The 130,839-nt window shown below is 44.2% G+C and overlaps 2 protein-coding genes across 2 annotated transcripts; both read left to right on the top strand.

Annotated features, from left to right (window-relative positions):
• Positions 1-479: 479 nt before the first annotated feature.
• On the top strand, positions 480-40,282 carry LOC135877751 (cytosolic phospholipase A2 epsilon-like). Its single transcript, XM_065403304.1, has 21 exons — positions 480-590; positions 1,290-1,376; positions 3,781-3,853; positions 4,602-4,738; positions 5,154-5,285; positions 7,931-7,971; positions 8,735-8,777; positions 10,911-10,983; positions 12,976-13,145; positions 13,268-13,354; positions 14,605-14,641; positions 15,308-15,456; positions 27,462-27,598; positions 28,048-28,270; positions 29,095-29,209; positions 29,609-29,746; positions 36,005-36,112; positions 36,747-36,938; positions 38,397-38,563; positions 38,980-39,166; positions 40,074-40,282. The coding sequence occupies exons 1-21, from the start codon at positions 480-482 to the stop codon at positions 40,280-40,282; spliced, it is 2,616 nt and encodes an 871-aa protein (XP_065259376.1).
• Positions 40,283-61,966: 21,684 nt separating this feature from the next.
• On the top strand, positions 61,967-129,175 carry LOC135877750 (cytosolic phospholipase A2 epsilon-like). The gene is made up of 22 exons (XM_065403303.1): positions 61,967-62,179; positions 73,941-74,042; positions 74,446-74,532; positions 80,625-80,694; positions 91,173-91,309; positions 93,060-93,188; positions 94,438-94,478; positions 95,106-95,148; positions 95,986-96,061; positions 98,959-99,128; positions 99,255-99,350; positions 100,177-100,214; positions 105,257-105,392; positions 112,480-112,616; positions 113,550-113,775; positions 116,547-116,661; positions 117,156-117,293; positions 119,749-119,856; positions 121,299-121,487; positions 125,037-125,203; positions 127,361-127,547; positions 128,943-129,175. Exons 1-22 carry the CDS (start codon positions 61,967-61,969, stop codon positions 129,173-129,175), a joined length of 2,838 nt encoding a protein of 945 aa, XP_065259375.1.
• The last annotated feature ends 1,664 nt before the right edge of the window (positions 129,176-130,839 follow it).

Genomic DNA, 130,839 nt, shown 5'->3' with positions numbered 1-130,839 from the left:
TTTGACCTCTCATGAAGATACAGAAGACCAGTGTCTTTGATAGCTCCTTGACTTCAAGTTCATGTAGGGTTTGGGCACTACCATGCTGTCTGCTAATTGGTTATCACTGTCTATACTCAGAGGTACTTGGGTTTCGGTGGTGCTCTAAGTGCATAGTTTACACAGGACTTTTTTGGATTCCTTTGAGAGGAAAGGTGCAGTATAAATGGAAAAAAAGTGTTCTTATCATTTATTACTATTTCCTAAAAACCCCATCACTGGGAAGAATAGGGCACTGTGGTTTCAGCATCTCCTGTTCTCCAACCACTGCATCTGCAAAGGAAATCTTCTCCCTTTGCAGTCACCCAAAAGATTCACCTTCCTAGGGTGAGGAAATGGGGGAAGATTCTTTTTGTTTGAGAAGTCAGAGAGGGGTGGGGCTCTGAGTCAGTTTATAAAACAGCTGCTCAGCTGCTTCTGCTGGTTTAAAAACTATAAATATGTTTCAAGAGTCACTGCCAGGTGTTGGATGTGGTATTGAAGTGCCATTGGTCGCATCGGACTTGCATGTAACGGATACCACAATGGAATCATGTGCCAGTTTACCTCAGGTAAGAAAGCCCCCACGACAAAATAAGATTGCTTGAAATTCCAGTCCACTGAGGTGTGTACAGCGCAAAGCAAGTGCTGTTCGTCCTGCTTGGTCATTAATTATTATTATATTAATTGTTGTGTGTGGCTCTTTCCAGACAGGGGAGAAGGTCCTTGCCTCAGGGAACTTACAGTCTCAATGAGAAATGACAACAGGCTGGAAGGAGAGGGGAAACCTCTTTGGAGAGAGAGAGATTCACTTACAAAGATATCAGATCACCTGGGGCTTTTTGTGTGTTTCATGTTTTTCTTGTTTTAAAATGTTATTTTAAAATGTGATATAATTAGCCCCTAAGGAGGGAGCAGGCAGCTGAAATTCAGGTGGAAAGCAAGGCGGGTGAGCCTACAGGGGGCAGGTTTACTATTCCTTTTATAGCCACAGCTGAGAGGATCCTTCATCCTCTGCTGTTTCGTACAAAGGGTGGCACCTATGTGGTTTTGTGCCTACATTCATACCAATTAAAGTAACTAGGGTGTACAAAATGATGTAGTACTTGGTGCACCAGACAAGCATTGCCACATTCTGGGGCTCTGTGATCCACAGCTCTGAATTTGGGCTTTTCAGCCTTTGTTATAGCAGTTACACATTTATAATGGTGAATGATACTGGATGCTGAGAAGTTTCTTTTCAGTGTTACCATTTCCCTCTCTTGCTTCAGGACCTGAACACTAAGACTAATCCATTGGGAATGGGAGAGGCCAAGGAGAGGAATCTGTGGACAGTGCAGGGGACAGTTGACAATAAGGTACTATACAAGAGAATTTCAAAATCAAACCATGTTAGGGTTGTTTCTGCCGGCGGAGGGAAGGGGAGGACAAATTTATTCACTGATTTGAATAGCTCCTTAATGGCTAAGCAATGCCAGCTTCATGGGTGAAACATGCTGATGTTTAACATTTGAATCATTCTTTGTTCATATTAAAGTTCTGTAGCTTTGGTGCATGGAAAACTTTAGTATCTCTGTTACTTGAAAAGGGATTGGTTTAAACGGAGTTTCTAGTGTAAAATATGTATTACTACAGACGAGGACAAATTTACTGCTGGTGTGAGGGGTAACTGACATCAATGAAGTGGGGCTATTTGCACCTTCAATGAATCTGGCACAGTGTCTCATTGGTTTCTCAAATGGTGCAAACCCCAGTTTTATGGGTCAACATTTCTTCTGGCCTGTGCTGGTGGGAAAGTCATCACAACACAGAACTTCAGGGGGAATTAAAACACATTATATTAAATCCTCCAACGGGAAGTCAGGGTACCAGCTTTACTCAAGAAGACATCTTTTCACGTTGGCAAACTCCAGTTTTCATCTTGTCTCTAACCTTCCCTTTTGTTTGCTCCCTGTCCATCCACTGTAGAATACATTTCTATTATGAAGCCTCTGAATGTGGCATGGCAGAATAGATTAAAAACTATATATGTAAACGACAGACTTTGTGTTTGTTAGCAATAAAGGGAATATGCTAACATTGAATAATATTTCTCAGATCATGAAGGATTTGAATGGTTTTCTCTTGAATCTCCATGGGCAAATTAGCAGAATTAAGAGAATCTATCTCTAATATAGTGGCATTTATTAAACTATTTAGGAAACACCACTTATTTTTGTCAGGTGGGATCACAAAATATTGAGTTACAAACATCATACTGATAGTTTAAGAAATTTCCCCCTCCTGTGCATTAATTGGATGTAATACATTAATATAAAAATAACGCTGCACTTCCCTAGAGTCTTTCATCCACGGATCAAAAATTGCTTTACAAACTTTGAATCAAATCCTTCAAGCGTTCTTTAGTCAAAACTGCCATTGATTTAAATGGTAGATTTGCATTAGTAAAGACTGTTTGATTTTGTCCATTAATTATTTAAGCCCTCACAATATCTTCTGAGATCTCTTGAGTATATTACTTGCACTGTGTACAGTATGTTAAGTAGGAACGTTTTGAGTAATGATTTACTGCCAAATAATTTTGTGTCCTATTTTGATTTTTTCCTTTCTGGAACCTTTGAAATGGAGGGTTAGTAGTAAGGAAAGTGTGAACTGAATGAAAAAAATAAATAAAATGGGGGAAATGAAGAAGGCCCCAAGAAAGGATCAGGGGAGCAATGTGAGAGTTTGGGGGAGAAATGTTAAATCTCACCCTAGGAGATGCAGTCTGCTTAATAGTAATTAAACAGCTGGGTAAAGTTGATGAGGGATTTTTATGTGAAACAGGGGGTTAAACATGGTAGTTTCACCTGAGTTTCACTTCAGATTTCTGGTAGAAACTCCAAGGGTCCAAACCCAGGTGATTCAAAATTAAAGGAAAGATTCTCACAAATCTCTGTACACTGAAATCACAGAGCTTAGCTCAGTGCTCTCATGCAGTTACAAGAAATCACTTCAAAGGAATCAATATTCCATGGGGAGTAGCATGAGGGAGGTATCAAAGTAGAGAGAACCAAAATTGAGATTAGAAGCAACTTGGGGACCCTGTAGTAAATATTGGCCGTAACAGGCTTGAACGCACTAAGAAGAGCTCTGCTGAGAATAGCGGCCACTTCCCTGACTCCCAAACCACATGTGCTGCACCAGTGGCAGCTGGATCTCAAAGAACTAAAATTGTACCATTTGTAAAAACCTCTGCAATTTTTCCTTTTCTCACCTAAAAACTACATGAAAAATCCAGCTACCAGCTAGGCCCTGAATTATACAATCTAACAAAACTGGACTTTAGTTAGAAACCAAACCAAGCTCCCCTAATTGTATGAATCTGTGTCTCATATTATTTTAATCACAGAACCTGGCTTAGATGATTAGTAGTAAAATAGATTTGTTGATCATTTTATTATCATACAGAAGTTACCTGAGCAGGTTGCTTATATGTTAGGTACACCTCTACCCCGATATAACGCTGTCCTCGGGAGCCAAAAAATCTTACCACATTATAGGTGAAACCGCGTTATATCGAACTTGCTTTGATCCGCCGGACTGCGCAGCCCTGCCCCCCCGGAGCGCTGCTTTACCGCGTTATATCCGAATTCGTGTTATATTGGGTCACGTTATATCAGAGTAGAGGTGTATTTCTCCCTCCCTCCTGACCATTTCGATCTGCTAGATATACCCCACATTTTAACGTTCACCCTTGCCTTTTGTATGTTTATTCTGCAGACTGAATCATCTCCTTGTTACTTGCTCACTGTAAGAGTCATAAGGGCGAGGAATCTCCATCGGACAGATGCCTGTGAGTAACTTTACTGATCTAGAGGTTCCACGTAGTTCTGCACTGGGAATGGTGCTGAGCTGTTCTGCTCCAGGGGGACCTGAACTCCTCCAGGGAAGAAGAAGGCTTCCTAGACTTCCCCAGTGCCCAGAGGGAGTCCACCCACTGCTACACCCTTTTAAGAGATGCAGCATATTTACTTTGTGTGCTGATCCAGGGTGAAGTGCCAGAGTGGAGAGGAGCGGACAGGGCAATTGCTTGCACCTATTCCACACTTCTCCTCATGCTCAGAGGGAAATTGAGAAAACAGTTATTGCCCTCCACTGAAAGCAAGGACTGCAACGGTGTCTGACCTTATATAGGTTGTGCAAGGGGGGGGGAGGTTTCTTGTACTCTCCCCCATACTGTGCCCATATGTTAGGGCCAGGCATAAATTGGTGCAATATAGCTGTGTTCTTTCTCACAGGCTATATAAAATATTCATGCTTTTAAAAAAAATAATAAAAAGCTTAATAAGAAAATAACTGCTTCGTTGTATAGAATGGAAGATCTTTAAAAAATGTGTTTATTGTGGCTCTTGTTGCAGTTCTACAAAGAAGAATCAATTTCCTCCTCTTCTCTGTCCCTATTATCTGGACTGGACTGGATATGTTGGACAGACATGAAAACTTTCATTTTGTTCAGTGTGTTCATTCCCCTAGTGCCAATTAGCACTGCATAAATTGCTGTGTTGTCATTTAGCAAGGTTGTTTTTGTTTTTAATATGCAGTAAGCCAATCTGATTGCTATGTGACCCTCTGGCTGCCTACAGCTTCAGCCGAAAAGTTCTGGACTAAAACCATCAACAACTGCAAAGACCCAGTCTGGAATGAAACCTTCTACTACAGGATCCAGAGTCAGATCAAAGTAAGGCCCTGAGAACTTCCTCCAATCTGTGCTCTAGAGAGTTCCTGCCAGGTATCTCTCCTGCAGAAAGGATGCAGGTAATGTTCCTGGCTGGCAGGAAGAGATGCAGAAAGATGTGAAATGACACATCTCAACTCAAAAGTTTGCCATCTTGCACCAGGCTGTGGAAGCCAAATGTATCAGTCAGCCACATGCCTAGCTTTGGGCTGGGGAAAACCCACATTACTTAGAGGTAAAAGATATTTTTTCAAAGGTACATCTTTGCATCATTTCCTCATTCCTCCTCTCTCACACCATACACTCTCTTTCTCTCTCACCCTCTCTTTGTGCAAGATTTTCCCCAGGATTCCCTGCTTCCTGGGCTCTGTGAAAGCCAGAATGCAGAATTTCTAAAATCACTCACCTCCCTTCCCAGAATGTGCTGGAGCTGGGTGTCTATGATGAGGATGATGTTACCCAGGATGATCACCTCTTCACTGTGCGCTTTGATGTGGCTAAACTTCCACTTGGAGAAAGAGTTCTCATGTACTTCAAGTCTGACCCACAGGTGATGTATGAAATAACAGGGAGGGCTGGGTGAAAGGGACACACACTCCTGGGTTTTCTGCCTCCGCTACTATTTGTAATGTATTACTGTTTTCCTTCCTGCGTATTGGATTGCCCACCATAGTAGTCTGTCATTCTAACCCTCTGGAAAGGCCTCTTTGCTGTGGCTTCCTCCATTATACTCAAGGGTTTTGCCTCTGCGCTCTTGGGCAATGGAGGCTGGTGAAAGTGGGATGCTCTTTGCAAAGCAGTCTCTTTGATGAGTTTGCCACCAAAGATGACTCTAGTGGAGATTATTCTCCCCTCCAATGGGTATCACTCGAAGTTCTCTGTCACAACTTGTTGGCACCAACCCAGCAATTATGAGGTAGTAGCTCTGAGATCTGGAACTGATACTAGATTGTATCTAGTACTAGTTCACGCATAGATTATAATTATACACCGTGACGCTAATTTTGGCACATGGCTACCTAAATAAGATGTCTAAATTGCACAGCTGATCACTTAAATTGACAACTAGCTGGATAAATTCCTATTTAGAATGCAAATTTGAAAGTCACGTCTGGAAAGTTGTATCTTTTTATTAACAGGTTTCCTAAGTGATCAATTGCAGTGTAATATACAGCTGGTGTGAAGGGGCAATTAACAGGAAAGCTTAGTATCAGGTGTTTTATGTCCAAGCCACCTCACTGGCATTGGTACTATCAGTGCTAAGGTAAAGAGTATTGGCTAGGTAGGAGAGATGAGAATATCCTTTGTGTGTTCATGTGGAGAATCTCTGTGTACTTTTCACAATGTCCAGAGAGGTCAAAGCAACAGGAGCACAGGACTATAGTATTTATATAAAGTATCCCCACACAGACATGAACAGTGAAAGCAGCTCCTGTGTTGCAAAATAATGTCAGGTATAGTGGGGTGTTTTAAGACTTGAAAAGATGAAGTAAGCTGCATCTGCTGCAAAAAATTGAAGGTGACTTGGCAACAGCACTTTTTTTACTGGGGTCAGGTTTATACATGCAACAGGGCTTTTCTGAACCGGAAGCATTATCATGTTGTTCAGGGGTTCTTAACGTTTTTCATATCATGGACCAAATCTGTTGGAGAGATTGTCACATTTGCCTCTCAACATCTCAGTCGTGATCCCATTTGTGATCCCAAAACATGCCTGAGAGAGTTACAACAATTGCTTATATGTAAAAGTAATAGTTGGAAAGAATGTAGGTATGTTTTTAGCTGTCTTTAATGTGATAAGTGTATTGTCCTTTTTAAAAGACTATACTAATCACACAGAATCCTTTCACTCTTCAATTATTCATCTCCTCTCTTCCCATCTGACCCTCCCACTCCTTTGGACATGGTTTCCTGCCAGCTGATCCCCTTCTTCTCCAGACCCCATCCATGCTGCCCCAATTCCAGATTTCCTTCTACTCTGCTGCTCTGGGCAGATTGCCAAGTGACCTTGTCCTCCTCTTCCACTGTTCCCCTGCATGTTTCTCAGGGTATGTCTATACTTCAAGCTGGGGGTGTCATTCCCAGCTCTGTTCGAGCTAGTGCACTAAAAAGAGAGTGTACCTACGGAAGCGCGAGCAGTGGGAAATATCTCATTTGCAATGAGTGTAGCTGAATGCAGGTTAAGTTGAACAAGCAGAACTCTATTAAACACTCTGGACTGCTCTGTCCATGTGGCTGAGTTGCTTTCAGCCTAACTCCTAGCACTACCTCCTTTCCTGTTGTCCCCTCAAGAACAGTCCCTTAAGGGAACATGGCCGTCTGACTCCACTCCATTGATCATCATACATGAGAGGCTAACTGATCTGAATATGTACGTACTGTCTTGGCCAGGCCGCAGCTACACTCTATTTTTAGCATGCTAGCTCAATCAGAGCTAGTGAGAGTACGTCTCCTCAAGCTGGGACTCACATCCCCCTTCCCCCTGTTCGAAGTGTAGACACACCCTCAATCTCCTCTCCCACTAGCAGTCTGTCTACACTGCAGCTGGGAGGTGTGATTCCCAATGCGGGAAGACAGGCTCATGCTAGCTCAGCTGAAGCTAGTGTGCTAAATATAGCCATGTGGAAGTTGCAGCACTGGCAGCAGCTTAAGCTAGCCACCCAAGCTCAGACCTAGGGGGTCAGGGACGCTTGGACTCAGGCGGGTAGCCCAGGCTGCGACATCCACACTGCTATGTTTAGCGTGCTAGCTCAGCTCAAGCTAGTGTGAGTCTGTCTACCCACACTGGAAATCACACCTCCCAGCTGCAGTGCAGACATATGCTAGAAGGCTTCCTTCTATTGACAGCCTCTAGCTCCTCTCCCACTGATGGGTTGCAACCCCAGTCCCACTGGTGGCAGTGATCCCAGACAGCATCTCATTCCCGCCGCCCCTGTTATGTGACAGCAGCTCCCAGTAGAGGAAGGCACCTCTTCTTTGTTAACAGCTGCTTTTACAGACATCCAGGCTCTTCTTAGCAATAAAGAGCAGTAGTGCTTGTGTAAAAGCAGCTAGAAGCGAAGAGGAGAAGCCAGCACCAAGTGAACTGACAGGTATCCATGGACCACCACTAAGTGCTCCACAGATGACTAGTAGTGCATGGGACACAGTTTGAGAACCTTTGGTATAATAATCATGTTAACTTTTTTTCTTCAGAGAAAGGAGGAGTTGGAGGTGGAATTCAGACTGGAGAATATGTAAGTAAAAGCCAAATGATATAGAATCTGTAAGGGACAGAAACAACAATTCAGAGACTAATGAATGAATCCATTTCATTGGCCCAGAATGCATCATTCTTTGACACTACTAGTAATAAGCATAGTTTACAATGAGATTTATGGTATCTGTAATATCAAAGAATTGTGCGTTCTGGGAGAATCATCAGTGAATCATGGACAGGCAGGAGAATTTCACAGAGGGGGGAAATTATTAAAAAGCTAGTTAAGTTTTTCCTGTGCTGAATACCCATTAAGGTGTGATTAGTGGGACAGTCTTCACCTGCATCTGGTATTAACTCAAATTTCATTTTAGCTTCATAGTTTGTCTTTGAGATAAATGGGGCAATACTGTCCTCTTAAAGGGATAATGGGGTCTTCGATAAATGCATCAGTGTTTTGTCTGGAATTCTTCTTTTACATTTGGAATCTTGATCGAATGAAGCCAACTGTAGTCTCATCTTAGTGAATGTCAGAAAACAATCACATGGTGTGGCCCAGTAGGAAATCTTTGTTAGCAGAACTTGACGACTAGAATGGCATGAGCTATAGTGGTTGTGCCATGGCAAAGCGGTATAGGGAGACTTGCACCATGAGGCTTCTAGAATTATTCCTTCGTTCAGACACAACACTTCCAAAAATTAGCACAAAACTAAGATAAGCCAGATAGCAGTCGGGAGAAAAGTGTCTCATTAAATTATACTGCACCCGTTACTAAATATGCACTTTTCATTTTGCTTCCTAGTTCGGATCCCTCTGAAACCATCGTGACTAATGGAGTTCTAGTGGTAACCTTTATGTTCTGTTATCTTTCCTTTCCTGTAGCAGTACTCATAATGCAGGTGAGAGGAGGTTTGCCAATTCTGATTGGATGTATTCCTGGAGGTTTCATCACATGACATAATCTTTAATTAAAGATTAAACTTTAATTGCTGGAGGCTCCAACCCTCGGTGGGACTAGAGAAACTGTGAGCTGCTTTGCAGTCAGCAGGCCAAGGCACACGCCTGCAGAGAGAGGCTGAGACTGAAAATAGATGTTATTTCCCGCTTAGTCGTCTGCCTCACACCATAAAAACATAAGAACATAACATAAGAACATAAGAACAGCCGTACCGGGTGAGACCAAAGGTCCATCTAGCCCAGTATCCTGTCTACCGACAGTGGTCAATGCCAGGTGCCCCAGTGGGAGTGGACCTAACAGGCAATGATCAAGTGATCTTTCTCCTGCCATCCATCTCCATCCTCTGACAAACAGAGGCTAGGGACACCATTCCTTACCCATCCTGGCTAATAGCCATTAATGGACTTAACCACCATGAATTTATCCAGTTCTCTTTTAAATGCTGTTATAGTCCTAGCCTTCGCAACCTCTTCAGGTAAGGAGTTCCACAAGTTGACTGTGCGCTGTGTGAAGAAGAACTTCCTTGTATTTGTTTTAAACCTGCTGCCTATTAATTTCATTTGGTGACCCCTAGTTCTTGTATTATGGGAATAAGTAAATAACTTTTCCTTATCCACTTTCTCCACATCACTCATGATTTTATATACCTCTATCATATCCCCCCTTAGTCTCCTCTTTTCCAAGCTGAAGAGTCCTAGCCTCTTTAATCTCTCCTCATATGGGACCCGTTCCAAACCCCTAATCATTTTAGTTGCCCTTTTCTGAACCTTTTCTAGTGCCAGTATAACTTTTTTGAGGTGAGGAGACCACATCTGTACGCAGTATTCGAGATGTGGGCGTACCATTGATTTATATAAGGGCAATAATATATTCTCAGTCCTATTCTCTATCCCCTTTTTAATGATCCCTAACATCCTGTTTGCTTTTTTGACCGCCTCTGCACACTGCATGGACATCTTCAGAGAACTATCCACGATGACTCCAAGATCTTTTTCCTGACTCGTTGTAGCTAAATTAGCCCCCATCATATTGTATGTATAGTTGGGGTTATTTTTTCCAATGTGCATTACTTTACATTTATCCACATTAAATTTCATTTGCCATTTTGTTGCCCAATCACTTAGTTTTGTGAGATCTTTTTGAAGTTCTTCACACTCTGCTTTGGTCTTAACGATCTTGAGCAGTTTAGTATCATCTCCAAACTTTGCCACCTCACTGTTTACCCCTTTCTCCAGATCATTTATAAATAAGTTGAATAGGATTGGTCTGAGGACTGACCCTTGGGGAACACCACTAGTTACCCCTCTCCATTCTGAGAATTTACCATTAATTCCTACCCTTTGTTCCCGGTCTTTTAACCAGTTCTCAATCCATGAAAGGACCTTCCCTTTTATCCCATGACAGCTTAATTTACATAAGAGCCTTTGGTGAGGGACCTTGTCAAAGGCTTTCTGGAAATCTAAGTACACTGTGTCCACTGGATCCCCCTTGTCCACATGTTTGTTGACCCCTTCAAAGAACTCTAATAGATTAGTAAGACTCGATTTCCCTTTACAGAAACGATGTTGACTATTGCTCAACAGTTTATGTTTTTCTATGTGTCTGACAATTTTATTCTTAACTATTGTTTCGACTGATTTGCCCGGTACTGACATTAGACTTACCGGTCTGTAATTGCCGGGATCACCTCTAGAGCCCTTTTTAAATATTAGCGTTACATTAGCTAACTTCCAGTCATTGGGTACAGAAGCCGATTTAAAGGACAAGTTACAAACCTTAGTTAATAGTTCCGCAACTTCACATTTGAGTTCTTTCAGAACTCTTGGGTGAATGCCATCTGGTCCCAGTGACTTGTTAATGTTAAGTTTATCAATTAATTCCAAAACCTCCTCTAGTGACACTTCAATCAGTGACAGTTCCTCAGATTTGTCACCTACAAAAGCCGGCTCAGGTTTGGGAATCTCCCTAACATCCTCAGCCGTGAAGACTGAAGCTATTTTATTGTTCTTCTCTGTTACAGTCTCGCAAAGTCTGCTGTTTGGAAGTTCAGGTGGATGAGAAGAAGAGGGAAAAGAAGAGGAAGCCTTCATCACGTAAGATTGTTGCTTCATTAACTGGCTATAAGTAACCAGATATTGATTCTACTATGGCGATTGGCCATTCTATGAATCATTAAAATAAATAAATGGAATAAAATATTTCCACATGATTCAACTTTCGTAACATCAACTTTAAAATGAGTAATCTATGTTATCGGTTACATGGACTGCATCACATACATCTGTATAGTGAACTCCTTTAAAGTAACACTAAAGCTGTGATTTCTGACAGCAACCTTAATTTTGTTCCCTTATGTGAGCTGATGTCCATTACAAAAGGCTTTTCACTAAATGATTACATAGCTTAAGGGAAATAATTCAGAATACAACATAGAGAAAAAAGTACAATTTCTTTACATTACATTGTGTTGTACTATTTTCCAAGTATTGAATCATATTGTCCAGTATTGTGGATATATTGTGGTATTAATGTAATGAGAGAGAAATCTATCGAGGGCAAATATTCAAGTGTGTAGAATTAATATTGATTTTATAACTAGAATTGTCTGACCTATCTGTGATTAAAATCTCAAGCATGGTGTTGCGGTCATGTTGTTTTTACATATTCTTTCCTTTGTTTATTTATTTTAAAACATTACAAAATCAGTGAAAACGTCCTGTATGTTACCTCAGAATGTCTCCTTTAGAGGCCTTTTTACAGATTTAGTCTAAAATTTATTGTTCATTTTTATATTGTATTAGCACCAGGGTGCCCTATTGTGCTAGGCATTGTACAAACATACCTGTCTAAACTAGGGAAAAGGCTTGTTTAAAAACACTTGTTAGTTAAGATATTTTAATTAACATATTTTTAAAGCCCATTAAGCACTTAGGCCCAGATGCTCAAAGGTATTTAGGCCCCTAACTCCCTTTGAAATCAAGCACCTAAATACCTTTGGCCCTGGGCTGATCATGACCATTTTAAAGGTGTGAAATCCTGTCTATACTCAGTGTTAAGTAGTGTTTTAAAATGTGTTATTTTAGCTGGGCCCGCTGGTCTCGCGCCCCACGGCCAGCCACACTAGCCGCTCCTAGAGTGACCTGGCGCCAGCTGCTCCAGCGGTCCCTGGGGACAGCCGCAATGGCCACTTCTAGGGAGGCCCCGGGCAGCTGGCTCCAGGGACCGCCCGAGCAGCGGCTGGTGCAGCTGGTCCCACGGACTGCCTGAGCAGCGGTCCTGGGGAGCATCTGAATAGCGGTCCCAGGGGCTGCCCCAGGGCCAGCCACACCGGCTGCTGCTGGAGCAAACCAGGGCAGCTGGCTCTGGGGACCACCAGAACAGCGGCCAGTGTGGCTGACTTTGGGAAGCACCTGAGCAGCAGTCTTGGGGGTGCCCTGGGAACCCCTGAGCAGCAGCATTCCCGGGGTGGCTGAAGCAACCCCAGGGGCACCCAGAGGCCGTCTGAAGAGCGGTCCCTGGGAGCACTGGCTGGGGGACAGTCAACCCCCAGCACTGGAGCAGGTCCTCCCAGCAGGGGACCTCGGAGCAGTGGGGCCCCAGAAGTAGAGATTTAGTCAGGGGTATTTTTGGTAAAAGTCATGGACAGATCACGGGCCATTAATTTTTATTTATTGCCCTGACCTGTCCATGACTTTTACCAAAAATACCCATGACTAAATCTTAGCCTTACATATGGTACATTAGTATAGATTTGCTGCATTGGAATAAAATAGAAGCAAATAAATGGTTCCCATATCTCATAAAACCCCATGTATTTGAGCCCCTTCTTGTGAAACTTCATTTTATCCTAATTTCTGTCAATACCTCTAGGGTCAATTACCTACCCCAAAATTTCCTTGATTACCCAACCCCCTATTTCTCTAAATATTATAATAGAATAATATTGATCAATAAATGGTCTCTTTGAGCTCAGTGTAGAGAACTTCTAATCAGTTTAATGAAGGGTTTTTTTTAATACCCCTATAATGCTATGTTTCCAGTCCAATAATAGTAACTTCTGTGTGTGCTTTGTCTCATTCCTTTAGGGAAAGACATCTCCCTCACTGTGAAAGGATCCCATGAAGAGACCCAAGACCTTACATTGGCCTCTGATCCCATCATTAGATCCTCATGTCCCACTAAGTTTCATTATGTCAAGTATAAGCAGCCAGCATTGGATGTTATTCTACCAAAGCAGAAACCACGTTACTCCTTTGTAAGTTATCATTGGCCTTAATAAATTTAGTAGTAACTTTAAAGAAACACATGCATTAGATAGCAACATTAATCTATCTTCATTTTACTCCTTGTGATATAAACTTGTATGTATTTCTTCAGCGTAGCTGTTCCTATAACACAAAGGCAGACTCACCAAATGTGGCTCTCAATTCACTTCCCACAGGAGAGAAAGTAACAATAGCAGAGGTGAGTGCCTATTGTTAGTCCTTAGGAATAAACTTTACTGATCCATATCTGGATTATTACCCGTGTAACAATAATGGCCTAGATTGCCTCCTTCCTTGGAAAAAATAATGGAAAAAATAATGGAAAGGGGATAAGAGGAGGAGGAGAATGAAGATAATCCCCTCAATGAATTTTTCTGGCATTATCCCTATGGTGAAAGAGGTTAGGGAAATTTGATTTCAAAGGCTGTGCCCCTTCCCACCTCCATGAATCTTGGGAGCCAGATCTCTGTCCCACAAGGGTCAACTGACTCTCCATGTGTTCTGTTGTCTCTGACAGTGGAGCTCCAGCTGTAGCCATGCAACTATAGTGTTCTGGAATGCAATCATTGGAACCATTGTTCCGGAATGCAATCTTGTATTTATGTACCTGGGATTGGGAGTTCCAAGATTCCAAACTCATTGCAGTGGGCCTAAGTGAATGGAAGATGGAGGACAATGGCTGATATAGCAGAGATCTCAGCCCAGTACACTGGTGCAGTTGCCTGAGAAGGCTGGGAAGTTGGGAACTCCTGATTTATTCTATGATTCTGAAATGTTATGGGGATTAACAATATGCTTTATGATTATGTAAACCCAATTTAAAGGGCCACAGTTAAGTGATGTTGCTAAGAGCCAAAATTTAGCTTTGGAAAAGAAAACATACTACTACTCACAAACACCCTGGATTCTACAAAAGCTAATCGCTATAATGAGATTTTCATGATTAGCCAAACAAGTCAACTTGAACTGTCATTTATTCCACCAGTTCTCAACCAGTGCTTGCCTCTTCAGGCTTTTGTGAGTGACACTCTAGACATTCCATCCTGATCTTAATGATAAATCACTGTGCTAGGTCTTGGGGCACTGCCGCTCATTTCCTCCTGTCCAGGGGGTGGGGGTAGGGGCATTCTAACTAGCCATGGAACTTTGGCAGCACCAGACTTCTGGTGGGTTCTAGATCACACACAGGCACATGGGAGGAGACAAACACTGGCTAGTACAGCCCAAGGTGTTCATCTGTTTAGAATGGCACAGTCACTGGAAAATGCAGAGAATTACTGAGAAGCTTTACAGAGAATAAATTAGTGGTGTTGAATCCATATACATAGCATCTCAGGTTGGTGTCTGCATTGCTGAAAAGGGACAAGATAAAACTCACTCAAAAGCTGAAGGGAGGGGAAACCTTAAAAATGTGATGGCACTTAAGGTATTTGTATTCTTGGTTTTCAGGATAAAAAATTTGATTTGTATGTGAAGGCTACAGACTGGTAAGAGATCCATGCTCTTTAGATGTTAATGATTTTGTCAGCTAAATTCCGCTCTCTCCCTGTCTGTTTATGAGAAAAAGTCTGCTTACTGTATGTCAACAATTCGTGCAAAGAAATTAAAAGCACACAACTTTTAATTCCTTTAGACTGAAAGCTGGAACTTTATATATAAAAAGAACACAGCATATACTTTACCCAATATTTTCATCAGTTTAATGAGACTCATGTATGAGATAGAAGTAGTGGCAGAGTTAGCTATTTGAAATCTGTATTTGTCCTGTTATGTTGGTTTCCTGTTCAGCACAATCCATAATCTGTCATGATGCTGTTTAGATATAAAGTTGATCAGTTACAGTCAGCAAAGCTTATTCTACTACAGCTCTCAAAAAGGCATTGGGCTTTAATAACAGCCACCAGCTTATGTCTAAAATATAGCAGGATCCTCCTGGTAGTGCCTTCAGAAATTACTTATAGGAATTAATTTCCCCCTTTTTTTCTTGCTTTTCTCTCTCTTGCTCATGTTACATCCGTTTGTCTATATAGAAGTGTGGGAAAGACTCTTCTGTCAGATTGACTGTTTTTGGAAGTGGTTGATTGTCTGCACTGTAAGTTCTAAAATTGACTATCAGTAACAACATGCAATATGTGTGCCTGTGTTTTTCCTGGTCTGTGTTCCAGCTCAGAAGACCTAGACGTGCGCTTGGGGTTTGACTTGTGCACAGAGGAACAGGATTTCCTCTGTAAAAGGAGGAACTATGTTGCTGCTGCTCTGAAAAAGGTTCTCCAGCTAGAGGAGGACCTGCAGGACGATGAGGTACGTAGGACAGAATCCCAGATGTTCTTCCTCAGCTCAAATGACCACTCAGCAACTGGACACCTAATGTGACATGTTTACTATTATCAAAACTTCTGAATGGTCAGGAGGCCCTCGATTCAAGGGTGGCCCTCTGTTACCAGCATTCTCATCCATCACATCAGTGGACTCAGTTGTCTTATCCCTCCCCTCCTCTATCTCCAACACACTTGACTCCTTTGCCACACAAAGTCCATCCCAATAAGCCTCAGCCATGGCTCATTCCAAAAATCTGCTTCCTCCTTTCCTGTTCCCATGTCACCAAAAGCCTGTGGATGAAGTATCATGACCCCACGGACTTACTCCAATGCACATTTGTTCTCTCCTTTTTAGTTCTGTCACATTCCTGGTCAAATAGTACTATTTTTGTCTCATTGACACCCATGCCCACAATTCCTGTCATTCATTTGTTACCTTTTGCTTCCTCTTAAAATCTTCTCCCATTCCACACCCTCCTTTCTTTCCATGAAAGATCCTGTCAATTTCACCAAACAGAACATTGATACAGTCCTCCATGATCTCTGTCCTCCTTCCCCTTACTTGCCCCGTCACCTTCTAATACCCTCTTCTTCCTTTCCTGACTACTCTCTCTACCTATCTCAGCAACTCCATCTCTTCCCCACTCCGACCTTTCCTTACTATCACCCCTCCCATACTTCTTCCTTAACCTGTCACTGTGCTCTAGCTACTTTCCCTCACAATATAAGTATGTTTTGGCCTTTATCCATCATAAGCATCTATACTTCTCACCACCTGCCTCTCTAATGACTGCCTGATCTCCTTTTCTCTTTCACCTCACAACTGACAGAATACACCATTTATATTTGTTGCCCTGAATTAAATTTCCTTCTGCTTCATCTTGCATCCCATCCCAGCTAGTTATCAATTTCTTTCTCCAGCAAAATTGCTCTCACTCAAGGATTTTAATAACGTCAGAATCTCAGGCTCTACTCCATCCTCATCCTCCTTGTTCCTTCCAGTGCTTTTGACACTATTCATAATCATCTCCTTCTTGACATTTTCCCTCTCTGAGATTTTTGTGGTACTGTCCTCACTTGGTTCTCTTCCTGTCTTACTATTTGATTCACTGTACCTCTTTCCTCTTTCTGTATGTTTGTTTTGCCCTCAGGGAAAGAACTGTTCCTCTTTTTGTGTTTGTACCAAACATAGTACATTTTAGATACACTGGAAACAAATAACAATAATACTTGAACAAAAGCAACTTCTCCTTCTTCTTTGCCTTCACCTTGTCCCACTTAGTCGGGGTTGGAGGCTCTTGTTCTTTATCTCCAAGCATTCCTATCGAGTGCGTCTTCCAACATGTCCTCTTTAGGAATATAGAACTACCTTTTTCTTGGTCTTTCTCGGGGTCTTTGATCCATGACAACCAGATCTTATACTCTCTCACCAGCATACCCCATGTCATTTCATGTGACCCAGCCATCTCAGTCAATACTCTCTCAACTTTTCTATGATAGGGCTACTCCCTTCATGGCTCATACAATTTCATTGTGTAGCCTATCAGCTCTTGTCTTACCCAGCATCCACCTGAGCATTCTTATTTCAGCAGTGTAACATTTTGTTGTTCTTCTGTCTTCCTACTTAGAGTATAGCAGTAGGAATATACTACTGACCACATGACCAGGATGGTGATGGTGATTGTGAAATGCTCAGGGAGATTACAAACACAGAATACCCAATAATCAGGGCCGGCTCTGGCTTTCTGGCCGCCCCAAGCAAAAAAAAACAACAACAAAAAACTGCGGCGGCCAGAACAGCAAAGCAAAACAAAAAACCTGCGGCGTGGCCGGAGCCAGGGTGCAGGGGGACTCCCTGCCTGCAGATGTGCCCCGGCTAGCGGGGAGAGGGGGAGGGAGCAGGGTGAGAGAGAGAGAAGGGGGGCGGCCAGGGCTTCAGCGGGGCGCTGCCACGCAGCCCCTCCCGCCGTGCCCCCTGCTGGGAGGGCTCCACACCGCTCCGGTCGGCTGTGAGGGAAGGACGCGGGCTGCCCTGCCGGGCTTGCTGCAGGGCGCTCCCGTCCTCTGCACGCTGCCCCCTACAGGGCGGCCGGAGCGGAACAACAACAACAAAAAACAAACAAACTAAAAAAGCGGCCGTGCCGCCCTAGGATTGGGCGGAATGCTGCCTCCTACAAGCTGTCGCCCCAAGCACCAGCTTGCTCGGCTGGTGCCTGGAGCCGGCCCTGCCAATAATAATGGGGAATTTCAATATCCCTCAATTTGACTGGCTACATGTCACCTCAGGACAAGATGAAGAGATAAAATGTTTAGACACCATTAATGAGAACTTCTTGGAGCAGCCAGTCCTGGAACCCTCAAGGGGAGAGGCAATTCTTGATTTAGTGCTAAGTGGAGCACAGAATCTGGTCCAAGAGGTGACTATAGCTGAACCACTCGGTAATAGCAACCATATTGTAAGTAAATTTAACATTCTTTTGGGGGGGAAATACCAAAGAAACCCACCACAATAGCACTTAACTTCAAAAAGGGGAAACTACACAAAAATGAGGAAGCTAGTTAAACGAACATTCAAAGGAACAGTCACAAGAGGGAAATGCCTGCAAGCTGCATGGAAACTATTTAAAAACACCATGTATACCCCAACACTAAATGTATACCCCAAATAAAAAAAAACAGTAAGAGGATAAAAATGCCACAGTGTCTAAACAACAGAGTAAAAGAGTTAGCTAGAGGCAAAAATACTTCATTTATAAACTGGAAGTCAAATCTTACAGAGGAAAATAGAAAGGAGCATAAACTCTGGCAAGTCAAGTGTAAAGTTATGATTAGGCAGGCCAAAAAAAGAATTTGAAGAGCAACTAACAAAAGACACAAAAACTAACTGCAAACATTTTTTAAGGACATCAGAAGCAGAAAGCCTGCCAAATAATCAGTGGGACCACTTGATGATCAAGGTGCTAAAAAGCACTCAGGGAAGACAAAGCCATTGTGGAGAAGCTAAACAAATTTTTTGCATCAGTCCTCACTGCAGAGGATGTGAGGGTGGCTCCCACACCTAAGCCAGCCTTTTTAGGTGACAAATCTGAGGAACTCTCCAAAATTGAGGTGTCAATTGATAAACAGTAATAAGTCACCGGGACCAGATGTTTTCACCCAAGAGTTCTGAAGGAACTCCAATATGAAAGTACAGAACTACTAGCTGTGGTATGTAAGCTATCACTTAAATCAGACTCTGTACCAGATGATTAGATGATAGCTAATGTAATGCTGATTTTTTTTTAAATGTCCCCATAGGCAATCACAGTCTGGTAAACCTAACTTCAGTACAAGGCAAATTGGTTGAAACTATTGTGAAGAAGAGAATTATTAGGCACATAGATGAACACGATATGCTTTTGTAAAGGGAAGTCATGCCTCACCAATCTATTAGAATTTTTTGAGCGTATCAACAAGCATGTAGAGAAGGGTGAGCCAGGGGATATAGTGTACTTAGACTTTCAGAAAGCCTTTGATAAGGTCCCACAACAAAGGCTCTTAAGCAAACTGTGCAGTCCTGGGATAAGAAGGAAGGTCCTGTCATGGATCAGTAACTGGTTAAGAGACAGGAAACAGAGCATAGGAAAGAAATGGTCAGTTTTCACCATGGAGAGAGGTAAAGAGCAGGGTCACTCAAAAATTTGTACTGGGACTAGTGCTGTTCAACATAGTCATGAATGATCTGGCAAAGGAGGTAAACAGTGAGGTGACAATGTTTGCAGATGATACAAAATAGTGAAGTCCAAAGCAGACTGTGAAGAATTACAAAGGGATCTCACAAAACTTGGTGATTGGGCAACACAATGGCAGATGAAATTGAATGTTGAAAAATGCAATATAATACACATCGGAAAACACGATCCCAACTATACATACAAAATGATGGGATCTAAATTAACTGTTATCACTGAAGAAAGATTCTGGAGTCATTGTGGATACTTCTCTGAAAACATCTGCTCAATATGCAGTGGCAGTCAAAAAAGCTAACAGAATGTTAGGAACTATTAGGAAAGGTATAGATAATGAGTCAGAAAATATCATAATGCCATTATATAAATCCATGGTACACCCAAGCGTTGAATACTTCGTACACTTCTGGTCATCCCATCTCGAAAAGATATATTAGAATTGGAAAAAATAATTTGGAAAAAAATAAATAAATGAGAATTGCCAGAGAAGGGCAACAACAATATGGAACAACTTCCATATGAGGAGAGATTAAAAAGATGGGGACCGTTCATCTTACAAAAGAGACAACTAATAGGAAAGGCTACAATTGTGTCATAGAGGTCGCAGAAGTCACAGAATCTGTGACTTCCAGAAACCTCTGTGACTTCAGCCCACGGCGGCTGGGAGCTGCAGGGTCTCCCTGCCATTGGTGGCGGTCGGGAGCTGTGGGGTACCACAGGGGCCAGCTCTGAGCTGTTGTGGGTAGGGTGACCAGGTATCCAGTTTTTGACCGGAATATCTGGTTGAAAAGGGATCCTGGCAACTCCGGTCAGCACCACTGACCGGGCCGTTGACTGTCCAGCTGGCGGCACCACACAGTGGGGCTGGCAGGCTCCCTGCTAACCTCCGCACCACGCAGCTCCCGGGAAGCAGCCAGCATGTCTCCCTTCCGGCTCCTACATGTAGGGGCAGCCAGGGGGGCCTGCACACTGCCCCTCCCCCAAACTGCTGGACAGGGCAGAGCGCAGAGCCACCTGGCCATGCCTCCACGTAGGAGCCAGAGGGGGGACGTGCCACTGCTTCTGGGAGCTGCTTGAGGTAAGCGCCGCCTGGAGCCTGCACCCTGACCCCCTCCCATGCCCCAATCCCCTGTCCCAGCCCTGATCCCTCTCCTGCCCTCCTAACACCTTGATTCAAACTCAGAGCACCCTCCTACATCCCAAACCTGTCATCCCCAGCCCCATCCCAGAGCCTGCACCCCCAGCTGGAGCCCTCACCTCAGCCACCCTCCAACCCCCTGCCCCAGCCCTAATCCCCCTCCAGGTCTCTGAACCCCTCGGTCTTAGCCCAGAGCACCCTCCTACACCCCAAACCCATCATCCCCAGTCCCACCCCAGAGCCAGCACCCACAGCTGAAGCCCTCACCCTGCCCCATACCCTAACCCTTTGCCCCAGCCCTGATCCCCCCTGCCCTCCAAACCCCTCGGTCCCAGCCCCACCCCAGAGTCTGCACCCCCAACCAGAACCCTTAGACCCCCCCCACCCCAACTCCCTTCCCCAGCCCAGAGCTCCCTCCTGCACTCCGAACCCCTCAGCTCCTGCCTGGAGCCCCCTCCTGCATCCCAAATCCCTCATCCCTGGCCCCACATCACAGCCTTCACCCCCAGCCTGAGCTCTGACTCCCCCCTCCCCACAGCCCAACCCCCTGCCTCAGGCTGGAGCACACCGCCATACTCCAAAACCCTCGGTCCCAGCCTCCTACACCCCTAATCCCTCATCCCCGGCCCCACATCAGAGCCTGCACCCCCTGCCAGAGCCCTCACCCTCCCCTCCCTGCACCCCAACACTCTGCCCCAGCCTGGAGCCCCCTCCCACATCCTGAACCCCTCATTTCTCGCCCCACCCAGGAACCCGCACCCCCAGCCAGAGCCCTCACCCCCTCCTGCACCCCAGTCCCCTGAGCCAGCCCGGGGAAAATGAGTGAGTGAGGGTGGGAAGAGCGAGTGACAGAGGGAGGGGGGATGGAGTGAGTGGGGGGTGGGGCCTCGGAGAAGGGGCAGGGAATGGGCAGGGCCTCAGAGGATGGGAGGGGCAGGGGGTGGGGCAAGGATGTTCTGTTTTGTGCGAGTAGAAAGTGGTCAACCCTAGCTGCAGGCGGTGGGGGAATCCACAGCTCCTGGCCGCCAAGGGAGGCAGGGGGCTCTGAGCTTAGCACCTCGCAGCCGCTGTGGGTGGCGGAGGCCTCCTTGAGCGCCGAGTCACCGTGGGTGGTGGGGCTACCCCGCAGCTCTGAGCTGTGGGCGGTGGGGGACTCAGAGCTCCGAGCCGGGGCCCCCACAGCTACCCAGCCTCTGCAGGCAGTGTGGGGACTCCACAGCTCCCCATTTTGTCATGGCTATTTTTAATAAAAATCACAGTCAGGTCATGGGCCTCTGTGAATTTTTCTTTATTGCCTGTGACCTGTCCGTGACTTTTACTAAAAATAGCCATGACAAAATCTTAGCTTACTAATAGGGGATATGATAGAGGTCTATAAAATCATGACTGGTGTGGAGAAGGTGAATAGGAAAGTGTTATTTACCCCTTCACATAACACAAGAAGCGGGAGTCTCCCAATGAAATTAATGGACAGCAGGTTTAAAATAAACATAAGGAAGTATTTCTGCATATAATACACAGTCAACCTGTGGAACTCGTTACCAGGGGATGTTGTGAAGGTCAAAAGTATAACTGGCTTCAAAAAAAGAATGAGATACGTTCATGCAGGAAAGGTCCATCAATAGCTATTAGCAAGATAGTCAGGGACACAACCCCATGCTCTCGGTGTCCCTAAAACTCTGACTGCTGGAAGCTGGGACTGGATGACAGGTGATGGGTCACTTGATAATAGCCCTGTTGTGTTCATTCTCTCTGAAGCATCTGGCACCTGTCACTGTCAGAAGACAGAATACTGGGCTAGATGGACTATTGGTCTGACCTAGTATGGACATTCTTATGTTCTTCATTGGCCAGCATTCTTTATTGGCCAGCCATACATCATGGTGGACCTAATCATGTCTTATACACCTTGTGCTTTAGTTTACTTAGCATCTTACTTCCATCTTTTGTTAGTTAAACTATTTTCTTCTACTGCAGCCCTCCATTCTTCTAGATCTCTTTCCAGTTTGTATTTATCTTCATGGCACAATATAATGGCATTGGTGAAAAGCATGCTCCATACAGCCTCTCCCCAAACCCCTTGCGTGAAGAAGTCAATTACAATCATGAATAGAAATAGATGTAGGACTGATCCTTGATGTAGACCTACCTTCACAGTGAATGGCTCACTGTAGTCACAACTGCTTCTTGCTACTGTTATGTTCAGACTATCATGGACATTTGCAAGGGTAGCACATGTCTCCAGCAGATTGTGCATATGCAGACACCACCATATCAGGTCTCTGTGAACTCCGTAAGAAGCCTTCTCTAAGTCCACAAACTAAATGAAATTCCTTGTATTTCTCCCTCTACTTCTCCTGCAATGTGTGGGCTGCAAACATTGCACCCAGCATTGACCCTTCTGGCATAAACCTGACTTGGTTGTCACTTATTGATGCTCCAGTTCCTGAAAGTGGCTTTTCTCACTAATTTTTTCCAGCCATATCATCACGTGACTCATTAACTTGAGGGGTCAGTGTGATGGGGTACACCAGGACCCCAGATGGAGGCCCCACGGTCCTACTGCACCTTGCCCCAGGAAAGCAGGGGCAAAGGTCGGTCCTCCAGGCCTGCCTAAAGAGGCTTCATAGACGCAGCCAATCACAGCCCAGCAGGCTCAGATAAAAGGAGCTGCAGGGCCTTAGCAGCTTAGTTCCTGGCTGGGACCAGAGGGGCAAGGAAGGGTCCTCTCTGGCCACAGGAGCCTGAGGGATAGCGAGTTTGTTCTGGCTGCATTTTGCTTAGCTGGGTTTGCAGGGAGAGAGAGGTCCCAAGAACCTTAACCCTGAAGTAAGGGTGAAGCAAAAAGGGGCTAGGTAGGAAGAGGCCTAGGGAAGAATCAGCAATGAATTGAGATTGAGCAGTGCAGAGCTGCTGTTTTTAGGGACCCTAGGTTGGAACCTGGATGTCAGGAGACCGGGTTGTAGGCAGTCAGGCCTAGTGGTTGGAGTCTGAAGGCAGTACCCAGGGGTTGAGACAGGTCCAGAACCAGGAAGCAGGGCCAAAGGTCAGAACTGGAGTTGGAGTCTGAATGCCAGAGCCAAGGGTCAAGACAAAGTCAGTGTTGGGAATCAGAACTGAGGGTTGGAACCAGTTTACCAGGAGTCAGAGAAGGCAGGAGCAAGGCTGGGACAGGATAGGAACAAGGCTGGGTGCAGGGCAGGATCTGGGCTGGAGCAGTGGAGGACCAGAGCAGGAGCAGGGCTTGGCAAGAGATGGGCACAGGGAGGGAGAGGGTCTGTTGGCATGTACTTGAGCAGCCAGCAAGCTATTAATGCTGAGCTTCCTCAGCCAATCAGGCATGGCAGTCTATCAGGCAGCTTAGCTGGCTCATTAGGGGTGCCAGGAGTACTGAGCAGTGTTAACTGCAGGGCCTTACTCCTGCCACTGGAGTAGTGGGCAGGTCTGGGTTCCCCTATCGGCCACAAACAAGGCAGCATAAATCCCACTGTTCTTATTTCTGCCATCACTTAAGCCTTCCCTCCTTTTTTCTTTTCTGTTTCCTGCACATCATTAGACCACTACCGTACCTTCTTTCATTTGTCCACACACAGCTTGTGAGCTTTCTGTATTACCTGCGGATATTTTTCTCCAAACCTCATTGGTATCATCGTGGCTGGTTTGGTCATTGTCTGACCTCTATAGAACCTCATCCTTAAATCTCAGACTAACTTCCCTATCTGCAGGCCTCCACCACTTTATCCTTTGTTCCACAGCTCATCTTTTAGCGCCCTCTCCCCCTGCATTGCCTTTTTCACCCAGAAGTCTGTTACATGCAGCCTATGTTGCTCTGCAATCTGCTCTCCTGGGATCACTTTACGGTCTCACATTTTTTTAGATCTCTTCTCCTTGTCAGGAAGTAATCAGTCTGGGACCTGTTGGTACTGCTCCTGTATATAATTAAGTGCTTCTTCCTCTTTGTGCTATGTAGAACTCTACCTTCTCCTCTCTCGTACAGCCAACGTGTGGCACATATCAGCATATAACATAAAGGTTTTGGTTTCCGGTCAGTGCTGTTCTAACTTTCATCAGCTGGTCACTATTTCTTTGGATGTCCACTATCATATCCTGTAATATTTCTGCTACTATTATTCCTACTCTATTCCTCTTTGCTGCTGAGCATCATCTTGTAGCCTCCTTGATGTACATGGATTTCAATCCCTTCCATTTTGTCTCTTGTATTCAGGCAATGTGCACTCTCCTTCCCTTCATCATCTCGACTACTACTTTTTGTTTCCATTTCATTGTTCCCACATTCAGGGAAACCAGACGTTACTCTTAGGCTTGCCATTTTTAACCATATGTGCCACAATGTGCTAACTTGACCGTTTTCCACAGTCGTCAGACAAAGAGGTTGTGTGTCACTTCTGGGTATGGTGACCATGTTTCCCTATGGTGAATACAGGACACCTGGTAAAATTACTCATATTCAAGTGAGTTCAATGGCAATCAATCAGAACTATGCAGTACAAACATTCAAATTAACATCAAGTTGACTGAGCTCCTGTTGAAAAGAATTACTGTGTAGTTGGATTCTTTTTATTTACCTTCTTATCATTAAGGCTTTATGGTTCATATGGGGAGGGGTGACACTCCCTCCCACACACTCCCGTACACCTCTCTCACATAGGGGGAGTGAGGGAGTGACCGACCTACCTGACCCTCCCTGACCGGCGCTCTCTGCCCTCCAAGCCTGGCTGGGCCCCTGGGATGGACCTGCCTCTCCTGGCATGGGAACCGCAGGGTGACATGCCGCCCCACCCCAGATTTCTGCCAGGGTTCACACCAGAATGTGGCCAGCCACAGCCTTTCGGCACTGTGTGGGAGGGAATGGACGAGAGCTGCTTCCAGACACAGGGAAGGAGGAGCGGGGGGAACGGATGACCTGGCAAATGTCTTTGCAGAGTTCAACTCTTCTCTCCCCTTGTCCTTTCCTGCTCGCACAGTGTCAAAAGACAGGTAACACCTCCAGGCTGCTGCTGGCCACCGACATAATCCAGACGCCTCCGGCTACAGCATGGGCTGGAAGGGGTTAAGCCCTAAGGATGCATTGTGCACCAGGGCCCAGGGAACCTGACTGCAGGGGCTTCATGTAACCAAGTCAGAGAGGTGACTCAGCAGGGGAGGGTGCCTAGGGGCTGGAGCAGCCCTGCGCTCCCTGAGGGCAGGACCTAGGGTGGGGGAGGGGCGGGTGAAGAGAGTGCTAAGCCCCTGCTCCCGGGGCTGCTGTGGAGCCTGTAGGTTCAGGGTGGGAACAGGCTGGAAATTGCTTCACCCCCACACACACTCCAGAGCTTGGTTAAGGGGCGGAGAGGATTCCCTGTGCCAGCGCTGCATGGGGCATTGGCACATGCAGGGCTTGGCTCCTCCTGGGCAGTGCCCTGGGCCTTAGGGGCTTGGGCTTTCCTGGGGCACCGGCCTAGCAAGAGACAGTGGGGGAAGAAAGGAGCCTGCCAGCCAGGCTGTTGGTGAGCTGAGCGTTCTGACCAGGGGCTGGTTCTACGCACAGCACTGGGAGCAGGACGTGCCCCACCGGGGGGGATATGGAGGAGCAGAGGGGCTGGGGGGGGGGGAGAAAGGGGCAAAGCAGGGAGAGGACAGCAAGAGGGGGAGCACGTAAAGGGCCGATTGGTGGGCAGCAGAGGCAACACGTAACTGGCTGCTGCCTGGTGCCTGCCCGCTCTCACCAGCCACCGCAGCTCGCAGCGTACAGCCAGCACCGACCGGAAATGGGATGGGGTGGGGCGGAGCCCTGCTGGCCAAGAGCCCACGCGCAGTGGTGGCTGCACTGACAGACTAGCGGGGGGAGCGGCTGGCCCCGCGCACTGCATCTTTGCCCCGTCACCAGCCTTGCACACCCACCCCCATCATCAGCCACTGGACCCCCACCCCCAACTCACTGCTGGTGGGCAGGTGGCTGGCAAGCAGGGATCCATCCAGCAGCAGGACCCACCAGCACTGATGTGGGGGAGACAGAAAATATGGGACAATTTGCCCATTTTTAAGAAAAAGTTGGGACACCTGCAGGAATATGGGACTGTCCCTTTAAAAATGGGACCTGTGTCCCCCAGAAGTAGGGTGACCAGCTTACCCTTTGTACTGATATGCTCGTTGAAGATGAAGACCTGTGGAACATGTGCAAATGACACAACTTTTACAAACTGGCTAGCCACGCTTGACATTCTTGGTTTGAAATTGGAGTTTTTCCTTCTCCTAGGTGGACTGCCTGCATGGCTAGTGAGCCCCATCTGCCTGGGGCAAGCCGCTTATAAGGCACCAGACCCCCATCCTTCACACCCCCACTTCCAGTTAAAAACAGCTCTGCCATGAGAAGGCAAGTGGTAGGAGTTTGACTGTTAGAAGCTATGTATTGAGCCAGCCATATGAGGCATTTTCTAGGGCAGTGGTGGGCAACCTGCAGCCCGTAGGCCGCATGCGGCCCGTCAGGGTAATCCTCTGGCAGGCTGCAAGACAGCTTGTTTACACTGACCGTCCGCAGGCATGGCCGCCCGCAGCTCCCAGTGACCGCGGTTCGCCGTTCCTGGCCAATGGGAGCTGCGGGAAACGGCGGCCAGCACGTCCTTGTGGCCTGCGCCGCTTCCCGCAGCTCCCAGTGGCCGAGAACAGCAAACTGCAGCCACTGGGAGCTGCAGGCGGCCATGCCTGCGGACTGTCAATGTAAACAAACTGTCTTGCGGCCCGCCAGTGGATTACCTTGACGGACCGCATGCAGCCAGCAGGCCGCAGGTTGCCCATCACTGTTCTAGGGAGAGCTCATCCTTCAACCTATCTTGGCCACAAAAACTCTTTAGGAGGAACAAAAGCAACTGAACTTATTATAAGTCCTTCCCTTCTCTATTCCAAATAGAGAGGGCCTGAACTACTGAGGTTGGGTCCAAATCAGATTCTAAACTTCTCGAGTGTTCAGGAGTGTGTGTGTAAGTATTTCAGTTTTGACCTTGTCAGAAGAGAGACTACAGTTGTGCTTTGGAACTGGATTGGGTCTAGTGTTCCATTTCAGGTCCATCTAAATGTTCATATGTCATTTGCTTTGCAGTAACTTGCTGTCTTTGTATTGAACAGGTTCCTGTGGTGGCAATCATGACAACAGGTGGTGGAATGAGATCACTGACAACGACATATGGCAGTCTACTGGGTCTCAAGAAGTTAAATGTCATAGACTGTGCTATGTACCTGACTGGCTTGTCCGGCACGACATGGTAAGGAAGACATGAGCAGAGTTTCTCTATGCTACTGATACAATGATCTATGCTAAAGAAATATTATGGAGCTGCCAGTAGCAGCTCCCCCATAGCCAGCATTGTGACCCAAGCCCTATTTTTGATCCATTTATAACTTTGCCAGAAAAATCTCTTTTTGGAGTGGGAAATTCTTATAGTTAGTGTCAGCACAGAAGTATATGTTTAAAAAAATATTTTAGGGAAATTGGCCAGTGATTTTAAATTTACCAGGCAGGGGAAATGTAATGTTTGTGATTTTAAAAAAATGTAATGTTTTTTGGGGAACCTAGAACTCAAAGGCAGCATAGATTTAGGACATGAAACCTTTTGTGAAGTTTACATTAACCCTTCAAATTGAAAATGTTAAGTTTAGCACCTTCTCTAATAAAAGCCTCAGTTTGTTTTTTTCCCTTCAATATATTTCCCAGGACTATGGCAAATTTGTACAGAGATGCTGATTGGTCACAGCAGGATCTGTCTGGGAAAATCAATGAAGCTCGAAAACATGTGACCAAATGCAAGATGGGTTCTTTTTCCATGGAGCGTATGAAGTATTATAACAAGCAGCTGTGTCAGCGGAAACAAGAAGGACACAGGACATCTTCTATAGATCTGTGGGGGCTCATTGTTGAATATTTGTTACATGATGGGGTACAGTATGTCAAAGCATGGTTTTATTAAATCATTATGGTGATTAATATTGCACTAATAATCTTATCTTTATGGCTGAGGAAACACTTCCCTTAAAAGCCACTCATTTTTCAGAGGCTTATAACTTTCTGAAACTGACCCATTTGGGACAATATTTTTTCATGCTTGTTCTGAATGCAGCGGGAGGGGTGGGGGTGGGGGGGAGGAGAGAAATGACCATTTTCACTATTAGGTTTTTGGATGCTTTTTGTTGGAAAAATCACATTTTGAAAACGTAATAGTTAAGTGCTGTAGGTATATTTTGAAGATGTTTTCTTTAGAAATAATGAAATTATAAGTGTTTTAGAACAGCAAGCAGTAGGCTATTATCCACTCATTTTTCACAGCACATGCAATTGCAGTACTCCTGATACATGCATGCCCAATCCTGTGTATAGCTGCAGTATTGTACATTAAACTGGGATGTCAGCTGGTTATGAGACTCATTTTTAACTTAGACCACTCCAGAGCCTCTACCCTGTAGGCATCTCTTTCTCCTTTTTAGCCACTCCTATCATGTTGGTCTGAAAGTGCCACCAAATCATGTACCATATAGTTATCAAGAACTTGCAGCCACCATGATTGTCAGCTGTTCATGGGAATTTTGGAGAGTATGGAAGTTCCCAGACATATTAACCCCTGCACACAAATCAGTCATATAATGGAGAACATGGCTGAAATGCAGGCATTTTTCTGTATTCCAAGTACAGATATAGAGAGTAGATTCCTATGTCAGTTCCTTTCCCCCACCCCTCTTAATTTAGCTACTTTTCTTGTAAAAACAGAAAGACAACCATAAACTCTCGGATCAGCGACAGGCAGTGGATCAGGGTCAGAACCCACTGCCCATCTACGTGGCAATCAATGTCAAGGACAACTATAGTACTCTGGATTTCAAAGGTAAAGATATTCCAGAGATGTACTTGATCTTAAATCTAGGAGGCGGCTCAGTTTTGTGTGTAAGACCTCATATAGATTACATAAACCCCCCTCTAAATTAAAGACCAGACCATGGCCTGGTAAAAAATTGGCATAGTTCCACTGAAGTCAATGGAGCTACATCAGCTTACACCAACTGGCTTTTTGTAATCACTAGTTTTAATTTTTGTGGTGTTTCTACATTTCTGGTGTTTGTGCTGGATTGGGAATGTTTGGAATAAACTTTCAGCGGTTCAACCTTTTTCTAATGCCTTGTATCCATTTGATAACAGCATAACTCTTTATCCTCAGCCAGGGGTCTGCTCTAAAAGATTTTTTGGGGTTTTGTTTTTGTCTTTTTGTTTGTGGCTCTGTTTGCAGAATGGCTGGAATTCACCCCCTATGAAGTTGGATTCATGAAATATGGAGCCTTCATTCGCTCTGAGGACTTTGGAAGCGAGTTTTTCATGGGTCGGCTGATGAAGAGGCTCCCAGAATCCCGGATCTGCTACTTGGAAGGTGATTTATTGTCCTGGAAAAATGTCAAACTAATAAAAAACATAACTGATTACATAAACTGGGCACTGGTGAATCACTGCTGTGTGATTGGCAGCAATGGTACAGTATCACCTGCCAGAATATATGCCAGTACCATATATGAATTAATATTTAATAAAGTGGTTTCTTTTGCATTGTTAAAGCAGGAAACTTAAAATAATAGGTGAATGGCAACTACTAGACTTTAAACATTTTCTATCTGAAATTTTCTAATTGATTTTGCATAACAATACAGTTTACCACCAGTCCAAGAATGAAATCCTGGCCCCTGTGAAGTCAATGGGATTTTGCCATTTATTTCAACTGGACCAGGATTTCGTCCAGAGGCCAAATCTACACTGTGTCTAGGGGTGTGATTCCCAGCTCGCACACACATATGCTAGCTCTCATCTGAGTTAGCATGCTAAAAATAGTGTCGCCACGGTGGCACGGGCAGTGGTGGCATGGTCTAGCCACCCTGAATATGTGATGAATATGAATATGAACCAATGGGGTTCAGGCAGGTTTGTACTTGAGATAACTAACCTGTGCTGCCGCTACCCATGCTACTGTGGCTACACTCCTGTTTTTAGTGCATTAGCTCAGATAAGAGCTACTGCAAGTATGTGTACATAAGCTGGGACTCATGCCCTGAGCTCGCAATGCAGATGTAGCCCAAGCGACTTGAGTTTAATCTCTTAAACATGGTCTTAATCCAGAATTTTAACTCTGATGGATATGTCTCTCTGTGTGTGTGTGTGGTCCGTCGGTGCAACGATGACGTTTTCATGTTATCTCTTTTTGTGGATTCTGCAGTGACTCTGAAGTCCCAAGCATGACGCCCATGCTCATGAGCATATAGGGCAGACAAGGTCATTGGGGAGCATCTTGGTAGCTATAGCAGTAGTATGATGCTTTTCCTTGGCAGCTAACAATCAATTATTTCTGTCCTCTTCAAAGGCTTGGAAAGCTCTGAGTGTTGTGTGCTGCCTTGCTGATCTATTTAACGTAGCCTTCTCAAGATCATTTGGTTTTATTGCACCAAAGTGTATACTGTTCTTGATACTGTCCTTGTAGTGCTTTCTGGAGTGGCCTTGATTCTGGTGTCCTTGTGCCAATTCTCCATAGAATTTTTTTCTGGGGAGTCGATATTCAGGCATCCTAATGATGTTTCTAACCCAGCGTAGTTGGGCTTTTATCAGCATGGCCTCAATGCTTGTGGCATTTGACTTTTGGAGAACCTCCAGGTTGGTTATTTTGTCCTGCCAGTGGATCCCCATAATGGTGAGCAGATATGGAAGGTCTCTAGCTGTTTGATATGCCATTTGTATGGTGTCCAGGTCTCACAGCCATAGAGGAGAGATGTGAGCACAAAAGTATTATGAAGTTTTATTTTTGTTGAGAGGGTTATGTTGTGGGATTTCAGGACTTTGTTACATAGCTTTCCTAGTGACTGAGAAGTTGTCTGTATCCTGTTTGTGATTTGTTTATCAAGAGATCCATCATTGGAGATATTGCTGCTGAGATGGGTAAAACTGTCAACTTGCTTTAGTTGGATTCCACTAATGGATATGCTAGGGGATATGGCACAGAGCGATGAAGATGATTGATGCAACACCACATTTTTCTCTAGGCTGATTGTAAGGCCAAACAATTTTGATGCTTTAGCGAAGCAATCTACAATGAACTGGAGATCTCCCTCTGTGTGTGCTAGGAGGGCACAATCATCTGCAAAGAGTGCTTCTCTTAGTAGTAGTTCTGTTACTTTTGTTTTTGCTTTAAGCCTTATAAAATTGAAGACTGAGCCGTCGTGTCTGTATCTGATGTCTATGCCTCTGTTGAACCCATTTATAGTATGGTTGAGAACTTGGTTGAAGAAAAGGTTGAACAGTACAGGGGCAAGGACACAGCCTTGTTTGACTCCATTTGAAATGGGAAAGGAGTCAGTGAGATCTCCAGGATCAGGGGGTAGCCGTGTTAGTCTGTATCTACAAAAACAACAAGGAGTCTGGTGGCACCTTAAAGACTAACAGATTTATTTGGGCATAAGCTTTCGTGGGTAAAAACCTCACTTCTTCAGATGCATAGAGTGAAAGTTACAGATGCAGGCATTATATATTGACACATGGAGAGCAAGGAGTTACTTCGCAAGTGGAGAACCAGTGTTGACAGGGCCAATTCGATCAGGGTGGATGTAGTCCACTCCCAATAATAGATGAGGAGGTGTCAATTCCAGGAGAGGAAAAGCTGCTTCTGTAATGAGCCAGCCACTCCCAGTCCATTGTCTACAGCCAAGCCCTAAGATACAACCGAATTTGCTCCAACCTCAGACAGAGACAAACACCTACAAGATCTTTATCAAGCATTCCTAAAACTACAATACCCACCCGGGGAAGTGAGGAAACAGATTGACAGAGCAAGACGGGTACCCAGAAATCACCTACTACAGGACAGGCCCAACAAGGACAATAACAGAACACCACTGGCCATCACATACAGCCCCCAGCTAAAACCGCTCCAGCGCATTATCCACGATCTAAACCTATCCTGGAAAATGATCCCTCACTCTCACAGACCTTGGGAGGCAGGCCAGTCCTCGCTTACAGACAACCCCCCAACCTGAAGCAAATACTCACCAGCAACTACACACCACACCACAGAAACACCAACCCAGGAACCAATCCCTGTAGCAAACCTCGTTGCCTACTCTGTCCACATATCTACTCTGGCAACACCATCAGAGGACCCAACCACATCAGCCACACCATCAAGGGCTCATTCACCTGCACATCCACTAATGTTATATATAGATGGCAATTGGGACAAATTACAACATGGGTTTACGAAAGGCAGATCGTGCCAAACCAACCTGATCTCCTTCTTTGAGAAAGTAACAGACCTTCTAGATAAAGGAAATGCGGTGGATCTAATTTACCTCGATTTTAGTAAAGCGTTTGATACTGTGCCGCACGAGGAATTATTGGTTAAATTGGAAAAGATGGGGATCGATATGAAAATCCAGAGGTGGATAAAGAACTGGTTAAAGGGGAGACTGCAGCGGGTAGTACTGAAAGGTGAACTGTCGGGTTGGAGGGAGGTCACCAGTGGGGTTCCTCAAGGTTCGGTTTTGGGTCCTATTTTATTTAATCTATTCATTACTGACCTCGGAACCGAATGTAGGAGTGGGCTGATAAAGTTTGCGGATGACACAAAGTTGGGAGGTATTGCCAATTCGGAGAAGGATCGGGATATTCTCCAGGGAGACTTGGATGACCTTGTAAATTGGAGTAACAATAATAGGATGAGATTTAATAGTGAGAAGTGTAAGGTGATGCATTTAGGGATGACTAACAAGAATTTTAGTTATAAGTTGGGGACGCATAGGTTGGAAGTGACGGAGGAGGAGAAGGACCTCGGAGTCCTGGTTGATCGCAGGATGACTATGAGTCGGCAATGTGACGTGGCTGTGAAAAAAGCTAATGCGATCTTGGGATGCGTTAGGCGAGGTATTTCTAGTAGGGACAGGGAGGTGCTGCTTCCGTTATACAAGGCGCTGGTGAGACCTCATTTGGAGTACTGTGTGCAGTTCTGGTCTCCTATGTTTAAAAAGGATGAACTCAAACTGGAACGGGTACAGAGAAGGGCCACTAGGATGATCCGAGGAATGGAAAAGCTTTCCTATGAAAGGAGACTCGAGGAGCTCGGTTTGTTTAGCCTAACCAAAAGAAGGCTGAGGGGGGATATGATTGCTCTCTTTAAATATATCAAAGGGATTAATACCAAGGAGGGAGAGGAATTATTTCAGCTCAGTAGTAATGTGGACACGAGAACAAATGGATATAAACTGGCCGTGGGGAAGTTTAGGCTTGAAATTAGACGAAGGTTTCTAACCGTCAGAGGGGTGAAATTTTGGAACAGCCTTCCGAGGGAAACGGTGGGGGCGAAAGACCTCTCTGGCTTCAAGATTAGGCTTGATAAGTTTATGGAGTGAATGGTTTGATGGGATAACGTGATTTTAGTCAATTAGGCATTAACATGCCATCGCTGGTAAAATGAGGGTCCGGCTGTAGAATCTTGCCTGTATGCTCGGGGTTCTACTGATCGCCATATTTGGGGTCGGGAAGGAATTTTCCTCCAGGGTAGATTGGCAGAGGCCCTGGAGGTTTTTCGCCTTCCTCCGCAGCATAGGGCAGGGGTCGCAGGCTGGAGGATTCTGTTGTGGGTGGGTCAGCTTTTGTGGCCTGCATCATGCGGGAGGTCAGACTAGATGACCATATTGGTCCCTTCTGACCTTAAAGTCTATGAGTCTATGCCATCATGTGCCAGCAATGCCCCTCTGCCATGTACATTGGCCAAACCGGACAGTCCCTCTGCAAAAGAATAAATGGACACAAATCGGACATCAGGAATGGTAACATACATAAGCCAGTAAGTGAACACTTCAATCTCCCTGGTCATTCTATTACAGATTTAAAAGTCACTATCATTGAACAAAAAAACTTCAGAAACAGACTTCAAAGAGAAACAGCAGAACTAAAATTCATTTGCAAATTTAACACCATTAATCTGGGCTTGAATAGGGACTGGGAGTGGCTGGCTCATTACAGAAGCAGCTTTTCCTCTCCTGGAATTGACATCTCCTCATCTATTATTGGGAGTGGACTACATCCACCCTGATTGAATTGGCCCTGTCAACACTGGTTCTCCACTTGCGAAGTAACTCCCTGCTCTCCATGTGTCAGTATATAATGCCTGCATCTGTAACTTTCACTCTATGCATCTGAAGAAGTGAGGTTTTTACCCACGAAAGCTTATGCCCAAATAAATCTGTTAGTCTTTAAGGTGCCACCAGACTCCTTGTTGTTTTAGTGAGATCTCCATCGCTGTAACAGTGTGACAAAAGGTGACAAAACCTCACACGGTCAGTGAAAATGTAATGCTCTGCAACACAAGCACACCAGTGATATGTAGAAAATAATAGAATAAAACTGACCCTTTTGAGAATCCAACATACCAGTGCTGTCTGTATTTCAAAATTCTGCAGAGTTAAACACTCCTGATAAGGAGAAGAGAAATTAAGAGCTGTAAGCAACAGAGAAAAGGAAGATGACGTGGGAAGGAAGAGAATGGGTGATCTGGAGAGATCAGGGCCGCCCGGGGGGGGCGCAAGTGGGGCAATTTGCCCCAGGCCTCACAGGGGCCCCCACGAAAATATAGTATTCTATGGTATTGCAACTTTTTTTTATGGAAGGGGCCCCTGAAATTGCTTTGCCCCAGGCCCCCTGAATCCTCTGGGCGGCCCTGTGAGAGATACAAGAAGGCTTCCATCTTATGATGGATTTGACCTATAACCCTCACTGTGACAGACTATCTGAATTAGAGTTGGGTAAAATTGTACCATTCAGGCAGAGACCTGTAAAGAACTGCACTGCTCGAGGAATTACTTGGGAGGGCGGGGGCTGGGGGGGCATTGTGCCCTAGGAGTCATAAATTCCTTTTCAAGCTCTCAGTTGTGCATGACTATGCAAGCTGCACCATGCTTTAAAATGGTTAAAATTGTTCCCTTGGTGCACCAGACCTGGTCTACAGAGAGAGCAGCATACATGAGAAAAGAGCATCCCTGCATTTCCCAGAGCACAGGCACTGTCATGGCCCCTTTCAAGGCATATGCAAGAGAGGAAGATTCTTTGCATCCTACCTGCACACCCACACAAAGCCAGACACAATCTGGTCTTTAGAATCTAAAAACCCCAAGTCAGATATTAAAAGCAGAAGTTTGGAATTGTGTAGAGACAGATGCCTGCAAAAAATAGAAGGTAAGGGAACAACTTCAGATGGAAGGATAAAAAGGCAATTTTCAATTAAATGCTCCCAAGACTCGATCATATAGGTCTCCATAAAATCTCTAGCATGGCCCACTCTCATGATTTTATCACAAGTCTTGAGTTCTGTGGTGTGTTTTTTCTTGACGCCCAGAATCATGGGAGTACATGAGAAGTGCAACTTTCATTTAAAAAAATATTTCTTAGCCCTCATGGTTTTAGAGCAAAGCTTGAAAATGTGCACCAAGAATGCCCTAAAGATTTTAAAAAGCAGAAAACAAATATAAATAACTCAACATTTCTTATTTAAAAACAAATCTCATTATTTTTAATCCAATCTTTTATGATTTTGGAGGGCCTGACTTATGATTTTTTAATGTTTAGGGTTGGCAATACTGATCTCGCTCTCCTTTCACAGGCATGTGGAGTAGTTTATTTTCCCTGAATCTGTTATATATCTGGAATTTGTCCCACACTTCAGAGGACTTTTGGCACAGGTGGACCCGAGACAGAGTAAATGATATTGGTAAGTTTGTACCTCTGCCTTACCATTTATTTATCATTATGCTTCACGCCTATTTGTTGTGTAAACCATGCACTTGCTTTTTGGAGTTCTATTTTTAAAAAACTGCAGAGGCATTTTATCTTGCCTGGAAGGAACCAGTTTCAAAAGACTAATATTGACTACCATCATGGGATCACTTCTGAATAACCCATTGATATTGTTCCTGCCCTTTGATCACTAGCAATAATCACTGAATATGTAAGAGAGTAAATATATTCAAGAATAATGATCCTGGTTTGCAGCTAATTAGAGACTCAAAAAACACCACGTCAAGATTTGCTGAATTTTTAAGTTAACAAATACAGTTCAACTTGATTTATTTTTCAGGATTATGATTTGTAGGCGGTGTGACGTTGTATGGCTTATTGGATGTTAGGGCTTTGTTTTTAATCCAGCCCTGGGGTATCTTAAGAAATTTTGTCTTAATAGATCAAAAAAATGTTTATCTACCTTTTGTTAAGGTGCTCGTGAGACCTTTCATCATGGACACCATAAACTAATAGCGTAGAGATTGTTATTGTTTATTATTGCTATTTTGGGGGCTCCTCAAAACATTTATCTAGGCAAACAAACCCTTTAGTTACCTCTTTTGCAGAAGAAGAGCCCGTCCTACCTATGAGGCCACACGAACAGAAGACTCAAGTATTCACCACGGCAAGCCCCCTTTCCCGTGTTCTTCGTGGTGCCATTACAGAGCGCACGTCAGTTGCCCAGTACCACAGTTTCCTGAAAGGCCTCCAGCTGCATAATGACTACCTAGAGAATGACAAGTTTTGTAGATGGAAAGGTAATAGCACTTGCCTTTCAGCAGCATCCTTTGCAGGAATTTGAGGTCTGCGATATAGTGAGGAAATCTGCGTGACTTGGGAGAGAATGAACGGATTTTATTTAACAACAAACCAAACCAAACAATTCCCATTTTCCCCTCAACCCTCTCCCCTCTCCCCCCAGCTTCCCTACATGCCAAAGTTTGAATCTACTTTTAAACAGAATTGTTTGATCAATCAATTGAACTATACAGGGCTGAAAATCTTTAGTGACATGGATTTGATGGGGTTCAAGCTCATTTCTCTTTGGGCTGTCGCTGGTTGATTAAATCTCCATAGTTTGGCTCAGTGTGTTGGCAGCATTCACAGTCTTTATGAACAGAGAGGAGACATTAAGGCCAGACTCTCAAAGGTATTTAGGGAGTTTGAGCCTCTGGGCCTTAGTGGGTAGACAGAAGAAATCTTTGATCATTAGAAGAGGGTGCCACTGCAGGTCAAAAGGACCAAATGCCGGCTTCCTAGAGACCCCTGACCTGCTTATTTAATGCTCCAGTAAAGGATCTGCATTTTAAACAGAACAACAAATTAATTTATTTTTACTGTTAGCAGCTAAATTCTGTGGTTATGTCTACACTGCAATTAGACACCCGTGGCTGGCCTGTACTGGCTCATGGGGCTTGGGCTGTTTAATTGCAGTGAAGCCTTCCAGGCTCTGGGACTCTCACAGGGTCCCAGAGCCCGGCCTCCAGCCCAAGCCTGGAAGTCTTCACTGCAATTAAACAGCCCCACAGCCTGAGCCCTGTGAGCCTGTCAGCTGGCACACACCAGCCACGGGTTTTTAATTGCAGTGTAGACATACACTGTATTGCACATTATTGGAAAAATATGACCCCTCCTATGGTACTGTGGTAAAGTAAAATATAGACTGATCTTGTAATGGAAAAGCTTTCAAAGCAAGTACGTACATGAGAGAAACACCAAAAAGAGGATAAGTATTTAGGAATTTGGTCACCCTTTCTAGTGTACTCATAGGAGAAGGGCTCCCAAGCTAGCAAGCCACAATCTTTAGCCAAGTTCTTTGAATATTAATCTGATCCTGAACATGTAATGTGCAATGTAGTGTGTTAATGTTTTCTTGTAACTTTGCCTTAATACACACACACACACACACACACACATATATCAAATAAATGCATCCAAAAGAAAAAGGGGGGGAAAGTGGGAGGGAGGATGGGTGAACTAGCACAGTTTGAATGAGCCAGGAATAGAATGACCATGGAGAGTCTGACATCAGAGAAAATAGTTGTTCTAATTTAAGGCTGAGCAACAGTGATGTAAATAGTTTATCAAATGTCTAATGAAATTAGAAATGTTGAATGGGGCTGAATACCCTTTTTTCTTGAACAGTGTGTTCATCAGAGCATCAGCAAACTGCTCTTCTGCGATTTCCCTTATGGCAAGAAATATTTTCCTTTTAGATACTGTGCTGGACACATCACCCAACCAGCTGACTGAAACAGCAGAATACCTGTCCCTGATAGATACTGGATTCTTCATCAATACCAGCTGCCCTCCACTTTTGAGGCCAGAGAGGAAAGTGGATGTTATCCTGCATTTAAATTACAGTGCAGGATCACAGATACTGGTGAGAGAAATCAGATTATTCTGTTTTCTTCAGTAATAGTCATTTGTCTTAAGTTTTTAGTGATATTGTTCCTTTAAAAGCCCTGTGTTAAGTATTCTGAACCACAGTATTTTAGCTTAATGCTGTATCTTAAAGTTGTATTCACAACCCATAACCTAACCATTTTCTTTTGTAGTACTCAGTGTTTTTTGTTGAGTACTCCAGGGAAAATTAAAAAACCTATCCATGTATTTTCATATAATGTATGTTTCTCAAACCACATTCTTTCCAAGAGGAAAGCCAGTGCTATCCCAGAGGTAGCCCAGCACAATTTAGTATTAGTTCATAGAATCATAGAATCATAGTTGCTGTACTTCAGGAAATCCTGATCTCAGCCTATTCTTTGGGTTCTCATATTGTTCTCTTCCTTGATACAGCCTTTGGACCAGTCCTGTAAGTACTACTCAGAACAAGGAATCCCATTCCCCAAAGTTGCGCTGAGTGAAGAAGAGAGGAAAAACCTAAAGGAGTGCTACCTCTTCGACGATGCCGAGACTCCAGGAGCTCCTATATTGCTATTTTTCCCATTAGTGAATGACACCTACCAAAGTTACAAAGCACCTGGTAAGTTATCAGCAGTAGCCAAGCATTCAATGAAGGCCACGCTGGCTAGCCTATCAACAGATTGAATTTCATTCTTTAATTCATTCCTCTCCACTTGTTCATTTCCCTACAACAAACCTCTCCATTGCCTAACTTAACATTTTTACTTAGTTCTATTACATATTTCTTATTAAGAAGAATAGGACCCTGTTTTACTTCCATATTCACCTTCATCTGTTACACACCCCTAGTTATCTTGCTGTATATTAGTGTAAATTGTAATAAAAATGCAAAATCTTTAAACTAAGGTCAAAGGAAATGTACATTTAAGGAAAAAACCCAAAATAATTACAAGCTTCCTTCTCTTTTAGCAGACTTTTCTTTCCTTCTTTTGGTGTCTCTAATGTTGGGTCTCTGTCCCAAGTATAAAAAGGCCAGTGTCACAACTCTGAGCCTCCATGTAAATAACCTATTCACTGACTGGATCACTATTCCTCTTTTCAGTAGGAATAGCCTTTCCATTGGATGGGACACTGTTTCACCTATTAAATACCTTTTGAGGCTTCTACTCTTCTTTTGGTTCCATTCCCCTTCCCCAAATCCTGCCATTTGCCATGTCAGTATTTCCCTTTCCTGCTTGAGTCACATCTGAAGACTTCTCTAAGGCTGTTATGAGCAGATAACAGGAGACAATCATAGAGATAGTCACCTATACCTCTCCCTTCAGCACATCAGGCAACTGACATTCCCCTGATCCAGGGATCAAATTACTGGATTGCAACAGAAACGATTGTAAAACATGCCCAGAGCATTTAAATGAGTGAGCGCTCTTATTGCAGAGAAATCTCCTTCTCTGGGCTGTTACTGGTGGTACATGACAGAAATAAGCCCAATACTACAGCAATGTCCTGTTGAATTTTTTCCCCAGGTGTGAAGCGCTCCAGCTTAGAGATGGAGGAGGGCAAAGTTGATCTCACCAGTCGCTTTTCCCCCTATTCTACATATTCAGTCACATACAAGGAGCAAGATTATGATCAGCTGGTTAAACTGACTGAGTACAACATCCTGAATAACAAACACCTGATTCTTCAAGCCTTGCGTACAGCAGTGGAACGGAAAAGGCGACATAAAAAATAGTCACCATGCCAAGTGCCTTTATCTCTGGGAGGATGTTTTTGTATCCTCTGGCACATGGAGAACCACAACTTTTCTGAAGATTGGCCAACAGTCCTCAATGGATTCCAGTTTGACCCTGTTAACTGGCTGTCCCTGTTGAGCAAAGGTCACCAAATAAAGAAACCTTCCTTGTTCCCCAAAGAATTTAATTGCTACAAAATTAATTTAGGAGAAAAAAGTGCAATTTGCAGCATGTTGGAAATCCAGTACATGGGTAGCCATATACAAGGAGCTGCTGTGGTGGTGGCGGCATGGTCTAAATGCCTAGAGAGTGAGTTTAAAAATATATAAGTCCAAACTACAGTGTACACACTGGATTCAATTAATCTTTAAATAGTACTAGTTCTGCCTTGTTTTAGTGGCTGTTCTGTGAAATATTGTCCATGGGCCAGACTGATGTTGTGCTAAAGTGCATTGTAGGGAAGAGGACTAGGAATCTTGCCAGTCAACCCCTTCAAGGCTCAAGGACAGCTACCATCCCTGTGATGGAGGGGGAACACAAGGACTGCGCTCTCTAGATACTTACAGGTGGTCTTTAAGGTATAGTCTTGTTTTTGTTCCGAGATTGCTGCAGATCTCCCCCTTAGTGCCTACAGGGTTAGGCAGCAGCCAAATGGGGATTTTGTGGATTGCAGTGGAGCCTAAAACTGGGATTTAGGTTTGTCTGAGGTTTAAGTTCCTAAGTATCTTTGTGGATCTGGTCCCTAGTTCTTGCAACACACTCTGCTTAAGTTTATCTTGAACTGCCACTTCACATTGGTTTTTCAATATATAAACTGAATGTTCCTCCTGGTCTTTAAAGTTACATAGGTGCCCTTGTCATTATCTGTTAAGTATGTTTTTAATCAACAGTTCTCATTTAAAATAAACATATATCCTGACTTGACCATTGTCTGGGACTTGATGGTATTTAAGGGTAATTTTAAAGGCAAACTGACCTAGAGTGCACTTTTCTTTTCTTCTTCACTCCATACCTGTGTAAAGCAACCTAGCAGGTGGTCATATATAACCACATAATCGGACAATTCTTTTTTATCACTACTCTTCTGTGTGGAGTCCAAGCATTAAAACCATGTGAATGCTACTTGGCATAGCCTGTTCAATTTGGCATCAAGTGTGTAGCTCTTATTTTTCTGCAGCTCTGGTGATGGAGACCCAGAAATATTGACTCTTTCAAATTTGTCTCCCCTAAGCATGCATTTCCTCTTTGGAGGGTCCTGATTGACTTTCATTTCTGAGTTTTAGTATAGCACTTTCAAGCTTTTGTAAATCCTCAGACAAGAGATTGACTCCTTGAAAAATAAGAGACTTCAGTCACAATGGTGATTAAAACCAGCATGAAATAGATAAATAGGTAGGCACATCCTATCTTGATCTCCTTAAGAGCTTTTCTTTTATATGCATTTCTGAGAGACTTCCCTATGAGATTTTGCAATTGCTTTGATAAAGTCTTTCATTGTCTGGTTATTAATAGAAGTTAATGCTTTCAGTCAGCCCTATTTTGAGGACCAAAGTGGTGCATTGATCTCGTACTGGACTTCAGCACTGGGGTAAATTTCACCCTGTGTGAGTTTATGGTATGGTGACTAGATCCGACTGCCTGCCTATTCCCAACTCCTATGCTCAGGTTAATAGCAGACTGCAGTGTTTTGGCACACTCAGAGGAATTGCTTTTTATTGATAGTATCTGTGAAGTCAGGCATTTTGCTTCAGTAAGTATACAAGGTATGCATGATAGACTGTATTTGTGATATGGACATAATATGGCATGGTAATGCAGGGTAATCTTAGCAAAACCTGTGCTTGCTAGCCACTGCCTACATGATATGTTGTGTACAGCTCTGCATATTGCACAATGGGTCACAATGTAGTAAGTTGTCGTAGCATTGGAAGGGCTTCAATATATGGTGAGATTCCAGATGTGAGAGCTGCGTCTGTGCAAGTATCATTCCCATACAAGAACCAGGCAGCATCAGTGATTGGGAATGTTAGCACCTTGAAATAGACATGGGTGAACACGTCACTCAGCCCTATGTTTCAACATCTTAACCAGCCCATACGTGACACCATATAGAAACAATGTCCAAAATGTGTAGAACACCTTTGTCTCTTCCTCTCCCAAGTCATACTGTCACTACTGCTGCTTCTTGTATTCTATTCCATCCATGGTCTGTGCTTCCTAGCTCTCTCCCCAGGACTATAATAGAGGAAGCTACCAGCCTTGCCGCAGAACTCTGGAGCACTGCCAGTAGGAGGAAAAGCAGGCAGTACATGTTAGTGCAGTAAAACTGGCTGGCTCTGTCTAGCTTTCTCTGATTAGCAGCAATCACTTGATCCTCCTGCTGAATTGCATGTGACAGGGAGGTTCTAATCTGGAAACCACTCCCAAAACCATACAAAAAACTCAAACTCTCGCATTTTCACTGAAAATCAATAGGCCTCCCTTCAGCATTGCCATGTGTTTGATGTTGTCAAGCTTCTGATGGCTGCAGCTATGTTACGGGAATGAATATTGGATCACCCGGTGCCTACATGAATAAAGACATGACTGAAGAACCAGCACAGGCTCCTTCCAGGGGAAGCATAGGGAATGCTGGTTGGTCAAGGGAAATGCTTTGAAGAACTGGCAGAGCCTGCAGCTATAAGGCGTACACAAAAGGGAGTGCACAGTGGTTGAACATTTTGGACAACGCCCAACTGTGTTCCCCAGAGGTGGTCATTTTTAGTCACTCCCTTACCTGGGGTGCTGTGGCATGGGTGCAGTTGCTTTGATTTGGAGCACTGTTTTTGCACAGACCCCCTACGTCTCTGCTCTGTGTTACAGGGGTGTGCTGTATGGTTGTGATGATAGAGTGTTTTCGAAGGACAGAATCTGCATTTTGAAGCATTACATTTGGTGAGCCAGTCATGAGGGATTGTTAGCTGCTGGTCCCTGGAGTTAAAAAACAACTCTTCCATAGAGCAGAATTTCGAAGACAATACAACTAGCAGCTGCAGTTGGGAGTGGTGTATGGGAGATACTGAGCACAGGAAACAAAGATAAGAACATGACATAAGACTGGCCAGACAGGCTTCATCAAGCCCAGTATTCAGTCTTCTGACAGTGACCAGTGCCAGATGCTTCAGAGGGAATGAACAGAACAGGGCAATTATTGAATGATCCACCCCTGGCATCCAGCCCCAGCTTCTGGCAATCAGAGGTTTAGGGATGGGGTTGCGTCCCTGACCATTTTGGCTAACAGCCATTGACAGACCTGTCTTTCATTAATTTATCTAATTCTTTTTTGAACCTAGTTATAGTTTTGGCCTTCACAGCATCTCCTGACAAAGAGTTCCATAGGCTGACTGTGCATTATGTGAAGAAACACTTTCTTATGTTTGTTTTAATTCTGCTGCCCATTGATTTTATTGGGTGACCCCTGATTCTTGTGTTATGTGAATAATGCATCCTTATTCACTTTCTCCACCAAGTTCATGATTTTATAGGCCTCCATCATATTCCCCATTAGTTGTCTCTTTTCTAAGCTGAACAGTCCCAGTCTTTTTAATCTCTCCTCTTGCAGAAGCTGTTCCATATCTCTGGTAATTTTTGTTGACCTTCTCTGTACCTTTTCCAATTTTAATATTTTTTTTGAGATACAGTGACCAGAACTGCACTTAGTATTCAAGATGTGGGCATACCATAGATTTATATAATGGCTAGGGCTATCAAGCGATTAAAAAAATTAATCATGATTAATCACCCGATTAAAAAAATTAATTGCAATTAATCGTGCGATTAATCACACTGTTAAACAATAATAGAATATCATTTATTTAAATATTTTGGATGTTTTCTACATTTTCAAATATATTGATTCCAATTACAACACAGAACACAATGTACAGTGTTCACCTTATTTTTTATTACAAATATTTGCACTGTAAAAAACAAAAGAAATAGTATTTTTCAATTCACCTCATACAAGTACTGTAGTGCAAACTCTTTATCATGAAAGTTGAACTTACAAATTAGAATTATGTTCAAAAAATAACTGCATTCAAAAATAAAGCAATGTAAAACTTTAGAGCCTACAAGTCCACTCAGTCCTACTTCTTCTTTAGCCAGTCACTCAGACAAACAGGTTTGTTTACATTTGCAGGAGATAATGCTCCCCGCTTCTTGTTTACAATGTCACCTGAAAGTGAGAACATGTGTTCACATGGCACTGTTGTAGCCGGCATTGAAAGGTATTTACGTGCCAGATGCGCTAAAGATTCATATGTCCCTTTATGCTTCAACCACCATTCCAGAGGACATGCATCCATGCTGATGACAGGTTCTACTGGATAATGATCCAAAGGAGTGCGGACCAACATGTTTATTTTCATCATCTGAGTCAGATGCCACCAGCAGAAGGTTGATTTTCTTTTTTGGTGGTTCGGATTCTGTAGTTTCCACATCGGAGTGTTGCTCTTTTAAGACGTCTGAAAGCATGCTCCACACCTCATCCCTCTCAGATTTTGGAAGGCATTCCAGATTCTTATCTTCAGATTCTTAAAGCTTGAGTCGAGTGCTGTAGCTATCTTTAGAAATCTCACATTGGTACCTGTGCGTTTTGTCAAATCTGCAGTGAACGTGTTCTTAAAATGAACATGTGCTGGGTCATCATCCGAGACTGCTATAACATAAAATATATGGCAGAATGTGGGGAAAACAGCAAGAGACATACTATTCTCCCCCAAGGAGTTCAGTCGAAAATGTAATTAACATATTTTTTTTTTACGAGTGTCATCAGCATGGAAGCATGTCCTCTGGAATGGTGGCCGAAGCATGAAGGGGCATACAAATGTTTAGCATATCTGGTACGTAAATACCTTGCAATGCCAGCTACAAAAGTGCCACGTGAACACCTGTTCTCACTTTCAGGTGACGTAAATAAGAAGCCAGCAGCATTATCTCCCATAAATGTAAACAAATTTGTTTGTCTTAGTGATTGGTTGAACAAGAAGTAGGACTGAGTGGCCTTGTAGGCTCTAAAGTTTTACATTGTTCTGTTTTTGAATGCAGTTCTGTAACCAAAAATAAATCTACATTTGTAAGTTGCACACATGGTAAAGAGATTGCACTACAGTACTTGTATGAGATGAATTGAAAAATACTTTTTTTTATCATTTTTACAGTACAAATATTTGTAATAAAAATAATATAAAGTGAACACAGTACACTTTGTATTCTGTGGTGTAATTGAAATCAATACCTTACAATTCTTGGAACTGAAAAAGGTACCAGAATTGATTAGAGACCAGGAAATTTTGAACTGGTATTGTCCACAATGTATTCAAAAGCGTGGAGGAGAGAAAGTTGAATGTCAAATGGAATGTAAAAAAATATCATTTGGGGCAATTAGAATCCTAGGATCTGTGATGCCACATCCAAATCATGACACATATTATTTAAAAAAAACCTGTGACATGAAACAATCCTTATATGCTTTGTTCACTCTATCGCTACCTGTGTTTGATCCAGATAAAGATATATTTGATCAATTGGCTACTGTCCAGTCCATAGGCCACCTAGAAAATTACATTTACAAGGAATGGTTGCAAGTACCTCTGCTGGTACTACCTCTTGCAGATGGCTTGTTGCTCTCAAAAGGGGCATCAATGGATCTGTAGGTGTGATGTCTTTGAGAAGGTGTGGGCAAACTACGGCCCGGGGGCCACATCCGGCCCTCCAGACGTTTTAATCTGGCTCTCAAGCTCCCACCGGGGAGTGGGGTAGGGGGCTTGCCCTGCTCCACACGGCTCCCAGAAGCAGTGGCATGTCCCTCCTCCAGCTCCTACATGTAGGGGCAGCCACCTGGCCGTGCCATCATGTAGGAGCTGGAGGGGGAATATGCCACTGCTTCTGGGAGCTGCTTGAGGTAAACGCTGCCCAGAGCCTGCACCCCTGACCCCCTCCTGTGCCCCAACCCCCTGCCCCAGCCCTGATCCCCCTCCCACCCTCTGAACCCCTCGGTTCCAGCCCGAAGCACCCTCCTGTACTCCTAACCCCTCATCCCCAGCCCCACCCCAGAGCCCACACCCCCAGCCAGAGCCCTCACCCTCTCCACCACCCCAACCCCCAAATTCATGGCCCCGAGTCAATTTCCATACCCAGATGTGGCCCTCGGTCCAAAAAGTTTGCCCACCCCTGTCTTTGAGGTAATAACTCCACTATGTGGTCAGCAGGAAAAGCGGCAGTGAATGCAACACAGATATCGTGTCCAGTACAACTAAGCAAATGGAGATCTTCTATGGAACGAATAACCTATGCAAGACAAAGACAGTATTGCGTAGTAACCAACCATAATGAATTCTATCATGGTCAACACAGATGTATGGTCACAAATCCAAATTTTCGTTTTAAACCACAAATGCCTACAATGATTGGTCACACAACAATATCTCCAATACCCACTTTTGAAAATGAAATCACTATTCTGAGTAACCCTGATTATCAGGATTTGATCAGACAAAGTACTCCAGTGATTCATGCATATATACCACCACTAACCTTACAGCTAAAACAATTATTAGAAAGAAAAGATTCACATTTCATTGAAATTAGTAATGACATGGATAAAGCAAATCAAGCAATAGTTAAAATTTTAGATAGTGTCAATTCACAAGACAGTACACCTGAAGGAATGGGAATTGGATGGAAGGGATGGATTACTGGCCATAGTATCCTTACGATGGGCATCATCTTTGCCCTATGTTACATGGGAGGAAAACTTAGAACCCATATGTACAAGAAGGTTACCCCCCCCCCCCCGCCACGTATGATTCAGTCTGTTTCCTTTCCCTTGTTGTCAACTGTCACATCACCAGAAGCAGCCTATGGCGTTGATTACCTATTCTCCATATGCTGAAAAAATAATTTCTTTCCCAAGAAAAGGGTTTCTGTCCTGATCATTATTATAGTTTACCAATTGATTGATTTTCTCTTGGGTTTCATTAAACAATCTAGCTAAAAATGGAGATCACTGATATCCAAGTAGTTCTGAGAGCACCCCATTATGACAGAAGGAAGGAGACCATGCCAATTTACCCCAAAGAGAGCACATCAGAGGTGGGGCTCTCCCCCCTGCCAGAAGGAGGATGAGGGCAATACTTGCAATCCCTGCTTTCAATGTGGAAGTGAAGAGCACAATTAGTCTGGATGTTGACTCATCAGGAAGCCAAAAGGAGTGGACTGGAAGGGAAACTATCCCCTGTCACTCCAAAGGGACCTTGAGTGATCAACCAGCCCCAAAGGTCCCACAGAGAGACAGTTGCCAGAAATAAATAAGAAATTGAGAAACCCCCGGGACTAGTAAAGTGAGACATGTTAAAATCTGGTACAGATGTACTTGGACAGGGAACCAGTAACCATGAGTATAATTGTAATATTGAAAGGATAGAAGGAAATTGTTCATTGACACCAAAGCAGCATGCTAAGCTACCTAACACAGTGGGAAAGAAATGTCTGGTTTGGTGTACCTTGAATGGGTTTAAGTAGCATCTTTGTGGGACACGGATGCACAGGTATGCATAGTGCCATGCCAGTGAGTGAAGGAGAGCCTTCCTAATGTACTAGCCAGGGAGCTCAGAGAGTTGCTTGAGAGAGATCAAAGCCTGAGGCTCACAGATGCTAATTGTACCCCTCTTCCCTGTGATGGGTGCGTTGCAACACAGTTTCAGTACTAACATGCTGGTCACAACTCAGGAGATGGAGAGTCTGTAACTGGATATAATGTTACTGAAGAGGACGTTAAACAGTATTGTCACGAATGGCCAGATGATACAGTACCCCCAGCCCTTTATAGTCATTTGTCAACTGCCTTTTCCCATTTCAGCAGGAAAAAATGAATGTGTTAGTACACCTTTGACAGGCCAGAAAGTTTGCGGACATTGGTATGGCATGCATAGGTAAATGTGGGATCAAAATTTAAAAAGGGGACATGATACACTTGAGATGTTGGACTTCTATAAATTGCCTTTCTGCTGGGGTACCAACCATTTTGGAGCCAGGGATTTGGGGTTATTGGCCAGAAGGGTTAGAGATTAGGGAGACCCTACTCAGAATTCCACAGGGGTCATTGCAGAAAGTCAGTATTCCCATCAGTAATTCAATCCAACATGGATATTACATTCCACCAGCACATAGTGCTGGGATGGTAACAGATGATCCAGACAGTAATTCCACTGCCAGTACCAGGCCTAGTTCTGAACCAGGCCAAGTTCAAAGTGAAGAGATCTGGATGTGACACTATTCCTAGTGGTAATAACGCCAGGTCAAATCAGCCAGCTGGGAATTCACACCCTTGTAACGCCTTAGGATACCACTAGTTAACCTTGATCACTTTAGTAAGGAACAGCAGGAGGCCACCCAATGCATGTTATGAGAGGTGTCAGGTGCTTTTGCAATAAGCCAGGTTGAGAGTTTAAAAATGCACATAAAGCTCCATGACTCCCAACCCATAAAGAGGGATTGCCTAGCAGTCCCCTGCCCCCCTATTAGGAATTAAACTATTTGCAAGACTTATTGAACTGAGGATGGGTCATTAGGTCCAGCTCTTCTTATTCTTCACTGGTTGTCTGTGTGCAGAAAAAGGAGGGTAGTTTATGGCTCTGTATTGACAACTGAGAACTGAATCAAAAGACAGTGCCAGATTGTCAACCCTTTCCCCATAGATGAGTTAGATGGCATGGTGGGAAGTCATGTGTTTTTGTTCTAGTCCAGGGCAAGGCCTAACAAAGTGCTGAGAGCTGACCCCCTCACAGCCTTTATTACACCCTGTGGGTTGTATGAATGGATTCACATTCCATTTGGGATTATGGATGCTCCTGCCACCTTCCAGAGGTGTATGGAAGACTGTCCTGATGGTCTGAGAGATCAGAGTTGTGTTCCGTATTTAGATGATGCCCTGGTCCCCAGTAGAACTTTTGAGGAACACCTTAAGCATGTTTGGGAAGTTTTTCAGCAATATCAAAAATATGGTACAAAACTAAAGACTGAAAAGTGTGATTTTTATTTAGAAGGGAGGTCCAATATCTGGGTGTGACTGTAACAGCTGAGGGATATAAAATGGACCCAGCTGACACCTTTTCAGTAGCGACATTGGAAGAGAAGAAAACATTGCAATGTGAGCAAGTTGTGGAAGGTACTGGGCTCCCTAAATTATTATTGCCAGTACATCATGGACTTTTTAAAATTGGCAAGGCTTTTGTATGACCTGTTGTCTTTTCTACCTCAGAATAAGATCACCAGTAAAAGCATCTGTGGTGAAAAGTGCCTTGCAGAAAGCAGAAAAAGAATAGGGAGGTCAAGTGCCTCCTAGCCAACCAATCACCTAGACTGAGGAACATCAGAAAATATTAGAAAAGTTGTTTGACATTCTGATACAACCCCTAGTAATAGCCTATCCAGATTTCCCCCTGCCATTCATTTTACATACAGATGCATCTTCTGATGGGTGGGGAGCTGTGGTGTACCAGTGACAGGAGGGCAAGTTCCAAGTGATAGGCTGTGGCTCTAGGACCCTTTCTCCTGTAGAAAAAAGATATAATTTGCATTCTGGGAAACTGGAGATTCTGGCTTGAATTGGGCAATTACACCATGATTTGGGGATTATTTATATTATGTGTCATCCTTTCCTGTTTATACAGATAACCCATTGATATATTTACTTATGTCAGCTAACCTGAATGCTGCTGGACAGCAGTGACTGGATAGTTGGTTGACTTTAATTTCTATATCAGATACTGGCCTTACATTGATGCTGATATTTTGTCCTGCATGTCATTTGATATGGGTCAGTTCATGGAAGAGTGTACTGAGGAAACATCTATTGCTGTTGTAAATGCTGAACTAAAATTAGTACAGGCCCAGGAGGAAGGGCTCATATCCTGGATAACTGCTATCACTATGGATGGGAGGAGATAAACTAACAAGTGCATCTTCAACACCTAGACTCATCTCTTGGGAAGAATTATGTACACTCTGGAAGCCAACCTGATAATAAAAGCAAAATCCAAAGGATCCAGGCCACAAGTATGGAAAAGCTGAAGACTTTTCCTCCTTTCGTATGGGAAAGCCCCTCATTTGCCAATTTACTTTATATTTGGTTTAATGGGGAATCAGGAATTAGTGGAGAGCTGTGGTGATTACCTGCAAAAGTAAAAAGCACAGATGAGAGAAACTTTTGTCTTAGGCAACGAAAACTCCAGAAAATTGGCTGCAAGGAACAATAATTACTATGATTGCACAGCTCAAAGTGTGACCCTTTCCCCATATGAGATTGGGTACTTGTCTGGAAGTTGTCAGCGCATAGGGGACCTGCAAAATTAGAAGCCTACTGGGAAAAGCAGATTCACATTGTTACCAAAAAGATGGGCGATCAGCAAGTATATGTAGTGGTTCCAGAGAATCAGCAGGGAAGAGCAAGGGTGTTATATCACAATCTCTTAATAAATGCCCTGTGATTACATGACTAGTGATAGTCCAACAACAAGGAAAAAACCAAGAAAAGTGCAACTAGTGATGCCTTCTCAGGAACAGGACTCCTCTGACAGTTCAGATGATTAGAGAGACAAGGTGAGTGAGGTAATATTTTTTTTATTGGACCAACTTCTGTTGGTGAAAGAGACAAGCTTTCAAGCCATACACAGCTCTTCTTCAGGTCTGGGAAAAAGAACGAGGAGTACTTGTGGCACCTTAGAGCCTAACAAATTTATTTGGGCGTAAGCTTTTGTGGGCTAAAACCCACTTCATCAGATGCATGGAGTGGAAAATACAGTAGGACGTTATATATATATATATATATATATATATATATATATATATATATATATATATATATATATATATATATATATATATATATATATATACACAGAGAACATGAAAAGATGGGGGTAGCCTTACCAATTCTAATGAGACAAATCAATTAAAGTGGGCTATTATCAGCAGGAGGGAAGATCACTTTTGTAGTGGTAATCAGGATAGCCCATTTCAAACAGTTGACAAGATGGTGTGAGTAACAGTAGGGGGGAAAATTAGCATGGGGAAATAGTTTTTAGTTTGTGTAATGACCCATCCACTCCCAGTCTTTATTCAGGCCTAATTTGATGGTGTCCAGTTTGCAAATTAATTCCAGTTTTGCAGTTTCTCGTTGGAGTCTGTTTTTGAAGTTTTTTTGTTGAAGAATTGCCACTTTTAGGTCTGTAATTGAGTATCCAGGGAGGTCGAAGTGTTCTCCGACTGGTTTTTGAATGTTATAATTCTTGATGTCTGATTTGTGTCCATTTATTCTTTTGTTTCCTATCTTTTAACCAGTTACCAATACATGAGAGAACCTTCCCTCTTATCCCATGACTGCTTATTTTGCTTAAGAGCCTTTGGTGAGCGACCTTGTTAAAGGCTTTCTGAAAATCTAAGTACACTATATCCACTGGATCCCCCTTGTCCACATGCTTGTTGACCGCCTCAAATAATTTTAATTTTAAATTCTAAAATTCTAAGTTTTAATTATATTAAAATGAACAATTAATTATCTTTTTACAATATTTTAACAATATTAATAATACACAGTAATAATAATAATTAGTAAAGTGGCACTCTGATTTTTTTTAAGTTCATGTTGTGGCACACCTTGCCAAAAGGATGGCCAACACTGCTATAGAAGGTGTGGATCATGTGTTTGAACTTGAAGGAGTCACAGAAGTTTGAAGTTCAAACTTCTCTCTCTCGGCAGCAATAATGCCAAAGAAACCAATTGCAGTTACTGTGTGGATGCAAAATACCTGTAGTTGCAGAATTTGGGAAAAAGCATTTGGCTTTTTAAAAAAGTTGTCCCATAGTTGACCCCCCCCCCCGTTGTGGATGTTACGTTTTTTGTTTTCTTACTGTCCTCAGGAGAAATAGTATAGGGGAAGGCATGAAGAGTCCCAAATATAATTGAAAAATGGAGGTCAATACATAATATTAAGGTAGGATAAATGCAAGATGATTATGTCCTCAGACTAGTCTCACAAATTAAACAGACCAATAGTCATACAGTTTAAGGCTAGAAGGGATCACCAGATCATCTCATCTGACCTCCCGTATATCACAAGCCACCAACACCATCCAGCATCTACACATTAAACCCAACAACTGAAGTTAGACCGGCGTATTACAGCCCACAGGAGACTTGACTGTTATGTGCCAACATTGTCCTTTAGATTAAATATCTCAACCACCTCCCTGGTGTTTATCCTCCTGACGTATTTATAGAGAGCAATCATACCCCATCTCAGGCTTCTTTTTACTAGGTTAAGCAAACCAAGCTCTTCCAGTCTCCTTTCATAAGGTAAAAACAACGAGGAGTACTTGTGGCACCTTATAGACTAACAAATTTATTTGGGCATAAGCTTTCGTGAGCTAAAACCCACGTCATAGATGCATGGAGTGGAAAATACAGTAGGAAGATATATTTAGCAGTACATGAAAAGATGGGAGTTTCCTTACCCAGTGGTGCCACAAGTACTCCTTGTTGTTTTTGCTCATACAGACTAGCACGGCTACCACTCTAAAATCTCTCAGAAGGTAGGGTTTCCATTCCCCTGATCATCCTAGTAGCTCTTCTCTGCACCTGTTCCAGTTTGAATTCATCTTTCTTGAACATGAGTGACCACAATTGTACAGAGTATCCCAAATGAGGTCTTACCAGTGCCTTGTACAATGGCATTAAAACCTCTTTATCTCTACTGGAAATGCCTCACCTGATAAATCCTTTTTTACAGCCGCTTGACATTGGTGGCTAAAAACAATAAAAGCATTTAAAGGGAAATACCCAAAACAAATGTCCTTGCATGAGATGCATCTCTTGCAGTTGTCATTAGGAAAATAATGCCATCTAAACATATGCAATCAAAATCTGATCCTAAAGTCTGATTATTTCCAAGGAAATACAGTTGTACAATATTTAATTTACTCCCAAGAAATTGTCAGCATGCCTCCATTGAGAAAATATTGGCATACACTGGTCCCCTAACCCAATACTAGGTAAGAAACAAGTAACTTGGTGAGAACAAAATAAAGATGGGACAGATTATACTTTTCATTCAGGTCACCAATCCTTGTACTCTTCTGGATAGGAAAAATCACAATGTGATAGAGGTAGGCTTGGCAGAATTTGATTTTTTTTAAATAATTTTGATGAATAATATTGATTTATTTTTAAGCATTTTGCTTTTTATCAATTTAAATGTTCACATTTGTGCAAAATTATGGGTTTTAAGGTTTTTTTTTTATTGATTTAAATTTTCACAGTGGCAGGAACTTATGGGGAGGGAGGCAGTCAATAATTTAATGACAAGATGATAAGATTCAAAAAGTTAAAGCTTTATGGCCTTTAAAACACAAACTGTCAATCTCAAATGTCAAAATATACAAAGTAAATATTCTTAAATCAAACTCTAATAAATTCTCAGGCAGCATTTTTCTTACTTGACCTATCTGTACATTTTGATTGGTTTGTGTGTGTATGGTGAAATAGACATTTACCAACACTACAGTCCTTCCAAGCCTAGTTATAGACGACTTCACTATTTTTGGTTCTGTCTGGCCTTAAAGTCTATGAGTCTATGACAGGGGTAGGCAACCTATGGCATGCGTGCCGAAGGCAGCACGCGAGCTGATTTTCAGTGGCACTCACACTGCCTGGGTCCTGGCCACCGGTCCAGGGGGCTCTGCATTTTAATTTAATTTTAAATGAAGCTTCTTAAACATTTTAAAAACCTTATTTACTTTTGTCAAGGCTGTATCCCCACTTTGAACTTTAGGGTACAAGTGTGGGGGCCTGCATGAGGACTTCTAAGCTTAATTACCAGCTTAGTTCTGGTCCGCTGCCACCATTCCCTTCCCTGGGAAGCTTTGAGAAACTTTTCACCAATTCCCTGGTGAATACAGATCCAAACTCCTTGGATCTAAAAACAAGGAAAAATCAATCAGGTTCTTAAAAAGAAGGCTTTTAATTAAAGAAAAAGGTAAAAATCATCTCTGTAAAATCAGTATGGAAAATAACTTTACAGGGTAATCAAACTTAAAGAGCTCAGAGGACCCCCCTCTGTCTTAGGTTCAAAGTACAGCAAACAAAGATAAACACTCTAGTAAAAGGTACATTTACAAGTTGAGAAAACAAAGTAAAACTAAGACGCCTTGCCTGGTTTTTTACTTACAAGTTTGAAATATGAGAGACTTGTTTAGAAAGATGGAGAGAACCTGGATTGATGTCTGGTCCCTCTCAGTCCCAAGAGCGAACAACCCCTTAAACAAAGAGCACACCAAAGCCTTTCCCCCCCCCAAGATTTGAAAGTATCTTGTCCCCTTATTGGTCCTTTGGGTCAGGTGTCAGCCAGGTTACCCGAGCTTCTTAACCCTTTACAGGTAAAAGGATTTTGGAGTCTCTGGCCAGGAGGGATTTTATAGTACTGTACACAGGAGAGCTGTTACCCTTCCCTTTATAGTTATGACAACTTTACATACAGTAGTTTAGTTATATATTATAGACTTCTAGAAAGAGACCTTCTAAAAACGTTAAAATGTATTACTGGCACACGAAACCTTAAATTAGAGTGAATAAATGAAGACTTGGCACACCGCTTCTGAAAGGTTGCCGACCCCTGGTCTATGAGATCATTTCCCAGTGAGGGCAAATGATCTCCATGAATGGTAGTAAATGACATAGAAGGGTTTAGACACTTAGGCCCTGATCCTGCAAACATTTATGCACGTGCTAAATTTTACTACTGTGAGTAAACCCATTGATTTCAAGGAGACTACTCATAGTAGTAAAATTAAGCACATGTGTAACTGTTTAGCAGGATGTGGACGCTAAGATTGGGTGTTTCAAAATAAAGATGGTTAAAAGGATTAAGGTCCTGAGTCTGCAAAGCAGTTACACTCTTGCTTAACTTTAAGTATGTAAATTGCCCCATTGAACTTCAAAGTAATTATTTGTGTGCTTAAAGGTAGTCATAGGCTTAAGTGCTTTGCTGTACAAGGATGGGATTAGTCATGTGTTTACAATTAATCACATATTTAAGAACTTTGCTGAACTGGGGCCTAAAACAGTTACAATTTTGTAAACAATAAAGATACAAAAAGATTAAGATGGCAGAATATTGTGGGAAACCATCAAAGTGATTGTAAGAGGAGAGTGCATAGATGTTGCTGTTAATAAAACAGAAGATATACAAATTGGCAATGCGCCCTTTCCCAGGTGTTGCAATTTAGACCTGGGGTGAGTGAGGGTATGAAAGATAATGAAATCATTTAGAGGAATCTTGCCTTTTACACCTGTTGATGATTATATTTGGACTAATTGTACACAGAAGCTTATTAGAGTCCTGAATAATAATAAGAACATAAGAACGACCATACTGGGTCAGACCAAAGGTCCATCTAGCCCAGTATCCCAGTATCAGACAGGCAGAGAAAGCACCAACCAACATCCTCTACAAAATAGATGATATGACAGTGGCCAATGCCAGGTGCCCCAGAGGGAGTGAACCTAACAGGTAATGATCAAGTGATCTCTCTCCTGCCATCCATCTCCATCCTCTGACAAACAGAGGCTAGGGACACCATTCCTTACCCATCCTGGCTAATAGCCATTAATGGACTTAACCACCATGAATTTATCTAGTTCTCTTTTAAACCCGGTTATAGTCCTCGCCTTTCCAACCTCCTCAGACAAGGAGTTCCACAGGTTGACTGTGCGCTGTGTGAAGAAGAACTTCCTTTTATTTGTTTTAAACCTGCTGCCCATTAATTTCATTTGGTGGCCCCTAGTTCTTATATTATGGGAACAAGTAAATAACTTTTCACTTATTCACTTTCTCCACACCACTCATGATTTTATATACCTCTATCGTATCCCCCCTTAGTCTCCTCTTTTCCAAGCTGAAAAGTCCTAGCCTCTTTAATCTCTCCTCATATGGGACCCGTTCCAAACCCCTAATCATTTTAGTTGCCCTTTTCTGAACTTTTTCTAATATATTCACACCTGTTTATTAGTAAAGTGTTCAGATCTTTACAGAATTACTTCCCTCCCCATTTTTTCCTACATTTTGCAACTGGAAAAAATGGGGAACACAGGGGACAAAAGAAGAGAAAGGAAGGGAAAAAATCAAAAATCTGAAAAATGTTTGGTTTTCTGTTTTGGTTTTTCATCAAAAATCCAATTTTTATTTTTATTTTCAGAAAAAGCAATTGGGATTTCTCAACTATACCTAGTTATATTCCTGACTCTGCCAAAGATTTCTTGTCTGACCTTGGAGAAATCATTTAATCTCTCTCTGCCTCAGTTTCTCCATATGAAAAATAGGGATAAAATACTTATCTACCTCACAACAGTATAGTGTGAGACTAAAATAATTAATGGCATTGTATTAAAGGTGTTTCACACAGGAGTGGTGGGAAGAATGTATTTTAGTTCCTTGGTTCAGTCACCTGACCCCCTCAGGCAGAGTTGCCAACTTTCATGATTTTATCACATCTTGTGACATTTGGCATGGTTTTTATTTTTGGTCTTTCTTTACTTTTGTTTGTTTATTTAAGATTTTCTGATCTCTTGATTTCTGGAATGAAATTTGTGAATGTTTGCTTTTATTCAAAATAACCACCATATACTATTGCTTTTAATATGAATGAAACTACTTGTTGACATTAGTCAAAATGGCCACCATTTTCCTGCTTCCTTTGTAGGTCGAAGAGTGACTGGTCCTAGTGAACATGGCCATCATCTCCCAATGTTTCCAGTAAGACTGAAGCCAAGCTGCCGCCAGGCAAGATGACTGCTTCCTTTCTTCTGTGGTTAGGAGAGTGGTCAGGAAACAATGAGAGGACAAGGGTATGTGCTAGAGCAGGAGGGAGGCTATGGAGATGTAATAGAATATGGGGTGCAGGATAAGACTGAAGGGGGAGGTAAAGAAATGTGGGGTACAGGAGGAAGCTGAGAGGGTACAGTGGAATGTGGCGCTCAGGAGGAGCTTGAGGGGGATGCATGCGAATTGTGAAGGGCAGGGAAGGCAATTGAAGGGAGTTGCAGGGGAGTATGGTGCAGAGAAAAGCATGTAACCTGGCATTGATCTTTTACTTATCCTTAGCTGTCACTGCTACAAACCTAGACATGACCAGCTCTCTCATCTAGTCGCAGATATGTTAGATTATAACATCAAAATTGATTTAGTTCACTCATTGGTTGTAGCCTTGGAGAGAGAGAGAGAGAAAAAACAAGCTTGTAGGAAAAGGATAATGATAGGCTTCCCTCCAATCTCAAGAAAATGTCTTGGCCCCAGACTTTCCCAGGTTCCATCTGGGAGGGAGGATAGCTATGGGAATTCTGAGATACTTGGTAGAAAATTAACATTGCCTGCAATTGCTGTTAGGTGAGCATTTAACTCACTTAGATAGCCAGAACCATTCAAAGTTTGTGGAACTTCATAAGCAGAAGCATCAGGGCCATGCAAGCAGTGCTGGCTCCAGCTTTTTTGCCACCCCAAGCGGTGGGAAAAAAAAAAAAGAAGAAGAACCCGATCGAGCTGCCGCTGAAGTGCCGCCAAAGAGGAAGACAGCGAGTGAAGGACCCGCTGCCGATCCGGAGTGGGCCGATTGAGCTGCCGCCGAAGTGCTGCTGCCGCCGAACTGGACATGCCGCCCCGACAATGGACGCACTGCCGCCCCTTTCTATTGGCCGCCCCAGGCACCTGCTTCCTTCGCTGGTGCCTGGAGCCGGCCCTGCATGCAAGAGTGCAAAAGAGATGGCACTTTATTTAGAAACCATGCATAACTGTCATAGCACACAGTGCCTTGGAGTGAGATTAAGGTACAGGAAAGCAAAATAAAGAAGTAAATAGATTTGCTATTAGCTTTATTACCAGAGGCTGTCGTGCTCCTTACTTTTGCCGCAACATCTCTAGGGTCAGGCTCAGATCCCCAGGAGGAGGGAGAGAAAAATAAGCATCTTTACACCCCAGCAATGCCTAGCTACCAGAATGATCCTAAGGGTCCAATGACAGCCAATGCAAACTAGAGCAATCTTAAGGCTGCTCTATCTTATGCCAGGGAGTGAAAAGCTGTCCCCAAGATGGCATTAGAGTGGAGGCATAAAAGTGGCTCAACACTATTTTCCTCCTCCACCTTCCTCCCCTAAACGTCATGAAGCACATCGCCAGGACCTTAGACTGACTGAAAATGAAATATGACAGTTTAATTTCTACCTTATATATACAATGAGGAGTCTGGTGGCACCTTAAAGACTAACAGATTTATTTGGGCATAAGCTTTCGGGGGTAAAAAACCCACTTCTTCAGATGCTTGGAGTGAAAATTGTTGTTTTTGTGGATACAGGCTAACAAGGCTACTCCTATGATACTTGATACCTTATATATATTTCCAAAGTCACTGTTCTGAACAAAGTTGATGTATTGGCACTTACAATACTAAATTTTGGATCCTCTACTAACCTTTACAGCAAGAACTCATTGCCCAAATGTATGATTAATGTAAGCTTTTCATTTGCATATTAATGGAGCTCTGCCTATGGAGTTTTGACACAGTTCTTGCAATACAAAACAACCACTGGTTAACAAAATGCTCAAGTTCCTGATTGCTCTGTGTTTTCAGTATCAGTGAAACTTTGGAAACAAATAATTGAAGAAGATGCATTTTAATGATTACTCAATGTGTATGTTGTAACAGGAAAAAGACAATTGTAATTTTTGTGTAACTGCAAATGGGAACATGCTTTGCAAAGAAAAGCTAATATTGAACTCTGACACCACTCCAAGTAGCTAGTTAATTGTGTCATCTTTGAATCAAAGGAAAACGTGCTTGTATCTGCCTTGGGCCTTTGGCAACACAGATTAGCTGTTAGACTGCAAGCAGCTCTTAGGGCAGGCCTGCACAACATACGGCCCCTGGGACGCATGTGGCCCGCATGGGCTCACTGTGCAGCCTGCGGGGGGTTAGTAGGCAAGCGGTGGGGTGGCACAAGCCAACGGCTGGCTGGCTGGCTGGCTGGCCGGCTGGCGGGTGGGCGGGGTGATGAAGAGGCCAGTTGCAGGTTGGGGAGTGAAGATAAGCCAGCGGCAGGAGGCGGGGGCAGCAGCAGAAGGTAAGAGGCCAGAGGCGGGCAGGCAGGTGAGCTGGCGGCGGGCGGAGCAGGCGAGCCGAGAGGGCAGGCAGTGGCGGCGAGGCTTTATACTTGGTGGGGGGTGAGGAGGCGAGCGGCGAGTCGGTGGCTGGAGGGGGGCAAATCTCCCAGATTCAAAATCTGGGACTGTGTCTGTTGGTCCTTTTTGCTGCTTTTCTCTGGGCTGGGGATTGTCCCAATGCTGCAAAGAGGGTGTTCCCAAAGGAAGGTGCTTGCTTCTAACCCCCGAGGCCGTCAGTATGTCTGCTCTTCTCTAGTCAGCCCACTTGACAAGTTTGATTGTCCTTGGTCTGGGTCCCATCCCCTCTCCAAGGGTTGCAGCTGTCTGGAGGTGCCTGCCTTCCATGCCTTCCTCATTCACACCTCATTCATTCAACAGGGCAATTGATTACAAAGTGGGGGGAAGATCTTATTCTACTTCTAGCAAAAAGACATTTTTCTTTTACCTTAATTATACTACCTTAGGGGCCCGCTATAACATATTACTAAGGTTCAATACAAAGTCATACAAAAGTTATACAAAAATGCATAATGCAGAGATTTATCTACAACTGCATTGATTGACTGCTGTGTGCAGTAATATAGTGACCTCTGGGGGGGTGAAGAGGGCTGTGATGATGGGGCCGAGCGGGGAGGGGGCGGGTCCTATTTTACTGCTGTGATCTGGTCACCCTATGCGCGTTGTTTCTTTCCCCCTCTACAGGCTTCCACACACCGTCAGTGCCTTGCTAGTGTGTCATGCGCCGTGAGATATCTCTTCTCTTTGTGTGTGACTGTGAGTGTTTCCCTTGTGTGTGAATTTATTCAACAAAATCTTGAGCTTCATAATGGATACCATGAATGAAAAGAAAAAGAGAAAAATAGAATCAGAGCAGAGAGTTTTCAACACTGAATAGACGAATAAATACTTATGTACTGTTTCCAAAGACAAAATACTGTGCCTCGTGTGTCGCGAAACGTTAGCCGTTCCGAAAGAATACAACCTTCAGCGGCACTTTGAAACTAAACATCCCAATCTCGCCAAATTGAACCCAAATGAAAAAATAATTAAAGCACCCAGTTTAGCGAAAGACCTTAGTGGAGAATAGCAAATTTTCAAGAAAGTGAGCACTGAGAACGATATGGTTACTAAAGTAAGCTTTCAAATTTCTAAGGAAATTGCTGCTGCTGGGAAATGCTTCACAGAAGGCAAGTTTTTAAAAAAGTGTATGTTGATTGCTGTATCTGAGTTATGTCCAGAAAAGAGGGGAATATTTGAGAATGTCAGTGTATCACGCATGACTGTACAGAGAATAGCTGACATTTCTACCAATCTAAGTGATCAGTTTAAGCAGATAGTCAGTGAATTCTGCTTTTACTCCCTAGCTATGGATGAAAGCACTGATTTAAAAGACATTGCCCAACTTCTTATTTTTATTAGAGGTATTGATAAAAACTTTGAAATCACTGAAGAATTTGCTGGCATGTGCTCCATGACAGGTTGCACAACCAGAAAAGAAATCTCCAGTGAAGTGATAAAGTGCATGAATGATAAGTCGGGATTAGATTTCACAAACTTGGTGGCCATTTGTACTGATGGGGCGGCGGTGCTGGCGGGGGGGTTGTTTCCGTGGGGCCGGGTGGCGCTGGGGGGGGACATGTTTTGGCGGGGCCGGGGGGTTTTGGCTCTCAGCTGTTTTCTTTGGAGTAATATGGCCCTCACCACTTTACGAGTTGTGCAGGCCTGTCTTAGGGCTTGGCTACACTTGCAAGTTAGAGCGCATTAAATCAGCCCCAGGCGCCCTAACTCCTGAGGTGTCCACACTGGCAAAGCATGTAGAGCACCCGGACTGCACGGCTGGAGCGCCCCAGTAATCCACCTCCATGAGAAGCAAAGAGCTTGCTGCACCCTGGCTGGAGTGCCGCAGTGCCAGTGTGGATGCCCTGGTCTATTAATGCGCTCTGATCGGCCTCCAGGAAGTGTCCCACAATGCCTGTTCTAGCCATTCTGGTCATCACCTTGAAGTCTACTGCCCTGCCAACCATCAGACCTGCCCTTTAAATTCTCTGGGAATTTTGAAATTCGCCTTCCTGTTTTCTCAGCTAGGCGTGGAGTGCTCTCAGCGAATCTTTCCAGGTAACCATGCCTCCACGCGCCAGGTGATCCCCAGTATGGAGCAATAGCGAGATGCTGGACATCATCAGTGTTTGGGGGGAGGAAGCTGTTCAGTCCCAGCTGTGCTTCAGCCGTACGAATTACAATACCTTCGGTCAGATGGAAAGGGGCCATGACCGGGACGCAGTGCAGTGCAGGGTTAAAGTGAAGGAGCTGCAGAATGCCTACCACAAAGCGCGGGAGGCAAACCGCCGCTCCGGTGCTGCCCCCACGACCTGCCGTTTCTACAAAGAGCTGGACGGGATACTTGGGGGCGACCCCACCTCCATGCCGAAGAGCACCATGGACACTTCAGAGGCTGTGGCAGCCCAGAGTGCAACAAGGCAGCAGGAGGAAAGCGGGAACGAGGGTGCTGAGGAGGAGGGGGGCCCAGAGCCAGAGGACGGCACAGCATCCCTAGATGCATGCAGCCAGGAGCTGTTTCAAGCCAGGAAGAAGGTAGCCAGTCGTGGCAGCTGGTGCTTGGGGAAGGACAAACAGCAGATGAGGTGCCTGGTAAGCCACTTTTATTTTGAGAAGGGAGTTGTTGGGTGCAGGCTGTTGGGGTGAAGAGGGTTGCAGAAAGAAGGGTTAGGGCTGCGTGCATGTGGAATAGAGCGTTGATGTACGCTCTCACATCATGGTAATCGGCCTCCGTGATCTCATTGAAGGTCTCATGCAGAAGCTGGGCAATCCGCTTGTGCAGGTTCCTAGGCAGAGCTACTGTGCTCCTTGCCCCAGTAAGGCTAACATATCCGCGCCACTGTGCTGTGAGGGGTGGGGGGACCATTGCTGCACACAGAAGGGCCAGATTGGAAGCTGCATTGTTGCAGAAGACCCTCCCTTGCTTCCCAGGTCACCCTCAGCAGCGAGATATCTTCCAGGACGAACCTATCCTGTGTAAAATGTGCAGAGAGTGATGCGTCCCCGCAGCTGTTAGCTCTCCCCAAGGCACAGGACCCCAGAGGACAGTACGGCCCTGGAACAATCAGTCCCCCCTACCCCTGTGGTTACTCACCATTTCGGGGCTCTTGTGGGTTATGTGCGCTCGCCTTGGGACACACTGTTTGTGATATTATGTGCATTGTGCTTGTCTATAAGTTCTGCAAAATCATTGCTCTGTCTAGTGTTAACAGTGCTGCCTCTGTTAAATGTTGCATTTTGGTTTTACAGATGCAACCTTGAGATCCCAGCCATCCATGTTATCAATGGCTGAAAGGCTGCAAAGACTCAGGAAGCGGCCGCGAAAAAGCAAGAAGGACCTTCTGCATGAAGTCATGCAGCAGTCCCGTATTGAAAATAAAAAAGTGCAGGAGTGGTGGGAGAGTGAAAGCAGGGTCCGCCAGGAGAATGCGGCTCGCTGGCAACAAAAAGCAGAGTGGCTCCTAAGCATTATGGAGTGCCAAGTGGACTCGACTCATATCACTGCATACAGAGCAGATCTGCGCCTGCCCTTCCCCCCCACCCCCCTGCAGCCCTTTTCCCAAAACTCTTTCCCATGTCACCGCCAACCCACTTTCCCCAACATCTGGTTTCTTATCGCCACCAGCTGCCTCCAACACTTTTAGCTTCACCGCCCAGCCCTGCAAACTACGACCCTTACCCACTGCACTCAACCCCCATCACCAATCATTTTAGCCAGCCTGAAGTGCAGCACTCATTGCACAGCACTCCAGACAGGAAGGCTGAGTATGATAACAGGACATCTCCATTCTTAGAGGTTTTTAAGGCCTGACTTGACAAAGCCTTGGCTGGGATGATTTAGTTGGTGTTGGTTCTGCTTTGAGCAGGGGATTGGACTAGATGACCTCCTATGGTTTCTTCCAACCCTAATATTCTATGATTCTCTGACATACGCAAATCTGTGATTGTTCCGTTCCCCACCCCGCCTCTTCCCACACAGCACAGATGTGTCATGCCATGTGTGTTTCTCCAGCAGTTGTTTCTTTTCAATAAATGAATTTTTTGGTTTTGGAAACATTCTTTATTGCATTAAGTAAAAGATAGCATAGCCCAGGAAAGCAACAGGCACTACTAGTCAGTGCATCATACGTAGCAAACACAGATGCCTACTAGCATTGGAGCCACTGCACTTCACTCCCATGCAGGGCACCAAACATTACTAGTGGCTTTCAGCATCGAATTGCTCCCTCAAGGCATCCCTAATCTGTACGGCCACCATGCTGGACCCCTCTAATAGCCCTTCTCTCTGGCTGTTCAAATTCAGCCTCCAGGTGTTCAACCTCAGTGGGCCATGCCTGAGTGACACTTTCACCCTTCCCTTCACAAATGTTATGGAGAGTACAGCATGCGGCTATAACCGTAGGGATGTTGTCATCGGCCAGGTCCAGCTTCCCATACAAACAGCACCAGGGGCCCTTTAAATGGCCAAAAGCACACTCCACAGTCATTCTGCACTGACTCAGCCTGTTGCTGAACCGCTCCTTGCTGCTGTCAAGGCTCCCTGTGTATGGTTTCATGAGCCATGGCATTAAAGGGTAGGCAGGGTCTCCAAGGATCACAATGGGCATTTCGACTTCCCATATGGTGATCTTCTGGTCCAGGAAGAAAGTCACAGCTTGCAGCTTCCTGAACAGGCCTGTGTTCCGAAAGATGCATGCGTCATGCACCTTTCCGGGCCAGCCTGCGTTAATATCCGTGAAATGCCCACGGTGATCCACAAGTGCCTGGAAAACCATCGAGAAAACCCCTTTTGATTTATGTACTCGGAGGCTAGGTGGTATGGTGCCAGAATTGGAATATGTGCGCCATCTATCGCCCCTCCGCAGTTAGGGAAACCCATTTGTGCAAAGCTAGCCACAATGTCATGCATGTTACCCAGAGTCACGATTCTTCTGAGTAGGATGAGATTAATGGCCCTGCACACTTGCATCAACATGATTCCAACGGTTGACTTGCCCACTCTGAACTGGTTAGTGACTGATCGGTAGCTGTCTGGAGTAGCCAGCTTCCAGATTGCAATCACCACGTGCTTCTTCACCATCAGGGCAGCTCTCAATCTCTCATCCTTGTGCCGCAGGGCTGGGGCGAGCTCATCACACAGTCCCATAAAAGTGGCTTTCCTCATCCGAAAGTTCTGCAGCCACTGCTCGCCATCCCAGACTTGCAGGATGATGTGATCCCACCACTCAGTGCTTGTTTCCCGAGCCCCAAAGTGGCGTTCCGCGGTGATGAGCGTATCCGTGAAAGCCACAAGCAATCTCATGTCATATGCGTTATGCGTGTTGACATCATCGTCGGACTCCTCACTGTCACTTTGTAGCTTAAGGAGTAACTCAGCTGCAATTCGTGACGTGCTGGCGATCAGCATATTCCTCAGCAGTTCGGGATCCATTCCCACAGACCGAAAGGAAAGACAGAGCACGCAGTACAAAAAACATTGAAAGATGGCACCAAATGTGGATGGAAGCACAGATATTGCTGGGATGCGAAGCAATGCATCACGGGGAATTGGGAATGGACCCAGGATGCCCCGTGCCCCCCTCCCCCATCCCACAAGCCTCATCGCCAGAATGGGACGAGGAGCTCTGTGGGATAGCTGCCCATAATGCACCGCTCCGAATACTGCTGCAAGTGCCGCAAATGTGGCAACGCCACTGCGCTTGCAGTTGTCAGTGTGAACACATGGCAGTGCTTTCCCTGCTGCTGTCTCCGAGGGTTGGTTTAACTCCTGGCGCTCTACATCTGCAAGTGTAGCCATAGCATTAGTCATGATTCAGAATGGGATACTGGATTTTTCCCCCCCATTTCTCATTTCTTTTTGCCTTAAGCCCCAAAACTGCAATGTGATGCATGCAACTAGATCTCTGATCTCCTGCACAGCCCCACTGATTTCAACATATTACAGAAACAAGGCCTTACTCTGTATCTAAAGCGCTGTATGGTATAGGTATTAATTATAATTAACTTATTGCTTATTTTCTGTTTTCTCTATTGTAATTTTTATATATATTACAATTGGACCTAACTGACCCTTCAAAGGTATATACTGACAAACACTTTCATTAAAAATGTTATCTCCTGTTTTCTCACAAGGAGGCAGATACATTGTTGCATTAAAAATATTAAAAAGTCAGAACACGTAGATTTAAGGTTAAACATATAAGAAATCCAAAGATTTAAAGTACGGAATGACAGCTAAGGTAGCCAAACTGGCTTAATTCTTCCCCCTTGGTCATGCCAGCCTTTCATTTTCACCTTTTTGCATGTGGAGTATCAGAAAGGTGCACCACAGATCATGACGGTGATTGGTTTTGTAATGGTTTTCATAGATTCCAAGACCAGAAGGGACCACTCTTTCTCTTCTAGACTGAAGATCCCATTATCAAATATTTGTTTCCCATGTAGATACTTACAAACTGTGACCAAGCCACCTCTTAACCTTTGTTAAGTCACCTCTTAACTCTCTGTTAAGCTAAATTGATTGAGCTTCTTGAGACTATCCACTGTAAGGCATGTTTTCTAATCCTTTAGTCATTCTTGTGGCTCTTCTCTGAACCATCTCCAGTTTATCAACATCCTTCTTGAATTGTGGATGATGGAATTGGACACAGCATTCCAGCAGGGGTCTCACCAGTGCCAAATACAAAGGTGAAATAGGGGGAGTGGTGGGGTGGAGCAGTGGGAAGGAGGATGTGGGGGTGAGTGACAGGGGGACTGGGGCAGAATGGGGTAGGGACACCTGTCATCCTTACATTCTCCCCTTCTATGTGTGTGCCCACATCTGGGGGGCTCTTGTCCCTCCAGGGGGGATCTGAGCCCCTTCCTTTCCCCCTCATATGAGCTAAGATATGGGGTCCTTGCCCATCTGGGGCTGTCTGAGCCCCTCTCACTATTCCCATGTGTATGCCAGCATCTATGGGACCCATGTCCATCCACAGGTGTTTGACCCCACCCCCCACTCCAGTCATATCAGTTGGATTCTGGAGAAGCCCTGTGCCTTTGGGTGGGGAGCTAAGAACAGGTATATTTCATGCATATCACAAGCTCTAAAGCATTCAGGAGGGAGATGGGAACTACCACTGAGATGAATGGAGTGGTTCATGTGTCTCAGAGCTATTGTTTCAGGTTGTATTCACCTCCATGGGGTGTTGTCATTCAGCTGAGAACGTCACATTGAGATGAATAGGCCACTTTAACCCACAGAGCCTCCTATGCTGCAGATGGCTGTGTAGATGAGCCCTTTCCTTCCATTGTCTCTCTATCCTTCCTGTGTAGAGGATGACATTTCTAATGCCATGTCTACACTACCACTTTTGTCAGTATGACTTACGTCACTCAGGGGTGTGAAAAAATACCCCCCGAGTGACGTAAGTTACCCTGACAGAAGCACCGGTGTGGACAATGCTATGTTGGCAGGAGAGTTTCTCCCGACCGTCCCGTGTGGATGTGGTTTAATTATGTCAACTGGACAGCTCTCTCCCGCTGGCATACAGCAGCTATATGAACGATCTTACAGCAGTGCAACTGCATCGGTACGGCTGGGCCACTGTAAGCACACTAGTGTAGACATGGTCTAAGTGCTCTAAAATCCCGCATGCTTACACAAATTTTCTTGGAATTTGCTATGCCTGGTGGGAGTGCAGAGTGGAATTAGTGACCCACATTTGGGGGTCAGTTTTGCCTAGGGTGACCAGATGTCCCGATTTTATAGGGACAATCCTGATATTCAGGGCTTTTTCTTATATAGGCGCCTATTACCCTCCGCCCCCTGACCCGATTTTTCACATATGCTATCTGATCACCTAGTTGAGCCAGGGGTTCCGGACATATAAGTCCTGAAAAAATAGCTGTTTTTCAATAAGTTTCTAGGTGTTAGGTTTTTTGTTTGTTTTGTGCAAAGCTAGAGATCAAGCTGTTGATGTGATGCGGGTCAAAATGGTCTCAATTAGTCAATTTTTACCAAAGATAGTACATGGCGCACACTAAGTCTTTGGGGAACCCAAACTGTGAGCAGTATTTAAGTAGGGTGACTATGGGCCCCGCCTGCCCCCCTTCCTCCCTCCCGCACGGCTGGTTGTTGCTGTTTGTCCGAACCCTGTCTGCCCCCCTCACAGCTGTTGCTGTTCACCTGAACCCTGCCTCCCCGCTGTGAGGCTCACATCGCTACTCACTGGAGCCCTGTTCACACCCTACCCTGACAGGGCTGGTGTCGCTGCTCACCCCCTCGCACGTTCCTCTGTGCTCCATCAGTTGGCAAGAGCAAATGGGACAAATTCCCACTTTGGCCAAAAAAGTCAGGATGGCTGGGACAAGGTGTAAAAAAGGGACTGTCCTGGCCAAAACAGGACATATGGTCACCCTATATTTAAGAACATGTTCACTTCTTCACTTTCATAGATGTACACACTGAAAGGATTACATTGTGCATGCACCAATAAAGAAAAAATCATGAGAGGATTTCTATGCAGCCTCTTTTTGCTGGCCTGGGTAGTTTGAGGGAATGTGTCAACACAGTTGCCCGTTTGAACATCCCACCACTGTGTTTTCTAGTCCAAACCTTAGTACGCATCTGCAATAAAGATTTAATAACTCATGTAGTTTGCTACAAGTTGTCTCTATTACAATAAAATGTGTTTTTATTTTATGGGGAGGTTTACTGTGAACTCAGCAGAATAGTCAGCAGGGGAAAGAGCTGAAAACAGCAGTCTTTGTGTGCATGTGATGGAGAGACAGGGAGAGGGGTTGCAGCTACAGAGGGGTTAGGCAATGAGGATGGGAGGTAGGAAAGCCTTGGATTGTTTGTTTGAGAAAATCTTGGGACAGATTAATATGGTGTGGAACTGACTGTGCAGGTTCCTTGATCGCTGAGGGAAAATAAATATGTGCACTGCCAGGGTGGCTAGTGTGTGGACTCTGGCTGATTCCTGGATCACAAGGTTGCAGAAGTTTGTGGGAGAGCAAAGTGTGCACCATGACATGGAGATTGTTCTGCAGGTTGATTTGGCTCTGTGTGCAAATTGTGGAATATGATATGAAGGGCCGGCTCCAGGCACCAGCTCAGCAAGCAGGTGCTTGGGGCGGCCACGGGGAAGAGGCGGCCCGTCCGGCTCTTTGGAGGCAATTCGGTGGCGGGTCCCTCACTCCCTCTCCGAGCGAACGACCTGCCACCGAATTGCCGCCGAATAATGAAGCGGCGGCGGTGGTGCCGCAGATGGCGATCACGGCTTTTTTTTTTGCTGCTTGGGGTGGCAAAAACCCTGGAGCCGGCCCTGATGATATGTACAACCGACTCAATGACTATTAACTCCTGCCAATAGTGTATCTTTTCCTGTTAAAAAGACTAGGTAATTCAGTGGCAAAACTGACATTAATACAGAGTTAAGGTTGGTAGGTGGTATGTTGACCCCTTGCAGAATGTTGAGTTGAGCAGCACTCAAATTTCGGAAAACTAGGAAATGCTGAATTAAGATTGCCCATGCAACCTTAACTCTGCCCTCTTCAGCAATTCCACGATATGCCCATTAACACACATCCCTTTACTCTACCAACCCCACAGTTGCTGAAATATACAAACTCTTCATCTCCTTTTACTACTCATTCACTCATCCACAGGATTCCATGTAACACTATTAAAGGACAAAAAGGTTTTTAAAATGTTGCCCTGGCACCTTCCCTCTGTTCCCCTCAAACTAGCAGTAGCCAAAGGGAATTATTTGCATACTCTCCAGGTGCAGTCAGTGTGTTAGTTGTGCCTACACTAAATGGTGGAGGCAGTAATTTGGCCTGCATAGTATAGGGCGTATTTGGGATTTAAGGACATGTGTGGGTTAGTTGGAGGTGTGTGACAGAGCTGTGATTATGATATGAGGAAATCTATGTTTTGCACCTTCCAACGTGTGTGAGGAAAGCGAAGAGGTGCATGTGTACCTTCAGGATGCAGGTATTGCAAACAGTCAGGTGTGGCCCTGCCCACGCTCTGCCCTGAGCCCATCCTGCCCGGCACTCTGGGGATGGGGGTGCTGCAGCCGCCCACCTGGTGCTCCAGGGCTGGGGGCACTCAGGTGGCTGATGGGGTGCGGTCAGTGGCCATAGTAGAGGGCTCAGGACTCTTGGGGGGGGGCTAGCCTCCCCAAATGGGTGGTTCACGTGCCGTCCATGGCAGTATGCATCATTTCTATGCAGAATTGTATAGGTTATGTCATTAGCAGGGCATAGGGCTTTTATGACAAAGGCTATTGTCAGCAGAGAGGTGGAATACAAGAGGATGTAACCAAACTTGATATCTGTCAGTGTAGTTCTTATACCACACTCATCACCATAATGTCTGAGAGGCTATGATTTCATAAACATACAATTTTTGAATAGTAAGTGTCAAGTTTCATCATCACACTAATCTTGATTCCTTACAAGTAAGTGCTACAGTTTCATTATTTGGGAGGATTTTCTACATAGATGTATTAGATATGTGTTTATGACACTTGCATTATTGATGAGAACATATAATCATTCAGCCCACTCCTTTGAGGTGCTAAGAGATCCTTCCAATTTACCAGCCCCAGCCCAGTAAATTCTTCCAGTCTTTCTGGTAATGCCATATTACCATGTTACTTGAGTAGAGCTGGACAAAACTTGGAATCTCTGTTCCAGGTGAAACGCCGACATTTCAAAATTTGTTTTTGTTCTAATTTGGAACAAAAATAAAAATTTAGAAATTTCCCACTAAATAAAATTCTAAAGAAAAAATTAATTTTAGGTTGAACAAAATGTTTTGTTTTGACAAACTAGAAATAGTTTGTTCTACTTTAGACTTTTTACAAAATATTTTATTATATAACCTTTTAAAAATTGAAACAGAAAGTCATTTCAATATAAATGGAGATATACCTATCTCATAGATCTGGAAGGGACCCTGAAAGGTCATTAAGTCCAGCCCCCTGCCTTCATTAGCAGGACCAATTACTGATTTTGCCCTAGATCCCTAAGTGGCCCCCTCAAGAATTGAACTCACAACGCTGGGTTTAGTAGACTCATGCTCAAACCACTGAGCTATCCCTCCCCCCTAAATGTAAAAGTCAAAACATTGCATTCTGAAAATGGAATGCTGACCGAAATGCTTTTCCAATTTTTTTCTCAATGAAATTTGTCAAAATCAACACCTTTCCATCAGGGTGGATTTGATTTAAATCAATTTTTAAATAGTGATTTATTTTGAAAACTTTTCAGATTAGTTTTACAGCTATATCAGAAAATGAATGATTGTTTGGTTATTTCATTTACAAAAGGTAATTGAACCAGATAGTTCACCTCCCAATGACTTCATAAATATCTCCAATTCCACAGGTTAATCATTAATATTTGGAGGATTTTCTTGCCATGCTTTATTAGGAGGAGAACATCACCAGACAGACATTTAAATTGTTTTATTTAACTAAAACAACAACGTTAAGTATTCTGGATTTTTTTCTTCAACAGCAAACATACAATATTTTAACAAAAAAGCATATGTCCCTCGTGTCTCACATTTATTTCCAGACTTCTTCTCCTTGTCCAGATCTATTCCGCCCCCAACAATCTTCTATTCATTGAACTTTTTTAAACTTTGCACTTTTAGAGAGAGGTAAGGGATTGACACTGGCTGCACAAAGGTGGGAGATCACCCTGCAGCCCCCCCACCCCCGGGACACAGACTCAGTGGTGAGGCTGCACCCGACCGTGACACAGCACAAGGCCTGGGTCTGCCCCAGAAACATCCTGGGGCCCTGCCCCTCTGCATCAGGCACACCAGGTGTGGGGCAAGCAGGCTCAACCAGGCAGGATCCAGGTGTGGGGTGAGAGGATTCTGTGTGGGACAATCTGGGTGCAGGCAGCTCAGTGTGTGGGGGTGTCTAGGTGTTGCGGGATATGGATGCACAGAGGCTTGTTGGGGGGGGGGTTCCAGGTGCAGGGGCAATGGGACTCTGCAGGGGCTTCCAGGTGAAGGTTGTTGGGGTTCAGCGAATGGGTCTGGGCGTGGGGGTCTCAGCGGAGGGTCTGGGTGCTGGGAGAGTGGGGTTTGGTGGGGTGGGGGTCTTGGTGCAGCTGGCTGGGGGTCAGTGGCATTGGGGTCTGGATGTGGGGGCTCAAGGTGGTGCAGGGGGTGGGGCTCCTCAGGGTGGGGATTTGAGTGCAGGGAACTCAGTGGGGGGTGGTCCGGGTGCAGGGGTGGGGGTCCGGAGGCAAGGGGTCTGGGTGCAGGGAGCTCCAGATGCAGGGATTAAGGTTTAGTGGGATAAGGTTCGGGTATGGAGGGCTATGGGGGTTCTGGGTGTATAGGGTGAGGCTTGGCAGGGGTGTCTAGGTATGGGAGGTCCGGATGCATGGGGGTTGGGTAGACGGGGGAGCAGCTCCCCATACAGTGACCTCTCTCCCCGCAGCTAAGGAGCGATGGGGGCAGGAAGCAGGGGAGGATGCTGAGCTTCCTGCAGCTGGGGGAGGTTTCTGGAGTTGGGTTTGACACAGCCCCAACCACTCCTTGCAGCCCCTCCTCTCCTGCCTCCAGCCCAGCTGGGACTAGCAGTTGATCCTGGCTCAGGGTAGGAGCCACTGACTGGGGTGCTCCAGCCCTGCAGTGATTTACCTCTCTGCCGGCTGCTCCAAGTGCCTGAAATGATGTACCTGCACAGCAAAGGAGTGGTGCGTGACTGCTCTTGCAGCTTCCCTGTCAGAAAGTCATTTTTCTGTTGGGAAGCAAAGAAATCTGTGGGGGACATGAATTCGGCACATGCGCAGTGGCGCAGAATTCCCCCAGGGGTAGCTGGTGTGTCACGTTACACTGAGTGCAAAAAAATATAGTCCTGGGCCTCACAGCATGGACACCTGAATTCCATTGGACCAGGGCTGGCACTGTATTTTGCCACCTCCCAAAGTTGTTCAGGGGAGTACCCAGCCAGAGCAGTGTCTGTAGCGAAGCCGATACAAGGGGGCTGCCCTTTAAAGGCTGAAACCTGAGGCTCTATAGTGGCCAGCCATGCAGGAGCTGTACTGGAGTGGTAGCTCCAGCTTTTGGTCATTGGTGTATGCACATGTGTGAGTGCATAGGGTGCCCTTAAAGACACAGAACTCTGTGCCCCTGAAAGCTGGGGGAGGGACAGCTAGGCTGGAGCCATAATGATCTCACTGCTGGACTATGCCTTAAAAAGACAGTCCCACTGCAAGTGTGCTAGGGGCAGATGAGTGAAAACCGCACTGCTACAGCTCACAGCTGGTGAGGGGTTATGTGGCTAAGTCACAATCACAGGTGCCCATAAAATTTGGTGCCCTAGGAGGACTCCTGTGTAGCATATTCCTAATGCTGCACCAACCCCTGTCCAGCAGCAGCTCCTCCTTCCCTCACCATTAAAGAAGTTCAGGAATTGAAGATAGGGAAACCAGGGAAGGACTTGGGCTGTGGGGTGACCTTGCGGGTTGAAGCTGGGGTGGAATCCAGACTCATAGGGGATCTTGTGGACAGCCACAGCTATGGGGGGACCTTGTAATGAAACAACCTCAGAGGGGACATTCATATGGAGGGTCTTGGGAGGACAGGCTTTTGGGGGACGCTGGAGAGGACACAAACTCAGGGAAGGGCCTTAAAGGGAGACTTGGAGAGGGAAATTCAGGGGGACATAGGGCTGGAAGAAGCCTTGGAGAGATGGAGGTATTTTTGGAGGGAAAGGGAGGAGAAACTGGAAATTTGGAAGGAGTGAGGGAGGGGGAATGTTTGAGGAGAGAGAAGTGTTTTCAGGCTTATTGGTGGTGGAAGTGTAGGAGGTAAATTATAATGTCAGGAGGCAAGGGGATGTTTGTGGTACTATGAAGGAGGTCTGTGTCCCCCTCAGCTTTGGTAACAGTTATTCCACTGTGCTCCCTGCCCCAAGCAGGTGATCTGGGAGGGGGTGGAGCCAAGCTGGCTGGACACTGGGCAGGGGACAAGTATCAGGCCTTCTCTTAATGGCTGTAGCAACTTGCTCCCCCTCTCTGTCCTCATTGCAACAGGAGAGCAAAAGTGGGATTTGAACCTCAAAGGAGTGGCACATTGTTTCCCACTGCTCCCCATATGGGCAATGCCTAAAAGCACAAAGCATGTGCCCCTTTGGCCTCTGCATATCCTGTTCCTCCATCACTTCAGCTGCAAAAGAATATCCCACTCTTGCAACAGACTTGCTCTTATTGTGAAGAAAGTGGGCGGGGATTCTTTCTGTTAAGAGAATCACAGAGGGGTAGGGCTCTGTGTCAATATGTATACAGCACCTGCTCAGCAACTCTGGCTGTTTTCAAGTCTGCACATCTGTTTCAGGAGTCATTGCCAGCTGTGGAACCTAGTACTCCAGTACCATTGATTGCGCCTGACTTGAACGTAGCAGAGACCACAATGGAATCACCCGCTGGCTTCCATAAGGTAAGAAAAAATAAATAAAACCAAATAAGATTTGCTGAGACCCTGATCCAGAACGGCACAACCGAGTGCATGGAGTTTCAGTCCTGCCTTATCAGTCAGGGTTGCTGTTCCTCTGACATCTACAGTTGTGAGGAGTTAGCACCCTTACCATATTTTATAGAAATGGTTGACACTTCCATATTTTTTTCATTTTACCCAGAGCCTTGTCAATAAAAACAAAAAGGAAGTACAGACTGACCTGCTGCTTAGCACACCATTGTGCCACACTGGGAGTGAATAAGCAACAGCTCCACACTTTGAAGTCAAAATATGGTGCTGCAATTATGAATTTAGAATATGAAATTGGAAAAATATTTTCAAATATTACCACTTGCCCATTCTTTCTTTTTTTCCCCCCTCTCAGGACTTAAACAGCAAAACAGACCCATTGGGAAATGTAGGAACTAAATGGATGAAGCAGCGGGCAGTACAGTGGGATGCTGACTATAAGGTACCATACAATAGACAACATTTTGGGGAGAATAAATAAGTTTATGGATTTTTTGTAGGGCGAGTGGGGGCAGGAGTTTTGGAATGAATTTACTAGTTATCAAAGTGTTGAATATTTAGTGATACTAGGTTCCATGTTGAAATTTTCTTATGTTAATCATCTGAATCCAGAGTTTAATTTGTGCCAGGGCTTGCCAGGGCCGAGCCCCAGCACCTCTAGTCTTGGCAGTTCATCGCCCTGACACATCTGGGCTTGCTGCACTAGTTATGAATGTAAAAAAATTGCTTGAGCCCTGGCACCTAATTGCTTGATCTCCAGCATCTCTTTCATTATAAATTAAGCCCTGTCTGAATCCCATTATTCTTTTGTGCTATATTTCTCTCTCTGTTTGGTTTGTAACAGGCAACATATATTCATTTCATAGCTTCATTCCTTTCAAAGGGATTCATTTAGGTGGACTCACCATTGTATATTATTTACTATCATTACTCCTGAGGGCATTCTGTGCCAAAAAAAAATTAAAAATTCTGCGCACAATATTTTAAAATTCTGCAAAATTCTGTAAATTTTATTTGTCAAATACATGTGAAGGCTCCAGCATGGCATTGGGGAACACAGGCCACTGGCTGCACAGAGGTGGGAGATCACTCTGCAGCTCCCTCCTGGGACATGGATTCAGTGGTGAGATTGCACCCAACCCTGACACAGCACAAGGACTGGGCCTGCCCCAGAAACACCCCAGGGCCCTGCCCCTCCATGCCTGGTGCACCAGGTGTGGGCAGGCAGGCTCAACCCAGCAGGATCCAAGAGTGGAAGAGCTTAGTGTGGAGGGATCCAGGTGTGGGTTCAGAGGGTTCTGTGTGGGGCAACCTGGGTGTGGGCAGCTCAGTGGGGGATCTGTGTGTGGGGGGATCTGGATGCACAGGGGCTTGTTGGGGGTTTCTGGGTGCAATGGTAATGGGACTCTGCAGGGGGGGTCAAGGTGAAAGTGGTTGGAGCTCAGTGGGGCAGCTCTGGGTAAGGGGGAGACAGAGCTCAGCAGGAGGGTCTGGGTATGGGGGGTTCAGTGGAGGGATCCAGATGCAGGGAAAGTGGGGCTCCGTGGGGTGGAGATCTGGGTGTGGGAGGCTCACTGGGGTGGTGCAGGTGCGGGGGAGTGGGGCTCAGTAGGGGAGGTTCTGGGTACGGGGAGTGAGGCTCGGCGGGAGGGTCTGGGTATGAGGGGGTCTGGATGCACAGGGATTATTCAGATTGGGAGCAGATCCCTGTACAGTGATCCCTCCCCCTGCAGCTGAGGAGTGATGGGTGCAGGAAGTAGGGGAGGGGGTAATTTGCAGAGCTTCCTGCAACCTGGGGAGAAATCTGGGGGTGGGTCTGACCTGGCCCTGGATGCCGTGCAGGGGAAGAGGAAATCCTGTCTTCCCCAGCCCAGCCGGGACTAGCAGCTGAGCCCGGTGCAGGGTAGGAGCCACCAGCTAGGTCTTCCCCATCCCCAGCCCCTGCCCCACAGTGATTTACCTCTCTGTCAGCTGCCCTGGGCACCCAAAACATACTGCTGGGGAGGGTTGCAGGACCACTCTTGTGGCTTCCCTTTGCTTCTCTGTCAGAAAGCCATTTTTCTGTGGGGAAGCAAAGAAATCTGCAGGGGACATGAATTCTGCACATGCGCAGCGGCGCAGAATTCCCCCAGGAGTAACTATCATAGACAAAAACAACAAGGAGTCCGGTGGCACCTTAAAGACTAACAGATTTATTTGGGCATATGCTTTCGTGGGTAAAAAACCTCACTTCAGATGCATGTTGAGGTTGATGGATTTCCACTCCATACAGCTAAATTTAGTGCCTTGCATGGTGTCAAGTATCAGGGGGTAGTCGTGTTAGTCTGTATCCACAAAAACAATAAGGAGTCTGGTGGCACCTTAAAGACTAACAGATTTATTTGGGCATAAGCTTTCGTGGGTAAAAAACCTCACTTCTTCAGACTAACACTGCTACCCCCTGATACTTGATATCATAGACAGTGGGCCTGATTCTTGGTTCACTTATATCATTTTTACACCAGCATATCTGCACTGACTTTAATCGAGTTACTACTCATTTATACCAAAGTGAAAGGAGAATGTGGCCTAGTGTCTCACATTCATAACACAATTGTTGAAAGTCCTTTGTTTTTTTTAATGATAAACCCCAATTTCCAAAACAAATGTTCCTTCAAGCTCTGCTGGATGGAAAGTCATCACAATAAAAGGCTTCTAAGGGAAGAAAGCCGGTGGTGCCTGCAGGATTGCTTGGGAATCAGTTCTAGATCTACATTTGTGTTTATTATACATTAGAAATATCAATGCAAATATTTCTATCCATTCCAGGATTGCTTACTGCTGGCTATGCATTATATACAGCTGTTGCCTCAAAGCAAAACTGGGTGGATTTAAATGAAAAGCTATCTCAAGTTCACTAATGGTGTCTATAATAAAATGGGACTCAGGAATATGACTCATGGGAAATGTGGGGAAATTGGCCTCTTTTCTGTACAAGAAAAGTTCAAGTTCCACAGAAATCCACAGGGTATAAAATATTTGTTTATATAATTTCATAAGTTGTCCAAAAATATGTAAATCACGATCAGTAGAGGTACTCTGGCAGCTTCAGCGGAGGGGACCTCTCATTTTAAAAGTGTAACTGAGAGTGGAAAAATGGTGACGAGTCACCTGTTGGGTCTGCAAATTGATGTAAGTGGGAACATAGTATAATTTGCACTGATTTGGCATTCAGTGGGTGTGTATCTTGCATGCTGGCGCTTAAAAAGGGGATGTAATATAGCAGGAAGAGCAACTAATAAGGAATGTAAAACCTGGTCTTACAACAGTTTTTGTATTGCTTTAACTATATCTGTTTTGAAACATCCTTTTGTTTTGCAACAGACAAAATTAAAGTGGTACAACCCCTAGTGTGGATGCAGATTCAGGGATACAAAGATGCTTAGAATTGTATAGCTTAAGCTTCTGAACAGATACAGTTAAAGCAGTAGGAAAACTGTGTGTATTCAGTACAAGGCCTGAGATAAGGTAGGCTCCTCCCCTCACTTCAGCTCTCTGCTCCTCTTCTCACAGCCTCATCTAAATGTAGCAACTTTAGTAATGCTCAGAATTGCCATCCCCAAGCATTTAGCAATCATGAGATATTTTTAAAGTAATACATTGGGGGGGGGGTGTTTTTTATTTGTCTCTGGCTATTGAACTGTTTGAATTCACATTTTCAAGTTTTTTTCTGCCACCATAAGAGCTATAAACTTATTTTTTTTAAATGAAAGCAGAGAGTCTTATATAGTCACATAACTCCAGAAGCTGGGGCTTTCGGATAAACACCAAATATGGTGAGGCTTGAAGTAAAATTGCAGGAGTTGGCAGCACTGAATCCTTGAATTGAAATTCTGAAGTCCCAGTGTTCACATTGGTATGAAACAAGGTCAAACATGTTCACTTTTCCATAGTAAACTATGAAGGAGGGTTGGTTAAGGCACAGGCTTGTGTGCTGGGAGATCTGGATTCTATTCCCTGTCTCTGCCTCAAACTTCCTGTGTGACCTTGGGCAAGTCATTTTATGTCTGTGTGACTCAGCTGCCCATCTGTAATATGATGAAAATGCTTACCTGACAGAGGTATTGTGAAACTTCCTGTGTTAATAACAAATATTTAGCCCAAGGCATAAGCCAAGTAAAATGGTGCAAAGCTCATCCAACTACAGAGCATAATACAATGAAAGGTTCATCTATATGCACAAACGTTTGCCTGATTTTTGGGTATGGTGGAGGCAGTCAATTACTGCCTGTTGTAGCATGGTAGTGATTGTATTTGTTTTAGGAAAGCATGCCCAGGTCTGTGGCATTGGATATATAAGAAGTGTGACCATTTACAGAAGAAATCCCACTTGTCTTTTCTGTCTGATGCATTATCAGAAAGTTTTAAGAAGTCATGTGAAATCTCATTAGGGGTGTGAAATGGGCATTAACCAAGGTCCTCTTTGTCTTCCTTTAGAACTCTTGAGTAGCTATTTTTGCCTTCTTGTATGTTTGCCACTAACACTAGAAAACACACCGAAGGAGTTGAAGATGGTTGCTTCTATCTAAGCTGAGGCCAGCTCATAGTTATTACAAAGGGCTCCTTCCATTTGGGGGTTGGAGGTTAGTTTTTGTGTGTGTGGGTTTTGTTTGTTTGTTTAAGGCTTTATTTAAAGGGAATGTTAACCTCCAGTGCCGTAAAAGTCCTAGGAGCATGAAGGAACTGCTATTTCCATTAATAGTGCAAATGGCCAGGGTTCCTGGTTTCAGGAGATGCTATTTTGTTCAGGGTAACTTTAATGTCTGCCAGTTTGCTGGTAGGACTGGACCATATGCAGCATTTTGGAACGAAGGAGCAAGATTTCTCCGAATTGCCCTCCCCTATAAAGAGTAAATCTCATTTTCTTTTGTCTTGGAGACTGGCTTGTTAAAGGACTAACAGCCCCCTTCAAAGTGATTCCTATATCTCGGGGTAGGATGAATAGGGAAGATCACTGCATATCTCTCCCTCCTTTGAAGAAGTACTAGGAGGGCTTCCTGGAGCTGCCTTGGTCTCGGAGGGTATGTCTACATAGTGAGCAGCAGTGAGTTCAAAGCCCGGATTGACAGACTTGGGATCGCACTACAGTGCTAAAAACAGCTATGTAGACATTCAGGCTCGGGCTGGAGCTCAGGCTCTGAAGCCTAGAGAGTGGGATGGGCTGCAACATCTACACAGGTGTTTTTAGTGCCGTACAGCAAGCCCGTGAGCCCGGATTGTTGACCTTGGCTCTGAGACTTGCTGGTGTGGGCTGTGTAGACATACCCTGCAAGACTTTGGCTTTGAGATTTTCCCTTTCTGATTGTTTATTGGCAGAAAGCAAGAGAAGTTGAGGTTCTAGACTGAATCTGGGTGCTGTGGAAACACAACCCAGGAAGACTTTTTAGAATGACATTTTTTGGACTTACTCAGGACTCCACACAGTCATAGAGAAAGCCCAGACCACACAGAGGGAAAAGCACCAGCGTCCAGTCTACACTAGGACTTCCACCGTTGCTATGGTGAAGAATTCCTTACCATGCTGAGAGTAAAGAAGGCCTAAGTGGCAGGCCTACACTAAAAAGAGATTTGCTATGATTAGTTGCCACTCACCTAATACAGGAGAGAAACTAACCATGTGGTCTGTATTGGTGGTCACTAGTTCTGACAAAATTAAAATTCTACCTTTTGAAACAAACAAATCAAAGGTTTTTTTTAATTTTTTCTCCTTACATCAAAAAACTGCATAAAAAGTAGAAGCCTCTAAATGGGCCTTGAATTTTATTCTAAAACATCAGAGGATTTTGTTAAACCATCACACAAAACCAAAGAGAATACCCCTGATTTTGTTTAATCACTATCTCATGCTGGGATGTTTTAGGTACGAGAGACAATTTAAATCAAGAAATTGTCTTAGATGATTAATATATGAAAATTGTATTGTTGGCTAATTAAGGTTCCTCATCTGTTGGTTATTTCTTTCGTTTGCCTTTCTTCTCTGCTCTACATCTTGCCTGGGCAGCTGAAGAGTTTGGGGTCCGATAGCAGGGCCGGCTCCAGGCACCAGCCCAGCAAGCAGGTGCTTGGGGCGGCCAACAGCACGTCCGGCTCTTCGGCAGCGGGTACCTCACTCCCTCTCGGAGCGAAGGACCAGCTGCTGAATTGGCGCCGAAGACTGAAGCGGCGGCGGTAGAGCTGATCGCGATCGCGGCTTTTTTTTTTTTTTTTTTTTTTTTTTTTGCTGCTTGGGGCGGCAAAAACCCTGGAGCCGGCCCTGTCCGATAGGAGTGATTTTTGTAAAATGGGGGATGGAGTTACAGTGGGGAAAGTTCCACCTATTACTGAGTTATGTTAAGAGTGGAGATTTCTGGGATTTGTTTTGTGGGTCTTATTTTAAATAGGCTCCATGAGTAGCAGTCGGGCTCCTTTTAATGTGTTGTTATAAATTACAATAAATAAAAACATTCCATATGATAATGTTCACACGTGTATTTTGTGTGTCATTTTTCTACCAAGGAACCATCACTTTGCTACTTGCTCACCGTAAGAATCATACGAATGAGAAATCTTCCTCAGGGAGACTTTTGTGAGTACCTTTACTGTTCCTTTGGGGCTCCTCATAGTTCTAGAATGACTGAGAATACAGATGAGCAACAACGGCAATTCATTCGTGAGGTAACTTAATTCCAAGGATGAATCTGACTTCAATTAAATCAGCAGAATGACTAAAGCAGCAGTGAATTTGGCCATATGTGTGTTGTGAAATGGACCCATGCACACAAATTATTTCCAGAGAATATTATCTACAGTCCAGTTCCATGAGGACAAATAACTATACTGTTACCCAAATACAGTAGAAGTGCAGTTTATCACAGATACTTGGAGTAGTGAAGAGTGTCTGGGCTATCATACATGTTCAGAATATTGTCAAACTATAATCAGACAATCAAATTATTATTATTATTTATTATTATTGTAGTAGCACCTGTCATGGAGCCAGGACCCCATTGTGCTACGGCTGTGGGACTGTGGCTTTTTGAGCTTCTAGTAAAGTGCTCTTAAACAATTCCCAATTATCATTCACATTTTCCTCATTAACTTCCTCCTCCCAGCTGATCTGGCTCATAATTGTTCTCAGATTTGTGGAAATTGGCCCTTTGAAAACCCCAAGTATATATATATAATTGGTCAGGACTTTATTCCTTTTCCACATTATAAATGTGATCAAGTCATGATCACTTGTACTTAAGCTTCCATTAATTTTTATTTCTGTGATCAGTTCCTCTTTATCTGTCAAGAGGAGGTCTAATATAAAATTCCTCTGGGTTAGATGCAACACTTTTTGAGTTAGGAAAATGTCCTCTATATAATATTTAGAAATTCCTAGGATGTTTTAGTACTGGCAGCATGAGATCTCCAGCATATGTCAGTCAGATTGCAGTCCCCCGTGATCATGCAGCTTTTTCCCCTACACATTATAAATAGCCTAAGTAGTCAGTCATCCTGTTCCCTAGTGCGATTTGGTGGTCTGTAGCAGACAACAACTAATACCCTATCTTCTGTTTTTTATGTGTTAGACCATTGATCCATAAACATTCAAGATACTATTTTCTGAGTTATCAGTTACTTGGAAACAGGTAATGCCATTTTGACAGTGCATTCCCTCTCCCACTTTGCCCACTTGATCTTTCCTGAATAAGTTATAACCATTGATTTTAACATTCCAGTAGCGTGACTCATCCCACCAGGTTTCAGTAATACCAACTAGACTGAATTTATGCTCATAAATCAGCAATTCCAATTCCTCTTGTTTGTTAGCCAGGCTCCTAATATTGCTGTTTAGGCAATTAAAGAATTTCTTCTCTTCATGTCCTTTGGTTCCTTGATTAATTTTGTTCTAAATATCTTGAGTTTGTGCTAAATCAGTGCTCATATCTTCCTTATTTTTACCCTCCCCTATTATTATTAGTTTAACACCCTCCTGATATTCTAGCCAGTCTGTCCTTGAGGAGATAGGTTCCCCTTCTGCTGAGGTGGACACCATCCAAACTGTACTCCCTAGAAGGTGTACCAATGTTCCACAAAAACAAAACCCTCCACCCTACATCACTTAGTCAGCAATTCATTTTCAGAATCTTCTGCCTTCTCTCTTCCTTTACTTGTGGGACAGGAAGGATTTTGGAGAAGATCCCTTGGAATCAACTGCCTAGGAGCCAGGAACCACTTCAATAATTCACTCATAATAATCAAGAGACCTCTTGGAACTTTTGTCCCAGATAGTTCTATATACCACAGGACTGATTCTCCTGAGATCATATGGGGTTTACATACAGACCAGTTCCTTGGAAAGTATATAAGACCTAGCAAGTCAACTGATCTCTCGATGCCTCAGTTCCCCCTCTGTAAATCGTGGATAATAATACTTCCTTTGTCATGTCTATTTAGAATGTAAGCTTTTACATGTGTTTGTACAGTGCCTGGCCTAAGGGGGTCTTGATATCAATTAGGGTCTCTAGGTGCTACTGTAAGACAGCTTCTAATAATCACAAGATATGGCCAGAGGAAGAGACACAAATATGTGCTGAAAAAAAACCTTGCCCTTGTGACTGAGCTGTCCAGAAGTGGGAAACTACAGCAGCAAGCAGATTAGTTTGGTGATTGCCCAAGTAATACCTGGTTCAAAAGGATTTTTAATGAGACCAGTTAGACAAGAATTAAAAATGAGGCTGAAATGACTTAGTGATGGGAATAATTGACTAATCAAGGACACATCTGAGGTCTAGTCCCAGCTCAGCTGCTGACTCACTCTGTAGCCAAGGGCGACCCATCAATCTCTGTTTCATATTCTATCTGAAAAATTAGAATAATATTTAAATACAGACTTCATAGAGGTGCTGAGGATTAGTTAGTTTATGCTGTATAAGGATTGAAATATGTACAGTGTGGTGTAAATGTTAACTATTTTAATTATTTTGAGAAGAGTTTTTTACATGCAGATAAAGTACAAGTAACAGGCATTATCAGCAAATGCTACTGCATTTCCATACTGACATTTGGAACACCATGTTCCATGACTAGGAGCCCTAGTCATGGTCCAGGATCCCATTGTACCAGGAGCTGTACAAACACAGAGCTCACAATCTAAGTATAAGACAAGAGACAACAGATGGATACAGATAGCCAGGGAAGCACAAGAAAACAATGAGAAAATATTAGTCAGCATAATCGGCAGTGGTCTCTGCACACCAGCTGCCCAACCATTATTAAGTTTTTGTAGGCATCAATGCAAGGAGAGTTTTGAGGAGTGATTTGAAAGTTGACAATGAGGTTGCTTTGCAGATATTTACAGGGAGCACCTCCCAAGTGTTAGGGGCAGCTTGGGAGAAAGCATAAAGGTGTTTGTTTGAAAATTTAACAAGTTGGCAATAGAAGCTGGCATCATGGGCTAATGGGAAGTGAGCATTGACGACATGAGCAGATGAGAGGTAGGGTGGGGATTGACAATGAAGGGCCTTGAAAGTGAAGACAAAGCAACTTTTACTTCTGATACGACAGAGAAGGTGGATCCAGTGGAGGGATTCAAAGAGAGGAGTGACACGGTCAAAGCATCGGGCTAGGAAAATTACTTTGGAGTGGCATTCTGAATGGATATGAGTGGGACAAGACTGCATTTGTCAAGGCCGGAGAGAAAGGCATAGCACTGGAGTGGAAGGACTGGATCCTGTGTTTCTGACATCCCAGTGCCTAACCACTGGGCTATAGAGTCATTCTCACTCTTTTGCTGGCCCAATACATATTTAATTATTTATACACAGTAGAACAGCTTCAACAGGAGAGATTGAAACCAACCTAGCCCAGAATACCGCTTACCCCAGTGGGTAGGGCACCGTGCAGGGATGGGAAAACCAAACTCAAACCTCTTCTCATTAGGCAGAGGTGGGAATGAATTTGGGTCTCTCAGATCCTGGGTGGGTGTCCTAGTCACTTAACTAAAAGTTATAAAGGGACTGGTGGCAGCGGCATATGAATTTAGGAGTGGTTGGTGAGCGCCTACAGTGTGGGCTCTGCAGGTGGGGGAACACCTCATTTGAGGATTCCACTGGGACTTAGGCATCCAGGCATCTAGACTGAGCACATGCCTGCTGGCAGAAATTTTGGTGCCTAAAGAGTTAGGCAGCAGCTGAGTGGGGGTTTTGAGGATCTTGGTTGTCTCTCAATATTGGACTTGTTCTCCTAAGTCTTTTTATGGATCTAGCCCAAATATCCTCTACTCATGGTCTTAGAGATTCTTATGGGAATAAGGGGAAGGAAGTCAGAGGCAGATTTATAATAATAATAATGCTAAGTACTCTGAAAAATCAGGCTATAGGCATCTCAAATTGGGTATCCAAATTAGTGGACACTTTTAAACTTAATCTTTCTGTGTCTCAGTTCCCCGCCGGTAAAATGAGGAGCACCCCCTCCACCCGCCATCTCACAGGAGAGTTGTGAAGCTAAATTAGTTAATGTACATGAAACTCTCAGATATGATAGTGATGAGCACCTTAGAAAAGCCTATGAGAAAATTAATAATTCTGTATTCCAAGCAGGGTTTGAATAAAGCACTGAGCCATGCATTGAGGAGAAAACAAAAAACTGAACAGCTGCTTGTTCAGTGAGCCCAATCCATCCTCTGTGCTGAGTGTGGCAGGTGTCCTATGAAAACAACACTATGTGATCAAGTGACTGAAGACTATCATAATGCATATACACAAAGAGGCCAAATAGAGATCGTATAGGTAACCTTAATTCTGGAAGTTCCTAATTTTTGAGTGCTTGACTTTTCAACCTTAGCAAAAAAAAAAAAAAAAAAAAGTACCAACTTTTCCATAGAGCCACGATATTACAACAAAAAATATGGTAAATAGCTACATAACCATTGTGTTTTAATTAGAACTTATAGACAATACATTCTACACTGCCTTAATCACCATCCACTACTTTAGCATCTCTCAGTGCTATGATTTACCTTTCTCCTTGGATAGTGAGCTTTAGCAGCTAATGCAAGTGTGCCTACAGGTTGGAGAGCCAATAGAAGACTACCAATTTTTGAATAACTTTTGTAATTTTTAATCTGCTTTGTGTTCAATATAGGAGCTAGTCACCTTCCCAACCTTCCATGCTTCTACTGTTTTCTTTTTGATCAATATTCAGCCTTCCTGGACTGCCAATTTTGCACTGTTACCTGTCCATTAACTAGTCTCTCCATTTCCGCTTGGACAAAATTTCCCGCTTTTACCCTGAACTTCCATTAGCTCATGCAGGTTGACCTATGTACCGATCACCAAAAATCCTGACTTGGGATTTAGGCCCTGTGACAGGGCACGGCTCTCCACTTCTGTCTTCTCACACAAATGGCCTTAACACCTCCAGTTTGTAAACACTGATGTGTAGTTTATCTCACCCACCACCTCTTTACGGTCCTCCACAGCAGCTCTGTTTACAGTGACATACAAACATTATCCCATTTTGCCAGAGTCAAGACATCTCTCCATGCAGAGATCTCTCACTACCCCGGTCCTGCTAGCCTCTCCTTCTCATTCATTCCCCCTTTGCACTTTCTTCCTGTGTGCCTTTCTGCTTTTTCAGTTAATGGGTTAACTAGCCTGTTAGCTCTCCCAGCTCAGACTGATCTAATAATTAGCCCCAGCTTCCCTCAGTCAGGCCCTTCTATGGGAAAATTAATTGGGCTTACAGGGTGCTGGTTCAGCTGCTGGTTCTCAGCACTGTCACAGGCCCCACTCCATGATGTGGCTCCCATCCAATATGAAGTAATCTCTGGACAATGTTTAATTACTTAGGTTACATCTCTCTGAGAATTTCAAGTTGGGTGTTTTGTCAGAGTGTGTAGGTGTGCATGCTCATGCTGAAATCTAATACTGCAGTTTGCTAGCAGAGAGCACCTGTCAGCAGCTTGGCAATGATTGCATCTGTTAGTGCATAAGTGAGGGTGAAGAGACATTCTCTGCAGGCTGACAGAAGAGCGTTACATCAGTCCCTGGTCTTGCCACTGGCACTTAACTGAAGCCCTGTGATAGGGCCTCTGACAGTGATACTTCTGGTTCCTGCCTATTGTCCTGCTCTTGCTGCTGCCACCATGGGTGTCACGGCCAGACTCTCATTGCTCCTATGTGTCTCCACTGGGGCTGCTGTGAGAGTCCTAGCAAGCAGGAAATTCAGGTGGGGACTTTAGGATTTTTGGGTATGTCTTCACTGCTGAATTAGCCTGGGCTCTTACCTGGGTGTTGCCCTAGCTCCCTTCTGATTCACACACAAAACCCTCTCACCTGAGTTCAGTGGTGCTTTCAACCAGGGCTAGTGGGGCTTGTCTGGGGCTGTAAACTAAAGCCCGAGTGAGGCTTTCACTTATGCGACTCCCTTTGCAGTGAGACTAGGCTAAATCACTTGAGTCCTGACAGTCCTCCAATGCCTTCCCACAATTCCCGCATTACCTTAGAAGGATAGACAATTCACTGGTTTCATTGTTGACATTCCCAGCAGAAACTCAAATTGGTTGACACTTACTTGATGCTCCAGTTCCTCACGAAGTCTTTTCTCAATAGTTCTTTCCAGCCACTTCACCATGTGACTCAGTAACTTGATGAGTTGGTAATTACTACATTCTTTCACATCCCCTTTACCCTTAAAGATAGAGACCAATATGATCTTCCTCCATTCGTCAGGCATTTTTCCAGTTTGGAGGATTAATTTAAAGACATTTGTCATCATCACCACTCCCTCATGGCCTAGTGCTTTAAATGCCTTGGTTAATACACCATCTGATCCCACATTTCATCTTTTCTAGTATTATCTGAACCTCCACCCTGGTGATAAGTCTTGTGAGGTTGTTGTTTGCTCATACTTCCCTCACTATTTCCTCAGATTCTCTTCAGTAAGCAGTTTCTCACAAAACAACTGCCCTCTCCTAATGATTCCGCCATCTCATTTTTGCTTTGACATGTTTCACAACTCCCAAGTGCTTCTTTGCCTGATACTGGTTAATGGGGATATTCCTTTTCCCACTTTCTTCGTAAGTAGACCCACATATAAGTCTTTCAGTATTTGGCCCTTGGCTTCTGCAACTGTTCATTTCACTTTTTTTTTTTTACCAGTTTGTATTCCTCATAACTTTGCCCCATTCTTACTTTCTGCCATCACTTAAACCTTTCCTCCTTCTATACAGCCTCTAGTACATCGTTGGGCCACCACTACATCTCCTTTCATTTGTACACACACAGCTGTGCACTTTCTGTAGTATGTTTGAATATTTTCCCCTGAACCTCATTGCAGTCATCATGGTTGTTCGGTCATTGTCCAACCTTCATCTCATCCTTAAATCTCAGATTAACTTGCCTACACATGGGCCTCCACCATTTTATCCTTTGTTGCACAACTTGACTTTTATCCTCCACTAGAATTTTCATAAAAAATCTGTTAAAGCAATTTGTTGCTCTGCAATCTGATCTCCTGGAATCACTTTACAATCTCCTAGGGTTTTTAAATCTCTCCTTCTAATCAGGAAGTAGTCACTCTGGGACTTGTTGACATCACTCTTGTACTTAATTAAGTGATCCTCCCTCTTTGCAAAGTATGTATTAGCAATAATTAGGCCATGGGCTCTGGCTAACTCTAAGACATCCTAACCAGCTTCATTTATGGTTCCAAAGCCTCGTCCTCTGTGACAGTCATCATAGCCTTGCCTGTGTTCTCGCACAGAGCCGTTGAGATCTGCTCCGATGATTAGGAACTCAGCTTGTGGTACTTCAATTATGACTTGGTTAAGTACTATCTGAAATTCCTCCTTCTCCTTTGTTGTACAGCCAATGTGTGGCATATATAACGTGAAATATTTGGTCTTTGCTCAGTGCTATTCTAGCTTGCATCAGGCAGTCACTCTTCCTTTGCATTATCATTATTGTTACTCAGTAATATTTATATTGTTGTAGCCCTTCAAGATCCCAGCCAGTGCTGGGCACCATACAAACACTTAATAAAGGGCAGTCTCTGCCCCCAAAGAGTTTACAGTCTAAAAAACATGAGAAGCTGCACCATTTGGGAGTGAGGAAGAACTTAGTGTCAGAACTAGTGTAAGTAGCCATGTCTTGGGTCTTTAGACAGTGCCAGGGGTAAAAGCATGGAGTGAAGTGATGCTCCCCCATTGGCTTGCAGGGACCATGATGCCACCAGAACTGACCCTCCCCATGAGAACACCTCACTGATACCTGACTGTGTGAATATTTACGTAAGAGCCTTTGGTGAGGGACCTTGTCAAAGGCTTTCTGGAAATCTAAGTACACTATGTCCACTGGATTCCCCTTGTCCACATGCTTGTTGACCCCTTCAAAGAACTCTAATAGATTAGTAAGACACGATGTCCCTTTACAGAAACCATGTTGCCTATTGCTCAACAGTTTGTTTTTCTATGTGTCTGACAATTTTATTCTTAACTATTGTTTCGACTAATTTGCCCGGTACAGACGTTAGACGTCTGTAATTGCCGGGATCACCTCTAGAGCCCTTTTTAAATATTGGCGTTACATTAGCTAACTTCCAGTCATTGGGTACAGAAGCCGATTTAAAGGACAGGTTACGAACCTTAGGCTAGGTCTACACTACAGCAGGGGTCCGACCTAAGATACGCAACTTCAGCTACGTGAATACCGTAGCTGAAGTTGCGTATTTTAGGTCGGCTTACCTGGCGGTGAGGACGCGGGAAAGTCGACTGCTGCCGCGCTGCCGCCGACTCCGCTGCCGCCTCTTGCCGAGGTGGATTTCCGGAGTCGACGGCAGAGCGATCAGGGATCGATTTTACCGCGTCTTCACTAGACGCGGTAAGTCGATCCCCGATAGACCGATTGCTACCCGCCGGATCGGCGGGTAGTGAAGACAAAGCCTTAGTTAATATTGGAGGAGATGTGTCATCTCTCTCACTATACTAAGTTCATGAACTATACTGGGGTGACCAAATGCGGCTCGTGAGCCACATGCGGCTCTTTTACTGTTAAAGTGCAGCTTGTGGCACTTCCCAGTCCAACCCCCCCGCCCCCCTTCTCTGCCTACCAGACTCAGGAGGGAGCTCAGGGTTTCTGCCCTGTGGCAGGGTGGTGGAACTAGGGGCTTCTGCCAGAGACAACTGGTGCCTGCTGAGGGGGGGGGGGCACAATTTAAAGGTTTGCCCCTCCCAACCAGCTTGAGTCATGCCCTCCCAGGTACACCCCCCTCTTACCCTCAGTGGCTCCTCCCTGCAGCTCCCAGGTGTTAGCTCTGCGTGGAGAGGCAGTGGCAAACAACTGGGAGCTGCAGGGAGGAGCCACTGCTTTAGCTCCATGGGGAGAGGCAGCAGCAAAAATAGTGGCTCTCCCTGCAGCTTGGCCGCTGCCTCTCCCCATTGCCGCAGCTCCCAGCTTGCCGGCTCCAGCAGCTGCCATGCAGGGAGGGGGCCCGGCAGCACCATCTGTCCAGTGGGGAGGGGGTTGTGAAGGGTAGGACTATAACAGCATTTAAAAGAGAACTGGATAAATTCATGGTGGTTAAGTCCATTAATGGCTATTAGCCAGGATGGGTAAGGAATGGTGTCCCTAGCCTCTGTTTGTCAGAGGATGGAGATGGATGGCAGGAGAGAGATCACTTGATCATTGCCTATTAGGTCCACTCCCTCTGGGGCATCTGGCATTGGCCACTGTCGGTAGACAGGATACTGGGCTAGATGGACCTTTGGTCTGACCCGGTACGGCTGTTCTTATGTTATGTTCTTATTCTACAGGGACATACTTAGCATGACTGATGGTGAATGTTTCCAACAATTTACCTGGATTGCAGAGCTATGTGACCTACTGAGACATGATGTTGAATCAGTTTGCAAACAATGCTAAGTGTTGCCTTGCTTGCTGAGGATAGGAGCTGCTTTCCCTGGGATAGGCACTCTTCTTCTAAGACAGGGGTGGGCAAACTGTGGCCCGGGGGCTGCATCAGGCCCTTCATACGTTTTAATCTGGCCCTCGAGCTCCTGCCAGGTAGCAGGGTCTGGGGCTTGCCCCACTCCGGCACTCCAGCCAGGGAGGGGATCAGAGGCTTGTCCCACTCTGTTCGTGCTGTGGCTCTGCATGGCTCCCGGAAGCAGCAGCTATGTCTACACTAGAGAGATTACAGCGGTGTAGCTGTAAGATCTTTCATGTAGCTGTTCTGTGCTGATGAGAGAGAGCGCTCCCATTGACATAATTAAACCACCCTCAATGAGTGGCGATAGCATGTCAGCAGGAGAGGCTCTCCTGCCGATATAGCGCTGTCCACACTGGCGTTTATGCCAGTGTAATTTATGTCGCTCAGGGGGCTGGAACATTAACACCCCGAGCAACATAACTTTTGCGGACATAAGTGGTAGCATAGACATAGCCTTATACTAATGTGAGAGGAGACTCTACCTATTATCTCCATGGAGTCACAGAGAACACAAACCACTGTGCTACCCTTGAAGAGGTTCAGTGTGTACTCCTTCCCACCCTAAGTAGGATCAGCTCCACTGATTGGCATGGAGGGAGGATAGGACCATGGCTCTCCCTATGTGACAAGTCAAAAATTGGAGTGCTTATCTAAATCTTGAGTTTTCACCCATATCTATTTCTAAATAACAGATATGTAAATAAGATTCCAAGAAGAGAGATTTTCTTCTTTTATGTTTTATCAACAAGCTTAGGGTAGGATTTTTTTTCTCTAGACCCTTCCGAAGCACTAAGGAATGTGTGACATGCAAGCTGATATACCATCTCATGTAGAGAACCTTGTAATTATGTAAAAAGCAACAGAGAGTCCTGTGGCAACTTTAAGACTAACAGATGTATTGGAGTATAAGCTTTCGTGGGTGAATACCCACTTCGGCAGATGCATGTCTGATTGCAATTATGGATTTTCTTATTGGTTATAATGTATATATATACACACATACATATATAGCGTGTATGTGTTTGTGTGCATATATATAGTTATAAATTGCTACATTGCCAATTATTCTGTACTTTTCTCCAATAGTAAGCCAGTCCGATTGCTACGTGAGCCTGTGGTTGCCGACCGCTTCAGCTGAAAAAGTCCGGACCAAAACTATCAAGAACTGCAGGGATCCAGTGTGGAATGAAACCTTCTATTTTAGGATCCAGAGTCAGGTCAAGGTGCAGAAAAAATGCCGAGTACTCTCTCTTGTGTCCAGAGGTGAAAGTAAGCTGGTGCGCCGTATTGGGGTGGCCCGGCTTCCCCAGGCGGCAATTTAAAGGGCCAGCAGCAGTTGGAGCCCCAGGCTCTTTAAATTGCCGCCAGAGCCCCGCGGCGGGGCTCCGGGGGCTATTTAAAGGGCCGGGGCTCCCGCTGCCTCTACTGACCTGGGACCTTTAAATAGCCGCGGGAGCCCTGCCGCTGCTACCCCAGGGCTCCGGTGGCTATTTAAAGGGTCGGGGCGGTAGAAGCAGAGGGGTCCTTGGCCCTTTAAATAGCTCCTGGAGCCCTGCTGCCGGAGCCCTGGGGTAGCAGCGGCAGCCGGGGGCTCTGGCAGCGGTTTAAAGGGCCCGGGGTGGTAGCGGCGGCCGAGCCCGGGGCCCTTTAAACTGCTGCTGGAGCCCCCGGCTGCCACTGTTACCCCGGCGGGGGAGGGGGAGAGCACTTACCGGTACAGGGTGGGCCGGGGCTGGCTCTGACCCCCCCATCCCCTCCCCTTCCGCCCGAGGCCCCACCCCTTCCGGGGGCCAGAGCCGGCCCCAACCCAGCCCCGTACCGGTAAGTCCCTATTTCTACTTTCTACTTTCACCCCTGCTTGTGTCTCATCTGTAGCCAGACCCTTCTGGTCTAGACAAAGCCAGGACAAGGTTTTCTTGCATCCTGCGTATAATATCCCTTCAATTACTAGATGCTAAAAGTACCCTTAAAATTCCTCTTTGAATCACGTAAGCAACTCCAGTAACACATGTTTGGAGTTTGAGTCCAATGTTTGGAATAAGACTCCAGAGGCAAGTTAGAAACATAATTTATTTTCTGGTTCTGAATTAATTCAACTGAGTTCATTGAAAATTACACTAACAAGCTGGAGAGCTAGAAAATTCTGACTTAGTTCAGATTTCACTCACTCAATTCCCCTGAAGGATATTTATTTATTATGTGTATAACACCAACATCTGATAGATGCTCTAGCAATAGAGAGATACAATGCAGAGTGACAACAAATTCACCCAATGAAATATAAATTAGAATCATTACACAATCAGAACAAATTCTCATTGAGTAGTAGCTTGAGATAATGCACAACAGCGTACAGAACTGAGACCAAGGAACTCCTGATTTCTAGTAGCAGCTTTGTTACAATATGACACATAAAGTGTTAAGCACTTTATTCAGGTGGGTCTTGCTAAGAATATTATACTCAAACATTCCCTGAACACAGCTGGTTCTGTGATGAATTTGAAGGAATATGGATCAGTAAAACCAACAGAGAACTTTAAAAAATGAATCCTTGGAAAAATTGCCAGGAGCCATAACTGCTTCCCTGTTGAATGGAAACATTTATTCTCTCATGAGTTGATAAATTACAACCGCTGTTTTTAAAATAAGATTATCTACATTTAAAATTAAATTGTCTGTTCATCCAGATGGAGAATTTTCCAGAAAGTTATTTGCAAATGGAAACAGAGTCAAAATAGAATTCCTGATACAACCTTCATTGATCAGATTAGAATATATTTCCAGTAAAGATGAGTGATTATTCACTTACTCATCATCTCTCTCTTCTTCTGTCTTTGTGCCAATTTCTCCCCCACTTCTTTCCTTCTTTATCTTCCTGTACTATATGCACACACTAAATATGGATTATTCACAGAGAACCTTGTATCCTAGATGCCATCTAACAAAGAATATATTCTTAATTTCTATTCCCAGAACGTCCTGGAACTGACAATCTTTGATGAAGACATTGTCCAAGATGATGGCCACTTCATTGTTCTTTTTGATATAGCTAAAATCCCACTTGGAGAAACAATTTTTATGACGTTCCAGTTGAATCCACAGGTGAGAACCGATATCACAAGCAGAGCGAGGTGGAAAGCATACATTTCTCTGGAATTTCCTCATAAAGTTAGTTTGTATTATATTTCTTTTTTACCTTAGTGAGTGTTAGTCTCTCTCCATCCATCCATATATCTATCCATATTTACTTCTTTCAGCCTATCTACGAGCAAAGCCTCTCTAAAATTGCTTTGACATTGTATTGAATAGTTTGGCCAGAACTGCAACATACTTTGTCAGAGGAATTTATCAAGGGTTTGATGATATTGTTGACTGAATCACCAATGTTGAACTTCTGGAGATGAACATCTCCAATTACATCACTGAGCAGTTCTGAAGAAGGGAGCTTGGTCTTGTCTTTAAAACACAGGACTGGGAGAGAGGAGGACCTGGGCTCTACCCCAGGCTCTGTTGTAGTCTGGCCATGTGACCTTGGACAAATCAATCTCTCTCTACCTGTTTCCTCACATGCAAACTCGTATCAGGACAATGGCTCTCCAAAAGGAACAGACATGTTATGAAGATTAAATAACTAATTTGGGTCAAGTGCTTTTAGAATTTCTGATGGAAGGAGCTATACAAGCAGTAAAATATTATTCTGTGTCATAACTTGTCACCATTGACCTAGCAATTATGGAGCACAATAGTGATTTTGACTCTTGAAACAGGTATTGGTCTGTACTGGTAATAAAACCAAGAATCTGATAAATATGCTGCATGAGTTCAATATTTAAATATTGGCACCAAATCCCATATTTGGCAAATAGGCAAGAAGGCACATTTTACACACTTAAACATCCCTGATTTGGATGCTCAAAGCCTTAGTTAGATTTTCACAATATTTTTTGAAGCGATATATTTTTAGCCTCTGCCTGAAGTAGAGGGACAGTTGACAGGAAAGAAAGAGATCTATTTAATATCTTATGTCCAAGCAACTAATAAGGAAAATTGAGAATGTCCTTAGTTCATTCAGTAATATCAACATCTTTTTGATCCCAGAGAGGTCAAAGCAATGAGCTTCTCACCCCTAATGGTGGGGAGAGCTTCTGGGAAGCAGAGTATTGTTAGAGACCAAAAAGTGAAGTTAACTGACTGTACTTGCAGCACAAAATGTAAGGCTACTTTGCAGAAGATCCTTGAATATCAGGGCAGGGGTGGCAGGAGGGGGAGGAAGAGTTTACACAATCAATGGGGCTGCCCTTATTTGGGAAGGTTTTTGCATGCTTCATTCATTTCTCTCTCTAATTTTCAGAGAAGGGAGGAGCTGGAGGCTGAGTTCACACTGGAGAACCTGTGGGTAAACCTCAAATATTATGAAATCAGAAATTATAATGGATGCAGCAATTCCAAGAGTAATCAATCAATAGGGAAAATATTTCATATCCCTGCTGTCTCTTCAATAGCCAGGCCCCATCTCCAGATTCCTTTCTTTTCCAAAACAGAGAACGCTTAAACAAATCTTTTTTTAAAAAAAAAAGAAAGAGGGAGAAGAAAAGAGACAAAGTGGGGGGAAGAGCACAACAAATATCCAGATCACTTTCTATTAATAATTTGTGTCACTGTAATTTTTCCTAATGATGATGTGTTATTTAGGTCCCCTATAGGAGTCCAAGGCTGGCTTCTTGGGACCAGTGAAATGCATGTCAGTGGTGTGGGCACCCCTGGCCAATTCATGGCACTGGGGGCAATGTGACCCACACAGTCATTAATGATATTACAACTGTCACAAGCCCCTCCCAGAGGTTTGACTACAGTTGAACCATCTCTGCTTCTGAGTAGCCAGTGTGACCGCTAGTCAAAAGAGTTACACTTTTATGAACAACCAAAAATTAAAATGATCAATATAAAAATGCTTAAAGTAGTATTTACTGGTAGTATGATACTGGTTGTGAAATGTGTACTTTTCATTTTGTTTTCTAGTCTGGATCTTCCTGAAACCATCATCACTAATGGAGTAGTAGTGGTAAATATTGTTTTCTTTTCTCTTGCCTGTACTGCATAGCAATACTTATCATACTGTGCAGAAACTAGAGAATCAGTAAAATGACCCAGAGCTGATACTCCTAAACACTTCCTCATGCTGAGGCAAAAGCTGAGCTTGGATAGCTTGTGAACAGTTTGCATTTCCCCACCATTCCCTACAATGTCTATGTTGGGAGTGGCTGAGACTAGAGTATCTGTGAGCTCCCTCAAGCCAGCACACCATAGAAATGACTCCAGCTGGAAAAGGTATAACAATGAACACTCACAGCCGGTGCTTTCCCATTATTCCCTGCAGTGACTGTTGGAAGAGACTTCCATTGGAGTACTGCAGGAATGACATTTTACTACTCCAGCCAGTACTCCCGCATCGTTCCATAGCCTAGCTGCCACTAGTTATGAACGCAATGAAAAATACATAGCAAATCTTCACTCGTCAAGGACATCTGTTTTCTCTGTAGCTTTATTTTTCCCCTTTGGGAGTCCTGCTGGATCCTTATAGGACCTTGAAGAATGCCATCATTTTCTCTTGCTTTATACCACTCTTCATAGAAATCTAGGGTATGTGTATCATAGCTACCATCCTTTCACCTGAGGATTAGATATGACTCTCTCTAGAGCCCGTTAATATTACTTCTTAGTCTGCCAGAGAAATCGTTGCAGAAGAATGCAAGGCACTTAGAACCAGGGAACAAGCATGCTGTCTCCACAGTGCTCCCAATATTTGCCACCCTGGTAGCAAAATAGTGGGCTGAAGAAGTAAGTCTCCCTTTGCGATATTTTCTGTGTGTAATCATCTTATTGGTCATATTTGTTACAGTCTCGTGAAATTTCCTGCTTGGAAGTTCAGGTGGATAGGAGGAGGTGGAAGAAGAAGAAAAAAACGCATTCTACAAGTGAGGTTATTGCTTCATTAACTGGTTATTAGTAGTTATAGCCTTTATAACAGCAACTGGGAAATGTGTAATCCTTATTATGGGTTACACTGGCTGAATCTATAACTGATTGTTAAAATTCCACTGCCTTAAAGCAACATTCAGGCTGAGATTTTGGACGTACTACTCCTAGTCCTGCACAGTGTACAGTCATTTATAATACTAGTGCAAAATGTGTATAAAATGTTACCAAATCTGAATGGTAGCATTTTGCACACACTTTGCACTGATGTATATGACTGATGTATTTCCTACACAAGGTGCAGGAAAATGGGGAATCAGGTCCTTGGAATTTAGATTTATGATTCCACTAATAACCATAACTCTATCCCCTTTCCTATATACACTGCAACAAGGTTTTCATTGCATGGTCATACATGAAATAAATGCTCCATTTGTTTATCTGCTGTTATAGAAAAGAACACATTTTTTATTTTTATGTGTATATATATGTGTGTGTGTGTGCAAATTACATAATATGTCACAGGTCCATTTTTATGTGACTGTGGCGGGCCTGGCACCGCAGCGCCCCTTTGTGGCAGGGGTGGGATGGGGTGCCGGCACCTCGCCACTCTCAAGTTCCTGTGCCCGCCTTTCTGTGGGCAGCCGGTTGCAGCCTAATGGCCTCCTTCCACACAATCACCCCTGTCTGGTGAGATAGTGAGGCCTAGTGGCCGGGGTCCATACAATCCCCCTCGCAAGTGGGGTCGTGTGGCCTAGCTGCCGTAATCCATACAACTCACTCCCCTACATCGGAGCCGTACGGCCTAATGGCCAGAGTCCATGCAATCCCCCTCGCAAGCGGGATAGTGCGGCCTAGCAGCCAGAGTCCATACAATCCTCCTCACAAGTGGGGTAGCATGGCCTAGCGGCCAGAGTCCCTAGGATTCCTCACGGTTTGGGGTGAGGTGGTAGGGGGACCCGGACCCACCCTCTCCACTGGGTCCCGACCCTGGGCCCTCATAGTGGCAAGCTCCCCTTGCCACCTGCTCGGCAGGGATCCGACAGCAACACGCCAAGCGCCTATGTGGCTCTAACGCCGTTTGCCTGGGTCACTTCCTACCATAAATGCCAGGTTCTCTGCTGTGGGGGGTCCTCCAGTCTGTTCTCCTCCTGTGATGTCCTCTGTCGGGGTATCAGGGGGTCAGGGCCAGCTCTGGCTTTTTTGCCACCCCAAGCAAAAAACAACAACAAACCTGCGGGGTGGCCGGAGCGGCCATGGGCAGCGGAGTGCGTGCCCCGGCTAGCAGGGGGAGGGAGCGGGGGGGGGAGAGAAAAGAGGGGCAGCCAGGGCTTCCTTCAGCGGGGCGCTTGCCACGCGGCCCCTCCCGCCGCACCGCTCCGGTCGGCAGGCAGGGAAGGACGCGGGCTGCCCTGCTGGGCTTGCTGCAAACCTGGCACCGGCTGGAGCAGACGGAGCGCGCAGCCCGCTCCCAGCAGGGCGCTCCCCTCCTCCGCCCCCTACAGGGCGGCCGGAGCAGTGAACCATTAAGAAAAAAAACCTGCGGGGCAGCCGGAGCGGCGAAGCAAAAAAAAAAAGGATTGGAGGGAAGCCGCCCCTTAGAATCCGCCGCCCCAAGTACGAGCTTGCTCAGCTGGTGCCTGGAGCCAGCCCTGCAGGGGGTGTCCCGGCTTGGCGCACTTGGATCCTGGTGCGCAAGCTCTCCCTCTTCAGGAGCTAGCAGCGTGCCTCCTTCTCCTCTGGCGGTCAGCCCAGACTGAGCAGCTCTGCAGGCTTTTATACCTGTTCTCCAGTTGGAGCATGCCCAGCAGAGCTTCCGGGGCATGGCTTCCTCTGCTAGGAAAGAAGGGTTAACCCCTGCAGTACCAGTGCGGGGCCACTCTGCCCCCTCACAGTGACCATCACCATGTAATGACTAGCTCTCTTGTAGTGTGTGTAGTGCATACAGGAATAGTAACTTTCATGTGGGAATGAAAAGATTGAACTTTCTGACTTTGTGTGATTAATATCATAGCCATAATATCACTTCCCCCAATATAAATTCCTTTGTTTTTAATTATTTTGAACTATTACAAAATAAAATCTATCTGTGTCTAAAGGTACTGTGTGCTCTGCTTGGTGCATGTGAAGGGCTGGGGTAGTGATTGCAAAAGTGGCTTTACGCTGTCTTTGAACTCCCATGGCTTCAAGAAGCTGGGTTGGCTCCTAGTGTTAGATGAGCCTCAGGGCTGCTCTAATTTATACTAGCAGTTATGGCTCTCATGAGCCTATACACCGGCTGGGAATTGGTGGCATGCTCCTTACAGTAAACCAGGGACATATGCAAAGAGAATTTCCAATTGCCCAGTTAGACTTCTAACTAGCTGGACTAGTTACACTTCTTCACACCCCCTTGTGCTGATCAAGTGTCACAAAGGAGTTGTAGCATTGGCAAGCATCTGGCCTGTTATCTGTGAAGTGACTAAAATGGACAGAAAGAGATTCATCTGGTCTATTTGTTCTTATAAAGAGGGTTATTAGCTATTGTAGGGTCAAATCCTGCAGAGCAGCTGCACCACACATCATTTGGCCTATAATAACATACAATACAATCATGTACATTTGCTGTGTCAGAATACAGTGGCAGTAAATACATGGCATCCCAAAGCACAGGGGTGTTCCGATCTGGGGTTTTTGTTCAGGCCATTGTAAAGATAGGGCCATAGGCAATATTTGAATCTGAGTCCATTTCCAGATTTCAAATCTCCCCACCCCCAGGAGCATACAGAACATGGGTTTTGATTCCAGTCCATCTCTAAGTATTTTTGTCTTTTGGTGGGTTTTTTTGTTTGTTTTTTTAGAGGCGCTGGTAAAGGTTTTGTTTGGTTTTGTTCTTTTTTTTGTCTCCATTCGTTAGAGCATGACTTCACGTTTACAGTGAAAGGATCCTTTGAAGAAACCCGTAGCCTTTCATTGTGCTGTGAGCCCAGCTTTCATCTTACAGATCCCATCCTGTTTCACTATGCCAAGCATAGCCAGCCACAACTGGATATTACAGTCCCGAAAATGAAGACACTTTCCAGCTTTGTACGTTATAATTGAACATGGTAGTAGTATGGAGTAATATAGACAGCAACATACATCTACCTTTATTTGGGAAGGGGCAGCAAAAGAGTACTACTCCTTTTAATAAAAACCCTGGTTTCTTTTCAGTGTGCTTGTATGTCATGTAGAGCAGGAAGGAGCAGAAATGGCCCTCTGACTGTGCCATTGAACTTACTTCCCTTTGATCAAGAAGTAATAGATAAGGTAAGCACTGCCAGACTTTTAGAATAATACTGAATTTTTTGTTTAAATTTTTGCTGGTTCCACCCAGAGAAACAAACCCAGCCTCCTAGAAACCAAAGAGGACGTTTTCTATTAAGGAGATTAGAAAAAGAAAATATGGGAGTGTGTCTGCCAAGCTGTGGGGAAGGGCCAGAAAACACAATGCAGCAGTTCTTTAGTGGGGGGGGGAAAGGAGGAGAAAAGAGTCTGATATCATTCACACTCAACCAGCAAGAGGGCCTAGAGCAGGAAAAGAACTGCATAGTTCAAGGTTCTTGAAAAGCCCAGTGTCTCCTAAGAATGTGGGCTATTCTATCCTAAACCCTACCACTACAGGCCAAATCCTCAGCTGGACTAGGCTCACACATCAATACTGGTACTTCAAGCTTTTGTTTCTGGTACTCCTGGCAGCCTGTCCAGGGCTTAATAATGGACTTTCCACTGGGACCTGAAGTTCCACTGCTGCCCATCTCCCATTCATGTGTGTATTCCCTAACCTGTAACAGAGCTTGGGCTGCTCCATAGCCCAGTCGTGCAATAGTGAGATGAGGCAGACAGAGGTAGATGATACAGACAAGGTCTTAACCTGGTAAATTGATGCACCAGGCTGAAAAAACAAGGAAACATTGAGATGCAAGAGAATTTTCTACAAATGTTCTTGTGGTCATATACATCACTCAGATTACTACAGCTCACGGCTTTGTGAATGTTCTGGTGACTAGGAGCAGATGAAACTCATTAAAGTGGGGAGGAAGGAAGGCTGTAGAAATATCTCAGCATTTATTATATTTACATTTCTCATTTTCAGCACAGAAAATTTGACCTACACTTTAAGACAAAACAGTGGTAAGTTTCTTTCTTGGCTCCTTGGATTCTGATGTATGGTGACGAAGTTCTGCTCTTTGTTTCTGGGGAAAGATGTGCTCATGTCATAACTTTCTGCTGGGTACTGATCTCATATTGAGACCATGTAATAAAACACACCCAGTGCAGGCAATATTTAATGAGACTTCTACGTTAGATACAGCATAAGAAGTGTTACTGATGGTAGTTTTTGAAATCTGTACGCACAGGGTGAGATTCTGTGCTGTGCTGCCAGGGCTTGTGAGGAGTTCCTTGGAAGAAAGCTTTATGAATGCTGGGCGTATCCTCCACCAGCTAAAATGAGAGGTCTTAGGGACCCTTTATGCCACTCCAGACTTTTTACTTGGCATTAAGGGTTAGAAAAAGAGATCTCATTCGTCCTGCTGATCCATTATCCTCCGAGCACCGCAGTCCACTGACCATTCTTGTGCCAGCCATTATGCACAGTTAAATCCCTTACATAGCCAGTGACATAAGACAGAAGTGTTAATAAAAGACTTGACAAAAAACATATAAACCTGCCAATTGCTTTATAAAATGTAAATTCAATTAAGATTGTATACCACAGGGTAGTGGTACCAGCCTACACACCTGGGTCCAACAGCTGTGTATTGTCATATACAGAAATTCAGGACAGGCAACATTTGGAAAAATACTTAATGGCTCAGTTATTTGCAATGTAGATTCTCAGCGTATGAAAATACATTTATCCTTTGTATAACACCTACCCTGTATGCTTCAATATTTAAATCACCTCGGTGGGAGATGACATTATAGCATGTTATGGCACCAATGTTTTATAGTTATTCTTGAAAAGACATTTTAATTCTAAGATCCTAATTTTAGCGACTTATTCATCTCTGGAAATTGCCTTTGGTGTTGGATTTCTCCTGCTGCTTCTCAGTCCAGTTATGAATTTTATTAGAAAGCTTGAAAAAATATAAGCTATTCTGAATAACATTCCATTAACAATATGTTGCATCACATTCAGTTTTGTATGAGAGAAAGTTATATATAGCATATATTTGTCATAGAATCATAAAAGATTAGGGTTGGAAGATACCTCAGGAGGTCATCTAGTCCAACCCCCTGCTCAAAGCAAGACCAACCCCAACTGTCAAGCCATATTGTTGCAGTCAGCACAGATTTTGGCCTGTATGGTGCTTACAGTGTCAATATCATTACAAAACAGTAACAAGGGGGTACACTGAAAAATATCCTAATGTTTATCAGCATCTGTTCTACTATCCACGGATATTTATTATGGGAAACATGCCTGTCTTTACAGTGGATTATGATACATTGCAGAGATTTTCAATTTGAACAACCAGTTCTTAATCCCCATAAAAATTAATGGGAAATGGGTATCCAAATCCTCTAGGCAACTTTGAACATTTCAGTCTCTGCCTAATCTTTGAAGGGCAGGGAAAGTAAGACAGCATTATCAACTTGTGCATTCCTACCTTAGCAAGAAAACAATTACAAGACTAAAGACAGAACATTTGGTCTGTCTAGGATACCCACAAATTGAAATAAATGTACCTGTGTATATTTAAACGTTTAGTCAGTTAAGTAAATGCAAACATATACTTGACTGTGTTAGATAATACAATCCTCTTTTCTTATTTTTGAACCAAAGAAGTGTAATGCCAAAAAACTATGTTAATTCTGAGTTATGGCTAAGATTTAAAATACAAAAAAAATCAAATGTTGTTGTTCACAGCGACTGTGATTTTGTCCCCTTGCACAAATATTATATTTTATATTCTCTACCAGGGTTAATGTTTATGCCATTAAATATATATACAATGTGGACAAATGATGGCTGTTACTTAAATCTTTCTCTTACTGCACTTTTTTACAATATTTTCAAAGCAGCTTCCAAAACTGTGATCATACTTGTGAATTCACCCAGATGTACAAACCAAAAAATGCATTTGAACATGCAAGCCCTTGGAATTACTCATCTTGCAGGTGCAAATGGATGCGTCTCAGAATTTTGAAGATGAAATTTAGAAGGCTCTATTGAAAATTTGACCCTCTATGTGTAACTTTGCCGTTGGAGATGCAAGTTGCCAATTCTGTTACTTGCAGCTATCTTTAGACATTTTAGATAATAAAAAATACCTTAATATCATGCAGAGCAGATAGATACTTTTGTTTTGTTAATAGAATAAAATATTACAGGACTCTGCACATATTGCTCTCTGTCTTCTCGTATAGTTTATTAGTTTGTCCATATAAAGTTGTAATAACATAATATAAGAACAGACATACTGTGTCAGACCAATGGTCCATCTAGCCCAGTATCCTGTCTTCCAATAGTGGCCAATGCCAGGTGCTTCAGAGGGAATGAACAGAACAGGTAATCATCAAGTGATCCATCCCCTGTTGCCCATTCCCAGCTTCTGGCAAACGAGGCTAGGGACACTTTGGAGCATGGTTTTGCATCCCTACCCATCTTGGCTAATAGCCATTGATGGGCCTATCCTCATGAACTTATCTAGTTCTTTTTTTAACCCTATTATAGTCTTGGCCTTCACAACATCCTCCGGCAAAGAGTTCCACCGGTTGACTGTGTGGTTGTGTGAATAAATATTTCCTTTTGTTTGTTTTAAACCTGCTGCCTATTAATTACATTTGTTGACCCCTAGTGTTATGAGAAGGCAAATAACACATCCTTGTTTACTTTCTCCACACCAGTCATGAATTTATAGACCTCTATCATATCCCCCCCTTAGTTGTCTCTTTTCCAAGCTGAAAAGTCCCAGTTTTATTAATTTCTCCTCATATAGAAGATGTGCCATACCCCTAATAATTTTTGTTGCCCTTCTCTGTACCTTTTCCAGTTCCAATATATCTTTTTTGAGATGGGGTGACCAGATCTGCACATAGTATTCAAGAAGTGGGCATACCATGGATTTAGACAGAGGCAAAATGATATTTTCTGTTTTATTATCTATCCCTTTCCTAATGATTCACAACATTCTGTTAGCTTTTTTGACTGCCACTGCACATTGAGTGGATGTTTTCAGAGAACTATCCACAATGACTCCAAAATCTCTTTCTTGAGTGGTAACAGCTAATTTAGACCCCATCATTTTATGTGTATAGATGGGATTATGTTTTCCAATGTGCATTAATTTGCATTTATCAACATTGAATTTCATCTGCCATTTTGTTGCCCAGTCACCCAGTTTTGTGAGATCCCTTTTTAACTCTTTGCAATCTGCTTTGAATTTATCTATCTTGAGCAGTTTTGTATCATCTGCAAATTTTGCCACCTCTCTGTTTACCCCTTTTTCCAGATCATTTGTGAATATGTTGAACAGGACTGGTCCCACTACAGACCCCAAGGGGGCACCACTATTTACCTCTCTCCATTCTGAAAACTGACCATTTATTCCCACCCTTTGTTTCCTATCTTTTAACCAGTAATTTATCCAGGAGAGGACCTTCCCTCTTATCCCAGGACAGTTTATTTTGCTTAAGAGCCTTTGGTCAGGGACCTTGTCAAAGGCTTTCTGAAAACCTAAGTACACTATATCCACTGGATCCCCCTTGGCCACATGCTTGTTGACCCCCTCAAAGAATTCTAGTAGATTGGTGAGGCATGATTTGTCTTTATAAAACCATGTTGACTTTCCCCCCACAAATTGTGTTCATCTATGTGTCTGGTAATTCTGTTCTTTACTATAGTTTCAACCAATTTGCCTAGTACTGAAGTTAGTCTTACCAGGGTGCAATTGCTGGGATTGCCTCTGAACCCTTTTTTAAAAATTGGTGTCACATTAGCTATCCTCCATCTGGTACAGAAGCTGATTTAAATAATAGGTTACATACCACAGTTAGTAGTTCTGCAATTTCACACTTGAGTTCCTTCAGAACTCTTGGGTGAATACCATATGGTCCTGGTGACTTATTACTCTTTAATTTATCAATTTGTTCCAAAACCTCCTCTAATGAGACCTCAATCTGGGACAATTCCTCAGATTTGTCACCTAAAAAGAATGGCTCAGGTTTGGGAATCTCCCTCAAACCCTCAGCCGTGAAGATGGATGCAAAGAATTCATTTAGTTTCTCTGCAATGGCCTTGTCTTCCTTGAGTGCTCCTTTAGCATCTCGATTGTCTAGTGGCCCCAGGGGTTGTTTAGCAGACTTCCTGCTTCTGATGTACTTAAAAAAAATTGTTGTTACTTTTGAGTCTTTGGCTAGCTGTTTTTCAAATTCTTTTTTTTGTTTTTTTTTTTTGTTTTTTTTTTTGTGCCTTCCTAATCATATTTTTACCATATTTTGCCAGAGTTTATGCTCCTTTTTATTTTCTTCAATAGGATTTAACTTTCACTTTTTAAAGGATGCCTTTTTGCCTCTAACTCCTTCTTTTACTTTGTGACACTTTTTTGGTCCTCTTACTATGTTTTTTAATTGGAGCTATGCATTTAAGTTGAGACTTTATAATGGTGGCTTTGAAAAGTTTCCATGCAGCTTGCAGGGATTTCACTTTTGGCACTCTACCTTTTAGTTTCTGTTTCACTAATTTCTTCATTTTTGTGTTGTTCTCCTTTCTGAAATTAAATGCGATGGTGGTGGGCTGCTTTGGTGCCCCCCCCCTCCCCCAAGGATGTTAAATTTTATTATGTTTTGGTCACTATTACCAAACGGTTCAGCTATATTCACCTTGTGGACCAGATCCTGTGCTCTGCTTAGGGTTAAATCAATAGTAATAGAGATAATGTCTTGTCTGTTTATGAAGTGTATATAGTTTATTAATTTAACGATATACACCTCTACCTCAATATAACGCTGTCCTTGGGAGCCAAAAAATCTTACCGCGCTATAGGTGAAACCACGTTATATTGAACTTGCTTTGATTCGTCGGAGTGCGCAGCCCCGCCCCCCCAGAGCACTGCTTTACCGCGTTATATCCGAATTCATGTTATATTGGGTCACGTTATATCGGGGTAGAGGTGTAGTACATCTTGAGATACAAATCATAACGTATAATATTTGTTCCTGTGTTCCAGCCGGGAAGACCTAGATGTGCGCTTGGGGTTTGAGCTGTGTGTGGAGGAGCAGCATTTCCTGCATAAAAGGAAAAAGGTGGTTGCTGCTGCTCTGAAAAAGGTTCTCCAGCTAGAGGAGGACCTGCAGGATGATGAGGTATGTGGGGCAGAATCCTTCCCACTCCTTCTCACAGAGGTGTGCTCAGTCAATTGGGCACCAAAATGTGGCATCTTGTTCTCTATTTTCACAATCTCCAGACGGTCAGGAAGTGAAGAAGTGGGTGGTTTTACTTTTTAGGAAGGAAATGAGTGGTCACAGATGACATTAATAACATCTTTTTACTTATATGTACAGTTCCTAAAGAGTGTTGCTTTAATAGATATAGATATTAAATACCAAGATGATTTAGGCCCATGTTCTCAGAATTACAGCAAAAGCTTTCTTAGGCCCAACCATCTTCTCAGCCAGACCATGCAGACAGACTCAGAACTTCTGTCACTCAGGCCATGTCTACACTACAAACTCATGTTGCCTCTAGTTACATTGGCTAACCACCACTGCAGTTAGTACATTGCTTGTGTGTGTAAATACTTGGCTCCTTGTGTCTGTGGTGTGCATAGTCACTAGGAGTGCTTGTGTTGATAGAGAGTGCAGTGCACCATGAGTAGGTATCTCTCTGTGCAACTCGCCACCATCCAGCGCACTATCTTTTGGGAAGTTTTGGCAATGCATGATGGGGCTTAAATGAGTTGCACAGGAGTAATTGGGAACATGGGGTCAACTTCCCAGTTTGCAACTGTCTCCATCCCATAATGTTATCTGTATCCCATAATTTTTGCGCCTTTTTTTTCAAAATCCCACAAACCCACGCCACACTTCACGCTGTCCACCATATCTGACAGAAGCATGGAGTCAGCACAGCTCTGCACTATTGTCGTAAGTGTTGCAAGCACATGATCCTGCAGTATTTGCAGAGCTGCAAGAAGAATCGAATGAGTAGGGAACATAATAATTTCTTGGAGGACAGATTGCCACGGGTCATAGTGGGAACCAATTCAAGGTTGTTGTTGGCATTCATGGAGCAGCTGCAGATGGTGAAGTGCCACTTCTGGGCCTGAGAAACAAACACTGACTGGTGTGATTGCACCACAATGCAGGTTTGGGATGACGAGCAGTGGCTGCAGAACTTTGGGACGCACATGGCCACATTCCTGGATCTGTGCGCTGAGCTTGCCCCAGCCCTCCAGTGCAGGGACACCAAAATGAGAGCTGCACTGACAATGAAGAAGCGAGTGGCGATTGCACTGTGGAAACTTGCAATGCTGGATTGCTACCGATCAGTCGGGAATCAATTTGGAGTCAGGAAATCCACCATGGGGGCTGTTGACGTGTGGTGCAGGACTGTGACTCAGCAATGCCTCGGGACATAATGGATAGATTTGTGGTACTGGGGTTCCCAAACTGCGGAGAGTGGGGAGGGGGAGAGAGAGACAGAGCTCAGATCCCTATTTTGGCACCAGATCATCTTGCCACAGAGTACATCAACAGAAAGGGCTACTTTTCTATGATTATCACTGGGATGCTTCATCAACATCAATGTGGGCTGGTCAGGGAAGGTGCATGACGCTCATATATTTAAGAACACAGGACATTTCAGAAAGCTGCAAGCAGAGACTTGCTTTCCCAACCAGATGCTTACCTTTTCAATGATGAAAGCCCAGTAGTGATCCTGGAGCACCCAGCATACATCTTGCTCCCCTGGCTCATGAAGTCGTACACCAGCCACCTCAACAGTACAAAGGAATGATTCAACTACTGGCTTAGCAGGTGCAGAATGACAATTCAATGTGCTTTTGGTTGTTTGAAGTGATGCTGGCGTTGTTCACTCACAAGATTGGACTTCAGTGAGAAAAATATCCCAATGGTTATAGCTTCCTGCTGTGTCGTAGATCATATCTGTGAAGCAAAGGGGGAAATGTTTCCACTGGGACAAAGGTGGAGCTGCTGTCTGCTGAACTTGAACAGCCAGATACATGGGCTATTAGAAGAGCTCAATGCGGAGCTATAGGCGCAGGGAGGCTTTGAAAGACCACTTTAACAGTGAGCTAGAGAAATGTGTGTTGTAGTCAGTGTTCCCTCTAATTTTTTATGTCCATGTGCAGAATGAATTTTGTTATGTGCACGAATATGGAGGTGATGTGTGACAGGTCCGTGCGGGGGCCTGCGGGGATGGGTGCCTCTCCCTGCCACGGCTGGTCCATGCTGGGTGAGAGGTATCTCTCCCTGCTGCAAGCCTGAGCCCCTGCACAGGGCTTAATAGGCAGCTGCGTGGCCACGCAGCTTAGAGGGAACTTAGGCTGTAGTGTGCTCTACCTAGCCCTGCTCTTTTGTGGCCTGGTAGGAATTGTGTGGTGATTGCTGTACACATAGGAAGATGACAATGTCAATGCACCTATTAATTTTGTTTGTGACTAATCCTATGAGTTGTGTAGCACTGTGCAGTAACAGGTAATTGGCCGCTTTCAGAACTGCTCAGTTCTCGGCAGCATATGTTGTGAACTAATAAAGATGAATTATGTTCCAAATAATAGAATTTTATTCTGTAACAAAATAAGTGCAAAAAAGTGCAATTTTAAAACAAATACATTAAAAATGTAATAAACCATAATAAATTAATAGAACAGAACGTATGAAGGGTAAAGAACATTTATGTCCATTTCAGCTACACATACACTGACCTGTGAAAGCCATGGTTGGCATATGTGAAGCTGTGATTGTCTTTAATGTCCCCTGGAGTAGAGTGGTGGGGGTAGTGCAGCAACCCCTGATGCCACATGGAACATTGAGAGGGTCCTGATATTGAGTTCTCAATGGGCTTCAGAGGGAGGCAAGCCCAGAATTGTTGAATCTGCAGATCCACCAGAGCCTGCAACATCTGTGTTTGCTGCCTGACAAGCCCCAGTATGTTCTGGTGCATCTCCCTCTCCTTTTCCTGCTGGGCTCCTGGGCCTTTCTGCTCTCCCCTCATTCCTTCTCCAGTCTGCCTGCAATGTTCATCATCCAAGCCCTGTGCTCTCTGTCTGAAGCAGCACTGGCTTGCAGGATCTCACTGAACGTGTCATCCCGAGTCCTCTTCTTTCTCCTTATCTGGCTCAGGTGTTACATGGGTGTGGAAAGGGAGACCTTAAAAGCTGCAATGGCACCAGCTGCAGATAAAACACACAGAGGTACCATTGTCAGTCTATTCATTACAGAAAGTGAAACTTAAGATGCTGACCTCACTCCCCTGGCTCCCCTAAAGTTTTAAGGACTACGTTCTCACTTCTGCTTGGGATTGCTTGCGCATGGTGCCAGTCACAGCACCAACCAGGCCTGCCGAGGGTTGAGGAAATGTGGAGGGAATTGTTTGGTTGCATGAATCTAATAGTATAGGGCATTGCCACTGCATACTGGCACTGTTTTCCACAGGTGGTGGTGATTTTAGCTGATATCTCACTCCTGAGGGTAACAAAGGCAGAGAGAGCACAGCTGCTGCTGGTGTTCCAAAGCTGCCTGGGCCTGTATGCTGTTAGTCTGTGTACTGCAATGGTGCCTGCTGAACTGATCACTGAGTGGCATGGGAAAGAGTCCTACCGCAGAGAAAGATATAAAGATCTTCGGCAGATCTTCGGAAGATTGCAGAGTACCTCCATGAAAGTTTCATCAATATCTCTCAGGAGGATTCAAGGGACATCCCCGAGTACATAAACAAACTTCTCTGCATGGCCCCCTCTGCTAATTCTAGAGGGGAATGAAACACAGATAGCAACTCTACATCTCTTGGTTGTACCACTACCTCTTCTAGCACAAGTAAATTAATCATAAGTCAAAAGATGTGTCCCTGCTATTTTGGGGATGCCATCCCTCTAATTGAAAATGTATCTATACACTTATCCAAGGTTCCTTCCCCTGCATTGGGGTCACCCGTGCTTTACTGGCAGGACTGTGGAAGGAATCAAAAACAGGTCCCGGCTCGCTGTGCAGCTGGATTCCCCAGGTCGCCTGTCCTCCATACTCCTCCTTCTCTTCCTCATCCACCATCTCTTCCACCTCACTGTGCACATCCTGTGACTCGGTTTCCATGGAGGTATCCATGGAGGTGTGGGAAGTGGTGGTGGGGTCTCTGCCAAGTACAGCATGCAGCTCTTATAAAAGCAGCAGGTCTGTGGCACAGCAGATCGAGTGTTGCCTGTCTGGCTTTCTGGTATGCCTGCCGCAGCTCCTTGGCTTTCACTGTGCACTGCTGTTGATCCCTGTCATAGCCCTTCTCCTGCATCCCCTGAGCAATCTGTTCATAGATGTTGACATTTCTATGGCTGGTGTGGAGCTGTGCCTGCATAGCCTCTTCAGGCCTAGGAGGGCCAATATCTCCTGTCTTTTCTGGGCAGGAGCACGTCTGGAGCATGGAGCTGGCATGGTCAGCTGGACAGTTGAACTCAACAATGGAGAGCTGCTAGGGGTGCTTGCCAAGCCGGGCAATCAGAAAAAGGAATTTCAAAAATTCTATGACCCCTGGGTTGGGGAGTCCACAATTGAGACCAGAGCAGACATTATGGGGCATGGTGGGACAGATGCTGGAGGACAGTTAGGGTTGAGATAAGTAACGCAGTGTCTACACTCACACTGCATCAACCTATGTATATCGACTGTGGCTCTACACTGCTTGAGGAGGTGGTGTTAGTAAGTTGGCGTAATGGAACACTTACATTGGTGGGAGACAAATGTAAGTGTAGACACATGCACAACTAGGTCGACATAAACTGCCTTGTGTTGACCTAACTTTGTAATGCAGACCAGGCCTCACTGTTTACAATTGATTTGAACCTGACTTTCTATTTGCACCTGTGCTACGTGGGTGCAAAATACTACCATTCTGAGTTGGTTGTGTTTACAACTACTTTGTACTCACTTAGCAAGTGCAAATGACTACACAAGGTACACACTGGGCAGGTTTAAAGTCATCCACACCTCTGAACAAAAATGATACTTCCTTAAAGACTTTAGGCTAAATTTACCATTTGTGCCAGCAGTGTCTTTAGCCCAATGCATGGTATCTATCTTTAGTGTTAGTTGAGCCAACTTATCTTTCATGTATCAGAGGGGTAGCCGTGTTAGTCTGGATCTGTAAAAAGCAACAGAGAGTCCTGTGGCACCTTTAAGACTAACAGATGTATTGGAGCATAAGCTTTCGTGGGTGAATGCCCACTTCGTCGGATGCATGTAATGGAAATTTCCAGGGGCAGGTATAAATATGCTGGCAAGGATCAGTCTGGAGATAACGAGGTTAGTTCAATCAGGGAGGGTGAGGTCCTCTGCTAGCAGTTGAAGTGTGAACACCAAGGGAGGAGAAACTGTTTCTGTAGTTGGCTAGCCATTCACAGTCTTTGTTTAATCCTGATCTGATGGTGTCAAATTTGCAAATGAACTGAAGCTCAGCAGTTTCTCTTTGGAGTCTGGTCCTGAAGTTTTTTTGCTGTAAGATGGCTACCTTTACATCTGCTATTGTGTGGCCAGGGAGGTTGAAGTGTTCTCCTACAGGTTTTTGTATATTGCCATTCCTGATATCTGACTTGTGTCCATTTATCCTTTTACGTAGTGACTGTCCAGTTTGGCCAATGTACATAGCAGAGGGGCATTGCTGGCACATGATGGCATATATAACATTGGTGGACGTGCAGGTGAATGAACCGGTGATGTTGTAGCTGATCTGGTTAGGTCCTGTGATGGTGTTGTTGGTGTAGATATGTGGGCAGAGTTGGCATCGAGGTTTGTTGCATGGATTGGTTCCTGAGTTAGAGTTGTTATGGTGCGGTGTGTGGTTGCTGGTGAGAATATGCTTAAGGTTGGCAGGTTGTCTGTGGGCGAGGACTGGCCTGCCTCCGAAGGTCGGTTAAAGAGAGGGATCATTGTCCAGGATGGGTTGTAGATCACTGATGATGCGTTGGAGAGGTTTAAGCTGAGGACTGTAGGTGATGGCCAGTGGAGTTCTGTTGGTTTCTTTCTTGGGCTTGTCTTGTAGCAGGAGGCTTCTGGGTTCACGTCTGGCTCTGTTGATTTGTTTCCTTATTTCCTTGTGCGGGTATTGTAGTTTTGAGACTGCTTGGTGAAGATCTTGTAGGTGTTGGTCTCTGTCTGAGGGGTTGGAGCAGATGCGGTTGTACCTCAGTGCTTGGCTGTAGATGATGGATCGTGTGGTGTGTCCGGGGTGGAAGCTGGAGGCATGAAGGTAGGCATAGCGGTCGGTGGGTTTTCGGTATAGGGTGGTGTTAACGTGGCCATCACTTATTTGTACTGTGGTGTCTAGGAAGTGGACCTCCCGTGTAGATTGGTCCAGGCTGAGGTTGATGGTGGGGTGGAAGCTGTTGAAATCGTGGTGGAATTCTTCCAGAGTCTCCTTCCCATAGGTCCAGATGATGAAGATGTCGTCAATGTAGTGTAGGTAGAGGAGGGGCATGAGCGGACGAGAGCTGAGGAAGCGTTGTTCCAGGTCAGCCATAAAAATGTTGGCATATTGTGGGGCCATGTGGGTGCACAATTTCTGCCTGTGCACATCAGCCTAGGGGGGGAGGGATAGCTCAGTGGTTTGAGCATTGGCCTGCTAAACCCAGGGTTAGGAGTTCAATCCTTGAGAGGGCCACTTAGGGATCTGGGGCAAAAATCAGTACTTGGTCCTGCTAGTGAAGGCAGGGGGCTGGACTCAATGACCTTTTGGGGTCCCTTCCAGTTCTATGAGATAAGTATATCTCCATATTAAAAAAAAAATATTCCTAGATGACAAATATCTACTGACAAGGTCACAACAGTGATAGTTTATTGCATTTAGTACAAGTCTATTATAATCAGGAGATAACAATTCCTGTATTTTTATGTTGATGTAGAGGATTTTTTAGGAGAATTGAAAGTATTGAGGTTAGTCTCCAGTTATGCTCCGTGTTTAAAATTCCATGCCTAACACGACAGCCTTTGCTTTTCAATTGCTAAGCAGTAAGTTACAGAAAACTCAGAGCAATTCCAGTTATTTCTATGCAGCATGGTTAATTCAGATCATGTCTCTGCTTGCAAACTGATCATATACAATATTTTTACCATTTAATCAGGGCCTGAACTTCTTAACATAATTTCTACTCATCTCTGTTCTAATCACTAATTGTCCCCACCCATATAGTTATTTTTCATTAAATGTATGCTTTTTTGCACTGAATAGGTACCCGTGGTGGCAGTCATGACAACAGGTGGTGGTACTAGAGCACTGACAGCAATGTACGCTCACCTGTTGAGTATCCAGAAGTTGAATGTTTTGGACTGTATTTCATACATCACTGGTTTATCTGGCACAACATGGTAAGGAGGACCAAGCTTCTGACACAAAGAAATTAATTAAAGACATAATCTCCAGAGTGGTGAAATGTTTATTAGTCTCCAAGTAGTTATGCATGTGCACATTGTAACCTAGTTTAAATATCTAATTATTATTATTTGCATACACAAACCAAGAAACCATCACTGTTTATGGTTTCCAGAGGCCTTTTTGGCCACCAGAATTATAATTAACAAGCAGCTTTATTCATCTAGTGTGGCTTTTTCATGTCAGCCTTTGTTAGGTGTTTACCAATATTTGCTATCATCCATGATCATGTGTGAATGATATCAACACTGGAAAAGTAGCAAAGTGAATTAGAGAGATTAGAGCATCTGAAGCTACAGGCAACCAAGGGAGACCTGGTGCTAATAAATGTACAGTCCTACACCACCAGCACAAGTAGGAAATAATAATTAATAAATAATATATAACTCTTAGCGAAATGGATTGTTGTAATAAAGCAGCCACACCCATCACATTAAAACAATCTTGTTTTAATTTGGTGGTGTTAATACTACCCTAATATCACTTTTTCATGTACCTAAGCAATGTAGTTGCTGCAGGGAAGGTGTGGAATCAGGATTGGGGAGTTTGTTACAAATCCAAAACTTGAGCTAGGCTTCCAAATTGTTTGCTGAAATTCACAAACCTTTTGGCAAACCTGGACTGGGTGTCAAGCAAGTCTGAGCCCATTTAATGGACATTTTGTGAAAGTTGGTGGTTTCAGTTAAATTTAGTTACATTTCACTGAGATTTTTGGTTTCATTCAAACCCAAAAGGCACATCAAGGTGTAAACCCACGCACCCAATCTGAAATCAAGAAATGTTGTCCAATGCTCTCTAAGCCAAAACTTGAGGGTTTCAAAGAGCTCTAATTTTGAACCCCAACTTTTCCTTATATTTCCTTTTCTCAGGACAATGTCAAATTTGTATGAAGATCCTGACTGGTCACAGAAGGATATGGAGGCATCAGTCAGTGATGCTCGGAAACACGTGATCAAAAACAAGTTCTTGGCCTGTTTTTCCGTGGATCGTCTGAAATACTATGTAAAGGAGCTGCACCAGCGGAAACAAGAGGGGCACAAGATATGTTTTACAGATCTGTGGGGACTCATCATTGAAGCCATGTTACATGATGGGGTACTATAGAACATTTGCCCTTTTCAGAGTCTTCCTCTAAGTAGCTAATCTTCTGAAAGTAGAAATGAGGATAAACTGTAAACCCTAACTGGATACACCCACTCAACATGGCTGCAGAGTTATCCACACAAATAAGTTTTATTTGTTGACTGCATCATGTATATGTTAAAATTAGACCTGTTCAAAAAACAGGAAAGAAACCCCCTACCCATGGAAACTCTAGAAAATCCAAAATTCTTTTTTAAGAGCTGATTTTTCAATGTGCCTTAAAACCCCTATGCATAGAGAGATTGCCTTGATAATGCGTATGCTACAAGTGGAGCTGGGATAGAGCACGTGGTGCAAATTTGGAATTGTTTCGTCAAGCGGTTCCCAAAATGCGGCCCAAACCCTTTGGCATATGAGCTGCTTTTACTTTTCGAAGTGCTCTCAAATCCATGTGCAATTTTGAGGAAGTTTCACCCCCCCACACACTACCGCCCCATAAATGCTTCCCCAAAGCCATCTACCCTTCTCTTCACATCCCACCTTGTACCAGGTTAGTGGGTAGTATTGTGTCTGGGAGATAAAGCCTAGTATGAGGGAGAAAGGGGGCTGGGGAGATAGGTGAGGGAGGGGAGCAGGGCCGGTGCAATCACTAGGCGAACTAGGCGGCCGCCTAGGGCGCCTAGTGGTTGAGGGCGCCTAAAAGCCTGGTCAGGCGAGGAGGTGGAGTGGAGGTGAGCTGGGGCGGGGGGCGCGGGGAGGGCTGCCCGCAGTAACGGGGGGGGGGGGCGCACAGGGGAACCGCTCCCCGCCCCAGATCACCTCCACTCTGCCTCCTCTGGTGAGCACACAGCCCCCGCTCTAATTCTCCTCCTATTGGCGCCGCAAGCCTGGGAGGGGAGGAGAATTAGAGCGGCCCCGGCATGCTCAGCGGAGGAGGTGGAGCGGAGGTGAGCTAGGGCGGGCTCCCCGGGCTGGGTTATCTGCCACAGAGGGGGGCTCCCCGGGCGGGGTTAGCTGCCATGGAGGGGGGGCTCCCTGGGCGGGGTTAGCTGCAGAGGCGGGGTAGCTGCTGCAAGGGGGCTCCCCGGGCGGGGGGGGCGGTGAGCTCCCCGGGTGGCGGGCTGGGTTAGCTGCCGCGGCGGGCGGGGTTAGCTGCCGCGGGGGGGCTCCTCTGGTGGGGGGGGGGGCGTGGTTAGCTGCCATGGGGGGACGGGGTTAGCTGGGTGGGGGGGTGGCGCAAGGTGGAAGTTTCACCTAGGGCGCGAAACTTCCTTGCAACGGCCCTGGAGGGGAGTAGCTACCATATTGAAAATGACACAAAAGAGGCTAGTGTAAGTGTCCTGGCCAGGTTGAATCTCTTGTCCACCAGGAGAGGCTCACTGAACGCCTGCCAGACAGCTGTAAGTAGGACTGATTCTCTCTGGGGAGCCAGAAACAGACACACTCCAAGCATGCCACAGCATGTAACGCTGAGGTGAAAAGCAGCACGTATGACTCCACGGGCATATGGAACTGAGAGTGGGCTAGGGAAGGAGGAGGAGGCAGCACACTCACTGAGATGAATGAATTTTCATTTTGTTGTTGTCCATAATGGTTCAATGTTTCATTTTCCACGGAATTTTTCTATCCCCATTTTTTGTTCCCCAAATCAGTAACTCTTCTAAATGAATTAATTTTGATTTTTAAAAATGATTCCCGCTCCCCCCCATTTTTGAAAAACAATCAGTGTGACTCTGAGATGAGCAGTGAAAATTAGCAACATAAAGAACCAAATCAGACAAATAATAATAAAAAAAAATACAAATTTCACTGGATGACCAAACTTTTTCAGATTTAACCATTTCCATCAAAACTTTCTACATTTAAAACACACACCCACATAAAATCCCCTATTTTATTATTCATTATTATTTACTTATTCCACAAGGTCATTGAAAAAAATTCAAAATTTCAACTCCCTCCAATTAAAAGACAATAGGAGAATTTTGTGACTGCTGATGCAGACAGATGCGAGTATCATTTCTCTGTGTTAGCAAAACCCTTTGCTCCCAGAGTTGAATTCAATCCAAAGAAAGGCAGGTAATGTTGGCAGTGCTGCCCTCCTTCAAGGTTCCAGACCAGGGTGTGGGGAGCAGTGCCACCCTCCCCATGAAGCCACTTCAGGGAGGTGCTGAATCAGCACCTTGTGCAGCCAGGCTGGCACTTAACACTGTTCCCAGCCAGCATTGCCCTCTATTGGTCAGTGCTGCATGGTGCAAGTCACCTGTGCCCACAATGGAAACAGTTAAGTTCTAGCCACACTACAGATTTAAACCATATCGTACCTGGGCTCTTCATTCTTGTACAGTTGTGCTGTAGTAGTGGCTTTCCTGTGACATTTACCCTTTCTGGATGAAATGACTCATGCATGTTCTCAACTGAGAATTTTTTTTTAAAAGTGTGTGTGGGCCCATTTTTTTAAAATAAGCAAAAGGTAAAAAATGACAGTTTTCACCAGTGGAATCTTTGAATTTTTCAGTATACAAAACCTTGGCAAACTGATTTTTAAACAACTTTAAGCATTCAAGTGAATGAGACTACTCACATGCTTAAAGTTAAGCACATGCTTATGTGCTTTGGTGGATCAGGAACAGAGTGCTCAGCACATTACAGGATCAAGCCCATAGAGGAGAACCTGGTTGGAATCGAGTAGGCATTTCATTGTAATATTCCAAGCCCTAATACAGTGGTAGGTCCCTATGTCATTTAAATTTTCCTCAGTTATGTATCTTATTTCCAAACAGGAAGACCAGCATAAACTCACAGATCAGCAACAAGCACTAAGTCATGGTCAGAATCCCCTGCCCATCTACCTTGTTCTCAATGTGAAGGACAAAATTAGCAATCGAGATTTTAGAGGTAATAATTATGTTCTAGGCATTTATTTTTCTTTAAATCTAACAGGGTTCATCTTAGGGTTAGGCAAACTGGTTAACTTAATGCAAGAATCCTTCTTAATTCACTCAAAAGTGGGCTTATATTTCTTATTAATTAAATTTGTGTCTCTCTATATTTCTGGTTTTGCCTGCAGTCAGAAGCAGAATATTAAGACAGGCTATTATCACAAGATTATCTGGCCTGCACAGAATCAGGAAGTACCAGAAATCTCATGAGCTTTCCAGACACCTGTGGTTGAAGAGAATTCATTCTCCATGCTCATCACTGTTATATCTGTATTGAATAAAAGTGGCTAGTTAGAAAATATGGTAGTTCAGCAACTAGTTTGCCATGAAGAGGCTGAAACCAAAATCTTATTCCATTAATAACTCAATTTATTTATATAACAACAATATTTTTCTTTACCCGCAGTCAGGTTACTGCAGTAACACTTTTTCTTGTGACTCTTTCTTTAGAATGGATGGAGTTCACTCCCTATGAGGTGGGACTCCTTAAATATGGGGCCTTCATTCGCGCTGAGAATTTTGGAAGTGAGTTCTTCATGGGTAGGCTGATGAAGAAGCTCCCAGAATCCCGGATCTGCTTCTTGGAAGGTGACTTATTGTCCTGGAAAAATGTAATGTAATGTAACATAAGCCAGTCACTGGCAAACCACAGTTTTATGGCTGCTGCAATTGGTACAGTCTCACCTTCTAGAAACTGTATAAGGTGATGTATCTGAACCAATAGCATGTCATGATCTGCAGATTTAAAATCTCTCTATAGTGAAATTAAGTGAGTTAGATTAGTCTGATTTCATTATACTGTCATGCACAAGGCATCTGAAAGATACGTTTTCAGCTTTATTTGAACAAAATTTTCAAAATGTTGCAGTTTGCTCAAGTACTAGTCTCTTCTGGATCCCAAATCTATGAAATTCAGCCCCTGGTATAGAATGGTCCTACCGCTGACTTTTAGTGCTGATTGATTCAGCAATGTAACTGAAACATAACCTAATAATCATCAGTATGTCTAATATTCTGAAGCAGTAAAGCTGTTCTAAGGAGAGTCTTTTACACATACTGTATCCCCAAACTCTTTACAAATGTAAAGAATACAATGTAATAAATAATATCAGAGAGCAGAGAAATGAACAGAAAGAGATGAGAGAGAAATGAAACAGCATGTAGTTTTTCAGATGCGTTTTAAAAAGAGATGTGGCGTGGATGACACACAAGGAAGCAATTTATGGCTGGTTAGCAATATTACCGTCACTGTGACAGACATGAATTACAGTTAAAATGTATAGTAAAGTAATAACAATATCTACCACATATGTATATGTAGTCTTGTTGTAGCTGTATCGGTCCCAGGATATTAGAGAGTCAAGGCACGTGAAGTAATATCTTTCATTGGACCAACTTCTGTTGGTGAGAGAGAGAAGCTTTCTAGCTTACACACAGGGCCGGCTCCAGGTTTTGGCTGCCCCAAGCAGCCAAACAAAAACAAACAAACAAACCAAAAAAGCCGCGATCGCGATCGCAATCTGCGGCGGCAATTCGGTGGGAGGTCCTTCGCTCCAAGCAGGAGTGAGGGACTGTCCGCCGAATTGCCGCCGAACAGCTGGACGTGCTGCCCCTCTCCGAAGTGGCCGCCCCAAGCACCTGCTTGGTAAGCTGGTGCCTGGAGCCGGCCCTGCTTACACAGAGCTCTTCTTCAGGTCTGGGAAACTAACTCACGCCATGGCTACACTAGAGAGCTTACAGCAGCATAGCTGTACCAATGCTGTAAGATCTCCTGTGTAGCCGCTCTATGCCAGCAGGAGAGAGCTCTCCCGTCAACATAATTAGACCACCCGCAATGAGCGGCGATAGCTATGTTGGTGGGAGATGCTCTCCCACTGACATAGCGCTGTCCACACTGACACTTCTGAGAGTGAAACTTATGTCACTCAGGAATGTGTTTTTCCCCAGCTTTATAGGACTATAGCACAGTACTGTCTATACAGCTTCATCAAACTGTGTTATAATATAAAATTATGAGGGCACAACTGGGTTGTAACCAGATGCCTTAATATGGTAATTCTGTATTGTAAATAGAATCTAATATTTCCTTCCCTTCCTTTTGCATAAGCACTGCACACAGCTATAGAAAGAGAAAGCCCCTGGTTTACTCTTCCTGCTTCTCACCCTGATTGCTGTAACTAAAAAGGATTTATGTAAAGGGAGTTTCAGGTTCCTATTAAATTAGCAATGTTGTGACTATTTGTCTGTATGGAGCTTTCACAACAGCCGCTCGAAAAGGCTTTCAGTGACCGCACCAAACTGCCTTTACACTGCCCACACTCAGGAAAGAGTGGATGCTGACTAATATAGGTCGTGTGAGCCCTAACTACATTCAGTGATTGGCTGGAATGCTCTTCGAAGTGCTCTTTGTAATTCCCAGGTTGGTGTACATGTAATCTCCCAGCTGCTCAGACCCAGCTACTCCTGGACCTCATTCAAATCCCCCAAACTGGCCAACATTTCGAATCTTCAGGAAATGTAGTATTTGCGTTGTTGCCAATTCATGTGATTTCCCCTCCCCAGCCCCACCCAAGTTGTGCAATACTTGGTATTTTTCTTAAAGCCCAATTCCTGGAGATATGTGGGGAATCTGAGCTGTCATTTTTTTTAAAAAGTAAGCTTCCAACCTGGATTGCATATCTATAGCCGAAGTGCAATCCAAATGAGTCAAGAATTTGGGACTGCAAGAACCAGAGTCTTGAACGAAAATGATCTTTTTGATGATCTTTTTAATAAAGGAGCTATTTGCAGTGTAACAACAACAAATATAGTGAACCTACAAATTCATGAAACGCACTATGTAGCCTATGCCAGTAGATGGTGCTCTTTATATTTACTATACATGTGAGCATGCAGAGCAAGAGAGAGATGCTTCTTTTTTATATGGAACTCTCCTAACAGAAAGAAATTGAATAAAGTTCACTTGTAAGGACAGAAGGCAACTTTTAAATAAAATGCTTTGAAGTTACAGAATATTCTCTGTCAAATTTCTTTCATGTCACAGGGATCTGGAGTAGTGTATTTTCCTTGAACCTTATGGATGCCTGGTATATCTCCTTTGAGTCAGAAGAGTTCTGGCACAAATGGACCCAAGACAGAATTATTGACATTGGTTAGTTATTTTTACATTGCATTTTTGCTTTACTTTTTCTTAGGGTTATTTTATTTAATTACTTTACTAATTTATTTATTATCTAATACATGAAGCGGAAAGCCATGTCTTGAGTTACTGTGCAGGAATCATTTTGGTTGATTGAGAAGCAGAATTGATGAGATCTACCATAGATGCAAATGAGATGCCCCTGCAGGAGGAGGGTAAACTGTATAAGAAAAGTATCAGAGGGGTAGCCGTGTTAGTCTGGATCTGTAAAAAGCAACAGAGTCCTGTGGCACCTTTAAGACTAACAGATCTGTTAGTCTTAAAGGTGCCACAGGACTCTCTGTTGCTGTATAAGAAAAAATATTCTTGAAAGTATGGGAGGTGGGGCTTATCCTTCCAGGGCCCACCATTCTTCTATGTTCTCTGTCTAGCCAAACAACAGATGCGTGTTCTCCTTGCGAGTGAGGTTTAACATAATCTTGTTTCCTTTGTTAGTTTTTGCTGTTTGCAAGTGGTTTTTATTTTTGATCCCACTCAGGAATTCATTTTATTTTTTATCCCACTCAGGTATGTTTCCTTATCGTTTTACTTACCATTCATTAGGATTCCCAGAGATGTAAGACATACATTATAATAACAGTAATAATAATAAAAAGCGGCATAGATGTGCATGATCCTTTCCAGAAATAAAAGATATTGTCCCTGCCCCAAGGAGTTTATGGTGCAAAGGTCCAATTCTGTAAACCTTTACTACTGAATAATATAGTCCTTGTTACTGTGGGTCTTTTCACTATGGTCAGTAAAAAGCACTACACTCAATAGTAAGGGCTTGCAGGTTGGGGACCAAAATGTGAGATACAGTAAATCCTTACAACAGACATTGTGGAGAAAGAAGAGCACTGCAGCAAATATTATTATGATTCATTTTATCTTGTTGCATTTGTAAGCTGCAGCTTGTTGTTTTATATATATATATAAACAAAAATAAAGAGATTGAATTTGTTGGAGAGACAGGAAGTTAGTAAAGAGATGTGTGTGTGTGTGTGTGTGTGTGTGTGTGTGTGTGTGTGTGTGTGTGTGTGAGAGAGAGAGAGAGAGAGAGAGAGAGAGAGAGAGAGAGAGAGAGAGGACATGGGAAGGATGCAGGAGAGGAAAATTATGTTAGGTGCAAAATGTCGGCTTGGATAAGGTCAGGGGCAGAGAGAAGGAAGTTACAGTATACCAGATTAAAGAGAACTATATTATGGGCAAGGCTTTTAGTAGTGCTGACTGAGAAGAGGAGGCAGATTTTGGAAAGGTTAGACAGATAAGCAACTAGCTCGGTGGAGAGCCTGGATGTCAGGAGAGAAGGAAGTTGAAATGAAGCCAAACATATACTATAATAATTTATTATTATAGAGGATTATCCCCAAAATGAATCCAGATATACAAAACTTTTATCATTTTCTCTGCAGAGGAAGAACCTGTTCTACCTACGAGGCCAAGCGAGTTAACTACTCGGGTGGTCTCCCCCCCAGATAGCCTTTCAACTGTTTTTCGAGATGTTCTTATGTTGCGGCCAGCAGTTTCAGAAATCCACAATTTTCTAAAGGGTTGCCAGATGCACAATAACTACTTGGAGAATGAGTTTTCTAGATGGAAAGGTATGGTGATAACTTCCTATTTGAAGCTGCATTTTTAAAGATTGGGATGGGGTCTGGAATTTAGTGTGGATAGCTGTGGTCCTTAGTGGAAGTGATTGAAACGACTCAAATAGTTCTGTTACTTTGTGAGAAATTCTAGGTAGTAATACATGGTGGTGTGGTGTGGTATGATATGATATGATATGATATGATATGATATGATATGATTGATATGAAGGCTTCACAGGTATAAATTTGGATATACCCATTACCCATGAGTGGCAAAGCCATGAGTAAATTATGCAGGCTATTATTATATTGCTGTTGTTTATATTCCAGATATGCCCCAAATATGGAAAGGATTGTCAAGACATTGAGGAGGCTGAAGTTTCTGCCTCCCAAACAAATGCCTAGGAAACCTTTATACCACAACACAGTATCATATATTCTGTATATGCCATGGATGTTACAGAACATTTGCTCTAGGAATGTTTTAGACAGCTTTCAAAAGTGCATTTGGATTATTTTTTTGGGCCCTGTGTTTCAAATGTCAGAGGTCTTAGTTACCATGGCTCTAACTATGCAGGGCTTGGAGAAAGCCATAAAAGCCTCTAGAAAGGATATTCAAACCTTTCTATACCTAAATACATCATGATTTTAAGTAAGATAGCTCACAGTCCTGCAGGGCTAGAAGCAAATGCAGTTTCCTACTGGGAATCTCCCCTTCCCAGTGATATAAATATCCTGTTTTTAGCTTTGTTTTTGATAATGGATTTTAAAGCTGTGACATTTTTACTTATAGAAAGGCTGTTATTGGTGCATGACTGAATCTTGCCCACCTTGGGCATGTATAATTTTTGGGGGAAATCCACATTTAGAGGACGAGAAAATATTTCTTTTGTAGGTTGATTTAAGCTTCTCAGAGGTTTGGAATGTAAGTCCCCGGGGGATGGATTAGTGGCCAGAGGGCAGACAAGGCAGTTAAAGGTACACGATAATTCCTTTATCACATGGCTTTGCAATATATACCCCTGGGGGAATTCTGCGCCACTGTATGTGCGCAGAATTTATGTCACCCGCAGATTTCTTTGCTTCCCCGCAGAAAAATAACTTTCTAACAGGGAAGCAAAGGGAAGCTGCAAGAACAGTGTCACACCACTCCCTAGCCGCGCAGATACATCGTTTCAGGCACCTGGAGCAGCCGGTGGAGAAGTAAATCACCGCAGGGCTGGGGACACCCCAGCCAGTGGCTCCTACCCTGAGCCAGGATCAGCTACTAGTCTCGGCTGGGCTGGAGGCAGGAGAGGACGGGACTTCCTCTTCCCCTGCAAGGAGTGGCTGGGGCTGTGTCAGACCCACCCCCAGGAACCTCCCCCAGCTGCAGTAAGCTCAGCATCCTCCCCTGCTTCCTCCCCCATCACTCCTCAGCTGCAAGAGGAGGGGTCACTATATGAGGAGGTGCTCCCCCATCCTCCCAACCCCCATTCATCTGGACCTTCCATACCCAGACACCCCTGCCAAGCTTCACCCCATACACCCAGAACCCTCCTAACATTCCATACCTGAACCCCACCCCACTGAACCACAAACTGTGCATTTGGAGTCCCCCTGCACCCAGACCCTCTGCCTCTGGACCCCCACCTCTGCACCCCAGACCACCCCCCACCGAGCTCCCTGCATTCAAACCCCCGCCCTGATGAGCCCCACCTTCCCGCACCACCCTGAGCCCCCACATCTAGACACCTATGCCACTGACCCCCAACTTGCTGCACCCAGACCCCCACCCCACCAAGCCCCACTCCCCCAGCACCCAGACTCCCCGCTGAGACCCCCACACCCAGACCCTTCCGCTAAGCCCCAACCACCTTCACCTGGAAGCCCCTGCAGAGTCCTATTGCCCCTGTGCCTGGAACCCCCACAATAAGCTACTGTGCATCCAGATCCCGCAACACCTAGACCCCCCCCCACTGAACTGCAAGAGGAGGGGTCACTATATGAGGAGGTGCTCCCCCATCCTCCCAACCCCCATTCATCTGGACCTTCCATACCCAGACACCCCTGCCAAGCTTCACCCCATACACCCAGAACCCTCCTAACATTCCATACCTGAACCCCACCCCACTGAACCACAAACTGTGCATTTGGAGTCCCCCTGCACCCAGACCCTCTGCCTCTGGACCCCCACCCCTGCACCCCAGACCACCCCCCACCGAGCTCCCTGCATTCAAACCCCCGCCCTGATGAGCCCCACCTTCCCGCACCACCCTGAGCCCCCACATCTAGACACCTATGCCACTGACCCCCAACTTGCTGCACCCAGACCCCCACCCCACCAAGCCCCACTCCCCCAGCACCCAGACTCCCCCGCTGAGACCTCCACACCCAGACCCTTCCGCTAAGCCCCAACCACCTTCACCTGGAAGCCCCTGCAGAGTCCTATTGCCCCTGTGCCTGGAACCCCCACAATAAGCTACTGTGCATCCAGATCCCGCAACACCTAGACCCCCCCCCCCCACTGAACTGCCTGCACCCAGATTGTCCCACAGAGAACCCTTTCATCCCACACCCGGATCCCCCCACACTGAGTCCCTTCACACTTGGATCCTGCCTGGTTGAGCTGGCCTGCCCCACATCTGGTGCACCTGGTGCAGAGGGGCAAGGCCCCAGGGTGTTTCTGGGGCAGGCCCTGGCCTTGTGCTGTGTCAGGGTCAGGTGCAGCCTCACTGCTGAGTCCATGTCCTGGGGGTGGGGGGACTGCAGGGTGATCTTCCACCTTTGTGCAGCCAGTGGCCTGTGCTCCCCACTGCCATGCTGGAGCCTCTGCATTTATTTATTGACAAATAAAACTTACAGAATTTTTAATTTTTTTGGCACAGAATGCCCTCAAGAGTAAATTTATCACAAGTAGCATGTGTGTGGGTGAGTATATATGCAGTAGTTGCAGTTAAAAAGTTGTCTTTTTCCCTTTTTACTGGTAGGTAAGATATTACTGGCTCTGGCGGTATTCCCCATTATAAATATAGAGAATTCGTCTTAAACCAGTAATATTTCATATACCAGTGAAAGGAAAAAGAAAACTGTATAGTTGCTCTAAATGTACATATATCTATCTTTGGCCCTTATATGACCTCACTACCATAGTATCTGGACACCTCCCTGTCTTTATCCCCATGAAGTAAGAAAGTACTATTATCCTAATTTTTCATATGGAGAACTGAGATAGAGAGAGACCAAGTGACCTGGCCACTGTCATACAGGAAGACTGTGGCAGAGTAGGGAATTGAACTCTGGTCTTGTGTGTCCCAACCTAGAGCCCCTTTGTCTGCAGAAAGCATTACTTTATGCTGCCCAAAAGGGTGGTTGCTGCAGGTCAATAATGCAAAAGGCAGAATGAGGAAACCCAGACGTGAAGAACAAAAAGATTGAACTACAGTTGTACAAAACTGTGTCTGGAGTCAAAAAGGGAGCTGAATTCTCTTTCCACTCTCTAACTCTGTATTGTCCTCAGAGTAGTAGAACACCTACCCTTGCAGTGATGCACACTCTTGACAAGAAATATTTTTCTGGTAGACTGTGAGCTTGACTGTCACCCCAACCAGCTGACAGGAGCAGCAGATCACCTCACTCTGGTAGACACTGCATTTGCCTTCGAAACCAGTTACCCACCACTTATGAGGCCTGAGAGGAAAGTGGACCTCATCCTGCATTTCAACTACAGTTCAGGATCACAGATAGCGGTCAGACTTTTTGCCTTTTTCTTCAGTAATATTCCCCCTTTCAGCTGCCAGAATTGTTAACTCTCCATTTCCAAACACTTAAAGAAAAAGTTGTTTCTAACAGGAATAAACTCGTATTACCAGTGGTGTGAATCCTTGTTTCAGGATCACCGGACTGTGTGCTCTGTATAAAAAACACTACCTAGGCCCAGATCCACAAAAGGACTTAGGTGTCTAACTCTGACTTTAGGCACCTAAATCCAAAATATAGGCACCAATTAGAGCCTCAAAACCCCTGCTCAGCTACCACCTAACCCTGCAGGCACCTAAGACACCTACATTATTTCTGTAAAAGTCCCCTAGAAGCTTAAGTTTCTGCCACTGGATATGTGCACTGCTGCCTCAGCTAGACAGCCAGACACCTATCTCATGTCCAAGCCTCAGCGGGATCCTCAAACCAGGAGAAACTATGGGTTGCTATGGCTATCTTACCAGAGGGGCCCAAACTGGTAGGCATTCTCAAAGCATGTCCGACTTGGGTTGGAGGGATGGGAAGGAGGCAGCCTCCACTATATCCTTGAGCCCAGTGATTATGGCACTCACTTAATAAGTAGGAAACTCATTTTCAAATCTCTTCCTTACATTAGGCAGATGGGGGGATTGAACTGGGGTCTCCCACATTCTGGATGAATGCCCTAACTATTGAATTAAAAGTTATAAGAGAGGCTGCTGCGTCTCCTCCTTCCAGCATTTTCACTAGGAGTTAAGCAAGGACTGGCTTAGTTGCCTGACTCCAGGAGAGGGTTTACAGCTTTGGATCCCAAGTAGAGATCGGTGCCTCGATCCAGCCTGGATTTAGATGCATAAGCCTCAGAGAGGCAGGGCTTAGAAAAAAACCCTTTCATCAGCATCTGCTTGTTTAGGCAGCTCCTCAACTAGTTTTTGTGGATCCTATTTTCAGGTGCCTATCTCTCCCCATTCATTGTACAGGAAACCTGCCAAACTCAGGGTTTGTGAATTCCACTGGGTGGCTAGGCACCTTAGTACTTATAGTAGAGATGATGTGCAAGTTTCTGGATTGGGCAAAATTTTCTCTCACTTGTTTAACACATGTGTTACGGGTATTGTAACATATGGGAAAAATTATTCTGGCTACTTTGGGATTATCCCAACATGAAAGATTTTAAACTTGAGGGGGTGGGTGGGGAGGGTGTACTTTGGCTAATTTTGAAGAAATTCGGTTTAGAAATAGTGAAATTATAATCACTTGAAAATTACACATGCCACCACATGTATAGGTGTGCACTTCCAGATATAGACATGCTTTCACACACATTTTTATGTGTGGGAAACTGCACATTCAGTTAAACACACCCCTAACCATTTGAGTGTTTGATCCTTGTGGTCAGACATTCAAATACATGCAAAGACAATTTGAATGTTTCACCAGATATCTAAATGCAAGTACTTGTGTATATCATCACGAGGATTGGACTTTCAAATAAAAGCATTTGGTGCTTTTTTTTAATCCCAGTGTTTGATCAGACATTCAGAGAACCCAAGGTGCCTTGCCATCTCAATAACTGTGATTGACTTTTTAGGGCTTGACTGGGTAACCAGTGATGAGCTTCAATGGGAGTATACATGTGAGTGAGCACCCACCACATGAGTAAATCCTGCACAATTAGGTTCTTAACATGCAGTTCTTTTGTCACAAAAATCTTAATTCATCCACATAATAATATACCAACCTATGGTGCCTCATGCCCTGAAGGAATCCAGTGTGGTATACAAACTCAAAGTGATATGTAAACTATACATAGGGATCACTTCACCAGCACCTGAAATGCAGCCACAGCTCTGGCAGGAAGGGTAGGGTTACCAGGTAGCAACTGTGAAAAAATGGGACAGGGGGTGGGGGGTAATAGGCACCTATATAAGAAAAAGTCCCAAAAAATGGTACTGTCCCTTTAAAAATGGGACATCTGGTTACCCTACGGAAGGGGGATGTGGGAACTATAGATCACAGTGCGCTAGACGCTACCACCCTTATTCGTGTTGCTTAGTGACTTACTCCATAAGTCTCCAGAAGACTTAGTCCACTCTTATTGAAGTCTATCTCTTAAGTAAATCTTGGTCTTAGTCTGATGTTTTGTTTTCCCCTCTGTGATTACCCAGCCTTTGATAAAAGCCTCTAAGTACTTCTCAGAGCAGGGAATCCCTTTCCCCAAAATTGTGCCAGGTGAAGAAGAAGCAAAAAGTCCAAAGGAGTGCTACATAGTTGGAGACAAAGAAGGCCCAGAAACACCTGTAGTGCTTCTTTTCCCACTAGTGAACGACACCTTCAGAAACTACAAAGCACCTGGTAAGTTAGCAGCAGCCAATCACTTTACTAAAGCCAGCATGATGAGCTTATCCATTCTCTGGATTCCCACTTTTAATTTCATTAAAATGAACCTAGATTGGCTGGGTGCCTGTAAAAGACTTTGCTTTTAGACTCCTCACTATAGTACCAGGTATGTCTATCATAGAATCATAGAATATCAGGGTTGGAAGGGATCTCAGGAGGTCATCTAGTCCAACCCCCTGCTCAAAGCAGGACCAATCCCCAGCTAAATCCCGAACTAAGTCTACATTGCAATAAAACACCTGTGGCTGGCTTATGCCACCTGATGTGGGCTCATGGGGCTCAGGTTGCAGGGCTATAAAATTGCAGTATGGATGTTTGGGCTTGGGCGTGTACACTGCAATTTTATAGCCCCAGAGCCTGAGACCTGTGATGTAGTGATGACAGCTTGGAAAATAGCTCTGAGGGGTGTGAACAGTTTCTGTTCACTTCACTGGGCTCTTGACTCTGAAACCTCAAATTGACTGTTTTAAATGTCAACCTTGTTAACTACTTGACTGCTGATCATTTTTAATAGCCATATCCACCTAATGTGCTTATCTCATAATCTCAAACTGCCTCCTATGTGCCAAAAGTCTCAGCTGTTCCCTACCCAAGTGCTAAAACCTCCTGCTTCCCCCAGGACATCTTCTACAATACAAGTTATTCATTATCAATACAAAAATCTACCCTACGTTGAAAATGGAAAATTTGAGGACATCATATAATAAATTGAATTTAATATCAAAATGAACAATGTGGGGGCTGCTGTAATGATTTTTGAATCATTTTTGTATTAAAAATTAAAATTGCATCCATTTCTTAAATGAAGCTGCCATGGAATTTCCAGTCTATCGCATCAGAATGCCACAGAATCCAGGCGTCCTGCTACAGAGTTTAGATGTAGCTTGTCACAAAGTACATGAGGCCTAATGATTAATATCACTGTTTCTCCTTTGTAATAAACTTCATTCTGCCACTCATCTCTTAACACACCCTTCCTCTTTTTCCCCAGTCCCTCTTTCTGTATGCTGACTGCCATCAAGGTACACGCCTCTCCTGATTTGGCAGTGGATGTGCAACTTTTTCTAAGATCACTATGAATGTCTCCCAGTGTGCTGGTCTGTAGGAGGTGCTCAAAGAATGATGCAGTCCCTCACCACATCAGGAATCTAATTTCCACCAGTCTTGAGAGTGGTGATCCAGGCAGCCATGTAGTGAATTAAGCTAAATATACTCCTAAAACATCCTCACAGCAATAAAATCTCACTGGAGAGAAATCTCTGGTCTGTGACTGATTGTGTGCACATGGCTGATAAAGCCTAGGACAATAATCATGTTGCAATAATAAACCTAATTGCTATTTTCCTCTAGGTGTGAAACGTAGTCCCTCAGAGATGGCAGAAGGTGAAATTGATGTTGCCGATATCAATGGTTCATATAATATAAATAATCTGCGCTATTCAGAGGAAGATTTTGACAAGCTGGCAAAACTGAGTTACTACAATGTCCAGAATAATAAAGACTTGATTCTTCAGGCCTTGCGTATAGCTGTGGAACGGAAAAAACAACATAAAAATAGTCTCAAACCTCATACTCCTCTGTGATGATATATCTTTCTCTCCCATCATTGGGAAGGATTCATTCTACTGATTGTCCAGCATTATGGAATACGAAAGAAATATCCATCTGTTGATATTACTGAAGAAAAAAGGAACTGAAACAGAAAGTGATGGAAATCCAAAGAATGCTAAAAATAGCATGCAATCTGTACTAGGAAAAACTATATCTGCCTGTCAGAAATGGGAATAAACATAAAGAGGAACGCTCTTCCATAATTTATTCATGTGCTTCGCTTGTTAACACTCTCAGCAGAGTGGCCAAGTACTGAATTGGTGTTGAGGCTGAACTATGCTGTCACTTCTAGAAGTGGCCTTTCCAAGTCAAGGCTGAGGCAGATTGGCAAGGAAATGTGAAGCAGCTTCAATTGCCATTGTTTGTGCTGTATCTATTCTGTCAATTAAGAGAGGACTTCCACTACCAGGACTGCCAGTCCAGAACCTTTAAAGAGAACAGAATCATTTTTTAAATAAAATAATTAACATACTAAGATTTCTATACAAATATATATAAATATGAAGTAAAATTTTGCATAATAAAATGTTTTGTTGGATTCTAAGTGGTAATAATGAGATTTTTTTTAAAAACAACGTCCTCTTCTATTAGCAGAACTATTAATGCAAATGGTTGGTTCTGTATTCACAACTAGCAAAGAGTCTGGCATAGAGATGATGCAAGCACCAGAGTTCAGCATTGGAACTGAATGTGAACTTTCCTAGTGTTTTGGACAGTTTGAATTTGGGATTCCAGTTTAGGCTCATCTCGAGTAAGACAATCCCACACACAAAAATTTCCTAAGGTGAAATTAATTTTGTAGAAACATAGCAGAGGTTTAGTTTTTAAGTCTAATGTTATTGAAACTGAGATCACTGATATGTGCCTGCAAACTTGATTTTAATTTAACAAACTTTTCGGGTGTGGGAACATCCTTAATTTTTTTTAAAACAGTCCTAAATTCTGTTACAAAGGCTCCCTGTTCCTACAAACCCTTCCAGGCCTACAAGAGAGGAAGCTCAATCCAGCAGACTTTAGGAGGTTCAGTGATTAATGGGAATGGTCCCTTGGTCTGCTTGCTCACCCCACTGCTAACCCAACATTCTGTGGAGGGAAGTCCTGATGCTGCAGACTTCCCATGGTCTTCAAAAAGGAAGTCTTACTTCTGCAAATTCCTGTTGGTCCTCAGGATCAGGGTTCTCATCCAAGGAGGGCATAAGTGTGTCACTCTTCCTTTTGGCTTCATAGTGCCATAAGGACTAGAATTCTGCTGAGTGCAGGAAAGGGGGAGGGAAATGTGGCTGGGTAGGAAGCTTGATGAGCAGAACCAAGAGAAGAACCACTTCCCTTACCTTCCTGCTGCTTTTTGGACCCCATGAAGGGCTAACAGGGAGTGATAAGCCCCTTTCCCACATCTTGTGCAGCTCCATGAGTAACATTTTTTTGTATGAGACACCAAGTAAGAGTTTCCCTCTCAGGGACGCTCTGAATTTTAGAGGGAGTAACAAAATAAAGCTTTATACTGGAAATCAATTGCAACCTTAACCAAGGAGCATGTTAACGAAGTTTAATAGACATAAAAATGGAACCTCTTGAAGGCTACACACAGAGGTATCATACATGAGTAAGAAAACTCAGAACTTCAGAACGATGTAAA

The sequence above is a fragment of the Emys orbicularis genome, chromosome 4 (assembly GCF_028017835.1).
Source record: "Emys orbicularis isolate rEmyOrb1 chromosome 4, rEmyOrb1.hap1, whole genome shotgun sequence".
Taxonomy (NCBI): Eukaryota; Metazoa; Chordata; order Testudines; family Emydidae; genus Emys; species Emys orbicularis.
This window is presented reverse-complemented; position numbering and strand designations above follow the sequence as displayed.

Coding starts and splice junctions, on each gene's coding strand:
- LOC135877751 (XM_065403304.1), top strand. CDS start 480: ATGTTTCAAGAGTCACTGCCAGGTGTTGGATGTGGTATTGAAGTGCCA. Junction 591..1,289: donor CATGTGCCAGTTTACCTCAG/GTAAGAAAGCCC, acceptor CTCTTGCTTCAG/GACCTGAACACTAAGACTAA. Junction 29,747..36,004: donor CCGGATCTGCTACTTGGAAG/GTGATTTATTGT, acceptor CTCCTTTCACAG/GCATGTGGAGTAGTTTATTT.
- LOC135877750 (XM_065403303.1), top strand. CDS start 61,967: ATGGACACTTCAGAGGCTGTGGCAGCCCAGAGTGCAACAAGGCAGCAG. Junction 74,533..80,624: donor AGTGGGATGCTGACTATAAG/GTACCATACAAT, acceptor TTTTCTACCAAG/GAACCATCACTTTGCTACTT. Junction 121,488..125,036: donor TGAGTTTTCTAGATGGAAAG/GTATGGTGATAA, acceptor TTTTTCTGGTAG/ACTGTGAGCTTGACTGTCAC.